This window comes from Lytechinus pictus, chromosome 12 (genome assembly GCF_037042905.1).
Source record: "Lytechinus pictus isolate F3 Inbred chromosome 12, Lp3.0, whole genome shotgun sequence".
Lineage (NCBI taxonomy): Eukaryota > Metazoa > Echinodermata > Echinoidea > Temnopleuroida > Toxopneustidae > Lytechinus > Lytechinus pictus.
The window spans coordinates 356,545-496,641 of NC_087256.1; the positions used below are offsets into that span (position 1 = coordinate 356,545).

Here is a 140,097-nt window from a genome sequence, read left to right on the forward strand (position 1 = left end):
TGATTAGGAAATGGTTTTTGAAGTACCCGACTAGGACAGCAAAACTGAGCTGTGTTTGATGATAAAATAGAGCTCACATAAGATGAAAATTGGCACTTGTCTATAACACAGGGTTGTCATTATAAACCCAGTAGGTTGCATGACCGCGAATACTGCCCATTGTCATATATATCATATCACTGTAAAAATCCATACCAATAGCCTGTCAAAAGCTAACATAAAAATCAATTTTCCCGTTTTATAAAAGTAATTAGAATGCATGCGACTTTAATTTCAAAATACTCGATGTACTTGTATGGATTATCGTATGACTGCCCTTTGCAACAATTGTTACACGTAAAAAAAATAGACGCGCATATCTCTTCTAAAATGAAAACATATAGGTCGTTATACAAGTCCTTGTTTCATCTTTGATGACATGGAAATGTAAAACAATATGGCATCAAAGCTGCTGGAATAGTTTAATGAGAATCCGATATCTTTACGCCATGTAAAAACATATCTGTTACGAGACTAAGCAATTCCAGCGTTTCTTAGAACGTAGACAGACTCCATACTCTTTTTGCTGTGGTATCGCTGACCCGTATTTTCTCATTAAGATGAATATCAAAATCACTGTCTTGCTGCGTATTGAATTTGACATTTAATAAATGTTTTTTTATTTTATTGTCCAACATCTAATTGCTTTGATATCCAAATGATTTAATTTTTATTAATTTTATCAAATATACAAAATAACTCACTAATATATTGAAACCTTTTTTTTCTTCCTTTTCTGCTGGTCCGTTAGAATTTTCTTAAGCCCCTCACCAAATTGCGACGTGCTGATAATCTACGTTGGGTGTTAAAGAGTCTATTCTTCAACACCGTCACGATCTTCTTTTTTTTCAAACAAGGTTGTGAAGCAATGGTATATATGACACATGGAAAATTGCGAGCATCTATACACAAACTACTGAGTGTATAAGGAAAGGAAACAAAATTTTGCTATATTTCCCTAAGAAAAATATAGATTCACTAGCGAAAAAAAACATGTCCTGAAGTAGTACAAATTACCAGCATTCCAATGACACCTTGATCATGCTCATGATGTTTGTGCTATTTTACACAATTTTATTTGTTTAAATGTGTTCGGTGGAGCTTGGTCATAGATACATATTTAGGTACCTTTGGAATGCTAATGGTCATACCTTTAATAGTATGTGTCTTATGACTATCACATCAATAATTTCTAACAGTAATGAAACTTGGGTTTCTTTTTTTATTGATACATCCAGTATACTGGAACATGAGTATATAGAAAAAAATGAATTGTTAATAGGAGCTACAAAAAAAAACATTATAATGGTAAACACCAATATATCAAAGATTTATCTGTCTGACTGGTAGGTGAAGGTTACCTTCTGCATATGGAAACAGCCGCGGGATGCAGGTCAGTTTCCCAGCATTCTTCAAACACCTTTTTAGAAAGTATGCACCCTCAAATTCCAAACCAAAGCAGATATAACACGAACAAACATGCACCCCAAAATACATGCGAATGTGTTTTAACAGAACTTGGATTATTTTTCTTTCACATTGGTCATTTAGATATCTCCTGAACTGACCTTAATTTCCTTTCCATATAGCATGTATGGGAACAGTGCTTACCATGCCTACATCATGCGCGTAATGATGCCATGTGGGTGTCCGCGTGTGGGTGTATATGTGTGGGTGTATGCATGTGGGTCTGCGTGTAAGGGTGTTTGTGTGTGGGTGTACTTGTGTCGGTCTGCGTGTAAGGGTGTGTGTGTGTGGGTGTATGCATGTGGGTATACGTCTGTGTATGTGTGTGCGTGTACGCGTGTGGGTCTGCGTCTAAGGGTGCTTGTCTGTGGGTGAACGGGTGTGGGTCTGCATGTACGGGTGTGTAGGTGTGGGTGTATGCATGTGGGTCTACGTCTGTGTATGTGTGTGGGTGTCTGCGTGTGGGTCTGCGTGTAAGGGTGTTTGTCTGTGGGTGTACGCGTGTGGGTCTGCATGTACGGGTGTGTAGGTGTGGGTGTATGCATGTGGGTCTATGTCTGTGTATGTGTGTGGGTGTCTGCGTGTGGGTCTGCGTGTAAGGGTGTTTGTCTGTGGGTGTACGCGTGTGGGTCTGCATGTACGGGTGTGTAGGTGTGGGTGTATGCATGTGGGTCTATGTCTGTGTATGTGTGTGGGTATACGCGTGTGGGTCTGCGTGTAAGGGTGTTTGTCTGTGGGTGTACGCGTGTGGGTCTGCATGTACGGGTGTGTAGGTGTGGGTGTATGCATGTGGGTCTATGTCTGTGTATGTGTGTGGGTGTCTGCGTGTGGGTCTGCGTGTAAGGGTGTTTGTCTGTGGGTGTACGCGTGTGGGTCTGCATGTACGGGTGTGTAGGTGTGGGTGTATGCATGTGGGTCTATGTCTGTGTATGTGTGTGGGTATACGCGTGTGGGTCTGCGTGTAAGGGTGTTTGTCTGTGGGTGTACGCGTGTGGGTCTGCATGTACGGGTGTGTAGGTGTGGGTGTATGCATGTGGGTCTATGTCTGTGTATGTGTGTGGGTGTCTGCGTGTGGGTCTGTATGTAAGGGTGTGTGTGTGTGTAGGTGTGGGTGTGTGCATGTGGGTCTACGTCTGTGAATGTGTGGGGATGTGCGAGTGTGGGTGCACATGTGGGTTTCTGGCGGATTTCTGAAATGTATGTGAGTTTCTGCATCTGTTCTTATACTAATAGATTTAAGACATCTATGTTAGACTTATATCTATTTGAAAATTTACATCTAATCGATTCTCTTCGGCCCGTTAGGCTCTTTAAGATCTTTAAGCACAATATAATATCACAGTGTGAAATCGCCAGATGGTGAGATACATCATTAAAAAATATCTAAATTTTGGAAAATTTGGTCTGTATCCTTGCTACAATTTTTCAACTGACGACCATGTACAAAAAAAACTTGAACAAAACATAGATATTCTCTACCATTACCCGTTTCCATATGAAGTGATATCAAACTGCCCTACATATTCATGGGTTCATTCTGGGGCAAAGTAGATCACGCATCCAGTCAAGATTCATTTAAACTTTGTTTTTATAATTATCTCTAAATTTGAAATGGTCAACACGTTTTCCGGTCACAAATATAAAGCAGCTGTTCTCACAAATGAAATGTAAATAATAATATATAAAAAAAAATATTGGGTTGATTTCGTGAAAATTATATTTTCGCATTCAACTGAATTATTGAACTGAATATAAAGGTCAACATGGGAAAACATCAAAGAAAACTTTATGAAAGAAGGACAAAGTTTTTATTCTTAAAGTATCTTCAGCGATATAGTATGGATCTGGCGTTTCTCAGATGCAAAAACATAATTTGTGTCATTTTTTTTGAGAGATTTGACATCACTAAAACAAAAGGATTTCAGAACAGTGCTCTTCCAAGTCTGACAAGATTATTAAATAAGTACCATGGTAAATAAGTTTGCAATTTGTGTAATGAATGTGCAATATAGTGTTATTTATTGAATAAATAAAACACCTGAACAGTCAAGCATTCACTCTTACATTCAAGATACCTGAAGAAGGCCCAATTATGGCCGAAAGCTTGTGATTAAACTTGATGAACTGAATCCCGGCTACGTCTCATTGCTTATTCCCGCTGTATTTATAGCATCCTCTCATATATATATTATATATATATATATATATATATATATATATATGTATATATATATATATATATATATATATATATATATATATATTGTAAAGAAATGAATGAAGAGAACAATGGTAGGCGTAGCTTAAATCAAGGTTCCCCAGAGCTATCTACCCTTTGGAAAAATTGGTGATGCCGAAAAAATGTCTCTGCCGGGAGTCGAACCCGGGCCCCCAGCTTTGAACGCCGGTGCCTTAACCACTAGACCATAGAGACGGGTTAGTGGCTAGGGCGACCCCAATCCGATTTACCGTCAGATAGACAGATTTTCGACACTAAACCAATTATAATTTCCTTTGTCGGGTGAAGGTAGGTTTTAAACAATGACAAGCCGCCATGCTTCAGCTGGATCGAATCTATTGCTTTGATACAGTACACGTATGGGAGAAAGTATACAAATGTGTAAAGTTATACATGTACAACAGCTTTGGCAACTCTTTTATTTAAATATTGTAAAGAAATGGAAGAAGAGAACAATGGTAGGCGTAGCTTAAATCAAGGTTCCCCAGAGCTATCTACCCTTTCGAAAAATTGGTGATGCCGAAAAAATGTCTCTGCCGGGAGTCGAACCCGGGCCCCCAGCTTTGAACGCCGGTGCCTTAACCACTATGTATATATATATATATATACATATATATATATATATATATATAAAACCAATTTGTTTATACCCGATACAGGTGTGGTACACAACAGTCGCTTCACTATGTGGAAAGAGGGTGAACTCTCCAGTGAGCCCTTCTCACGTTTTGTTGAAGGTGCTGACATCAAGAATCTTCGTCCAGCTCTAACAGGAAGATCAACAGATGTCTATACTACCTTTGCCAGTGGTGCCGTGTCATCCGGTGTTGGCAGGACGTCAATTCAGTTCAGAATGCAAAGAGAATTTACCGAGGTTAGATTATCTTTTACATACGTTCATTATAATGATGATAGGTTCATTTAGATAGTTTTCAACAAATCAGAAGCGAACATATAGGACTTGCGTTCCATTTCTTTAGTTGCATTCAATAGCAAGTCATTTGCAACGAGCCCCAGATGTACTTTACACTGCCCAAGGTTCCATAAATTGGTTCAAGAGAGGATCAACCCCAATTTTGATTATCAATTTGTCAAAAACCATTTTACTTCCAAGTATGATAGAAGAGCAATACAGCCGTGGAAGCGCCGGGGTGTAGGGGTTCTGACTCTCGCCTTGAAATAAGAGTCGTGGGTTCGAATCCCACCATGGCCTAGGCTAAGCGTCCTTTGGCCATGTTGGCAAGGCGTCAATCCACACTTTGCCACTCTCACCCAGGTGCTAATTGGGTACCGGTAGGAAACAACCGTCAATGTGGTTGGTTTAGCAATTAGTGTGCGCCTAACATGAATCCAGTGACCAGGTTATAATTGTGAAGCGCTTTGTGCAGTCGTAGATTGATAAAGCGCTATATAAAAACCAACAATTATTATTATTAATATAGCAGCTATGTAGGTAAATTACGTTGCTTAAGTGTAAGCATATTTATATACATCCTCATCCTTGTGGACATGAGATTTCGATACCTGAAAAAAAAACATGCACCAAATAATCAAGATGCGGTCTCGACAAATTAATAGTAAGCAAAGAAGTTAAGGGATTGGTTTTAAAAGTGCAACAAATCATCCTTCCATAAGATATTCGGATGACGACATTTCAGTTTTAGTTGATATGACCAGGCGCGGATCCAGGAGGGGGCCGAGCCGGCCCCGGCCCCCCCCCCCCTATTTTTTGGCAACCTGCAGAAAAAGTGTACTCTTTAACTTGATAGAAACGATGAAAAACAGGAAAAAAAGTAAGAAAGAGGTATTATACACATGATGTGTAATTTACAGCCGGCCCGACCCGAAAGGAAACAAGAAAAAGGTGAGGGGAAGAATAGGAAAATATAATTTATATCAAAAAATTTTCGCTCGCGCTTCGCGCTCGCATTGCCTATGTAATGAATCTCTATCAAGAGGATTAAATGGCACTTAATATATCCAGTTCTGAAATCAATTTGCACACAATATTTAAGCTCGCACATCAAGCTTTCATTATTTTGTTTGATTTACACAAATTGTTAATATATATCAAAATTTTCAGCTCGCGCTGCGCGTTTGCATTGTTTGATTTGTGAGATACCTATCCTCTTTGGAAATTCTTACCAAAATGTCTCAAAATGCCCATTTATCATGTCAGTAAAAATTTAAGCTCGTGCTTCGCGCTTGCATTTAATTGTATGAGACACAACTTGTTCTTTATTTAAATAAAGACGTGCTTAGACTGTCCAGTTTCAGGTCGGAATATATAAAAAAATTCGCTCGCGCTCCGCACACTCATTATTTAATTGGTGATAGTTGTATCCTCTTCATTAATCACTAAAAAAAATTCCTAATTGAGTCCCTGTTCACGTTACTATATTAAAATTTCGACTCGCGCTTCGCGCTCGCATTGTTTAGTTGGATACTTATCTTTGTTCATGATTATAAAAACTGCTCAGAATCTTCAGGTCTAAGGACATAAAATATCAAAGAATTTGAGATCGCGCTTCGCGCTCGCGTATTATATTAAGACCACATGAGATACCTTACCTTGTTTATAACAATAAAAACTAAAACTTCAGTCTTTAGTTAGGACTACCCCTGAAAAACCAACAAAAAATCAGATAATAGCGGCCAATCGAGAAAAATGTTGATGAAAATATTTTTCGGCCCCCCCCCCCCCTATTGGCGAAAGCTGGATCCGCCCCTGTTATCCACTTTGTTTGCTTATCAAATGCTTGATGAGGTAAATATCGTTCCGTTTTAGAATCATAATAGCTCGACCGTTTGGTCGACGAAAACCCATAAAAAAAGCTTGTTAGGGGTTGGGTGTCTTGGTTGATGAAATAATGAAATCGAATACACCACTTCGAATCCCTGGTCAAGGGAATGACGGATATCAACAAACTATGGAGGTGGAAAGGTATTTACAACTTATTCCGAATGTTTATGAAATGATAGGACGATATGCATATTATAAAAATACAAACTAGAAATCGTTAAAGTGTTCTGGTCTGAGCGAGAGGTATACCCATATACCACCCTGTCACTGGACTGCTACATATCACTCCTATTCTCTTTTCAAATTGAGCTTGTAATGATTCAATAATTGTGTGTAGGCGTGGGAGAGAGCGGAAAGGTCAGATCAGTCAGCTTAACAGATGCAAGTCAATTCAATGTAGAATATTAGAAGTCCCACAAAGAACAGAGACCCAGGTATACATGGTCTATTTATATACCTCTGTATCTCCTTTACTTTTACCCAGGTCTCATTCGCCGTTCGAATTGTCCCGAGTCCTGATTGGTTTGTGGGTCAGTCATCCCTTGACCTTTGTAGCAGTGGAGAGTGGATACACGACATGACATTGGACCTTTATCCTTACGACGCAGGAACTGACCAAGGATTCATGTTCACCTCACCAGACTTCCCCGAAGTTACTCCTCAACCTATCGTTGAAATCACATCCCGCGTACCAAGTCACCCTGCCAATTCTTTCTATTATCCAAGGGTTGCACACCTGCCTCGTATTGCACATGTTACGTTGTCTCGAGTAAACAATGCCCAACCGGCCTGGATGAGACTATTACAAAGTGATCGTGGTGTAGCTGATGAAGAGGAGGACGAGGTGCACAACGCTATACCAAAGAACAAAAATGGCTTCTTCGGTTTGATAAAAGGTAATAGTTGTTACACTAGACGGTGTAGATCATCATTAACACAGTGTAATACTTTTGAAATGTTGATCGAGCACGGTTTGGCAAATTATGTTGACGAACCCTGCTTGAATTGAATAACGCAGTGTCACAGTGCGGAAATTACTGTGAACACACTGAGATCCTATATTGTAGAGGTGAACACAGTGTATGGGCACAGTATGCATGGGAACACTTTGGAAACACTGTGATTTTTCCAGAAAGCTCTTTGTTATTTCAAGGTAATATATAAAACAATGTTTACACGTGACATACCCTACATAAATCACATTAAAACAGTTATACTGTGACACCATCCTAAAGAGTAGCTCTGCTGTTGATAGGCATACAGTGAGTTGAATCGTACCATGTCGACTCGAGTCACATTATGCTTGCAAAATGATATGTGAAAACACTAATATAACGGGAACATAATATCATGTTGCTATTATCTATTCTTAGTAATTTACTTTTATTCATGTTACATTCAGATTCGAAGGCAACGACAACGATATCTGATCAAGTACTGACGCCTCTAGATTGTGAAGTGACGTCATGGGGTGGGTGGAGCCACTGTGACGTCACGTGTCGAGTAGGTCTGAAGCGACGATTTCGTCTAGTCCAACAGAAGCCCCTAAACCGTGGTGAGCCTTGTCCTGACTTGGTTGACGTCGTGATATGTGATAAGACATTGGCGATGGTTAAACCTGAGAAAAAGAAGTGTGCCCAGAAACACATCAGCAAGGAGAAAAAGCGATACATGAAGCAACAGCTCAGGAACTTCGACACTAAGGGAAAACGAAAATACATTGTCTAGTGAGCTGATGAGTGCATCTTCAACGAAATAATCAGTGATTAAATCTTGACTATTGCTAATCTACAATACATGTTTTAATTAAGATGCGGCACACACTAACACTAGTTCAACTCAAAGTGTCTCATTCTCGCACCTTTAACTCAATTCTTCGGGGTCCTACGCTGTAAGAACTTATACGACGAACGGAAAAGAGGACGGTAGATCAATGCGCGCATCCTCATTTTTTAAACTAAAGAAACCAGTATGTACAGACTAATACTTCGTTCTTCCTACTGTCGTGTTTATGAGGCTCCTTATTAATACCATCGCCATTAGTGCTATATAGATAATTGTTACTTCGGTTCAATGAAATGCCATTTGTTATGTCTATTAATTTATAGATTAAAAAAGAATGGTACACTGTTCAGAATATTGGATGAAATACCTCATAATTTTTAGCTGTATTCTATACCTAACCAACTCTCGAAAAATTATTTGTTTAATGTTGGGTAAACTTTTCAATAGACCTAAGCATTAACTGAGTGGTTGCTTGAGATGACCAATACCATATGGTTAGGTATACAGACGTGATTTGAAGTAGATCTAAGACAACATATTTCCCCTATACTCACACAAGAACATTCCCTAATCAAAACAGTTTGTCCATAATTTACATATAGCATCACATATGGTTCCGAGCAAGCTATATAGTTTTAGTGTCATCATCCGGTGGTATTGCAGTGATTTGCTGTGGCTGTTTTGATGGTTCAGCTTCCAAAACGTATGAAACAAAATTTACAATTGGATTGATATTTGTTTCAAAATTATGTAATATTTCTCATTGCCAATATGGCATTATAGAAAGGTCGTCACTCGCCATGTTCACTGAAGCGCAGCAATAATTTATAATGACAAGACCATGAAAACAGAAGTGATATAGATTATTTTGCAATAGAAGAATTATTCTGAGAAACCACTGAAACGTTTCTTTCCAATCATATTGAGATATTTGCTATAACACAGTTTCGTTCGGTTGATAAATGTTATCACTGATGTCTATTGAACAGAACTCTTCTTGAAGGAGCAGGCTTTATTGAAGATATGATGGAGTTGGCTAGCTGTCTAGTAATATTGCTTAGAAGTTTGCGACCATTGAGCAAAAATTTAACCAATCACGCACATAAAAAAAACCCCAAACGTTGGGATATGTTACTAATTTACCGATTTTGATCGTGTTATTTACCCGGCGACCAGTGAGAAACTGGTAAACCTTCTGGCAAAGTTGTCAGGGGTGATGGGAAGGGGAACCAATAATCGCAATTTTTTCTGCGCTATGGGTTGTCATGAAGCCAACTTCAGGGTCATCATATTCTCCCATATAACTTCGCAAGTCTGCAAGGATATAGCATATCCTTTCAATATCCTTATATAACATTCCCAATTTAAAAAAATGAAACTAAAATGATGAGCAACAAGAGAGAAACACATAATAGGCATACTGATTGACCTTAGTGTTAAAAATATATCTCCAAACATGAGAATGTACCAGCCAAATATCTTATCGATTGAGACTAAGTACTAAGTATAAATAGGAACGACAAATTTAAGAATGTCGTACCATAATCATAAAAAAGTAATATGCTGAGTTTACAATGTTATGAATATGTGGGATGAATGTCATACTTTAATGAAAAATGATAATTTATATATTTTTAATGACAGAGGGTACAAAGGTACTAATACAAAAAAATGTTATCAAAGTTTTATATTGACTTCATTTATTTTTATCTCTTTTAATATAAATAAATTTTTCCAACTCGTCATTAGATGGTGAAATGTGTTAAACGTAAATTGATTAATGGAAATGTAACAACATATACTTGTAAAATATAAGAAAAGAGGGAAAAGACGGGCTTTTAAAGTCGCTAAAACCAAAGATATCAGTTTCAACTTTATTTTTAAATTCTCCTGTTTAATGGTTATTTAATATTCGTAAAATTGAAAGAATTATTTAATATGATGATATTCTAAGGCAAGGGAATGCTTTTCCCTATTGTAAGAAGCTGTAAATAGGTATGTAAGATACAAATGGATTTAGAAGAGAAATTAATTTATATTGGTTGTAAATCTTGTATAGTGATCGTTTGCGTGACGTAATAGTGCACTTCAAAAGTGTCACCGCAATGTGGTGTAAATGTACGGATGAAATAAAACTTGACTTGAAGTAAACCTTTGCTCGTCTTTTTTTTCAATATATTTTGGGAGTATGCGAAAACATACTGCCCACGCCTATTGTTGTCATTGATGATGATGACGATGATAATGATGATGGTGATGACAATGGGGATGATGGTGATGATGGTGATGATGATGATGATGACGATGATGATGATGCTGGTAATGATGATGGTGATGATGGTGAAGATGATGATAATGACGATGATGATGGTGACGAAGATGATGATGCTGGTGATGATGATGATTATGATGATGGTGAGAACAATTATAATGATAAACTTTTTGTGAACTTTATGATGGCAAGGGTAATGATGGTATTAGTTTCGGTAGAGGGCGTTGCTGTTCGTATATTCATGGAAATCTGGCCATGCCCTAAAATCATGAAAATATATCGTGTTCTAGCTCAAAGATTCTAAGTTATAACAACCAACAATCAAACAAGACCGGTTGGTTGCTTCGCTTCCTCGAACTTTTTTTTGGGGGGGAGGGGTATTGATCCCGTTCCCCCATCGGTAGTGAAAAAAATCGCCGCCCCTGAATGAAACAAATCATAACAGTTTTCAATAATATGAACAGCAAAAAAAAAACAATGTGCATCTAGCCATCTCCCCCCCCCCCCCCTCTCTCTCTCTTTCTTCACATTTTCCACTTACAGACACACAGCGTACACCTTTATTTCTTCTCAAAATGTATCCCCTCTGTGAGTTTTTCTTTCTACCTCCCGATCTTGCCCTTTATAAAAATCGCAAAGATTCTCGTTACTGTATAATTTCTGAAAATTTACTTAGTAAATATACTTCTTATGCCATACCGAGTTTATATGGGTGCTTCTTTAAGCAACACTCAGGCCAGGCTATACTTTCCAATAAGTTTGATGTCTGTATGAACTAGAGTTACTCCGATCTACACAGGGTCGGGTCGGTTGCGCCGAATGATTTGAATGATTCCAGTGAAAAACAAGGCAAATGGCGAAGATTTAGCACGTGTGAAACCAAACTAGAATCACGAACGCTTCCGGAGGTGAATTCTAGTTAAGTTTCACTCAAATAATACGAATTTTCCGTGTGAAAGGTCCAATGATTCGAAAGACGAATTGCAATCATCATTACAATTATGATTCAAGATTCACGTGTGAAAAGGCCTTTTAAATTCGTGATTGTGATTAGCGTTCGTGATTCTAATCACGTTCAAACGTGCTAAAAATTCGTCATTAGCCCTATTTTTCACTGGAATCATCATTCAAATTACGATATTTTTTTACCGTGTGAAAGGAGTGTAAATCATTGTCGTAATAATAACTATACATAAATAAATATGATAAATATAAACTATCCCTCGCAAATCTAGAAACTGGCAATCAAAGACCTTGAATTTTCAGTAGACGAGAGGAATGTCGTTTTAAAATCATCCGTCGTATACTGTTACATCCCTGAATACACTCTCAGAACAAAGCATTCACATATTTAGGTTTACATAATAACATTTTAACTCTGTTTAAAAGGGAATTGCATACAAAATGAGGCGAGATTTTGTAAACAACCCTTGGCAGGCTCTATTAACCAACCTATATCATTTTCATGATCTAAAAGTAACTTAAACACAAAGAACAAGGAAAGTCTGATGACTTAATTATGCAATATCTTTGTTTTTAATGTTGCGTTAAAACACAAGAACAAGGATTTCTACGTTACTGCATTGGTTCCTGAGGCTGAAAAAAAAAAAAAATTTCAGGCGTCACAAATTATAATTGATTTCTTGAGTTCGAATTGATTGATATCAAACCAAAGTTGATAGAAATAACTGAGCGAGGTAGAGCTTGTAATAGTGACTACAAAGTCTTCAATAATTATTGATGTTTATTAATACAGAAAACGTAGAGTAAAAGAATAAAGTCATTTTAACCAAATTATAGTAAAGGGAACATTGTTACCTCGGTCCCGTTTCATAAAACCACTAAAATCATTAAATTTTATTGAATACCATACATATAATGAATGTTCATGAGTGCAATCTGTATATTTCATGTGGTGGACAATGAAATGATCCATTTAACGAGGCATAGCGGAGTTGAATTCATTTCATCTTTCACCGAATGATGTATTTTATCCATTGCACGAATGAAAAGAATATTCATTATTTGTTTTATATGGCACATAAATTAGATCCTTGTTATCGTGTATTTATAAATTTGTAAATTTATAAAGTGCTAACGCACGCGCACTGTAATCACAAGTGTTTTCACGTGTCCTGACCGCTGGTGGTCTTGGCGGATCTATCTAGGTGTTATGAGATGTGTTATAACACGTTTTTACGCAAGTCAACTTAGTCTGCTCTTCGTCAGGAGCAGACCAAGAGCAGTATTTTCTTGCTTGAAATGTCAAGACCACAAATTATAAGAATTATCATCCGAATGATTACCCAACAGTACTTTTTATGACTATCTAATATGATGAAACCGAAAGTACTTGTCATCTAAAGGCATAAAGTCGTTCAATTTTGCCGATACGATGAGAAAGGTAAGATAAAAGTGATCTACAGAAAACACTATAAACAGGAATGTACACTCAGTAACAAAAGGAATATACATAATTTCATCTTTACAATATCAAGATTAAAACATCTGTACAATATTTCTTCACTGTACATACTTCGACGGTACAAAATGCGAAAATAAAGCAAATTTTATAAATGTCTATTTACAGCCTCCATAGTATTTCATTGATAAACAGGTTCCTTGTTTCAGTTCAGGGGGTCATGGTGATGGTGATGCCTTGGTCCATTGGTGTCGAGTAAAACGTTATGAATCATCAACTGCAATAATTGAGAAAATATTATTCGAAACAATTACTAAAGGAGGTTGTAAAAGTTATGTTTCCTGTAGTAATCCAGAGTCTTGTTTCTGCCATGATTTCTTCCATATCAAGACTTGTCTGATTACTCTAGTAAAAGACGAGATCATAACGTTATCGGATATGACCAAGTCAACTTTAGTTGAACTTACACATTTCAAGATTATAACGAAGACCGTGCGAATAGGCCTACTCAAGCATGATAAGTTATTGGCCGACTGACCAAAAATCTAAAAATTCGTATGAATTCTGAGGTCGAAATTAATAGCCTCGATTGATCGCAATTTGAATAGTTATGAGATCGGGGCTGTTAATTTTTCGACCTGAATAAATACATTTTGCTTAAACTTTCATAACGAACCATTTGTTCGAAAAGTGATCGATATGAGGTCTTGCAGATTATATTGGACTTTCATACTTTATATCAATATTATGTTACCATAGTTACTTAAACTTACCATATCGGCAGTTTGCAATGCGTACTCTGTACGTAAGATACACCTCACACACAACTTCATTGTTGTCGAAATCAGTCTCGCCAACAATACGGTTTGGATTTACGTCAATCTGAATCAAAAGATAAATAATTAAAGAAGCTAGAGAATTAAAATGTGAAAGTTTTAAATGTGTCTTTAACATTTTATATTCATTTATTCATGATTCTGCCATGGTTTCCTTCAACACGACACCGATTTCACTGTTCCCCTCTTTACCCTAGTTATATGCGTTTTCAATGTAACTAATCATTAATCGTGTTAATAATCCTCGGATAAAGTGCAAACTTTAGATTCTGATTTACTAAAGTCATGCAACAATGTTACCTACCAATGTGAATGGACCATATTATGTTAGCATTTATTTGTATGTCACTTTTAATGTTTTCATTTAATCTCCATATAAGACTCTGATACGTGTAAAAAGATAATCTTTGAAGTTGTTGCGGGCTTGACACATCCTCCTACTTTCCTTCATGCAAGCTGCATGATGAGTATAAAAAAAAAAGAGTATATATAAAAATCGGATTCACATCAAATTCCAATATTGTCATTATGCTATACAAAAAAACATATATTTCCAAGAAAAGTGATCCTGACAAATATAATACTTATCAAATGCACAGTTGTTAGCCAATATGCTATTCACTTTTTCCACAAGAGGGTATATGCCGATATAGCATTTAAATCACTTCGGTCAAAACTTTAAACGGAGTCCTATTCACTCTAATCACAGATGATTTAAAGTAATAATAATAATAAGAAGAAAATAACAATAATGATGATAATAACAATAATAGTAATAATAATAATGATGATGATGATAATAATAATGATAATGATAATAACAATAATGACAATAATAAAAATATTCAATATTTTATAGCGTTTAATGCATATGTTTGTCTAAGTGGTGCATACTATTATCCCGGCTTTAGCACGGCTATCCTGACTGGACGCTCGAGCATTCAAAGAATTTCGTCCTACCAGGGGTCCGTTGCATAAAATTTTTACCTGAGAAAACTCAGGTTGTTTTTACCAGAGTTTTTGCCCTGTGTTAAAGTCAATGGCAGAAATCAGACTAACCTTAGTTTTCAGTTTTTACCAGAGTTTTCTCAGGTAAAAAGTTTTATGCAACAGGCCCCAGCTACCCTTTTACTACACCTGAGTGGAGATTGGCAACATAATGTAGATAAAAAAAACGCATTGCCAAAGGACGCGAGTGGTGTGGTGTGTTTCATAGTCTTATCCACTGAGCCACAACACGTCTAAATTCAAGATACGGAAGAATTGCATACTAACCCGTAGCACATAGGCTCCTTGTGGTACACCAGTGATATCGATCCATTGACAATCGATATCATTACGATAAATATCGACACAGTTGACCGATATTCCTTGTGTGCCTGCGTCACAGCTGTAAACCTTCCTAGCACCGCTATCACAATACACGTCTTCAAGACAGAAACTTGCCTTGTGACCCTCAGCCACACGCTGGCCATCGTAGTCTAGCAGATCATAATGGGAAAACACGTTCATACTATGATAATGCCTGTAGATTGAAGGGAAAAGTGAACTTTTACTGATTAATTTTGCCTCCGACGAAGATTCTTCTAGGATCGAAAACTTAGGCCCCTTCTGACTCTCTTTTATTAGATGAGCAGTTCTGCCATTAATTTTGACTCTCTTTTATAAGATAAGCAGTTCTGCCATTAATTTTGAATCTCTTATGTGGATTTCATAGAGATATCACAAAGATTATTGTTGTATATAGCGTACATGATGTGCAAGCAATGAAAAAGTCTTGACACCAGTCAGCGGTGTAGGCTATATACCTTCTGGATTATGGACATTCCCTATACCTTTATCAAGCGGATTAATGAAGGTAGTTTATAGAAATTGAGAATTTTGAATTAAAAATCACATTTGGTGTCATTTTATACCTAATTGGTAAGTGTGAAATCTTGTATGACGTCAGAACCCAATCCTGAGTGTCGCGAATTCGGTGACCCCATTTCAGGGGTAAGATTTCGACAACTGTTGTAGGGCCTAAAGTAGCCCATAAGCCTTAAAGTTCAAATGGGTAATATTTGCGTTCACGTTAAAAAAATTGGGTAATATTCTTAAATATTTAGATAAAATAACACTAAACAAAATTAATATTATATATATATATATTGTTCAGTTTAGGCAAGAATTTCACGATGCTTCAATTTTCATGATTTTGAAGAATTTTACTATTCGTTATTGAATTCTATAGTTTGGATAAAATAGATGCACAAACTACGCTCTGTTTGCAGTATTTGAGCAATTGTTGGTAAAATCTCTAATAAGCTAACGACAAGTTTACCTATGACAAGCATGCCATTCCCAGCTTGATCTGCCTAACACTGGACGAAACTCTTCAGTTCCTCTGTTCATAATAGCACTAGCAAACCTAAGCAAACGACGTGCTCCTCTTACATGATCTTCAGATGAAAGACAGTTCTCTTCCGCAGCACATTGCAGCATATACATTGGCCAATCTTGCATGTAGATAGATGACTCAAGTACATGAATATCTATTAGAACATCAGGTAGAACTGGAAGAACAAAATTATATGCTATGATTGTAATCTCTCTTACAGGTTTCAATCCAAAGAAATTATTCAGATCTGAAAATTACAACGTTATTAGCATATTTTACTCTTTCATCTGTCATGTTGGCTCAGTCATAGGACAACTTTGTTATAAAAGGGAAGCACAAACCCAAGAAAAAACAAAGATTAAAGTAGGGCTTTCTGCCTGCCAGCAGATTAGACACTCAGTTTAATAAAGGAAAAAGGTTTAAATAATATTAGCATGATTGTGGAACATGAACTGTTTTACAACTGAGGTGGCTATCCTTGGATATTAAAACATTGATTTTAATTAATTTTCTTAGACATACCTACCTTGCGCACACAGAACTCCAGCTTTATAATCAGCCATGCAGGTTCCATTATCACTTCTTACGTGTGGACACTCAAGTAGAGTTCTCTCATTACCTGTACAGTTTACATTCATCATTAGAATAGGATAAGCCGATCTACCCATGTAACGCGTACTCTGTTAAAAAAAAATGACAAAGAGTGAATCATTTGGTACAATTTATTTTCATAGCTCATAAATATTATCGAAAAATGGAATGACAGAGCGAAAGATATATAATTATTGAAGTCGGACACAACATTTATTTTGCAGCGTGATTGCATAGCGCCATCGTCGATGATAAGGCACAAACGCATAGCTTGAGGTTTGACATGAATGTGGCAGCGAAACTATGTTGCATCTTCAGTAATGGCTTCTAGACAAATTAATATAAAATATTTTGCTGGTTTGGTTACTCGTCATATTAATTTTTTTCAAAGGCCTTTTCATTTTCTTTTGTTCTTAATTTAATTTTACCATTTTGGCTCCCAGAAATTGTTGCCTGGCCTGGAAACGGACCCTTTTGGCCTTTTATACAACTCCCAAGAAAGTTCTGTAATCTGATTGGTACAAATCGGATCACATGATATTCAGCGAATTGCACTATGGCATTCAAAATGCACTATCCCGGACTCTGACGTCATACCAAATGTACTATTCTGCACTTTGACGTCAGAGTGGAGGATAGTGCTAGGTCTGGAATTATCTAGAATTATCTAGAATTTAGATCAAATATAGCATTCGGGGCAACTCAGTAACATGGGGGACGGGGGTTGTATAAAACAAGCAATGTACGCATTCTTGTGCATAGAGGACCTAAATAATGAACTCTGTGCTCGACTCGCCAAATGGATACCGCACTCGGTCCTGCGGATCTCGGTGCGGTATATCCATTGGCTCTTCTCGCACATCGTTTATTATTTTGGCCCTGCATGCACGCGCTTACGTGCATTATTTGTATACTATATACGCCACAGATAAAACCGATCAAAAGACATTAGTACCCTCATAGGCTGATGAGCATATCCAAGTCCTAGCTGTCTGCATACAACTTTAGCATCATACATATCCCACGTGTCTCCTCCGCACGGGTGACCCCATTGACCATCGACATTTATTAGAACACGTCCTTCTGTCTCGAAACGACCCTCTACAAGACGAATCTTATGAAGATATGAATAAAGCAAGACATTATTGATGAAAAAAAAAGAAAGCATCTTAATTTAAATAGAAGACATGGAAGCCAAAATGTAACAGGAAAAAATATATACCTGCAAATACTGTATAATGCTTCCAAATATAAATGTAATTGATTACAATTTATACCCATACGAATCTCTTACAAAAATGTGCACAAATACTTTTCAGAGAATAACCTTACCACTTTTTTTTTCTGTAATATACACGCCTGGAAATTATCATGCTTAAATGTGCAATTGCGCCAAAATTCAAATTCCTGTATTACAATATCCAAGAAATGTATTTCATTTCATTTCTCGACAAGCCAATTTGGGTAAGTTTTAAAATGGTTAATTCACGATTTATTATCTAGATTATTTTTAATTGATTTTCCTGCTCATTTTTAAGTTGTTTCCTTGACAGACTCCGCAAAAGATACGCTGATATATTCGCATCAACGCATGTTTTATTAGACAAATTGACAACTTGATATTTTGTACTTTTTATGAGAATGTACGATATTTAAATATTCCACATTCGGCACAAACAATCCGATCAACATACATCTTCTTTGACCCCTAGGTCTGGTGCATTGCATCTGATTCCAAGATCTTGTGAATGATCGCATTTACTTCTGTTATAAGCTCCATGTCCACATTCCATTATTGAAGTTTCTGTTCCTTTGCAGTCCACCTCCCATAACCAGATAGGACCAATACCTAATAGAGTATAATAGTTAGGAAATAGTTACTTGCTGAAAGTGAGGGGACGAACTTTGATTCATAGATGATTTTGATGTAGTAATACCCTCTCTATTCGTAACATTCTTATCAATGTGAAACTGATTGTTTGCCTAATCCGCTGAAACCAAAATATGATTATTATTCCACATCTGAAACGATCTCAAAATAGAAAGAGAGAAATTTTTTATTCAGGATCAAAACTCAAAGGAATTCATATTCAGTTCAGTTCTCTCTTTCAACATGTTTAACATATACCTCAGATCATTTTTTTTTCACAATACAAAAAACATATTAATTGTTTTAAAGCCAAACTACCTTCCGCATGTTAAATACAAGATCTGCTTTTCTTGGCAAGTCCAGTTGATTTTTTTCAATATTTGTTATGAAATGTCATCAAAATGTATGTACTATTTGAACATGTACTTGTACTGTTACTTCGATTATATTATTTTGTTGAACGGATATAAATACATATATATCTAAATAAATCTAAGTTTACCTCGCCGAGCCAGCTCCCCCCCCCCCCCCCCCCGTCGTGTATGCCATCAATTATGTCCAATACCAACGCTTTATTTCATACAATTTTCAACGATAGCTTGGAAAATCATTTTAACTTCCGCGTAGCCAGGGGGCGGTTGCCCCCCCCCCCAAACGCCCCCAAAAAGAAAAAAAAGAAGAGGAAAAGGAAAAAAGGAAAAAGCGAAAGGAGACAAGGGAAGAAAAGTATAGCTTTGTTGTTCTTTCCTCCTTTTTTGTCAAAAGAATAAAAACCTAAACGAAAAGTTGATCTTCTCTCTTCATACAAAATTTTGCTTCCGCGCTCCGCACGGGAAAAATATCAAAATCGCCTTTCCCTTTTGTTTCCCACACCTTTTTTCTACTCAGTTTTTTCCCTTTCCGGCTGTGAGAATCGTGTCTTCTTGCCAGAAGTTATAAATTATTCATGGGTGTAAAGAGTATGATTTTGTTTTAATTGCATTGACACAAAATGCCGGCTCTTCTGTTCGGAGCGGGTAATCATTACCGTCACTTCCCGACTCCCCAAATAAAATTTCTTTTGCATCTTAGCAAGTAAGTTTTGGCAAAGTACATCTGCTCAAAGGGGGAGGCATTGAATTCGTGCCGTGCTATGCAAAAGTATGTACGATATGAAACTTTATTCTATATCGCTGCACATCAATCTCCTGTCTTGTTTTGTGCCATTGATTTATTTTTTTTAATATCACTGAAGTTTCTTAATCAAACAAAAGGAAGCGCTTAATATGAGCGAAATTACACATTTGTTTTTTTTTCCAAAAAAATCACAAAGGATTCCGTGCTTCGATCAAGAGCATGGGAAAGGAATATTATGTCCCTCTTCTAACGTTAGCTTGCATCATCCCTTTCACATTTTGAGCTCGTTTTTCTTCTTAATCGAGTTATAGTCTAAGAAATGTCAAAATTATAGCAGGTCAAAGTTTCAGAGAAATTTCTGAAATTCAGAGCTTCAACGCCATTCGCGGGAAGGAATAGGGCCTATTTCCTTTCTGCATATACCCGTCTTCTACTCTTTTTTTTTTTTGCGACTTGAGTTAACTTGAGTTAACGAAATGTAAAATCAAATCTGATGTGACCAAGGTAGGCATTTTATAACGGCACTTCTGTTCTCAATTTATATAAAACGTTTTAGCTTGCGCACTTTGCGCTGTAAGAGGAATTATTTCGAATTCCTCAATTTTTCCCCATTTTGGGGGCGCTAATGATTTCTGTCGAAAACAGTTTTTTTTTAATTAGATCTACAGCAAGTCAATTGAATTCGAGTTGATAAGGATACTAGAGACGCAAGAGACGCCTTCTTTTGATTTGAATTTGATGAGATATCAGAAACTTCGCGCTCCGCGCGGGATGCACCCTCCCCCCTAGGGAGCGCGCTTCGCGCGCTCTGTAAGTGTTGGCACGCTTCGCGTCCACTTGCCGCCCCCTCTAAAATTAAATCCTTGCTAGAATCGATTTCATACCTTGACCATAGGTGGCGGCGTTCTCAAATACTTGCTCTGCCGTTCCGAAGCCGAGTTGTCGACATACCACACTAGCAGCTACTAGATCAAAATCCTCTCCACAAACCGTTCCCCACTTTCCCCCATGAAACACTTCTAAACGACCCTCACCGAATGCAGCACCGGCTTTCAGTCGAACATCAGGCCTCTGCCAAATAGTAAAAGCATGATGACTGTTATCCAATATCAATTTAGGAAGCTTTGATTACAGAGTAACTGTGTATTATATGAAGAGAGACAGCATCGTATATTTCATATTCATCATCGTCAAAGAATGGATAGTTGATGGAAGCACGCATTCGAAACGTTCAGTACATTCAGTGGAATTAAAGTTTCTGTGGCTAAATGGCCCCTTGACAGAAAATTGCCGATTGTGTCGTTTTGGCACTTTTGTAGATAATATGGTTTCCATAAGAAATAGTGGTAACGGTTAATAAGAGCGTTACAGTGGACATACCATGATGATTATCCTCCATTCCTCATTCTCTTACAAATAAGTGGTAATATCTTTTCACCATTATTCCATAAGAAAGCTATTTTGTACGCTCTAAAAAAATCAAAAATGTTAAATGAAAATTTGAGAGGTTGGAGGAGTGACGACCTTTTCCAATATTATATCCAACCGTGCATAAAGCTGAAGTTAAATGTTGGGTCGAACAATCTAAAGTGGTAAATGCAACATTTATAAAAGTTTGTCAGTCTTCAAACCTTTCAAATGTTGATTTAATATTTTTATTTTTTAGAGTATAACAGTATAAAGGACTGTAAATGCTAAAGCATCCGAAGTATTTCTTTTTTTTTCTGTCAGTTAAGAACTTACCGGTACAGTATAGGCCTGTTGACCAGCAGTGCTACTAGCAGGTAGGGCATATGGTTTATCTGCATCCATGACGAATGAACCCCGTTCACATCTGACTTCAGCTGCACGCTTAGAAACACAATCCTTATGTGACTTCAGCATTGTTCGTTCACAATCACTCACGTTGTGCTCTTTGCCCGTGCATTCGAAATTTGATGCAACCATAGACTTTTTACGTTGCCTTGATTTACTAGAGATGAAGTGATAAAATCATAAGTATGCATGATTATTGACTCAGCTAAAATCAAAAAAAGGTATTACCCAAACGCACGGAGTTAATAATAACAAATTATGACGATTCAATTTTTATCCCCAAATAAAAACTATTAACCCACATAATAGTCTATTTTTTTCAAATATACTATTGTGAGGTTTGAAATATTGAAGCTGTTCACCTTTCTTTTGAAGAAAAAAATTAGATCTTTGTCCTTAAGACTAAAAGAAACTTTAAAAAGTAGTTACGCAAAAATAAGAAGACATCTAGCGTTTTTACAGTGACAACCTTTTTAATGTTTGCCAAATTATCTAGCAACCGACTCTCGACCTCCATAGTTGACGATTTTGATCGACGTGAAACAATTAATCGATAAAGCTAACCCCCTCAAAATGAAGCTTGTTTGGACTCAGATCAGAGGTTAGCCTACTGTTTTTCTGTTCTTCGTATTCAGCTTTCTAATTCATAAGACCACTGCCAAATAAATACTTACTTTTTCCTGTTTGGTTGTACATTGATAGCTTCTTTGAATCCAAGGCTTCCACAGAGTACTCGTCCATCTTCAATGTCCCATCCATCTGCGCAGATTGTCCGCCATTTACCCGTCATCATCACTTCAACCACACCTTCAGACTGAGGCTTAGGGGTGGGATCACCATTCAGACGAAATTTGTACTTCTTTAGCTTCTGCAATTCGAAATTTGATATCCATCTTTGAAACCAATTCCACTTAATGTACCAAATCATCATCATCGAAATGATCATAACATCATTATCACTCTTTTATTCCTTCAACAAAGCAACAATTTTTAAACTGTTTATCCGATGAATGGCTCAGATGCTTTGGGGAGCACATACTGTAATTATTTTAATCAAACTTTAATATGCAAAATACAAATATAGGGCAGTTGGTGTATTCCCCTCCCTAACCCGTTGATTTCTCACTTACCTCTTTAGTATGACCCAGGCCCCTAATGCCTAAACCAAATTAAGACAAAAGGGATCTAAAACCGTGTCTGATGTTTGAAAAAACACTAAACATGCGTCAGTACACTTGTTCGAAGATTTTCATGTTTACATAGAAAAACCTATGACTATACGGATCGAAAATCATGATGAAACGGCATGCCGCGGCAGTACGCTATCAATAAAGCAATTAACAATCAAACTTTTCAGTTTTTTTTAAAAACACCTTGATACACCCTGAATAAAATTGGGTCCTGTTGACTAACCTTTTCTGGTGGTTTAACTTTTCTAGTCTCTGCACTGCATCTAATTCCCACATCTTCAGAATGTGAGCAGTCGGTGACTCCAATTGGATTGTGTTCACATAATAAAAGGTTCTTCTCATTACCAACACACTCTACTTCATCTAGTAAGATTCGTCCTGAAATGGAAAGAGTCAAACTTATATCTTTGGATTACAACCATCAACAATACAGTTGCCTCTTATACAAGATCACTAGTTTAATTTGTCATTTTCATTTTGCAATGGAGGAGGTCCTTGAGATTTTCTAACTCGTTTCAGTTTAATGTGGTTGAAGTTCTTCTCGTCATTTTCCTGTTGCTCCTCATGTACTTGAATAATTCTAGTTATTTCATTTCATGTTAATGGATGTCTGTGATCACTCTCCACATTTCCTAATAAGCACCTAAGTCAAGAAACAAAAATGCCGAATAAGTTCTTGATTTATTTGACATAATAAACCTATTCATGTACATGAATAAATTAATTATTCCAATGATAAACCTAAACATGCATTCTTTCAAATAATGAACATTGATTTTTTTTCTTAACATTTCAAATTAATTCATAAGCATTCCCTGACCCATGAATTTCACAATTTCTAATCAAACAAATTGATATTAATGAATAGGAGATAAGACACTGATTTGTCATTTGTACTCTAATACAGAAAACATAAAAAGAAGATATTGTATTTCATATTTTGTACTTGGCCTCAGTGAGTAAGATCGTACTTCTTCTTACACAACTGTTTTAGTAGGGAGCTAATTGGTCAAAAGTAGCTTATGTACATACTAAAAATATTACCTGACCCGCGTCCGAATTCGCTGCTTCCAAAGTAGTACTGTACTGCTTTCTTATATCCCACCATCTTACAAACAACGTTAGCAGCATTCATATTAAAACCATCATCACACACTGTCCCCCATGGCCCACCATGCATTGAGACTTCAACTCTCCCCTCCCATGGATGCCTGCCTGCGGATAACCGTGCTCTTATCTTGGGCGGTGGTCTCGTCGTAGGCTCACCCGTCGTAGGAGGAATAGTCGAGGGCGTTGTCGTGGGCATTGTCGTGGGCGTTGTTGTGGATTTTGTTGTCATTGACTGCGCTGTTGTAGTCAGTTTTTGAGTAACAGTACTTTCTGCAGACTTTGTGGTAGAGTCTATTGTTGTAGTTTCTTTGCGTGTTGTGTGGCTGTTGGTGCTTGTCTCATTATTGCTAGGGAGGCCATAACTACATGTGATCAAGATGAATATGAAGTACTGAACAAAAACACCGACTGAGAACTGCATGATGGAGTCTGCGAATGGGGTAGGAGAAAGAAGGAGAAATGGTAAGAGTTTTCAATTACAGTAATCTCTATTTAAATGGAAAAAAGGTCAAACAAGGTTCCCTGTCTTTGAAAAGTTCTACCATGAAGATGGTGGCTCCTATAATACTGGTCTGGACATGAATGCCCCTGGAAAACAATTTCCAATTCATTAATTCAAATAACAACATAATAACGTAAATTATTGTTAGACACGTATCATCGCATTCATTACTCCCAGTAAGAGTTTAGGAAAGAAATTTAATCTTTAAGATTGCATAATAATCAGACAATAAGAGAATTTAAAAAAGGTAAATTGGGAAGTTGACATCATTAGCTCGCTCTTTTGCATTTTGTTGATGACTTGTTTCACCCAATAATTATATTTAAATATCTTAATTATATTTAATCCAATATCAATTAAAGTTGGTTTTTTAATTGTTTGATTCATTCAATTTGCCCAAATCATATTATTAACATCCTGGGTACCCCTTTAATGAGACATTGCTCAGATTTTTTTTAAACAACACAATGGTAGATAGTTTGATTCCGTTCAACGGAAAAAATGTGTAAGGGAGACCGGAAAGTGTGAGAAAGGTTGGAAGATGTGGGAATGAGACTTTCACAGAGATAGTATGATTGGAAAATGAAAGGGATATACGGTAGATAGAGAGGGTGTGTGTGGGGGGGGGGTGTGATAGAAAGAGAGAGTGAGAGAAAGAGGAGGAGAAAAAATATGTGTGAGTTAATTTGTGTGACAGAGTGAGATTGACGAAGTTGCGCGTGGGGGTGGGTGTGTGTGCGTCAGTGTGAAACAGAGAGTAAGCGGGTGTGGGTGACAGAGAGAGCCTCATATGTGTGAGGGTGTGGCAGGGGTGACAGAGAGAGTGAGGGTGTTCGGGTGTGTGTTTGTGGGAGACATAGGTAGAGTGTATGATTGTGAGTGAGAGGATGCACATATACAGAGGGGGTATGTGTGAGTGTGTAAGTGACAGGGGAAAAGGGGGAGATTTGATGGCATAAGATCCTAAAATTGAGAACGTTGATATAAACATGAATTATGCCTACTTTGTCACAGGTCCGATTAGACATGTGAGAGCGAACGTGACCATGCCATGATGTCAAGATTGAGGCAATAAAATCCTGGAATAAAATATCTAATAAACGAGTCGCACCTGCTTACAGATCACCTCTATTCACCTCACACTGGTTTACAAGGTAATCGGGTCAATCAACTTGACCTATGTTGCGGTCATCTATGAAACCAATTTCAAGGTCTGTTGCCAAACTAGATGGCCCTTGGGAAGAAATAAGAACTTTTGAAAATGTATCACGAAGGTTGTTTGCCTACGCATGGTGGGGTACAGCAGGGGTGGTGCCAAAAGGGGGGCAGGGGGCGACTGGCCTCCGGGAGCATTTTCTTATTCCAATGAGGGGATAAGCCCGGTATAGATTAAGAACCGCTATCCTAAAATGGCTTTGATTATTACAGATTAAAAGGAAACCCATAGAATATCATACCAACACAAATATGGTTTGTAAACATGCAATAGAAAGGAAATAGCGAAGAAAATCATCATAATTTTTTTATTTTACAGGGGTAAAAAACACGAATTAAGTAATCCTCGCCCTAAACAGACCAACCCTACAAAAAAGACCGGCATGCCGACAGTGGTATTGATCATGCTTGAAAATTGATGATCTGTCATCGACAGTGGTCTACGTGCGTTAGTGGTAGTCTTCATGTTCTACAAGTTTTAGAACTTCCTTTATCGAATTTATTGTGCTACTTTATTACTTCCGGTTAAAGGGTTCAAATCGCGATCTGTCCAGGGAAGATCCAGGACTTGTTTACTGCGAAGACTAACAGTTGTCAATTCAATTCAATTCAATTCAATTCTGGTTTTATTGTGAAAATGGTTCATGACAAAAGTCCGAAGACTCATGTTATCATATTTGCAAAGTAAAAATGTACATGTATATTATTAAAAGGTTACATTATATCACAATTCTAGTGCTAGACAAATAATCAACTAATAAAGCCAGAAAAAATCATTTTGGACAATCTCAAAAAAAGATTAAAATCGATTGAAATAACATTGTAAAACTATCATTGTCAAAATTAAATCAGCAAAGTTGCGAGTATTAAAAACATATATAAATCAACATTTACACTTTTAAAATATCATGATTAAAAGTCATGCATATTTAAAACTAGAAAAATATGTTTATAAAAAAAAATTGTAAATAGCAAGACAAATCAAATAATATGTAAGTCCTATAAAAATAAAAACCAGATCAATGTTGTGAATAATTGCAATTTCAAATTTGTTTGAGAATACATGTATGACAGTCATAAAACTAAAGAGAAATAAATATGATGTTACAATAGATAGTGATGTTACAATAGAATGGTATGAAGTCTGGAATTAACCATGTGATATACTGTAGATAGTACACCACCAGTCACAATCCCTTGACCACCCGTTCACCTGCCTAAACCAGAGAACAACAAATTCAGTACACTGAATCCATTGTTCTCCGGCCGAAACAGGCAAACAGGTAGCCAAAGAAATGTGACTGGTACTTTATGCTTTATAGCCAAAAAAATAAACGAACAAAAAAATTATTGAATTTGGGCAAAATTACAGATCAAATAGTCGTATTACATGTAGGTGGAACTCAAGTAAGAAAAAAAAGCATTGGAATAAAAAGGTGACAAACCTGACATAAAATCAATACAATTAGATAAACAATAAAGGGGAGTACAAAAAGTGCTACAGTTGCTAAAAACAATAAAGTTGTTTTTATATTACATTACAGAGTTTAACAATTGCATAAAGTGGGGGATTGGCGACTGTTGGTATCTTTTTGTTCTAGTCCGAGGTATCTCAAGATGATGTGCATTTCTTAGGGAAAGACCAGTTCTAACCCTACGAGGTAACAAGCAAACTATAAAGTGCGCTAGTGGTTCTTGCATGGGGTAGAATATCGCAACATCAAATTTTTTGTTCAACGATTTGATTAGAATTTTCATCATAAAAATATTTTCATTGAATTTTTTTCAATTTCTGGCCAAATTTCCCTTCTTACACGCGAGCATTTGATACAAATTTTTTTTATTTTTATTTTATTTTCTTTCTGCTTGTGAGTATTGCTTCTTCGCAAATATTCTTTTTAGAAAAAGAACGATGCACCGTATCAAGAACTCATCGGCTTAAATATTTTTCCTCATTCGTGTCATTGGTCTTTTGAAGAGGGTGGCGCCATAATTTGTCTTGGTGATAATGGTGATAAAAATAAAAGTGATAAAAGAAGAGGGGGTATGAGCTGACAGAATAATTTATGAAATTCGTGAGTGAGCGAAGCGGTAAACCAATAATCTATCTATAATTCGGGGGGTGGGGTCGGTGCTCATAACCCCCTATATACAGTACGATAGGGGTGAAATACTACTAGGTTTCATAGAGCGGGGAGGGTTGGGATCCACTTTCCTTTCGATCAACCAGCATATAATAAACCGCATCATGTCTAGACAAACCAGACAGTTGTGGGGGCGGAAGAGGAGGGGGGGGGGGGCAGGTGCAAAGTATTTTCACAAGCATTTTAGTGAGTGTCTAGACAGATGATGAATATATATCTTCATCAAATCCATGGATCTCTAATTATAAATGATGCGGGAGAATGAACATTATATGTTCATTTAGAGAACACCAGTGACAATAATGGGTTATGACATTGACATTATTGACTACATAACACTATTATGACATTTAGGGTATCATAGAGCCCTCACTAAGATTTGATTATAATGTTATGTCAAGGTGCTCTGTGCATCGTAGAGAAAGATACATTTCAAGGTCGTTCCAAGGATCAATTATCAATCGATTATCATGCATATGCATTTGAATGAACAAATAAATGTGACCTATATACGTCTTTGTATCATACTATTCAATCCAACGAAGTAGCTATTTGATAGTTTTACCGTTAGATTAATTAAGGCACCTTGTTTTCAGGAAGGGAAAGAGGAAATAGTAACTGGGTTTTGCTTGCTGTGGAAACAGATTTATCATTGTATTTCCTGACATTCTCACGGTTGTTATGACTCCTTTTTGTGCTAAATCAATAAAATTTAGCGACGCAATAGTATTTTGAATGAGTATTTCACCACTTAACTAAATTTATTCGGCCTCCCCATGGCACGAACTCAGTATAATGTTCGAATATTTTTTTAGACACTTCTGTACTTTTACAATAAAATTTCTCATTCTCGACTAATTAATGCTCAATCTGTCATTTATTCTTCTTGATAGGTGACTGGTATCAAACTAAAAGCACTAGCTGACTTGCCTTTTAAAAATATAACGTTGCAATGGATACAGACATCCCGCAGACGGCAATGATCCAACCTGACCTATTTAAAGATTTCTTCATTCACGTTTATTGTGATGTGATCTAAAGGTTGTTTGTGAGTACAATCTATCTCAGCACGAACACATATTTTACTCTCGGTCAATTAAGACAAACTTTCAAGCTTTTCCCTGGCTTCCTTATGTGGTCTTGTCATACCATGCATGCATACGGGGATATGCTGTCATAATAGGTCATTTTTTAGTGAAAATCATTCAAAATGGGGTAAGGACTAGAGCTGGAAAACCTCTTTTTGCTTGTAAACATAGATCACTTTTGGAAGAAAATCCGTAATAATAGGTACCCTTTCTGCCAAAATTACCCTTAAAATAGATATGGGTTCCAAGGCTTCAGCTGCACCCCCATCCAGAATAGCTCCCGTGGCTTTCGCCTCTTTGCTATTGATTTTGTGCACAAACCAAGAACATGAAAAAAGAAATTGTTATGAGACCCCCCCCCCCCCCCCGGAATATTTATAAACAGTTGTATGCTGGTCTCTATTTCAGTCTTCTTGACATTAATAAAATATGAAGCAACAGATACATGTATAACATTGTCGAAACTGCGTATATTCAGAGCTCATTTTCTATCAAAATAGTAATATTCTGGCGGGACCTTTATCAAGTTTATTTTAATTCCATGCAGCCATTTTTAATACGCTGTATAAGCGTGATCGATATAATCAAACCTTGGTATCAAACCTTCTGTCTAAAATGCAGAGTAGTAATTGTTCAAAGTATCAGGAGTATTGTTTCATAATGTTATTTCCTTGAACTTGAAAAATATATACATTTAGTGCAAGCAGACAAAATAACGAGGAAGTTGCATACCTTTCGCATTTTGACAAGAGTGTAAGAGTAAGAGACGCTTCATTTTCGATAAAAGGCTGCAAATTAACGTCGACCATGATAAACCTTTGCCATAAGTCTTTTTTTTTTGGGGGGGGGGGCATATATTTCAAATATTAAAGGTTCATTCGATTTTTCTGATACAATGAGCATGATAAGTATGATTATGATGACAATGATGCGCCATGTCAATGAATGAGTTTATATTGGAAACATAAAATAAAATATTGGAAAGATCAGAGTTGGCTTAAAATATAGGCTCATCATGAGATATAATACAGTACGACAATACACCAGACGGTGGACTGTACTGTTTCCAGAAGAAGAAGAAGAATCTGAAAAAATAAGACTGCTCATGAAAAAAATCTTATACGTTTCATCTCCGGAAATGTCAGCTAAAAAGATCTCGAGAGCAGAAAGTAAATCTGGAAATACTTTCATTCATAAAGTATAATACGATAATACCAGTATGATGGCCCCTTTTGGCCTATATAAGAAATACTTTTACAGACTTTCTAAAAATATTGTACATGTTGAATGTATACTCTCTTATATAAAACCGCTATCATTCTGCTTACGTTAGCAAACATTTGTTCACAGGACTCTCAATCGCAGAAGACAAGTCTACGATGTGACCTGTTAATGGTAGGTCAACGTATAAACTATATACATCAAAAACTAGACTTACAATGCATGATGTAATATATAAATAAAGAATAAACACTTACATTTGATTACTGTTTATCACCTGAGAGAAGTGAGTAGAATGTTGCACGTTTTAGTCACAAGAAAACTTGCAAGATGACGTAGGAGTCATTTGATGAGAGCGACTCCACTCCACAACAATTACTCCAGCAGTGCCTTCTAGACGATGTTGCTTGGTGCTCTCTCTTACAGCTGACTGATGATATCATGTAATTGAAAGAATGCGACCTACGCACTCTCTGTGGTAAACGAACAAGGTTATGAACTCCATCGATCGCGACATATCCTTGTTATGAAAGCCGTTATTTTTCTATTTTGTTCCCAAGATATAAACTTGATGTCGCCTACTATTAATGCTCATGTTTGCATATCATTAATTTTCTTTTATTGTTGACAGTTGAAACATATTTATGAAGGAAGAGTACACCAAACCATGACATAATTAGACGTGACTAAGCTTTTACCGTAAAAAATAAAGATAATTCAAGATAATTGTTTCTACACTGTATAAACGCTGCTAAAAAATGTTAAGCACCGCTGTTTAAGCCCGTCACCCTAACAACAGTTATTGCTTAAACTTTTTAAGCAATTGTTTGAACTTTTTAAAACTTGTTTAAAAGTTTAAAAATATTTTTTAGAATGACAGCCTTAAACAGCGTTGCTTAAGATTTTTAACAGCGTTTTTACAATGTGTTTATGGTTAAAAAAAATAATGAAAATGATATAAAATATTCATTTGTATTTTTCTTGTGGCATAGTAGATCGTATGTGATTTGATATTGATTACGAAATGAAAAACTCTTACCTGACGTAAGAGGAAAAGTTATGTCAATTCTACTTTCTGACAGACATGCCATGTGTCTAAGCATGTGCAGGAAGAGAATGGAAGATAAAGAGGAACAGAAAGTGCAGATAGAAATAGGGAAAATAAGATAATGGAACAAAATCTTTAAAAACTTAGAAGAAAAAAAACGGTAAAAAAAAGAGAAGTAATTATTACTGGCAGCTGCAATCAACGTACAAACACAATAGTTCATTGGTATTTCTACAAAGATTATTGTATTTCACTTTTAACTTGCAATTCTACGTTACATATCACTGCATAAATACGTTTAGTTTGTTTAATCATTGTGTCGTATGTTTTTAAAAAGTAAAAATCCTGTAAATTTGCGATTTTTCTTTGTAAAATTACTTGTATTTTTGACAGTGTACATGTTGTTATACTATACTGGCTTATATGTGTGGTATTAAGATCAATCATCATGACTACTTATTAAAAGTAGTCATTGATGATTGATCTTAATACTACATACAGTATATAACTGTATAAGCCAGTATATTTACTGTCTTTGTCACTACTTTCTTGTTAAACATTTTGTTAAACTAATATACATGTAGGCCTATTGATATTTTTTTGTTTCTTCGGGAAAGATAAATCTTTTTACATCTAGTTCTCTCTGAAAATCTGACATTCCGAAAAGAAAAGGAATAATAATAATGATGGGACAACAAAATGACAAAATAAATATTTCGACCGTACAGTTTTTGTGATGTGTCCTGTTCATCCAGGAGCAAGGCATATAGGCGAATATTCTAAAATCGTGTCCTTGTCAATTTTCGCCGGAAATCTTTCGAAGTTGTCAACGAACTAAAGGTCAGATGAACTTGACATTATACAAATGTGTATCAGTCTTTATCACTTATCACACCATAACCCCCTGGAGTATTTGACTACTTCCAACTTTCACCTCTTTATGTTCAGATTGAGTTTCCAGAAACATCTTCTCCCAACCACATGTTTTTCGCCACGATCCACCTACCCATTCTCGTGCTTAATCTTTAAGGGGATACTCCAGGTTGGTAATAATGTGATTTGAACAGATAAAAGAATATCAGACAAACGACATATTGAAAATCTCATCAATATCAAACGAGGAATGATAAAGCTAAGACACTTTAAGGTTTTGCAATATTTCAAACAGATGATGATGTCATCTCTATTTATGTATCTATGTTTTTTTTTATTACATTTATTCCAAGTTTGTCCTCCAGGAATGTAAGAAACAGAATTGACTGTCTGTAAGAAAATCGTTACTGCAACTTAATTTGTTACAAGGGAATCGTGTTTTATGCACAATCATGTACGAAAAAATGAAATAAGTTTGATGTCGCATCATAAAATAACCGAAAAAGTGAGAACATGGCAAATCAGTCGACCCATTGAATATTCATTAGAGAATGCATAACCTTTCACAAAAATACAGTTCAATCTTGAATTTGAATAATAAGAATATTCTAGAAATTATAGTTTTCGTAACTGTGTGTAATATTGGTGTGTTAAATCATGGACCTATAGGTCCATGGTTAAATCATCGTTTTGATAAAAGACTTTGTGGATTTTTAAACAAGGTTCATTTCATGACAGATAAAATACGATTGCCTTTATGAATAAATCATGTGCTTTGATAGAGGGATTATAAATTTGATCAAACGATAACCTAATATGGATATGAAAAATGTGTGATTGCATACTTAACTTTATAAAAGATGTAGAGCTTGTTTTCAAATCTGGTAAAAATAAAATGAAAGCCTACTCATAGGTCCTGTACATTATGATATTGATAATGCCTTTTATATGACAATTGAATGGATATTGAATAAACAAAAAAACATTCTTTACTGTCTTAAATGGTTATCCTTTTAATAATGCACACACAAAGAAAAATAAGTTCAACTTTGCACCTTTTAATATGCAGACCAGGGGCTCGTTGCAGAAAGAGTTGCGTTAAAACAAACGCCCAAAAATCAATCGCAAGTCCCAAATGCGCGCTGTTGATTGGTTGAAAATCAGGTTGCGCATGATTTTTAGAGTTTCGATTGATTGCAACTCTTTCTGCAACGGGCCCCTGTCACACTATGCGCACTTTTAAGGTTCAAGTTTGTACCTTTTTGGAAAGGTGCAACTTTGCACCTCTCTGAAAAGTGCAAATTAGAAAAGGAGTTCCTAGTATGACCAAAAGTAACAAAAGATTGTCGAGACTTCCGGTTTGTTCACTTTAGAATTTTTGATTTTTAAGTGTTGCATACCTTGCTTGGCACTCGAACTCTCCAGGTTGTAACTCTATGCAGTCATGACATCTTACCGCTATGCTAGCGAGAAGCACTGATACCATGGATACCGGACGGGTTTTAGTGATTATGTGCCGAAAGTTCGACTAATGTAGACTTACAGACCCTTCACTGGCTAAATAAACCGATGTCTATGGACAACTACACACACTCGATCCTGCTCAAAAATTTGACGGAACAAAGCCATATTTTGGTATATATTTCCACTCTCCCATCATATTATTTATGTCCTATATCAGGGCTAGATATATTATTTTGAACCTTCTCCATATTTTGGGGTTGTTTTTTTTTCTTCAATTTTAGTGGGGTACATATGGAACTTTTCAGGTGTAGAATGTCACCCCATAATGTGCTTATTTGCAGCAAGAAAGGTAAAAAGTTAAACCTAAAAGGTGCTCCCATTGTGACATCTTGGTTCCGTCTTACAAAAACTTGTGATTCATCCGATGTATCGACCTATGGAAAGCCAGCAATGCCCACATCTAAAATACATGTTTATTAAAAAAAACAATGATGTACATTCATCGTTTTCTTGAAAATATGGTTTGTTCGCTTTTGTTTACAAAGGACATTTTGCAAATTTCCTATAGAAAAAATTATGACAGTGATGGATTTCCATAGAGCTACGATTGATTGGATCAATCGTATAGCTCTTTGTAAGACGGGGCCCTGGTCTGCATTTTTAAAGGTGCAAAGTTTAATAAACCTAAGACTGCCACGGATCTAACTTGACACGGTTTCATATTAGGATGCCACAGTGCCTGGCCGTCCGTTTTGCCAAATTTTCAAGTGGTTATACGGAATTCTTCTGCGATGCACATAATCAGAATCAATAAACCTTTAATTCCGCAATAACTAATTGGCACAAACAGAAAGAAAATTAATGGTGGATCGTGTGTAATGGGGGTAAAGCCTTTTTTTTTTTTTTTTTGATTTGATAGCATTTATTCCATTCATCATAAAAACAAATACAAGGCACATACAAAGTTTACATAAATTACATGGGAAAATTGCAGATATTACAATGATAAAATCTGGGAAACAGTTGAATAAAGTACATGATTTATAAATGAATGAGGAGGCAACTAGAAAGGGAAAGCCTTATTAGCGCTGCCACCTTTACAAAATCTGGAAACTGAATATATATATATGATATTGTAAAATACATGATGTAATAAATACTGAATACCAGACATAAACATTAAACATAAAAGGGGGGGGGGGAAGAAGAAGAAAAAAAAAACCTGATCATACATTATTTGAATATTTACTGAGAAGTTGTGTTTTATATCTCCTTTTAAAAACATTTAATGATGGACTAGATTTAACAGAAAATGGTAACTTGTTCCAGATAACGGGTCCTTTGTAAAAAATACAATTCTTTGCTAAAGAGGTGCGTATTTTGGGTATGTGGAAGTCTGCAGATCCTCGCGTATGATAAGAATGAAAATCGGCATTGTAACAAAATATTTCAGAGATATTGTTTGGAATATAGCTTTTGTAACATAAATACATAAAAATTGCAATTTCATAATCAGAGAAATCATAAACATTCAACAAATTTAACTGACTAAACAGCGGCTTGGTATGGGCAAGAAAATTGGCATGTGTGATGATTCTCACTGCTCTTTTTTGTAGCCGGTATAAACGTTGCATTGAGTATGAAGTACAAGAACTCCAGGCAATGTTACAATATCGAAAATACGGTGAAATAATGGAATTATAAATCATTTTGAGAATCTTTTTTGGAAAAAACTTTAACTTGTTTAGGATACCTATACTTTTCGAAATTTTCATGCAGATGACGTCAATGTGTTCATTAAATGATAACCTACTATCAATAGTCACACCCAGAAATTTTAAAGAAGTACATCTATTAATAATGTTATCATTCATAGAAACAACTATATTATTATAATCAATTATCTTGTTAGAAAAAATCATGTAATGAGTTTTATTAGTGTTTAAAACCAATCTATTGGACATCAGCCATGAATTTATTTTGTTGATTTCGTTATTAAAATTGAGAATCAGATTTGCGATATTATAATCACTCAAGAACACACTGGTGTCATCTGCAAATAGTATATATTGAAGAATGCGAGATGAATTACAAATGTCATTCATATAAATTAAAAACAAAAGCGGGCCAAGTATGGATCCCTGGGGTACTCCACATCCAATGACCTGTAAATCAGACTTGTGATTGTTAACTAAGACATATTGCATACGATTTGACAAATAACTTTTAAAAAGATCTAAAAGAACACCTCGTATACCATAATTATTTAATTTATATAAAAGAATTGAATGATCTAAAGTATCAAAAGCTTTGCTTAAATCAAGAAATAATCCAATAAGTATTTTCTTGTTATCTAGTGACTTACAAACTTTACAAACAAAATCAACTAAAGCAGAAGATGTGGAGTACCAGGACGAAAACCGTATTGACTATTAGATAAAATATTGTATTGAACAAGGAATTTAAACAATCGATTATAAATACACTTTTCAAATATTTTAGAAAATACAGGTAACACAGAAATTGGTCGATAATTATTAGAACTTGCATGAGAACCGCCTTTAAATAAGGGTATAACTTTGGCAATTTTAAGTTATCAGGAAAAATTCCTGTCAACATCGAACAATTGAAAATATCGCTTAACGGAAAACAAATAATATGAATAACTCTTTTAACAATAGAAATATCAATATCATCAAAGCCAGTACTTGATCGATTTTTAAGATTACAAACAATATTGATTATTTCTTTTGGAGTAATGGGCATAAAAAAGGCAGATTGGTCATTTCTATCTAAATATTGCACAAAATTACATGTGAAATCAGAAGTAATATTTTGCGTTAAAGAAGGTCCAATATTGATAAAATATTTGTTGAATTCATTAGCGATTTCATTATTTTCTTTAAATGATCGATCACCTACAATCAGTACACAACCAGTACATCAATCAGTACATCAACACACATTTGTAATTGCAACGTTTGGTTCCCCAAATATAACGATTTACAAAAAAGATTATTGAAACAGTAACCATGGTAACGAAAATGACTATCTTTGCCAAACGACCTGATTCCCCAAATAAAACTAAAAAAGAAACATGTTTAGACCACTTTTCTTACAATTTCTTTTCCCAAAACAATCATGACAAGCTTAACATTTGCATAAAATATGCGAATTATGCAATTATTTTGTTAATTCACAGACCCCTCAACATGTCTATACATACGATTTCTAATATCATAGACTATGATAATATGGAGTATATTATACGACATTATTTAGGAGCGATTTCGCAAATAAAAATATACTTTTATTGTCGTTACGCGTGTACAAGACGTACACTCTTACACACACAAACTAGAAAAGGCATTGTTTTGTTTTTTTCATTGCCGAGCAGGTTGAGCTTTACAATCATTTTGATAAGGATAAAGAAAGGCCATGATGACATGAACCTAGACTATACACGAGGTTCAAACTTGTGCTGTGGCGGGTGCAACCGCGTAGCCAGGATTTCATTTTGGAGGGGGTGGTAAATGGATGCGAAGCGTGCCAACAGTTACAGAGCGCGCGGAGCACTGGGTGCAGGGATGGGGAGTTTCACCCCTCCCGCGCAAAGCGCGAAGCTTTCGGTGTTTCATAAATTAAAATGAAAAGGAGCCGTCTGTTTTGTCTCTAGTACCTATATCAGCTCCAATTCAGTTGACTATATTGTGATTTTGAACCTTGTTTTCAAAAGTGACTGTGAACGCATAAAAAAGGAAATTAAAATAATATTAACCCCGTGAGAAGCGCGGAAGCTAAAGCGTTTTGTTATTTTTTTTGCAAAGAAAAGGGTCCCGAGAACAGATTATTCTCTAAGTTATATTTCATTTCATTTCGTTTATTTCCATTTTCAACAATTACACTTTGTTTTGTACATTTTGACATATAAATAACAAAACATATTTCAAGTATCCCTGTACAAAAATTATATTCAAGATTATTACATATCAGGTTGATATGGAGGAGGCTGCTAAAAAGCGGAGCTTGTAGAGTGCAGCCTCCTAATAAATATTCTTGTAGTTGCATAGCATATAAAAATCAAAATAACAACTTGAGCATGAACCAGTTAAATTAAAAGGAAATAGGGGAAATTCAAATAGAAAAGGAAATAAGAAAAGGAGAGATTAAAGGTCTCCAGAATCCAGCCCTAGCACTCACAGACGGACCTCGCTGATCAACAGGAAAACGAAAGAGATGGAAAAGTGTACGTGACATGATAATCATGTTTGATTTAAAAAAAATACAAGAGTTTGAGTGATGAAGAGTTAAATTCAATGGTTATCTCGGAGAAATTTTTTGAACTTATATTTGAAAGAATTAAGGCTTGGTGATTCTTTGATGTTATTATTAATAGTTCCCCAGAGTCTAGGGCCTTCAAAAGTAAAAATTGATTTTGCAAGGATGGTCCGGGGTAGTGGTAAATGGAATTCATCTGATTGACGTGTGGGATATTTGTGAAGAGTTTTGTTTTTGTTAAATGAAGAATTCAATATGAGTGGTAACATATTATTGTTTAACTGATACATGAATTGACCTAAGTTATATTGGTACAGTGTTTTTATTTTTAGAATGTTATTGTTAAAAAACAACTCATCTGTGTGAGATCTCCAGGACAAGTTGAAAATAACACGCAATGCCTTCTTTTGTAAAAGCAATATTCTATCTAGGTAGGTTGAGTGTGTATTTCCCCAAACAATTGCTCCAAAATTTAAATATGGTAAAATTAATGTTGAATAAAAAGCATTTTTAGGGAGGAAGTTGGAAGAAAAAACTTAACTTTGTTGATAACACCAATATTGCGTGAAATTGTACGACATATAAAGTCAATGTGTGTTTTCCAAGATAATTTGTTGTCTTATATGAGACCTAAACAACTTCAATGTCTTTATTGTCCAATTTAATATTAAATGGCAATTGTTCTAAAGAATTGCTAAAAAGCATGCAATTCGTTTTTTGTACATTAATTGACAATTTGTTAGCCCTAATCCATTGTACCAATTTATCCAGTTCAGTGTTCAGTACATTAATTAAAATATCGGGGTTAGGATGAGAGTAGAGTACATTTGAATCATCTGCAAAAAGGACATAAGATAATATTTCAGAGGAGTTCTGGATGTCATTTATATATATTATAAATAAAAGAGGGCCCAGGAGGCTGCCTTGGGGAACACCCCAGTTAACATTTTGTAGAGAAGAATTTTGTTCATTTATGCTTACGAATTGTTTACGATTTACGAGGTAGTTTCTGAGCCACTCCAAGGCCTTCCCACGAACTCCGTAATTTTCAAGTTTGTAGAGCAGTATTTTATGATATATTTTGTCAAAGGCCTTGGAGAGGTCCAGAAAAACACCTATTGTATGTTCAAAGTTGTCAATAGCTTTTGTGATTTTGTCAATAAATGAGAGAGTGGCATGAGGTGTACTATGTTTTTGGCGAAATCCTCATTGAAAATCAGATATTATATTATATTTATTCAAAAAATTTAATAATCTTGTGTAGATCACCCTTTCCATAACTTTAGACAAAGTAGGTAATAAAGCTATCGGTCTATAGTCACATACATTAATCATTTCTCCTTTTTTTTGCACTGGTATTATCTTTGATATTTTCATATTGTCAGGCACGACACCATTACTTAAAGAAAGGTTGAATATGTATACTAATGGATCAACAATATATTCTATAACATTCTTTAATAAAATATTGTCAATACCATCGTGACCACAGCTTTTTTGTTGTTTTATTGAATACTTTCCTTGGAAAGATCAGATTTGATGACAAACAATTTAGCGACAGTGCATATCTTAACTCGCAAAACAGACGAGAAGGATATATGCCGGGAGGAAGATATTCCTCCCGCGCAGAGCAATGAAACTGTGAAATTTCATAGGGCGGACGTTTCATCAAAATGCAGATATCTCTTATACCCCCATCGGCTCTAATTCAATTGTTTTGTTTTATTAGATAATTGAACTTCATTTGACAAGCAAAAAAAAAAAAAAAAAAGGTCTTCAATCACAAATGAAGGATTTCGTACCAGAAAAAAAATTTGACAAGGAAAAAAAAAAAAGGTCTTCAAGCTCGTTAGGGGGGCCAATAAAGGTCTTCAAGTTCGTCAGGGGGGGGGCAAAAAGGTCTTTCAAGCTCGTCAGGGGGGGCAGGGATACGTCCTTTGCATGGGTTGTGGCTCGTCAGGGGGGAAGACTGCCCCCTCTGCCCCCCCCCCCGTAGGTACGCTAGTTCCTGATGCGCTTCACTTTGAATGAAAATTTCAAACTGAGGGCGCAAAACAGGAGATGAATGTGCAGGGAAATGACATGAAGTTTAATAAAATTCGATAAGTAAATATTGTACTTCTTTATTTAATACGACACAAATTGTATACCTTCCTCTTTTTGAATTATATTTTGCCCCCAAATTATGGTTGTTTAGTATGAGCTGAAAAGCGGGAGAAGTTGCCTATGTGGAGGTGACGGCAGAAATTGATATAAAGATTTTACCCGCCCGGAGCCGACCCGACCAGAAGTTGCGCGATTAATTAAAAAAAAAGTAACTTCATATTCTTCAGCCTAACCTTACTCTCATTCCATGCCCTAATGTTTGACTTTAACTGGCAAGAAGCACATATATCTGAGGTGGAAAAACAGGGTAAGAGAAAAGGTGAGGGAAACAAAGGAGAACTGCAATATTGTAATTCAACCGCGCGCAGCGCGGAAGCAAATTTCATATATATAAATTTAGAGCAAGAGTGAAGGAGTTTCTTTTTTTTTTTTTAATGAAGAATAAAAAGAAAAACCCACAAAGCTACCTTTCTTCCCTTTCCTCCCTTCGCTTTTTCTTTTCTCCTCTCTTTTTCCCTTCTTTTTTTTTCTTTTTGGGGACTTTTTTGGGGGCGACCGCCCCCACCTGGCTACGCGCCTGGGCGTGTAAAAGGTGCAACTATGCTCAAATACTCGCTCTGCACCTTTTCCCGCAAAGTTGAACCTTTCTTGCACCTCTATTTCTTAGTATGTAGGCCTACATTGTAATTCACTATCTTTGAAAGTTGCAGGAGGCTAAGGCGTACCTTGGGTAATCTTTCGTTAGCAATATCTACGTTTTCACCTTCGTTATTTCTTTATTTATTCATTTTAATGATTTATTCATTCATGCATGCATTTGTTACCATTTTTTTACAATAGCTTTTTCATAACTGTTTAAAGACCCTGACCGGTGTAAAAACAATCATATATCAAAATAAAGGTAATGATTCATACAATACGAATATACCAAAAATATTACATATATCTCCTTCCAATAGTTAAAAATGTTAAATAAAAATCAAAGACACTGCTCCTCCAAAGTACGCTTCGATTGAGCACCCCCACGTTGCCTGGAAATGATGACGTCACGTTGTGTCAGGAGGGTTGTGATTCCATAGGTTTGTGTACAAAAGCATTGGGTATTTTCTTCCATTTCCATGTTATGAATCCATTTTTTTTTCGTTTTCAGATGAAAATGGCACTCAAAATTATTCACTGTTCAAATTGTTGTAAACCTATAACTATTCACTACCTTTTTTGTGATTTCTTTGTTTGGCTCTTATTGGGCCTAAATTGCTATGTCAGGAAAAGTTGTTATACATAATCTAAATGCAGATAGAATTGAAATCTGCGCCAAATAAGCAGGAAATAAAATATGGCAAAAACTAGTTCAAAACTGCAGATTTCATAAATTCAAGCTTGTGGGTAAAAATATATGTGATATCCCTCTGTGATAGAAGTGAATAGAATGAAATGCGTTATCTGGAAAGCAAAAAAATCACCCAGTTTTTCTGTGTACAAACCTATGGAATCACGACGCTTCTTACACAACGTGACGTCACGGTCTCGAGGCAGGTGAAAAGCACAATAAAGCCTATTTTCTAAGCGGGGTTCGAAACCCGATAATTGGAATATTCTTAAGCAAAATACTCAGCTGGGAAGCGGTGAAAATGCATAAAGCATACCTTGGTGTATTTAGTAGCTTATAAGCTTTCGATTGGTATATAATTTATCAATTTCATTTTCGGGTCCGGTCTGGATCTTTAATAATTCCTAGCCTCGACGCGATCATCAAAAAATACGTACCAATAAAAAATGTTCTCGAACTATGGCCAAAATTATGCATACATATTCTTTACACATGGATATTAGGAGGAGCCGTGGTGTAGTGGTTCTGACTCTCGCCTTGTAAACAGAGGGTCGTGTGTTCGAATCCCATCACGGTCTGGCGTGCTTTGGCAAGGCGTTAATCCACACTTTGCCACTCTCGACCCAGGTGCTAATGGGTACCCGGTATAGGATGTGAAAGTCATTGTAGCTTGTCCAGCCTGTGTGCGCCTCACCGGCGACTGACTGGAATACTCCCCAGGGAGTGGAGGATGTGCCCACATTGCGTGCGGGAATGACTGATTGAATCCCATGACAGGGGCAATAATAGTCTGTAAAGCGCTTAGACACGTCGTTCCGATATATTAAGCGCTATATAAAAGCGGATTTTTATTATCATTATTGTTATTGTTATTTTTTTTATTATAATTATAACTATTATTATTATCATTATTATCATTATTTAATGCATCTACCCTATACGAGAAATGGAATTATGACATCACGACTTTCCATTGCATCAAACCATGAACCTGCTACAACTAGACATTCAACGAGTCCCCTCCTTTGGGCCAAAGACGGTCGCCGCTATATATATATATATATATATATATATATATATACATATATGTATATTTACAAACAAACATACATACACACACACACCCATAAATATATTCACCCGTTAATAAGTCGAAAACCTGGCTATTAAAAAGAGATTTAACCATTCCTGCTTACCACATCTCTCGTTCTCGTCATATATATATATATATATATATATATATATATATATATGTATGACGAGAACGAGAGATGTCGGAAAGCAGGAATGCCTGGTTCAATCTCTTTTAAATAGCCAAGCTTTCGACCTTTTAACGGGTCTTACGGTTTTTGAGACACAAAGATAACTATAAAACTAATAGGCAAATGATAACGAAAATAATGTATACATGCAACAAGAACATAATCAAGGAATTTCATATTTATGTTAATGATTTGAGGAAATTTTGTGTATTTAGATACACAAGGAGGAGCACTTGTACATAAGGGACCCCTCCCCACGCACACACACGCCTTTCTCCTCCTTATACGTGGTTCAAACCACGGACATTTCCGTGGTTCAAACTCAAGGTGCGTGCTGTTAATGGTGTTCTCAAAAATATATGGTTTAACTTAGACCATGGGCTACTTCTGTAATAGAATAATGAAAAGCCGAAATGCTACTTTTTTTAAACATATATGTTTATAATGTTTCATTTCTTATGCTTATATAGCGGAGAAAACTATTAAGAATTTAGACTAAGGTTTAAATAAAAACCGGGTTCAGAATACGGCTCATTGTTCTGACAATGCCATGCTCAACATTCTTTAAACGAATTCATTGTTCCGCCAATCCTACATCTTTCAAATAAGATAAATTCACCAAAAATAATAGGTAAAAACTTTAAAAAACTGCATTTAATAATAAGTTCGTATTCAAATCGAGTGTTTTATACAAGAATTATAACCATCAATAATATATCTGCACATATACAAATGTATATAATAATCATCAGCATCAAACATTGAAAATCGGACAGTTAAATAAAAATATATATTTACGATTATAGAGATTTAAAAAAAAGGATATTTCTTTGCGTTATGTCTCACAAAGCGATCTCACAAAACGATTGTAGTGCACCCTCTTTAATAATTACCAAGTTTAGGAGGTCACATACGAGAAGTGCTGAAAACTGATGGATCCCGTACATGTCTTGTTTTTTTTTCCACAATACTGGATAATTTATTCAAGTGATTATTGTTCATCTATCATCGCTCGATATTTTGTATTAGATGTATGATTGGCCCACGATCATGACGATTGATTCTGACAAGTGAACTGTCCAAGTCAAGCAGTATATGTCCAATGAGAATTGTTCCGACAATATTTCCCTCAACATGCTCAAGCCCGCATAGTGTCTTTGACTCCAATCTACAGTCGAAATTTATACAATTATAATGTGTGAATCTTTTTTACGAAGTTATTTCGTATTAATTTAGAAATTATTAACATTTTGAAACATATTTTACCAGCTTATCGTCTTAAAAGAGTTTTGAAAAACCAATTATTCGCCAATACAAAACAATGCTTTATATACATTGACAGAGATCTATGGGATTTAAGATATACACACACACACACACACACACAGAATAGATGATAGGCATACCATTTATTAGAACTTTTTAAGAATAAAACGATCAGGCGGACTGGAATGAGAAAATGTTTTATTCCATCGTTATATACCTTACACAACCGATAAGGTTAATACACGTCAAGAATATTTTAAATCAGTCTATTAAGGCGACCGCACACCTATACGATTGGTCTGCGACCCGATTTCATAATAAAATGTATTAGAATTTGATGCTAATATTGAGACTTGGAATGTCTGACTGTGTAATGTTCTAGATCATCGTACGAATACATGTGTTCAAATATGTGACTATGCTATCATCCTTCTTAGAATAAAAGCGAATTTAATATCTAGTTGTAATGACGTCATATCAGTCGTACGATTGGCTACGATTTGAAACTAATTTGGCCTTGACTCCAAAATAAAAGCTTACAATCTTTCAAAATGGTTTTATTAGTATTCTTTCAATTAATTTTAACCTCAAATAAAATGATATGTTCCATTCACATTTTCGGAAAATCAGCAAAATGCGATTTGTTCCAAAATCGGATCGCGAACAGTCGTAAGGTGTGCGGTGGCCTTTACACCTATGAACGGGAATAGTGTAATCGTATTATATGTGTATATCATGTACTTGAAAATAAAAGAACATTTTAATGTTCATACTAAACCATGTATGCTGGTTAATATATCTCACTGTTAAAATTATGTACATAATAAGTGACAACTCTCATGAGGGAAAATACCAGGTTGATTAACATAAGAACTAACCAACAGTTGGTTAAAAGAAAACTGTGTGTAAAATGAATTTGGTGTTTCTCTTACAACAGTCCGCAGGTTAATATTATTATAAACTAATCTGAAATGTTGGTTAAAACATTTAAATATAGCGAGGGGTTTTTTATGCTGACTGCGGAAAGGACGGATGTAACCTTCAAAATAAATACAAATAATTTTAAGAATTGAAAGACATCGCGGTATTTACATATATATATACAAATTAACCTTCTAATGGAAACACACAATAGAAATCTGAATTTTACTGATCTTTGTTTTCTAAAGAACATCAAATATTAGGTTTCAAATAAAAAAAGCCTAATTGTATACAACTTTACAGAAGCCAAAATATGGCTTATGCCTGGCATGACGGCATACTTCAATGTAAAGATGTAATCATGTATTTCTTTTAAATCGCATTTTAGATTACAAAATGGTATAGTTGCATGTTCTGTCTATCCCCCTATCCCTTTTTTTATCTTGTCCTTAATCCCCAAAACTAGTTAGTTTTCGGATGTCTGTAATTTTGGTGAAAATTTGAAGGAGTTATATCACAATTACATCTCATTAAAACAAAGACAGACTTAGAAAGTAATTATTTTTGGTTCGAATTGTAAATCATTCATAAAAATACAAAGTTTGTTCGTTTATTTCATTCGAATCTTGGAATTTGAATACTCATGTGTAAAAAAAAAAATTGATTCGACCTCGAATTTGTAATAAGTTGCATATAAAAATGTGCGCCAAGTTTGGAGTCCAGAGATCGTTGGTGCTGAAAAACATCCCCTGCCATTTTTAGACTTCATAATAAATCCTTCGAAGTAGAAAACATTGCAATCAATATCATGGCCACATAATTCAATAATTGTTTCATGTAGAAAAAAAATATTGGTAAACAAAAGTATAAAAAAAACTAATTTGCTGAATTCGGAGCTCCATCCATTAAAGCATCATATTCTGGTTTCAGGCACTATGCTCACCGGCTAATCTTGAAATAAAAAGGCATAGCGCCATCAACAGCCCAGAAACAACAAGTCTCGTCGATCCGGCTGAAATAAAAAGAAGGGAAATAAGAGAGAAAGAAGATGAAGCTTTGATTGACCTATGGAATAATGGGAGATTAATGTAAACATATGATGATTGAAAGTCGTGGTTATAACTAGTCTCTCATGCTTGCGGTTAAAAGGAACTATATAAGACTAAAAATATTGACTGATATTGGTCATATCATGTAGACTATAGTGTATATGCATGAGATTTCCTTGGTAGCCTATATAGGCCTATATATTATTTGTCGATATAACCTGTCTGTGACAGGTGAGATAAAAAAAAACCCGGATATTTAATAATAAATGTATAGCCATAATGTTAAATCCTGAATATTGGACTTATCATAATGGAATACTATCCATATTTTTGTTCATCCCAGATACCTCAATAAAGAACTATTTTTATTATCATCATTATATATCTTGATTATGAAATCTTGTTTTCCGACGCATGTTGATAAAGACGCGAGTCCAAAATGTACCCTGCTGATTGGTTCAAATAAATTGTGATTGATTATTGGAGTTCCGTTTGATTATAATGCTTTCTGCAATGTACTCTTATGTTGCCGCTCTCTACGTTCAGACCCTGACTACTTACAACATGAGATGAGATCACAGCTTCGATCAATACTTCCTTCACTCGATATCTTCCATCTCGCATTAGTTTCTGGCTCTACTCGTATGCATACATGAGTGAATGTCGTACACAGGACAGCATCCAGTTGAAGTGTAGCATTCAACTTTTCAAACGATACCGATTCGCCCACGGTCAGATTGAACCGGTCAAAGTCAAGCTCTATTCCATCTTCATGAAGAATAAAGTAAACAATGATTATAATTATGTAATTTCCGCGATAAAAAAACACATTTGAATGTTTTTTGTTTGTTGTGTTTATTAATGTTTTAAAGCCCGGGGATCGTTTTAGCGTGACTGCTTTCATGAGAGTTTTTATCATTCTGAGATAGTGAAAGCATCCTTGGTATATATTATGAGCTCCCTAAACACGTAATGATTGGAAGGGGGGGGGGTGGTCTTTTCGTTAATGTTTTAAAGGCACTTCCTTTCTTGCTAAACCCTGCTTTCCAATGACATATGATGATTGTCAGTATTAAGTTGTAATAGTAATGTATTATGTTTTAAGTGTGATGTTTTTTTATATTTATTATTGTAAATCTTATTGTCACGTATTTTCATTGCAAAGTAAAATAAATTTGAATTGGATTGAATTGAATTGAATTGGAGATAAAGTTTTAAACTATTTTATGTCTGGCGCAAGACCAAAGGAAATATGAATACTGACCTGCTAGTTCTTGCATCTCGCTATTACCCGGGTAGACAATAACCTTTGTTTCATCGATTTCGATATACTCCAAGGAACTATTGATAATATCAATAGTAGCTGTGATGGTAATTAGAGCGCCCCCACCGATTGTAAGAATCTTATCATCCGGGTAATTTACAAGTGCTGTCTTTACGGTGAATACAACTGTCGTATAAACAAAAATATTACTTAGTTGTAAAATAATTACACATGACTTCAAAATCTGTGGTCAAATGATTCAGAATATTTCCGATTGATGATCATAAATAGTTTATGAAGCTTTTTAGCTTTCAGTTTGTAGTTTTTTTATGAATATTATTTTCGATAAAATGACTGGCCGGATCGAAATTCCAAATTTTTTCCTCAGTTTTATATTTAAAACAAAATCCTTATTAATTTTATTTCTACAATTTACGAATTCTTATCAGAGATACATGTAATCTACTTTTATCAAATATATAGCATGAACCTGTATTAGACAAATTATGTGCACAATTTACCATGTCACTATCAACTTTTCAACGATTAGACATCAATATTAAGAATATGAAGAAATAAATATATCGATTGGATGATAGAATTATAAGAACTATACATAAAGCCTGATAGTATGAACACAGCAATAAGAAAAAAAAAATAGCTGACAGCACGTTCAAATCGAATAGGGAATAAAAACTTTATTTATTTTCACTTATAACATAAAATATATATATACATCAAATGATGAATAATTTTATTTTGAAAAATAAAGACATTCTATAATGCAAACAAATTATTTTGTATTAATTGCGACTGATTCCATGATAATGTCCTTACCTTCTTCTGGCTCGATAGCTATTTAAAAAGGAATTGAGAAAAATAGAAGATTAGTTTCCTATTTACAGTAAATAAAAGAACTAACCAAGGTTTATATAATTGGATCCAAAAGGGTATAGATTACTGATATCCAATCAACTATCTTAAAGAAAATTGATAAATTTCCTAAACGACCGATAAATTAATTTAAATGAGCATTATTGACTATGATTTTCACTGTTCCCTCCCCATGACCGCTATATTAATATTTTCTTCAATCATTCAACTGCCTTGGTAATGCATTGTGTTGTTTTATTCACATGAAATTTGAATTATTATAAAAACATGAAATGAATCTGCAAGATATAGGTATATATACATATTATATATATATATATAACAAACAACGTAATGTGTTATCTCAAATATTTTTTAAGATCACAAGCTCTACTTTCTACACAATTTATTGGGATTCTTGGCGAGTTGCTTCATTTGGCTTGTTTGCATAGTTATTTCTGAATATGATGGAATTGTTTGGGGTCAATATTGGCACTGCCGTTCATTATGGGTTGGATGGGGGTAACCATGACAATAGACGCTATGCTTCAGCATAGTACATAGAAACAGACAACAAACTTCGAGGAACAATAAGTCTCGTTTGAACATCAGCTTCCAATTTCATATTAAGCACTAAATAAGCAGGCAAGAAGACTTTCAATAAAGTTTTATGAGTCTTGATAGTTGCATATACAGTATACAGGAAATCATTTTCCAACGATTCTGTCATTTTCCTTGTTGATACTGACAAAACTAGAATATCTGATCTGTACGTAGACAACACCCTTTTCCGTGCTGGAGGGAGGGGACTTTTAAGTATTTGGGTTTGAATCTTTTCTTGGAAGAACGTTCAATGAAGGGTTTTATCACCTGCCGATGTTACTTTATTTCTTATATTTCTTGATTTCTCTTTGACCTCCCTAATGAAATTCTTTGCTTTCCAAAAGTATTGCATGGTTGCAGATAAAAAAAAACTTGACCAGAGTAAGAACAGGAAAGCAATTCCTTTTTTGTGTTAGAACCTTTAGAAGTGTTAATTTATCACCAAAAATAAAATATTATTCACATTTAGCAATCCCACTTACTAAAATTGTTTGCTTTTCAAAAACATCCTGCATTTGACACCTTCTGTTATTGTGTCACTATAATACGGATATGTGGAAAATAGCTCTTACATGTAAGTTTTTCATAGAAGTGATGATCCCTCATCATGCTGCACAAGGCTAAGGTCTCCTTTATCTCATGTCACTACGTCTGCTTAATCATTCATATGATATTCATCTAATTCCTCAGCTTGTTATCATAAGAGCGAGCATATAGCAAGCGAATATTTTTTTTATTGGCAGCTGTATTATTTTCATGATGCAAATATTTCAAATCTTAGTCATATAAACATATTATGCAGTCAACGTATCTTCCACATAAGACTCCTTTCTTACTGATACCCTCTATGCCATCAGAACTACTGTTCCAACCAAAATGCAGGGTGGGGGTTAGTGAACGACTAGTGAAAGAATAATTTTGGGTTTATAACGTACGTAGTAAAAGTCATTTTGATAATGTAAATATACTGAATAAACTTTAATACTGTACGTCGTATTTTAGCCACCTCGTTGTTAAAAAAAAGTTCCGGGAAAGAAATTAATCATTAATTTAGATTCTCCACAAGAGCAAAGGGAGCAAAAGTATTCTTTGCCAAAATTATTGAAGAAATAAAGAAACCCATTGGTTCTAAAGGGTAGATCAATATATTTTTGTTTTAATGTTACGACCGAAAGAAAACAAACCAAATTTGCTTTGAACTCAGATTTTTTTTTGAATAAATGAAATTGTGTAAGAAATCTAATTTAATAATCGTACACAATCGGCATAGACTTTCAGCCATAAGCATTACCATGGATGAAAGCCCCCCCCCCCCCATGAAATAAATCAACAATAGTTGAGGAGTATCCCGGATATTGTGGTGTTTAATAAGGTAAAGGCCACCTTTAAAGATAATTATTCCAGAAAAAATCCACTTCCTTTGAAAATTAGAATTGTTATAAAAAATGAACTTGTTTAATCATTGTTATCATTACACCGCTGATTTAGATAAAATTTTCTGTAAAATTCTGTAAGGAAACATGTTGCACCAATATATCCTTCAATGTTTCAAGCATAACTTTGTAATCGGGAGGATATAATGCGAGGTATCAGTGAGTGAGTTAGAGATTTAATTTTTATTCTACAATTTCTTTTTCTTCACTCCTTGCCGTTTAATTCATTTCTTAAAACGGTGTGGATTCACTCTGGAACAGAGAAATTGAAACCACTCGATATAGTTGGAATCTAAGAGATTAAAGTACGCGTTACTTACGTTCGGGTGTTATTGTTTTATTTGAAGTAGGACCTTCCGTCTTCGGAGTAGTTTTCGTATTTCCTGGACCATCGGTGATTTCTGTCTTTCCTGCGGCATCAGTACTATCTGGTAGGTTAGTGGTAACTGTCTTTTCAGAAGCTTTAGTTGCATCTGTCTCCCCTGGAGGGTTAGTTGCCTCTGTTTTTCCTGGAGCATCTGTCTCTCCTGGAGGGTTGGTTGCTTCTGTTTTTCCCGGTGGGGCATTGGTGACATCCGTTTGACCTGGGGCATCTGTCTCCCCTGGAGGGTTGGTTGCCTCTGTTTTTCCCGGTGGGGCATTGGTGACATCCGTTTGACCTGGGGCATCTGTCTCTCCAGGAGGGTCAGTTGCCTCTGTTTTTCCCGGTGGGGCATTGGTGACATCCGTTTGACCTGGGGCATCTGTCTCTCCAGGAGGGTTAGTTGCCTCTGTTTTTCCTGATGGGGCATTGGTGACATCTGTGTTTCCTGGAGGATTGGTACCGGTTCCTCCTGGAGCGTTAGTTGCATCTGTACTTCCTGGGGTGTCTGGGCTGGTTCCTGGGGTATCAGTATTTCTTGGTAGGTTTGTTCCTGGAGAATCTGTATTTCCGGACGGGTTGGTAGTCTCTGTTCTTTCTGGCGCATTTGTGGAACCTGTTGTTACTCTATCACTTGTTGCATCATTATGCACTGAAGTACTTGAGGTTCCAGTATCGGGATCTGAAACGGTCATAGACAATCCAATGTATCTATGGTTATCACGCAGTATAGTTTATCGTATATAAATATTTACATAAATTTACAAGTCCACCCAAAAAGGAACGTGTATGAAAAAAATATAGAGATTTAATCAAATGAACATAACACTGACCCTAAAATTTTCATCTCAATTGGAATTCAAATAGGATATTCTTGAGGCTTTAATGTTTCACTTAATATCAGGAACAACTTTATGTATAACACAGGCCTTTATGTTTAATTCATTACAATGGTTTGTTGAGAGAAAGAAAGGATTGAAAAAAAGATTGAAAGAAAATAATGAAATAGAGAGTGAGAGTGAAAGGGAAATGAGAACTATTATATATCTGGAAGAATGGGGGTATGAATGGTAGGCCTACATATTTCAAATAAAGTTCAAGTAAATACCTTGTGTCTGTACTGCTAGTGATGTTTGGTAAATTGAAGTGATCTCTGTAGCCGTGTCAGGTGCTAAAGATAACAAAAAAGAAGAAAAACTGGACGATTATACTTGACATGGGAAAAAACGTTTTATGGTAAGGTTATTGAAAACCTTTTCAATGGGCATATTTCAATGCGATTTTCTGTTGTTTTTTTTGCATATTCTATTAGTATCGATCAGTATTCTGTTCTCTCATCTTTATAAAGCACAGGGATCGCAATTATCTTACTATCCCGCAGTTTCATGTTAAATGTATATTGCAAATACATTGTGTTGTTACATTCAGGCATGATATTGAGAATTGAGAAAATATATATTAATACCCATTGAACATCCATTAAAACTTTGCACTGTAAGTAAAAATGATATATTGAAAGAAGTACTACAACTGAAAAATAAAAAATCCGTGGGTTTAGACGGAATACCCATTCATATCCTAAAAATGTCCATAAATGAAATTATACGTCCAGTTAGCTATCTTATGAATGAATTTAACGTTCAAGGTGTCTTTCCACAGAAATGGAAAATTGTCATAGTTATTCCGTTACACAAAAAAGGTGATCGATCAAATCCTAATAACTACAGACCGATTTCTATTCTTTCTTGTTTATCGAAGGTTCTTGAAAGATTAATCCATAAACAGCTCGTACAACATTTAAATTGTAATAACATTATCACTTTGGACCAATCAGGCTTCCGTCCTAAACATTCTACGTTAACCGCCCTAATCAAAGTCACGGATGATTGGTTAATAGACCTTGATGATGGAAAATACACTGGTGCGGTCTTCGTTGACCTCCAAAAAGCTTTTGATATGGTTAACATTCAATGTCTACTTGAAAAACTTAAGAGAGCTGGCATTAAAGAAATGAATTTGAACTGGTTTCATTGCTACCTTTCAGACAGAAAAATTGTAACATGTATTCATAACTGCAACTCTGAAGAATTACCAATCAGGCAAGGGGTTCCTTAAGGATCGATACTAGGTCCGCTGCTTTTTATAATTTTTATTAATGATTTACCTACTATTTTCAAGTCATGCAACATCCATCTCTATGCAGATGACACTGTGATTTACTTTTCTCATAAAGATCCCCACGAGAGTTGCTCATTCTTGATAGATGGATGGACTCGAATAGACTTAAAATTAATTATGACAAAACAATGTGCATGCTTTTTGGAAATAGACAAATGCTAAAGAAACACAATGGACTAGATTTAAGAATTGATGGTCATACCATCAAACAAGTATCTTCGCTGAAATACTTGGGTGTGTATATTGATTCAGAACTGAAATGGGATGTTTAAATTATCTATCATAGCGTTATACTACCCAACTTGGATTATGCTGATGTAATATGGCAATCTTCCTATGACAAATATACAGATCAGCTACAAAAGTTGCAAAATAGAGCTGGTAGAATTATCCTTAATATTAATAATCGGTCACATGTTTCTACTGACTCAATTCATGAAATAATGGAATGGCAAACCCTGAAGTCTAGGCGAAACTTTCATATTCAAACAATGATGTTTAAGATCCTCCATGATTTGGCTCCCAAATATCTAACAAAATACATATTTTACACCTCAAGACCTTACCATTTTCGAAAAAATAATTTGTGCCTCCCCAAACCCAGAACTAATTATTACAAACGCACATTTTTTTATAGGGGGACTAAGTTGTATTCGTAATTGTATGACCTTAAATTCTTTTAGATCAGCGTTGTCACATTTGAGACATTGATTTCTTTTTTTTTGGGGGGGGGAGGGGGTAGTATGGTATAGGAGTAAGCAAACTGATAGTGATTTTTTTATCTCCTTTCCTTCTTTCTTTCTTTTTTCTATACCTTTTCTCTTCTTTCTTCCTTCATTTCCCTCTTTTGTCTTTTCTTTTCTGTTCTCATTTTCCGCTCCCTATGACTCTCTTTTTACTTGGTCCCCATGGAAGACCAACCGCACATACAATTGGTGCAGCTGAATATGGGTTATCCAACCGTCTCTTGTCTTAAGTTTGACCTTTTAACTTTCTTAACATGTTTCAATCAATCATTTTTTTCCTTTTATATTTTAATCAGTGTTTAGAATTTATTTCATTATGTATGTATATGTTACTCCTTGTATCTCTTGTATTATATATTGTTATGTATTTTTTATGACGGAAATAAAACAAACAAACAAAACAAACTCAAATTACATTGATCGATATTTGATAAGGGAGCGCACGGAGCGAACGACAACAAAATAATGTTAAAAAACTGGTAATGATGAACCAACTCTATCATGATTTATATGTTTATGATTATTGTACCATTAATATAACATTCTTTTGTCGCATAATTGATCTCGTGGTTATACGCATTTCTAAAATATTCATTTTAAAGATTGTAAAAAAATGTCATTTTTATCCTTCCGCTTTTTGCAATATCATTACCCAAAACAAAGCATTGAAATACCAAATGTAAGCCAGTCATATTGCCGTACGAATGAAACATGCAAAATTGATATTCATATTGACGGTTTCAGTGGCTGTAAAAGCTAAGGAAAGGAGTGATGGCAGAGGATGTAGGTAAGTTGTAAATTGAAGGGAAAGTCATTATTGTAACCGCATGGCATTACGTTTGCGACCAATTGAAATTTATATTAAGCTACATGTATACTTCTGCTTATTGTTTATCAAATATCGATCGAATTTTCACTGATTCTATTATTTTCTTCTATTTTATTCTTCTCCACTGATTTTATTTATTTTTTTCAAAAAGAAACAAGAAGTTTCGTTTTGCGATGGATTAAACCCCTGAACACTTTTCTCGCTTATTAATCTTGAAACCAACGAAATTTGCAAATTGTGTACTAGATCCTAATATTTTTTTAACCAAATTCTTTTTAAACGTTGGCCCTCTCTTGTCATTTCACCCTTCGTTTGCCTCTACCATTCTTTCTTAAAAAAAACATATATTCATCAGAATCATAGGGGAATATCAAAGGTACATAAAAGTCTTATACTTACTAGTCATTGCCATAATAGACGGTAATACCAACAGAACAAAGACGGCAAACCTAAAAGTTTCCATGTTTTATCCGTTTAATAACAGCAAAGTAAGAATTGTAGGCCTAATCTATATATTGAGCAATCCCTAAAAATGAAAACCCAACCGCTCAGAAGATTAAGGATATCCAAAGTGGAAGAATTGAGGATTTACGGCGTTTACTACACAACTTGGTTACCATGACATCAGCATGATGGATACCAAACAAACCATATTGGTTTGCTGATGACGTTGGTCCTTATTTTAATATTTATCGTTGTCAGGTTGGTGATTCTTTACTTCTGATTGTGAACGATGCTAGGAGAGTCTTCAAGTTTGTTGAATCGAGATATTGATAGCATAGGCGGATCCAGGGGGCTGAGGCCCCCCCCCCCCCTATTGGCGGAGCAAAAAGAAAAAAAGAAAAAAAAGGAGGAGAAAGAAAGGAGGAAAAAAGAAGAGGAAAAATAAGAGGGAGACGAGTGAATAAAATAAGGTCAGGGGAAGACTTGGAAATTGATTTGAAAATATATATTTCATGTCACTTTATTAAATTTTCGCTCGCACTTCGCGCTCGCATAGCCTGTTCGATGAGATACATATCTTGCTCAATAGGCTGATATGTATATAGCATAAAATATCAAGTTTTGAAGTCAATATACGAAACATATTTCAGCTCGAACATCGAGCTTTTATTATTCTGTTTGATTTACAAATTGATTTACTTTAAAGTGCTCTGTAAAATGTCCGTTTTATGGTGTGAATATCATTTGCAGCTTTTTGCGCTGTGCACTCGCATTATCTTATTTGCCAAGGAGACCTACATAATATTGTCTTTGTTTATTCCATAAGATTCTTTATATATTAATTCTGTAACAAACTACTTAAAATCCCCCTTTTATGACAGTTTATCAAAAATTTCGTCTCGTGATTAGCGCTCGCATTGATAGTTAAAAATGTATGAACTCATAAATCTTCATGATTACAAAAGTGCTTAAATATCCAGTTTTCAGGCCTCAAATGTCAACAAATTTTACTCACTCATTAGGCTTATTACATTAATAAATATGATAATAATTTTTTTTCATGAATTCCTAATAACTTAATTGTCCTTTTTTCAGAAAGGAATATCGACAAGTTCCATATCGTGCTTAGGAAGAGGAATAGGAAGATAGTCATCATTTTCATATGGTGACAAAATGTCCTTAGGCCTAGATTGTCCAGATCCTAGGTCAAAATGATAATAAAAAAATATCAGCTCGCGCTTCGCACTCGCATCATTTATTTAGTGCTATTCGCATACACTTCACAAATTCCCTATACACAGTGCTTGAGATAGTGCTTAAATTCACCCTTTTCATACCGGAATATCAAATATTTTCCGCTCGCGCTTTGCGCTCGCATTATTGATTTTCATGATGAAAAATGAAATGTATTCAGAATGCCCAGATTCTGTCTAACTCTTAAACACGTGCACACGTGTTTGTTAAGATATGCAGCTTGATCCTTATTCAAAACGTGCAAAAATTATCCAGTTGCGCTCGCATTATTAATGTAGAAAGATACCAAATTACCGATCCTTTTTCATGATTTACAAAACATGAATAGAGTTTCCAATTTTTAGGTCTGAAATCTCAATCTTTTTTCCGCTCGCGCTCGCATCAATTGTTTAGTTTTATACCTATACCGTTTATTTCAAAAAGTGCTTAGAATGTCAATTTTGTAGGTCGGAATGTCAAAAAAATTTCAGCTCGTGCTTCGCGCTCGCATTATCTAAAAGTATATGTATCGTCTTAATGGCTAACTGCAAATCGTCCTTAACAGGTCCCTTTTCGATCAAGCCAGAACCCATATTAAAAATGTCTGCTCGCGCTTCGCGCTCGCAGTAATTATCTAGTTAAATTCGCAACTTGTTCAGGTTCACAAACATTGCCCAGAATATTCAATTTTTAGGACAAACATGAAATTCCAAAAATTTTCAGCACGCGCTTCGCGCTCGCACTTTTTAAACAGGGCTTATGAGATTATTACATTTTTTTAATGTTGTTTTATAAGAATAAAGCTAAGAAATGACTATTAAGACATCGGCGTTTTGCCCCCACCACCCCCCCCCCCACCCAAATTTTTCACGACCAAGAAAATGGGAAGAAAAAGAAAGGGATAAGTGTGAATTATAGGCCTATAATTTTCCAAATGTTATGTCAAAATCTATCACAAGCTTTTATTTTGGTAATCAAAATGTCAACATTTTTGCTCGGTCGCAACTTCGTATTGATTTCACGCGATATGCCGTATCGAGCCCCCTCAAAAATTTTGGCTCATTACGCCACTGAGACGGCCCCTTCAAAGAAACAAACAAAAACAACTTTGAGCTGCCGATCGGGGAAAATATGGGTAAAAAAAAAATCGCCCCCCCCCCCCTATTGGCGGGAGCTGTCTACATCGTGGAAACAGCGTCACTAACATTAATATTTATTAATAATAAAGATTTCAGGTTACACCTCCTTTTTAGTTCAAATAATTATGTGACAATTGCTATCAAATATATGTACAATGAAAGTTCATCCAAGAGGTCGAATGATGTATAATAGATGATAAAATTAACCCCTCCCCTATAAATTACGCACTGCTCTTGCAGATGAAAAAAAAAACATTAAAACATTTGTATATCTTCACCCTGGTTTTAACAAAATGATTGAAAAAAAAACAAGTTACCTGAAATTACATTGATCTAATAACCATATTTGTGTACGTTTTATGAAATAGAGACATAGAGATTATTTTTCTCAATAAATTACGTTTTTTTTTTCTCCAAAAAACGTATTTTTCAAAGAAAAAACATACTGCCGTATTTTGGTTGCAAAAACGTACTAAAAATTTTTGCTCGGTCGCAACTTCTTATTGATTTCACGCGATATGCCGTATCGAGCCCCCTCAAAATTTTCGCATACATTCGTAATTCCGAAGGTTCGGTTATTCCGAAGGTTCGTATTTCCGAAGGTTCGTTCCGAAGGTTCGTTAATCCGAAAACGAAATAAGGTTCGTAATTCCGAAGGTTCGTCAATCCGAAAACGAAATAAGGTTCGTCAATCCGAAAACGAAATAAGGTTCGTAATTCCGAAGGTTCGTTAATCCGAAAACGAAATAAGGTTCGTAATTCCGAAGGTTCGTTAATCCGAAAACGAAATAAGGTTCGTTAATCCGAAAATTAAATAAGGTTCGTATTTCCGAAAATGAAAATTATTCATTTTGGTAACAAACACGGTGTTGTCATTACAAGATAACACGATATTATGCAATGATAGTAATAAGAATCGATGATACATGCGTGTGTTGTGGCCAAAAGCATGTATTTCATTAAGAATAGGCGCCCGGATCAAGCATAGGCTAATTTCGATTTTATCTGAGCAACTGCTGCCTTTAGCAAATGGTTTAAGGATGCAGGGGGTTAAGTTTGTTGGTCGCGTGCGAGTAACCTCCAGATTATAGGATTTGTATTGGAGGGGATGTCATTTTTAATAACAGCTTCTGCTGGTAATAAAAATAATACTAATAATGATCCTTGTGAGATTTGAAAGCGCGAATCGCAAGCTCAAACTAGTAGACATTTCATGTAACAAAACTTGAACTTAAACATTCTGAGCATTTTTTGTAATCGTGAGAAAGATGTGTATCTTACTAAAGAATTAACGCGAGCGCGAAGCGCGAGCTGTAATTTGTTTATATACTGACCTGGGGCCCGTTGCATAAAACTTTTTACCTGAGAAAACTCAGATTGTTTTTACCGGAGTTTTTGCCCTGTGCTAAAGTCAGTGGCGGAAATCAGACTAACCTTAGTTTTCAGTTTTTACCAGAGTTTTCTCAGGTAAAAAGTTTTATGCAACAGGCTTTAGAAAGTAACCTTTTAAGGACTGCATTTAGTGACTCATGAATAGTATATCTCACGAACTAAATAATGAGAGCGCGAACCGCAGGCTTAAAATTTGTGATATTCCAACCTGAAAACTGGACATTTTATTTTTTTTGTAACCAGGAATAGAATGATTTCCTCAATAAACAATACTTGATGCGAGCGAGAAACGTGAGCCAAATTTTCCCGATTTTCCAACCTGAAAACTGGACATTCTAAGCATTCTTGTAAAAAAAATAATTGATGCAAGTGCTAATAAGCGCGAGCCCAAAAGGGTATCCCATTTTGAAAAAGGTCACTTTTTTCCGACGGGATTTTTTGGGGGCAAGTATCCACCCCCCCCCCTGCCCCGGTTCCGCCACCACTAAGTGAAGCGAGCAAGATTTTGGAGCATGGGCGATTTAGCTCTAGCAACTTAAACTCCTTTTGTAATCATGAATAGGGTGAGCATCTAAACAAAACAATTAATGCGAATGCATATAGGCAGAGTGGCCGACTGACAAGAAAAGTGGATATTTCAAAGATTATTACTTGGAGTTCAGGAATGGGATATAAATCTATCTAATCAAATGATGGGAGCTCGTAGCGCAAGCTAAACATTTTTTCCATATTCAGTAGTTTTGTAATCATGAAAACAATGCGTAATCGCGTATCTCGCTGAAAGCTACAAAAATCGAATCGTGAGCACAATAATCTGTTTAAATTGACTAGAAAATGGCCATCATGAAATTTCAAAAAAAAAAGAAAAAAGAAGCTCGCTCCTCATCAGTTTCTTATTTGGTATAAGGTATTCGTCCAGTTCTTGGTAACAAACCATGCATAGAATGTCCACTTTTAAGGTTGGAATATCACACATTTTTGGTTCGCGTTTTGCGCTCGCACTAATTATTGCTCATTAAGGTAGTCATTCTGATCCTGGTGAAATAAAATTCCTAGAATGTCCAGTTTCATGGATAGAATATCAAAAATTTTCAGCTCGAGCTTCGCGCTTGCATTAATCGATTGGTGAGATATGTAGGCCTAGCACATATCCCATTCATGAGTCACCAAATGCAAAAGGTTCCTCTCCTGGTCAGTATATGAAAAATTTCAGCTCGCGCTTCGCGCTCGCGTTTGATTCTTTAGTTAAATTCACATTCTTTTTTCATGATTACGAAATAAAATCGGAACGTTTAATTTTTATGTGGGGCGTTTTGGCCCAGTGGATAAGTCTTCTGACTTTAAGGCAGAGGGTCGTAGGTTCGAATCCAAGTCATGGAATTATTACCATCAGCAAGAAATTTATTCACACTGTGCTGCGCTCAACTCAGGTGAGGTGAATGGGTACCCGGTAGAAATTCGTTAATGCCTTCCTTTGGGCGCCTAGGCAGCCCAGCTAAAGCCGGGATAATAATAATAGCTGGGAGAACAGTTTTCAGAACTGAAGTGGCTTCCCTGGATATCCATACCATTATTATCATTATTATCAATTTAGGCCTACATGAAATTTCCAAAAGTTTGGGCACGTGATCCGCTCGCAACATCTCACAAGGATGCCCTTTTAACAGTAATTGACCAAAAAGGTGAATTTTACATCTTCAGATTTGATTTTTTCCCCCAAACCGCTTGCTCGCTACGCTCGCAGATATGAAACGTAAATATATAACTTATCAATCAGAGATCACTTAAAAAATTTTGCTCAACTTAATTACTACAAAACACACAACCTCTTTACAAAGATGATAATCTTATGTAGTCCGGTCTGTTAGCGTAAAAAACACCCTACTTGTGGACACGGTGGACAAAAGCATGATTTTTTCTCCAGACCTTTGTTTATGTATGAGAATTAAAAATGGGGTATGCTCCAAAAAATCTGGCTGCAGGAACAGTGAAAAAAATGGGTGAAAATGTCAGAATTTATGAGTTTAGATTGGTCTGATATATAGACTAGCGCTAGTGCAAAACTCAATAGCAGTGCATTATTTTGCATTGGTTTAGTTCTTGAATTCAGACCCTTTTTGAACAGATATTCTGTTTGTCCTCACATCTCAATGCACTAAATATCTGAATGCAGATGCTAAACAAGCCGAAGGGTGGTGGTGGAGGGGGTTGAATGTTGATGTGTATGTACATATTTTGGTCTTGGGGTAAAGATGTGCAATACACATTTTTTGCATGTGTTGGAAATTGTGTTGCCATGGTAACAGTGTATTATGGCAAAAATAAGGTACAAATCTTGCAGTTAGAACTACTTCCTCTGTTTTCATCAGATTCTCATGAAATTTGGCACACACATTGGTGTTGAGGTGAAGATGTCTAAGACACATTTTTGTGTGTCTTTCGGAAATTTTGTTGCCATGGTAACAACAAAACATTTGGTGAAAATTGGGAAAAAAACCTTACATTTCAAACTGCTTCATCAGTTTTCATTCAATTCACATGAAATTTGGCACACACATTGGTATTAAAGTAAAGATGTACAAGGCATTTTTTGTGTGTGTTTCAGAAATTGTGTTGCCATGGTAACAACATATTATATGACAAAATTTAGGTAAAAACCTTGCAATTTGAACTACTTCATCAGTTTCAAACCAATTCTCATGCATGAAATATGGCTCACACATTGGCCTTGAGATAAAGATGTGCAAGAACCTTTTTTTTTTTTGCATTTGTCAGAGAGTGCATTGCCTTGATAACCGCATGTAGCCAGAAATGCAGGGAAAACTCACCAATTGTGGATCAATCTACTTATCTGTTTTCAGCCTGTGCTCAGAAAAGTTTACACAAATATTAATTTTGGGTAAAGATTCATATTCAGTGTTAAAGGGGAATCCAGCCTTGGTCATAAAATGTTGTGTGGAAAAGGAGAAAAATAAGAATGTTGAAAGTTTGAAAGCAATCGGATAAGCAAAATAAAGTTATGGCTGCTTTAAAATTAAGATCCCTAAGGCTACTAGTATGTAGATTTCAAATTGACAATGGGTAAGTAAATTATGACAAGGGGTGAGGCTGCAAGGACAACTTTCCATTGGCCTTGTACTTTGATTTTTGGTTTTCTCCTAAATTCCATTGGGGCTGTAATATAAACCTGTTAGTATAATGTTTTATGTCCTCATGAAAGAAAGATACAATTTGAAGTAAAACTTTTGAAAAAGACATTTTAGTCCATTAATTATTTCTGTACATGGAAGAGTGGTCCTTCCCTTACATCATTATGACATCACATATGCGGCCAATTTGAAGTCTTCATGGGTATATAGTGATTACCAATGTTTACAACTTTTATATATTCACAACTTTCTTATGGTTTGTCCGATTTGTTCAAACTTTGACCTATTGTCTGATTTTTCCTTTTCCTCTAAAAACAAATGTTTATTTGGGTTGGATTCCCCTTTAACATCATAAGATAGCGCAGGGTATTCATGGTATTAATCACCTTCAATAATATTTATAGGTTTTTTTTTGGGGGGGGCGGAGGAGGTCCTTAAAAACTGACAACATAAAAATATAGAAGGTTAAAGGCCATGGCCATTAGGAACTTAAACACTCTTAAAGAAAGCACCCCTTCCATTTTTTTTTTTTTTTGGGGGGGGGGGCTTTAGAAAATTGCCACATAAAGAGTAAAAGGAAATAATTACAACTAGGAACTGACCCCCCCCCCCCCAAAAAAAAAAAAAAAGGGGGGGGGGAGAAAAATCCTTTACACTTCAGCGTATTAATTTAAAGCCTAAAACATTCTGGTTTTGATAAAAGATCATTTCCGGTGCCCAATTAATCAACGTTTTATTTATCTCCTACTCAGTATTTGTTCATTTCAGTTCTTACTCTGACTTTCTTACATCACTTTTTGCACTTCTTGCACTTTAGAGCTTTACCATACCTTCTTGTTTTGTTTCCTCTCCCCTCCCCCCTCTTTTCTCCCTCTCTAAGTACATTTTTCTTTGCTATTTTAATTCATTATTATCTAGCAACAATTATTCCATTTTGAATGCTTACACCTACACTGAAATATAATACCATGACATTTATTCTTTTCTTCATAATCTTCTAAACTCTATTTTGGCTACACTCTGTCCTAAATAATACTATTAGCTATATTTAATGTCTAGTTTAAAGAATTGAAGAAATGGCTGTCATGATACTATATTTTGGTAAAGGTGCATCAAATTCATAGTTGCAGCATTCAGAATGGAATAACTGTTGCTTAAAAAAAAATGGATTTAGTTGTTTTCCGAAAATCCTCTGTGAAAATTTTAGTTATATCACTAAGTTTTCCCATTCCTGCAGTTACCACCATCTGAAAGGGATATGACTAGAATATATGTAGAGAAATAAAAGTAATCATTTGCTCAATGAACAGTGAATACGTTCGTCCTTACTCCAATGGAAAATTATTTGCATTTTTTGTGACAGTCAGATCTTGCATCCAACAATTTTGCTACTGAAACATAATATTCATTTTTTGACAATTGGAGATGTAGGATGTATAAAGCAGGGGCTGTCACAGAAATATACTGAAAAAATTAAATGAAAGAAAATAGAAGGCAAAAATTTATTGTGCACATATGCATATTTTTGATATGGTATGTTATTGAGTCATGGATTTGCAAGTGAATTTCTAAAACAAGTGCAGAGATTTTTGTATATATATATTTCTATAATTAGTTGCATGATTAAAGGTACACTTTATAAAATGTCAGAGAAAATATACTTGGAGAGATAGAGGGTAAAAAAAGGAGAGAGGAAACATTCGATGGTATGGTGAAGCTCAAAATCAAGAGTGATGTGATATAGTTAAAAAGAAAGAGTAGGAATGGAATATGAATAAAAGACTGAGTAGGAGAATATAAATAAACAATGATTAATTGGCTACTGTAAACAATTTTTTACCAAAGCAGAATGCATTAAACATCAAATGAATGGTCTTAACTCTGAAGTGCAAATGACTCTTCTTACCTTTTAATAGGGGGGGGGGGCATTTTTCAGCCCCCTATTTTTTCAGGGGGGGGGGGGGGTTAAGTTCCTAGTCATAATCCTTTAACTTTAACTTTTATGAGGTCATTTTCTAAAGACCCCCCCCCCCCCAAAAAAAAAGGGAGTAATGTCTCGCTTTAAAATACAAAGACCCCTGAGGGGCAAAGGCGTAGACTGGTTGAGCGTGGGGAGATAGAAGTAGTATGGGGAGGGGTGCACATCTTGGGGAGGTGGAACTAAGGTTTGGAAAATTAGCCGTTGAAAGTAGAAGGGGTACACATTTTGTCATTGTTGGAACTCCTTTGCCACAGCGGAAGGTTTCACATTCACCCAGTGTACCCCCAGCCTATGCCCTTGAGGGGATGCTTATTTCAAGAGTGTTAATGGACACCGCCTTTAACCTTTATTTTGATGTCAGATTTTAAGGACCAATCCCGCTCCTCCCCCAAAACCTAGAAATATTACTGAAGGTGACTCATATATTTTAATGCAGTTTAGAATTTAATATGAATCTTTACCCAAAGATGAATATTTCTTCCAACTTTTATGAGCACTGACTAAAAAAAGGGGAAGTCGTTTGATCCACAATGAGTTTTCCTGCATTTCTGGCTATCATATGTGGTTACCATGGCAATATACTCTCTGACAAATGCACACAAAAAATGGTTCCTGCACATCTTTACCTCAAGGCAAATGTATGAGCCAAATTTCATGAGAAATGGTTCAAAACTGATGAAGTTGTTCAAATTGCAAGGTTTTTACCTAAATTTTGCCATATAATATGTTGTTACCATGGCAACACAATTTCTGAAACACATGCAAAAAGTGCCTTGTACATCTTTACTCTAATACCAATGTGTGTGTCAAATTTCATGAGAATTGATTTAAAACTGATGAAGCAGTTTGAATTGTAATTTTTTCCCCAATTTTCACCAAATGTTTTGTTGTTACCATGGCAACAAAATTTCCGAAAGACACACAAAAATGTGTCTTAGACATCTTCACCTCAACACCAATGTATGTGCCAAATATCATGAGAATCGGATGACAACAGAGGAAGTTGTTCTAACTGCAAGATTTGTACCTTATTTTTGCCATAATACACTGTTACCATGGCAACACAATTTCCAACACATGCAAAAAATGTGTCTTGCACATCTTTACCCCAAGACCAAAATATGTACATACACACCAACATTCAACCCCTCCATCACCACCCTTCGGCTTGTTTAGCATCTGCATTCAGATATTTAGTGCATCGAGATGTGAGGACAAACAGAATATTTGTTCAAAAAGGGTCTGAATTCAAGAACTAAACCAATGCAAAATAATGCACTGCTATTGAGTTTTGCACTAGCGCTAGTCTATATATCAGACCAATCTACACTCATAAATTTTGACATTTTCACCCATTTTTTCACTGTTCCTGCAGCCAGATTTTTTGGAGCATACCCAATTTTTAATTCTCATACATAAACAAAGGTCTGGAGAAAAAATCATGCTTTTGTCCACCGTGTCCACATAATTCCGCTAACAGACCAGACTAATGGCGATAATATCCGTTTGCACCAAAATGCCCCTATTGGCCCGTTTTTTGGCTATGCCCCCCCCCCCCCAAAAAAAAGGAAAATACTTCGGCCGCCACTGGTTTAAAAACACGCATCGTCTTCATGGCTAACTGCAAAAAGTTCTTAAAATGTCCCCTTTAGATCAGGTCAGAGCTTATATTTAAAATTTCTGTTCGCGCTTCTTGCTAGCAGTTATTATCTAGTTACATAGGCATCTCGTTTTGAAGATCACAAACATATTGCCCATCATATTTAAAAAAAATATAGCTCGCGCTCGCATTATTTAAAAAGGGTTTATCATGTTATTACATATTTACTTTATTTTATAAGTATAAAGCTAATTATTGACTGTTAGGACTACCCTTTCAAAGAAACAAACAAAAATCAACTTTAAGCTGCCGATCGAGGAAAATATGGCAGGAAAAAAAATTTACCCCCCCCCCCTATTTGACAAAAGTTGGATCCGCTGGGAGGGAGGCAGGGGGCACTTGCACCCCAAAAATGAAATAAAAAACAGGGAAATGCATATTTTTCCAAAATGGGAAAGTTCCTTTTTCAAAAATAAATATGCCGTTTTTCATGTTTTTCGAAATAAAATACTCTTTTTAAAGTATACAAGTTAAGTTTTCAGGCTGGAATATTGCAAAATTTCAGCTTGCGTTCCGCACTCTCAATCATTCGATTGGAGAAATATGTATCCTAAAGAGGTCACTAAATGCTTTCTTTAACAGGTTCCTTTTCTGGTCAGTATGTTTAAGCTCGCGTTTTGCGCTCGTGTTAATTCTTTAGTTAGATGCACATCTTTTTAATGACAGCAGAAATCTGCTCGGATTTTTAAAAACTTATTTTCATTTTTTATTGAAATACCCTTAAGTTTTAGCTTGTGATTTACGCTCGCAACACCTCGCAATAATGCCATTTTAAGAATAATTGACCCCTAAACGAGTTTTACAACTTCACCTTAAATTTTTTTTTTACCAAGCCGCTCGCTCATTATACTCTCTCCCGAAAAATAAAGCCTAAATATACATTTTGCCATAATAAAAAGTCACTTCAAAAACGTTTTTCTCTACTTAATCACTATCAATCACACAATGACTTCAAGCAGATGATAATCTTAAGGTGAAAATATCACCAAAGTGCCCATTTTGACGTATGAGTTTCATTTTTTGGCTTTACCCCCCGAACGAAAATTCGTTCGGCCGCCCTTGCCTTCCCATCCTCATAACAATGGAACGGCAACAGTGTCACCCGCCCCCCCCCCTTGCCTCTGCCTTTGCTTTCCCAGTTTTCATTTTTCGGATTAACGAACCTTATTTTGTTTTCGGATTAACGAACCTTCGGAACAACGAACCTTATTTCGTTTTCGGATTAACGAACCTTCGGAAAAACGAACCTTATTTTGTTTTCGGATTAATGAACCTTATTTCGTTTTCGGATTAACGAACCTTCGGAAAAACGAACCTTATTTCGTTTTCGGATTAACGATCCTTCGGAACAACGAACCTTATTTCGTTTTCGGATTAACGAACCTTCGGAACAACGAATCTTATTTCGTTTTCTGATTATCGAACCTTCGGAACAACGAACCTTATTTCGTTTTCGGATTATCGAACCTTCGGAATAACGAACCGTCGGAATAACGCCACAAATGTTCGGATTAACGAACCCTTTTTCGTTTTCGGATTAACGAACATCGAGGTATAGGCAATTTACGTGTTTCGGAATTACGAACCTTCGGAATAAAGAACCTTCGGAATTACGAAGCTTCGGAATTACGAAGCTTCGGAATTACGAAGTGTAACCAAATTTTTTGGCTCATTACGCCACTGAGACGGCCCCTTCAAAGAAACAAACAAAAACAACTTTGAGCTGCCGATCGGGGAAAATATGGGTAAAAAAAAATCGCCCCCCCCCCCTATTGGCGGGAGCTGGATCCGCCCCTGGATAGGCAGTGGCGCTCGTTGTCTACATCGTGGAAACAGCGTCACTAACATTAATAGCAAAGATTTCAGGTTACACCTCCTTTTTAGTTCAAATAATTATGTGACAATTGTTCTCAAATATATGTACAATGAAAGTTCATCCAAGAGGTCGAATGATGTATAATATAGATGATAAAATTAACCCCTCCCCTATAAATTACGTACATTTCGTACATTGCAGAAGGAGAAGAGGAAGAAGAAGAAAAAAAGGAGAAGAAGAAGAAGTAGAAGAAGAAGAAACAACGAAATGAAGAGGAAAAATAATATATTTTGTATTGAATCATGTTTATATTTACCTTTTCAAAATATAATAACTGCTATTAAAAATGGCCCCGTTGCATAAAAATTAACATTATGGTAACTTTGCCATGCAATTATAACTTGCATGGAATCCTTGATTCTGATTGGCTGTTGCACTGTAAAAAAATATTGGGTAAAATTTTAACCAGCACGAGGGTAATTATGTGTTCAACCAATTTTGGGTAGTATTTTACCCAATGCGGGAATTAAGCATATTGTCAAGTAAGGTTAAAAAAATAAGCAGCAATTACTTTAGAATGGGCAAAATTTTAATCACATTGGATAAATAAAATGACCAAAAGAAATGCCCAATGTTGGTTGGACACATAATTACCCTCACGGGGCATTTTTACCCAATTTTTTTAAGAGCTTGATCACCGTTTCCATGGTAGTAACCATTGGATGGCATAGTTACCATAAAAAGTAACTTTTATGCAACAGGGCCCATATTCAAGAATCCCGAAAAATACTAGCATAAGTAAGATTAACAAAAAAGGACAAGAATATCAATTGAATTTCGGATGCGGACTACAGTTATTGTTCAATTTTCCACAGCTTTAACGGGTACATCTGCTGTAATATTAATTTTGAGTAAATTCATGTTTGTTTGTTTTTTACTTTTATTGTATTCATTATAATTTATGTTTGCCAAATACAGCATCAACAACAATAATAATATTAATGATAAAGCTGCTTCTGTATCATAGTGTAGGCCTGCAATCTGGGAGAGATTGGGGAAATCTGATATCACGTCAAACTTTTAATACGTATCATTGCGAGCATTCTTCATCAGCAGGAAAGCCGTAGTGTAGCAACGGCGAGACTCATAATGTTTGCGTTTTTAGACTGAGAATTATTTTAATAGAATCATAAAACTCATGAGATTCCTGGGTGATAGGGCGCGATAGCTCTGTCGGTAGAGCGGGGGATTCGTATTCCGGTGACCCGGGTTCGATTCCCACATGATGCGCTAGTGCCCTTTGGTAAGGCACTAATCCTCATACTCATTACCAGGTCCTTCGGAGAGGACCTTTAGCCGTCGGTCCTCTGGTTGCTTGCTTACAAGCATTCATGCTTTCTTAGCAATCAGGTAAAAAAATCCCCACCAATACCACCAACATTCAACGCAAATGTGAACAAAGACTTTGCGCATGTATGTTTAGTTTTCCAATGGCAAACGTTCTTGGGTATGGATTGAAAATGGATGACCTATATCATTCATAAAGATTTATGGCCCACCCCACATAAAAACTATCAATTATCAGGCAAAGTTGTCAGATCTAAGAATGGAAAGATTCTATTTAGATTGCGAGTTCATGTAATGCAGTCTGTTAAGGAGATTTCTTTCTTTTTCCCCAAACACATAAACTTCTACATCATAGTGGAAAATGAATTTTTTAAATTGATGCAATAGTTTCATTGGCATGCATCTTGAATTTTAGCTAGGTCACTTTTTCTTTATCCCCCCTCTGCCCCATAGAGCTTCCTGGGGCATTACCTCGTCTCCCCTGCTTTCAAAAGAGAGGGGGTGGTTGTAAATTTGCCCCCCCCCCCCAGTAGCTTAGGATTTACTGACAACAGACTACTATCATGGCAAAAGTAATAATAAAGTAGATGCATCAAATTTAGAAGGAATTGTCTAATTGAAGTTGACCATTTGTAAATTATGTAATCAACAATACAGTAAATCAGATGAATCAGCAATGATATTTGAAACAAATGCTAGATCTCCCCCCCCCCCTCCCCACTCTCCCTCTCTGTTTTTCTCTCTCTCTTTAGTCCTCCTAGGTTTACAACTCGTAATTGTTTGATTGAATATGTTTGGAAATTCTTTTTTTTTAATGATTTATCTCAGTCAAAAAAAATATATATTTAGTAATCAATGTATATCTATATATCTGTATACGTTTGATCAGATTCCTATAAAGGGTCTGTGAAAATGAGCATTTTAGGGGCATTATTTAGTTAATTAGAGCAAACTTTTGATTTTATGCATAAATTAGCATAATCAATTAGCAATGAGATTTTTCACAAAATTTGATCTTATAGTTTTGTAGATTATGCCATGGGCAACGCGCATTCCCCTCCCCATCCCCCCCCCCCCCCCCAGTCTTCTTAGGCATCGAAAGAGCCCAGTCTATTTAGGGTTAAAGCTAATTATATTCCTATAACACTGACAGAATAAGACATGTAAACAATAAACATTAACTGTAATGAATGACAATATTTTAATACATGTATAACTGTCACCTCTACTTGTCTTTGAGAGAAGCAGTTTTATGTCTCTTATTGAGTTTGCCAATAATAAATTCTAAATAATCATATAGAATATCTCATAACTTCAAACATTCTCTCTTTTAACTGTCATAAGACCATAAAATCTTTCAGGCATGGATGGGATATAATTTTGATATGAAGAAGATATGTTTTAAGAGCTATAAGCACCATGCATTAAAGAGAAGCATGCTGGAATGTTAAGAGAGTACATCAAAGGTCCTACATTAGAGCACATGAGAAAGCAATATACATTCATGTATAATCATTTGTGTGTTAACTAAACATAAGAAATAAAAGAAGTGTTTTTAACATTGTTTTTACAATGTTTCTATGAAAAAGGATATGTATGTTATGATTATCTTCCCATATCTTAGCTGACCTAAAAATAATTACATTGTGAATATAACCATTTGTGTAAAAACTATCCATGGCAGACACAAGTCATAACAATTTATAGTTTCAGTGAGGGCATATATCTCAGCTCGGCTATACAAATGTCAACCATTACTAATGAATTCCCCAATAGGGGGCCCATTATCACTTAACCACTCTCCCTTTTTTTAACTCTTTGTGTGCTGGGCCATGAACCCCTCTGTGTTGGATTATTTTCAGGTAAGAAAACAATGCTGTTATTACATGATATCTGAATTATTTCATATTTTCAGACATACAGACATACATATTGTATGTAGAAAACACGTCTCACATGTAAAAAAATGTTCCAGTTTAGTGATGATTTTACACATTAAATCATAGATCAATTCTGTTTTACAATGTAGGAGTAAAGTTTGAATACAAATAACTTCATGGAATAAAATTTAAAATAAAACTAATTGGAAAGATTGACATCACCATCTTCCTCATTGCATATTCATGAGGACGTGCCAAGTATTTTTCACTGAAAAAAATTAAAAAATTTTAACATCATAACTATGTTATCCCTTTTCAAGATTTGATGAAATTTTAATATTTTATCTGTCTGATTTTAACCCTTCATCAAAATCATGTAAGTCAAGGGAATTGTAAAATCAAGCTTTCTTTTGATCTTATCATCAATAAGTGACATTTTATTACTAAAAGCTAAATTTCAGCATAAATACTGTCTTGATTTATGCTGAATTGCACATTGAGGGTATTACAATAAAAATTATTGTACATTTTAAAAAATAGATAGCCAATTTGGGGGCTCTAAACAATGGAAGAATTAAAACTATATTGGTCATGTAATGAATTAAAAACATAAGTTGGGTATTTGTACATATATCAAATAAATAATACATTTCTACAGGGAGATTAGGTGAGTCAATTATTAAGAGTGGTTTTCCACGCTGATAAAAAGGAACTCACTTAATTGCAGTAAAAGAAGCATTTGGTTGCAGGTTTTTATTTTTTATGAGTAATAGAAAACACAATGTGTTATAACCTGGAACCAGAATGTATAATTTTATAAACAACTAATGAACTTAGAATTTGTTATTTCTTTATTGTGTAGGGAATAATTTTCTAAGTATTTTCAAAATAACTGCTACATAAATGTGTTTTGGAGCAGGGTTTTTTCATAGGACTGTATAGATTTTTTTTAGTATGTTCCCATTGATGAAAACTCCTTATCAAATTTGAGAACTATATTTATTCCCTGTTGTGTTTGTACACAGAAGAGTTAAAACAAAATGCAAAGACATTATAAAGTAATCAAACTTCGGCATGATTTACAAAGAAAGGTCATAAACAGCAAAGAATGTAACTTTCATTGGCTAAGTTGTATCAATTTGTTTTGTCTCTGCAGTACTTTTTGATCTGTTTCATCACCTCACAATTAACTACAATATTTGATATAGGGTGTTCTGAACAGGTGTTTCAAAGAATAAAGATTGAATATTGCCCCCCTCCTCAATGTTTCCTGAATCCTTTTCCCGTGATCATCATTCCCTCTATCACATTCTACCATTTTCCTCCCCTCTTCTTCTTTGCTTTGTTCTTCTTAGCAGCAGCTGAGGCTGGTTTCTGTTGCCTGGGGGTGGGGTTAGCTGGTGAGGGGGAGGCTGTATTGCTACTTGTCTGTGATCCAGGGCGGGGTGAGTTAGGTACACTGGTTGGCTTGCTGGCATCCCTGGTGGTACAATAAAAAATGTTTAATGTAAACATGGCTTTAAAAGCTCTTAAAATCAATTAGTTAATTTAGATTTTTGTTGCATTAAAAGTTAAGTTGATTGGGTGGGGTAGACTGCAAGAATTTGACTTCAATGGTTATTATTGTCGAGCACCACAAAGATGGTTTGAACATGAATAACATCACAGTTCTGAATTAATGAATTTATTTGTTCAATAAATAATCATTTAATTACAATGGACTCAAACCACAGCAAACAAGCAAAAATCTAGAGCCCTGTGACAAAAGCAGACATTCTTTTCTCAGTATATGCACAATTGTTTCATATCAAGCATTAAAAAACACTTCTTCTGAATTCAGCTACAGAGCTCCAAATCTGACAAACAAATAATTTTGCTGGTCCACCCTCCTCCTCCCTCTCTTCATCCTCTTCCTTTTTTTCTCTCTATTACTTCCTCATTCTTCTTCTTTTTTTCTACTTCCTCCTTCCATTCCTATCCTTATTTCTCTTCTTATATCTTTGTTCTCATTCTATAACTTACATATCTCCACTGCCTGTTGTTGCTCCCTGTGTTCCTTTGCCTACTCCTCCCTTCTTATCTCGTCGTCTCTTTCCTTTGAAGTATGACCTTTCTCTCATCGGTAACCATCGCTCAGGGTCCGGTGCTACGGAGGAGTCAAAATTCTTGGGCAGCTGGGCTACAAATGTATAATACAAATCAATAAGAAATTCATTCTTACACAATCAAGAAATTACAGTATAAAATATTAAGGGGGGACGTTCTGGAATATTCAGATCTAATCAGACCCATCTCACAGCTAGAAAGGGGGGGGGGTCAGATTTCCCCCACCCAAGATCTTGGTCATTCCCGTGTGTTCAAAATGAAAACCGGCACTCGCAACCCCCCCCCCCCCCCCCCCCCCGACGTATTCTAAAAACCTATACAACTGTCCAGTTCTCTAAATATGTCCTCATAATTCAATTAAACTTGCTAATTTATTCATACATCAAAGGTACATTAAAGCAAAATTTCAAAAAAAATTTATGAGCCAGACACTCTTTGTGGGATTCTGATTAGATATTCTTTATAAAATGATTGGTTTCACTAACTTTTCCTTATTTTTGAAGTAAAATCTTGTGTTTCTAATATTCTCAAAAAATTACTCACGTTTTCTCTTTCGTTTTCTTTTCTTCTTCATCTCTTCAACTGATGTTACAGTACCAGTCTTTTCTCCATCAGTCTTTCCTCCTTTCTTCAGCTGTCTAGTGCTTAGTGTTAGAGGAGTATTCTCTAATACATCTACATCTACATCAGCAGAGAGCTGAGCTACTGATGGTAACTCCTTACTTAGTCTTTAAGGGCAATGAGTCAAGGATAATTAAATATTCAATATAATAGAATGATAATAATGATAATATTTTCCCATATATGCTTTTCCAAATAACCAGGGATATCTTGAAATTGCAAAGCCAGAAGAAAAATAGTGAACACAATGGCAGTCTCTATTACAGGAGACATTTTAAACATCACTGAATTTGGATAGGAAAGTGAAGAACGCTGATCCTACTTATAACTTTCAATTTTAATTGATTAAGTTTCGAAAATCAACTCTGTTCAGTGCCATAATAGAGACAAAGATTTTACTTGTTGAGTAAATGGAAAATTATGACTTTTTATTTATTATTTTAAAATGTTTTCAAGTTCAGGGCTTGTTGCAGAAAGAGTTGCGTTTAAATGCACGTCAAAATATAAAGCGCAAGTCCGGATACAGGTGCTTCATTGGCTAAAAATCAAGTTGCGCAAGATCTTTTTGAGTTGCGTTTGATCGCAACTCTTTCTGCAACGAGCCCCTGGACATCCATTTATCAGAATACTCGGGACTGACTCCTACAACGCCATTTGAATTAAAAAAAAAAACAATTATGTCATGACACAGCGATAGTAATGATTAAACTAATGGAAATGGTAATTACTTGAAAAGCATAATATAGTGACACCACCACCACCAACAAAATCAATAATATTATGTCTGTAAATTAATTATTACAACATAAAGGATACTCTTGTGCTCTTTTGGGGTCAAACTTGGAGTAGGCTGATATAAGCTGAGCTAGGGTTTTGATATCTCCTGGGTTAGACCTTAAACAGAACAAGAAAAAGATTTATCTTCTAAATATGATTCAATATTAATAAGAAATTATTATCATTCATTCAGCAAAGGAATGGTTATGAATATAAATGTACACAGAGCTCCTGACAAAAACAGTTTCTAAATCACTGACAAGGTTACTCTGAGAAAATAGCACACAAGGAAATCATTAAATACAAACACACATTGACGGTGTGGAAATGCCACATAGAGGTAGGACAAGGAGAAAAGTCTGACTACATAACTGTGACCTATGGTTTGAATCTATGTGACTGTACATAATAAGATGACCTTGAACCTTGGAAGAATAATCCCTTTCAGCAGCTTCAAAGCTATCCCGGGATGAAATACAATGATATATTATGTGTAATAATGATTCATGTAACATATATTGATGAATAACAATGAAGGACACAAAGACAAATAATAGAAATGATACTTAGGTATTACTAACATTTAATAACAATATTGGATTTACATATTGCCATCTATCTAAAAAGAAAATATTATAGGCACACTATATTCACTACCAATTAACTCAATTGCATCTTATAATATTTATTTCTGAGTGGAACTAACCTTCTTAGATCTTCTAACATGGAAGTGGCTGCCTGGGACTGACCTCTCTTCAATTTGAAAGCTGTATTCTCACGAAGAAGAATATTCAACTCATTCTGAGGGCCCTGTCAGATATGAATATTGGGACAAAGTATTACAGTTAAATCTGCTCGATCAATAACCAGTCTATAGAAAAAAAATTAAATGAAAATGATAACAATAATTATGACAATATTCATTTAATTCAGTCACATATTTTCCATGTGCAACAAATGGTTAAATAACCTTTCTCCTCCCATAAGAACTAAAGTAAGAAGTGAAGCTTTAATGTTGTCCACTAATTCATTACTTAAAAAAACCCTACAATTTCTACAGAAATATTGATTTTCAGTTAACCATTCCATGTTCAAATAAATAATAAATAATATCAGATTTATATAGAGCATGTATCCACCTTGTTAGGTGCTCAAGGTGCATCTATATTTCCCCGGCTAAGCTAGTCTACCGATTTCGGTGCGCAAAGCTTTTTGAGGAATTGCTTCCTGCCGGTACCTATTTACCTCACCTGAGTGGAGTGCGGCACAATGTGGGTAAACTTCTTTCTGACAGAAAACATGCCATGGCTGGGAATTGAACTCACGTCCCTCAGATTGAAATACTAGTCTTAACCACAAGACCACGACACCCCAACAATAGTGATAGTTTTCTCACATTAGTCCAAGGCAACAAGGAAATTGCCTAAGGTATCCACCTCCCCAGCTTTGCAACGCTTGATCCTATTCCCAAATAGTGGTTTGGAGACAAACTGTCCAGCCTTTCTAAGGGCTTGCTGTAGAGGCTGTCCCGTAAGGTTACTTTCTAATCAATAAATATTCCAGAAGCTCAATACTAACTCTATCACATGGCAGTAGTGTATATTTAAATAGCAGGTGTACTTTTTTTCTCATTATCATTTTCACCATTATTGAGTTATTTCTTGGCTTCAATCCTCAAGAATTAGGTAGGAAAATATAACATATAAATTTCAGAGTATTATCTGAAAGACTGAAATGCCATTTAACTTACCCCATATTGCTTGCACCAGTTAACAGCTTCGTCCAGTACACCAATGGCAGATTCCCCATTCTCCATACCAACATAAAGCGCCACCAGTGTTGAGACGATAGCAGGTCTGTGACTACTGCCATCAAGAGACTGAAGAACATCACAAGCTTTGGAAATATTTCCTATGAAATTAAATGACATTCATATCACAACATTACAAAAATAATACAGTAAGCAGGGTTTACAAAAAAAAATAAAAGATTCATATCTTTTTTATGAATACCTATTGAATCATTAACAATAACATCATACCACATGACAGTACTACCTAAAAGCATTCAAATGGTAGCTTGAATAGGATTTGTGGGCCAGGTATTATTGAAAATCATTGCTCTGAAAATATGTAAAATTGCAGCAAACTTGGATGCCCAATAAATTGGATAAAATGAATGTTCAAAATGAAAGAATTTTTTTTAAATGGCAGATGTTCCTGCTTCAATATCTCTCTTTTTTAAAGACTTTATCTAGAAATCCTCTACTTTAATCCCCCAAAGACTGGCGGAACACTGGTTCAGCCATACTCTCTATAGTTAACACTACATTGCAATCAGTATATTACAATTATTATTTAATTTACTCACCTTGAAGCAAAAACAGCTGGGCTACAGTCAGTTGGGTAGGCAAGCCAACATTATCATGAGAACTAACAAAGTCCTATCATGAAAGAAAAGAGAAAGAGCCATGATTCGAAACAATCTTTAGAGAATTCAAATCTCCAATCTAAAATATATCATCAATTTTGCTCCTTTTTGGTGTGGACTATTGGTGTGGACTGCAGAACCTTAACAGCTCTTTTGAGTTTACCACATTTCTAATTAAGACTTCCATATATGAAGAAACCCTTGGGCCGAAAGCAAATGAGTGTGATTATGCATTATCCTGTCCATTGTATTCTCCCACCCATGTATCTTAACTTGGTCAGTAAACATATATCCACCTCTATTCTTATCTATTCTCCCACACATGTATCTTAACTTGGTCAGTAAACATATATCCACCTCTATTCTTATCTATTACCCCACACATGTATCTTAACTTGGTCAGTAAACATATATCCACCTCTATTCTTATCTATTCTCCCACACATGTATCTTAACTTGGTCAGTAAACATATATCCACCTCTATTCTTATCTATTCTCCCACACATGTATCTTAACTTGGTCAGTAAACATATATCCACCTCTATTCTTATCTATTCTCACACACATGTATCTTAACTTGGTCAGTAAACATATATCCACCTCTATTCTTATCTATTCTCCCACACATGTATCTTAACTTGGTCAGTAAACATATATCCACCTCTATTCTTATCTATTCTCCCACACATGTATCTTAACTTGGTCAGTAAACATATATCCACCTCTATTCTTATCTATTCTCCCACACATGTATCTTAACTTGGTCAGTAAACATATATCCACCTCTATTCTTATCTATTCTCCCACACATGTATCTTAACTTGGTCAGTAAACATATATCCACCTCTATTCTTATCTATTCTCACACACATGTATCTTAACTTGGTCAGTAAACATATATCCACCTCTATTCTTATCTATTCTCACACACATGTATCTTAACTTGGTCAGTAAACATATATCCACCTCTATTCTTATCTATTCTCCCACACATGTATCTTAACTTGGTCAGTAAACATATATCCACCTCTATTCTTATCTATTCTCCCACACATGTATCTTAACTTGGTCAGTAAACATATATCTTAACTTGGTCAGTAAACATATATCCACCTCTATTCTTATCTATTCTCCCACACATGTATCTTAACTTGGTCAGTAAACATATATCCACCTCTATTATTATCTATTCTCCCACACATGTATCTTAACTTGGTCAGTAAACATATATCCACCTCTATTCTTATCTATTCTCACACACATGTATCTTAACTTGGTCAGTAAACATATATCCACCTCTATTCTTATCTATTCTCCCACACATGTATCTTAACTTGGTCAGTAAACATATATCCACCTCTATTCTTATCTATTCTCCCACACATGTATCTTAACTTGGTCAGTAAACATATATCCACCTCTATTCTTATCTATTCTCACACACATGTATCTTAACTTGGTCAGTAAACATATATCCACCTCTATTCTTATCTATTCTCCCACACATGTATCTTAACTTGGTCAGTAAACATATATCCACCTCTATTCTTATCTATTCTCCCACACATGTATCTTAACTTGGTCAGTAAACATATATCCACCTCTATTCTTATCTATTCTCCCACACATGTATCTTAACTTGGTCAGTAAACATATATCCACCTCTATTCTTATCTATTCTCCCACACATGTATCTTAACTTGGTCAGTAAACATATATCCACCTCTATTCTTATCTATTCTCCCACACATGTATCTTAACTTGGTCAGTAAACATATATCCACCTCTATTCTTATCTATTCTCCCACACATGTATCTTAACTTGGTCAGTAAACATATATCCACCTCTATTCTTATCTATTCTCCCACACATGTATCTTAACTTGGTCAGTAAACATATATCCACCTCTATTCTTATCTATTCTCCCACACATGTATCTTAACTTGGTCAGTAAACATATATCCACCTCTATTCTTATCTATTCTCCCACACATGTATCTTAACTTGGTCAGTAAACATATATCCACCTCTATTCTTATCTATTCTCACACACATGTATCTTAACTTGGTCAGTAAACATATATCCACCTCTATTCTTATCTATTCTCACACACATGTATCTTAACTTGGTCAGTAAACATATATCCACCTCTATTCTTATCTATTCTCCCACACATGTATCTTAACTTGGTCAGTAAACATATATCCACCTCTATTCTTATCTATTCTCCCACACATGTATCTTAACTTGGTCAGTAAACATATATCCACCTCTATTCTTATCTATTCTCCCACACATGTATCTTAACTTGGTCAGTAAACATATATCCACCTCTATTCTTATCTATTCTCACACACATGTATCTTAACTTGGTCAGTAAACATATATCCACCTCTATTCTTATCTATTCTCCCACACATGTATCTTAACTTGGTCAGTAAACATATATCCACCTCTATTCTTATCTATTCTCACACACATGTATCTTAACTTGGTCAGTAAACATATATCCACTCTATTCTTATCTATTCTCCCACACATGTATCTTAACTTGGTCAGTAAACATATATCCACCTCTATTCTTATCTATTCTCCCAAACGTGTATCTTAACTTGGTCAGTAAACATATATCCACCTCTATTCTTATCTATTACCCTGAATTCAACCAAAATTGAGACTCTCACTGTGATTCCTAGGAGTGTTTCATTGACGTTGTCACTACTGACCAAACTGTTGACTCCGACAGTTTCAGTGATATTATCAGAAGCAGAGAAGCACTAGTCTGTGACTGTTTGGGCCCTGAGCTTTATGTTCTCTCTTTTATTTCCAATCGTGGAGAATGAACGACGACTGTTTGAGAATGAATCAGCCCCTTAATACTTATCAATACAAACGTACATAAATAATGCCTTGGCACTTGGAATCCTGAGCAAAATAAGCACAGAATTCCATAATATGTTGAGTATTTTTCCAAAATTAATACACTGTCCCACATATGCAATTTTGTGTTAGTTATCATCAGAAGTATCAGTTTTCAGCTAAGATTTCCTGATTTCTCAAAGATAAGTCTATTTCAATGTACCAGAACTAGATAATATAGGATCATTTAACACTGATTTGATTCTAACCTGAATAACCTGGACGGCTTTAGGAATCTGTTTCTGACGACAGAAGAGACTAGCCTGAAGAAGACACAGCATCTCTTCTCCATAGTCATCTGATTTCATGGTGGAAAGCAGCTTGCGACACTGCTCAAACTAAAGATTATAATAAAAGATTAATCAGTAATCAACTCAATCTCGCCTACAATGAGTTACATCTCTGATGATAAACAACATCCATAGTAAATAAATTTCAATGAATGTTTAATTCAAACTGATTTATTATTCAAGAATTATAATTTAACTTTGCTTGCTATCCATTTTCTATCAGAAAACAATTAAAATATACAGCTAAACATGTACAGTAGGGCAAAAGAACGAACTAAGATATGACTGACCTTTCAGTAGGGGTCAAGGTTCAACATACCTGATTAGTGTAGAGTAGAAGAAGGAACCTATTGTATGACATGAGTGACTTTTGACCTTTGGTCAGTTTGTTCTCCAGACCAGAAACCATGGTAGCCTTAACCTTCTTCTTGGAATCAAATACATTTTGATCCTGTGGATAGTAAGAAATAATGACAGAAGAAAAATAATATTTAATGGGAAAGCCATGATACTTGCTAATGAGAATGGAACTTCTAAAACACACCTTTTTTTATAATCATCTTCTTTCTTTTTTTGGGGACCACCAAAAATATAATCCCTGCACTGCACTGGTCACTCACAAACTGAAAGTATAGAAGAGGCGTGTAGACTATTGTTGGGAGGCCTGAAGGGCAGGAGGCTCAACATAATTAACTTTCATTTCAGCTGTTTTTTAAAGTGGAGGATATGTCCATAACCCATTGTTCCTAACATTTTTTAAATTTTGATCACATTTCATATAGGAATTATGTAATCATATCTACTTCATTTAATTTATTTTCATCAATTTGTTAAAAACAGTACAATCGGACAGAAGAAAAAATGGAATAAAGTCAGAAGCAACGAAAAGCATTAAAACTACAAGTAACTGCCACCTTGATAAATATATATATATAAATAAATAACAGTAAATGAACAAATATGAAACATCAATTCTAAACATTTGTAAATGAAATGAAAAGAATAATTGTTCAAGCTACCAAGCTGAATACTTACTTTGTTTAGTGAGATAATGTTAGCAGAAGCCACTGCCATTAGCCCAATATCTGAAGGCCTGTGAATATCAAACAAAAACTATTGCAAAATTTGCTCACAAGTCAGCCAAAATCAATTTTCAGTTTGCAGCATACACTTAAAAAGCAGATCTCAAGCTTTCAAACCTAAATAAAACTCTTCAAAATGTATCCACTATAATCTATATAATGAATTTGATTGATTGATTGATTGAGAAAAAATATTAGGGAGAGTTTCAGAGAATAAGGGGGGAATGAGGTCAGGAGATATATGGATTTTAGGTTCACCCAAACATGGCACTTGCATACTGAGAAAGATGTGTTGAATTTCTGACAGTCCATGTTACAGATGGTCTATAATAAAATCATGAACATAGCGTTTGGTTGAATTTCATCACATTTTGACAGAAATTTAACCAAGATTTACTATTAACACATTATTTTTTATTTTGATTTCAAAGCCCTAAACTGACTAGTTTTATTTATTACACAGAACCTTGCCTGACACTTACTGTGGGTTTTAAGCTTGATAGTGACAAATAATTTATATTATATGTACAAAATACTTGTCATTATTACTTTCTTGTTGCATTTCTGAATACTTTCAAGCTTTCATTATATATTTTTTTTCTTATTTCCTCCTTTATCACAAATAATTAGATTACCAAGTATGTAAAACACTCTGTATCGGTTTGTTCAACCCGTCTACTCTGTAACAGAGTTGTTATATACTCACCTCGCTTTCACAACTTGATTATATAGTTTGAGAGCTTCATCATTCATGCCTTGTAGCTGTAACACATAAGCTCTTTGAACATAGATTACTCCAAGCTCAGCTTCAACATCATCCTACATGGAAACACAGAAAAAAACATGCCAAAATCTTACAGTGCATCATAAAGAGAAAAAGATGATAGAATATTTTTTAGTTTGGTTGATATCAAATATTTCTTTTATTTGTTTGTATAATGTAAAACTTGGCTTGGTCACTCACAGGAAATATAAATCACCATCACATCAGGAGAATGAAACCCTTGAAACCAACTGAATCCATATCAAAGGGAAAAATCAAAGAAACATATTATTGAAAGTTTGAGGAAGATTGAATGAATAATAAGAAAGTTATGAGCATTTGAATATTGAGATCACTATTGCCATGTAGTTCCTCCCATTGGCAATGCGACCAAGATCTGTGATGTCACACACGTACAACTCCCTCATTACTTTAGTACTTATTTCACTTATATTCTCACTTTTATATAGTCTATCACAAGGTGAGGTGTTCTCTTTATGAGAGGACAAGTGCAGAGGTTTCACAACATTATATCATTAATGAATCGTTTGTCATATGATTAGAATGAGCAAAAAGAGATGTTTTGGGGTATATTTTCAGTGTCCAAAAGGGGAGAGTTGTTCATCTGTGACATCATAGATCTTGGTCGCATTGCCAATGGAAGGATCTCCATAGCATTAGTGATCTCGACATTGAAATGCTCATAACTCTTCTATTGCTAGTCCTATTTTACTCAAACTTTTGTTGATCTTATTCTTTGATTTTTCTGCTTTCACAAAAGCTAACTTGCTCCAAGAATTTCATTCTCCTTTAATTACAAAATGTTGGAGATTAATTGAAGTTATAGAAATAGGGAGTGTGTGAAATCATGGGGCTCCCTCATTTACTATCATTTTCAGATTTCCAATCAATTTGTTGGGGTGGACTATACCTTTAGCTCTAAAAAGACAAGAGTACTTTTGAGGCTGGAAATTCATTTTTCTTTAGCAATTGAGGCTTGACATGCCCTTACATAATATTGCGGAATGCTCACACTGCATACCCAGGTGTCACAAATTTGGTCTCTAACAATGATGGAGACTTGAAAGAAAAGAGTAATGAGACAACTCAGTGTCAACCTTTCACATTGCAAATTTATCACAAAGCTTGTCTATATTAATAGGGTAAACCCTAAGAAGACTGAGAGGCAGTCTTAAGATGAGTTTGTTAGGTGTTATGACTAGGAATTCTAAATGCTATGTCAGTCAGATTCACAAGTTTATTTAGAATGGATTTTTAAATTGGAATAGCCTAACACCCTTGATCATATTAAATGGGCCAAATGGCATTTAGACCATTAGGATCAGACAGAAATTAGACAAAGTGGTATTAGGCCAAATGGCAATTTACTTACATCCTCCTCCATCATCTCTCGGCAAAGCTTTTCAGCCTGGACTAACTGTGCAAGGGCTTCTGGGTAATTCCCTTGACCAATCAGCAAACATGCTCGATTGAAACTAAGCTCCCAAGTTTCATCCTCCAATCCTGGATCATCCTATAGTTAGAAGACATAGATTCATTCTAATTGCTTATTAAATAAAATAGCGAAGAAACACTTACTTGTTTAAAACAAATATGAGTTGGTGGAAAGTTGATGACATTTGATAATAAGAAATGAGCAAAAAAGACAATTGAACCAACAACATTAAGCTGAAAACAAAATTAGAGATTGACATGGTTATTAATGTATTTTTAATGGCTCAAACAATGTATCAAGTAATTTATATTTGTCCTGGTGTTAACATCACATTAACAAGGCCAATGAATATCTCATCAATGGTGATTTAAACATCAGTGTGATACACCTGTAACATACTTGCTCCCAAAGTATGTCACATATTGAAAGTTTTGTCTGTTGGGGATGATCAAATGATCATATCTCCAACTTAACCAACCTATGGATTTCTCAAACCAAAGGATAGCGGTCACTTGGTTTGATAAAGTTCACAAGAGTTGCCGAAATGTGGCCTTCTACAGAAGTAGGTTGGAAGAAGCTTGAACATGTCATTGTATGTCATATATTATTCACATATTAGCTGGAAGCAATAGTAACATTTAAGAAATCAACAAGACATCTTGGCTGCGGACCGGAAGGGCCAATAGTTTATAGATTTCACAATAATGATAACAACTTCCGAATTTCAAGCATTAAACATTATATCATTAGAATGAATATGAATGAATGTTTAAAACTGATCACCTTAAATATTGATTTGATATTAAAATACACTCTACAAGGTTTGAAATTCCCTTTCCACACATATGAGCAAACATACAGTGGCAGATTAAGCGGGGGTTAGATACATTGCCATATCATGGGTCATGTTGCTTGCACACAATGATGAGCCTGCCCACAGTATTTTGTCTAATCCAACTAGATCTGCCCATGTACATGCTTCCAATTATTCCTTGTATGGAAACAAAGGTCTATTCTTACCACATCTTTATTCTCCCATAGTTTAAGGCCAGCAATGACGGCTGATAGATTGGTCTGTCTTTCTTCTTCATAATCATCCTGGAAAAAAAAAAAATTATAATATTTGGGTAATTCCATAAAAATCACCAACCATTTTTGTATATTTGACCCATATTTTTCTCCAACCTTACTTCACTTTATGAACTGCGCAAGCTGTGATATAAAACAATTTCAATATTTCATATAAAAAAAAAATTATAATATTTGGGTAATTCCATAAAAATCACCAACCATTTTTGTATATTTGACCCATATTTTTCTCCAATCTTACTTCACTTTATGAACTGCGCAAGCTGTGATATAAAACAATTTCAATATTTCATATGACCTGCAAAAACATAACAAACATTATAACAGATCAGGGTTCTGTTGCAGAAAGAGTTGCAATTAAACACAAATCCAAAAAATAAAACACAACTGGATTTTCAACCAATAAAACGCGCATGATAGGAACTTGCTTTTGATTTTTTTTTGTGTGTTGCGTTTTAATGCAACGCTTTCTGCAGTGGGCTCAATGTTAGTTTTCCCCCACTATGATTACATAAGATGCATCACGAGGCTCAATTTCACAGGTAAGTTATCAAAATCAAAATTCTGACAACTTTGCACAAACTCACAAATCTTTCAGTCTTGTTGCAACTGAAATTTTCTGTTCATAATGACACTCTTAAACCTAAAAGGCCGGGGGGGGGGTGGATTCCGCCCCCCCCCCTACATTTTTCATGTTAAATCCGCCACACAAAATTTTTCAACCACGCCGCTCACTGACTTTTTTCTTTCAAATCTTGCACAACTTTTGAGACCAAATTTGCGATGCCCGGGTATGCGGTTACGAAATTACGCAACATTATGTAAGTGCATGTCGGTCCAAAAATTGCTCAAAAACATGATTCTGTGTACAGAGTCAATGCAAATAGTGTTATCAACCCAATTTGTATTGACTTTGTACAAGGAATCACATTTTTGAGCAATTTGGGGTCTGACATGCACTTAATGTTCCGTAATTTCGGAACCGTGTACCCGGGCTTCGCAAATTCGGTCTCAGAAGATGCGCAAGGCCTGAAAGTAAGAAGTCGCTGAGTGGCAAGTAAAAAATTACTTGCAGCCCCATAGTGATGAACTTTGTCGAGGGGAGGGGGGGGGGTCAAATTGACCCCTTCCCAAATTAAGGGTTGAATTTTAACTACAAAGACATCATTTATACATCTTTGTATTGATAAAAATGAATTCCTTGTCCAAATTAACATAGAAATAAATAAAGATTCTATTTAGTTTTGTTTTATTACCATTCTCAAGCCAATTTTAGGTTTTAATCAATTACAACTAAACCTTCAACAATTAACTGCTTTTTCGGTGCAGGTTGGGTGTAAACAAGAATTGACAATGTACTTTACAAAGACACCAAGCTTTCATATTTTTACTTACTGATGTATTTTTGATCAAGTTTTTGTACACGTTGACACACTCACTGTATTGCTCTAACCTGTAAAGCTGTAAAAAAAGAAGGGGCAAATATCAAGGTGTTAACTCACTTTGGGGGATATTTCAAATTTTTGTCACTAAAGAGGATTGGCAGATGTTTATTGTCCGCCAGTTGGAGAATCACGTGCCTTTTTTTAATTTTCAGACCAGCATATGCAAAATATGAGCACTATCTATATCCTTTAAGTCAAAAATTTTCACAGTCAAATACAGTAAGAATGAATGGTAGGAACATATATGCAGATTCGTATCAAGTCAGTATTACAGATATTCTGTTCAATTTTTGACATACCAGGATTTAATGCAAGGAAATGCCTCATGTGAAAAAAAAATCAGAGGATAAAGCAGAAATACTATCAGAGATTTTTTAAAAATTGGCAAATTTGATCATGACCTAAGAGAGGAAAAAAGGAATACTTATGTGTTTTAATCACAAAGATTAATCCATAAGAAACAGTGTATCACAATGAAAAGATTAAACGATTTAGAGGTCAGAGAACCGTCATTACAGCACATGAATGTGCTAAAAAGTCTTTGAAAATTTTATTTTGTTGTTGGACTGATATCAACCACCTTACCACTTGGCCGAGCAACTCCTGGAGCTTTGGGCTTGGGTCAGAAACATTTCTGATGGTTGATAAAGCTTCTGGAATCTTGTTTAGTCGATACTGGCAGTAAGCCTTCTCAAAGGACAAACCACTGTAGAATAAGATCAAAATAAACTAAACATTCAATGACAACAAATGGGACACTTCCTAAAAGCAGGATTGGTTCTTAAAGGACAAGTCCACCCCAACAAAATTTCATCAAAATCGGATGTAAAATAAGAAAGTTATGACATTTTAAAGTTTCGCTTAATTTCACAAAACAGTTATATGCACATCCTGGTTGGTATGCAAATGAGGAGAGTGATGACGTCATCCACTCACTATTTCTTTTGTATTTTATTATATGAAATATGAAATATTCTAATTATTTCCGCATTGTCAAGTGAAACAGTGATTAATTCCTCCCTGAACATGTGGAATTGGCATTGTTTAATGTTATATGATTCACAAAAGTCGGTCCCTATGGTCAAATCTGTAAAAAATGAAATATTGTATAATTCAAACAATAAAAAACAAAAGAAATAGTGAGTGATGGACATCATCGACTGACTCATTTGCATGTCACTGATTTGTGCATAATTGGGAAAAATAAGCGAAACTCTAAAATGCCATAACTTTCTTATTTTATATCCGATTTTGATGAAATTTTCAGTGTTATGCTAGTTTTTTTTTTTTTGTTAAATTAAAATCAACATTTTGCTGGGGTGGACTTGACCTTTTAACGATTTGGGGTTAAAATCCCACAACAGCAGATGTGTTATTTCCTCTTATTAATAAGTACCTGCCCATCTTTTCACGGATAAACCAAAATCAGAGTCTGTAACCAATATGAAGGTCTAGGACATGTGAGGACATATCCTCAATACAGTGGCAAGCTTTATCCTTTATTTGACTAAGTGTATTAATGCACTTAATCATACAGAGAGACGAGAGGTGGTTTCAAACCGCCTCGATCACAAGAATCCCCGTTAAATTACGAGAACTTTTTTAGGCTGAAAAATACCTATTAATTATTCCTGCATTCACACCGCCCTGAAACATACCCTTCGGGATAAGTTCCTGAAGTTACGAGCATGCGCAGTATGGTCTGATAAGCAGCAAGGCGCGAAATTCAAAATCACTAGCCCAGCAGCAACCCATGCACGGCGCCGCACCCAACGACACGCTGGGCTAAAAGTTCCCGTAATTTGCTTTCAGACCGCCAAAATACCCACGACCTTGGAAAAATCCCCGCGAAAGTTCTCGTAATTTCGCCAAGTACCTACTATTTATCGGGTATTTTCTTTCGGGGATATTACGCGTAGTTTGCTTTCACACCGCCAAAATACCTGGTATTTTCTGATCGGGGTAAATTTCCCGATCAGAGAATACCTGGAACTGGCGAACTTCGAGGCGGTCTGAAACCACCTAAAGAGCTGAGAAAGATTTTCAGAAGAAAGAACAAAGAGGAAAATAAAGATTAATAACATGTAGGCCTAACTACTAGCAGTGTGAAAAAAATCTTTGAAAATAGTCATCGATGATGAGAGACACTAATACAATATAATCAAATATACAGGGATTGTGCACATTTATAAAGCATGTAATTTTGTGCATTATGACAATATTCATGATAAAAAAGTTAAGACATCATCCAGAATACCAATCTTGTCACATCTCTGACAAAAGATAAAACATCAAGATAAGTTTTCAGAATACAACTGCTGGCTTTTATGTAACGAGGACTACAGCCTCAACTTAAATTCAGTTATCAAAACAGGGGGAGGACAGGGAGAAAGGGGTGAAAGAGAGGAAGAAAAAGGAGAAGATTGATGAAGAAAAAGAAGGGGAAAGGAAGGTGAAGACAGGATACATGTTGGATGATAAAGAAATACATGTAGGAGGATGACAACAACAGTGAAGACAATGACAGTGACAAAAAAAGGAAAAAAAGCTGAGTCTAAGACAGCACTTCTCAACCTTTTTTTACTCGAGGACCACTTTGACTCTCAGATTTTTTTCGAGGCCCACCAACCAAAATTTTAAGAAAATGTCTAGTTTGATTCAATAATGTTTCATGAAATTTGAACACAAAATTCTGAAGCACATTCAAAACAAACAGAGAACTAATCTGCATTCGCAAATGTCCAGTAAATGGGCAACAATTAACTTCATACACAATATGCATGCACATGAGGTTCAAATTAAAATTAGATTGAAACCATCATAGTGTGCATGTGCATGCTTTGCAACATACATGATACCTAAGCGTGCATTGGTTTTGTTTGACCCACGTTGACTGACTGGACAGGTCTGTGAAATAAACTGTAGTTTTTCTCCCTCTGGAGCTTCTTGCGGCCCACCTGAGAGAGCTTCAAGGACCACTAGTGTGCAGCGGCCGTTTGAGAAGCGCTGCTCGAAGAAACAGGAATTGTTCAACAAACAAAATTTCAAAATTTTAGATCCCATCAAAATAATAGACTAACAAGGGAATTTAATTTCTATGAGATCCCATAAACTCTGAGGCCCATATTCTAAGAAGACATTTCAATTGTACAAAACCATGGACTTTACCTGATTTTTTATTTCATTCTTTTCAAGCATGAATTTAGCACACTTTCACCCAATGTACACATTTAATTGGATCGTTCTTAGTGTACTATATAAAATATTATATGCAAACTCTGCATAGTCCATGGTTGGGTACTATAGCACAATAGAAACTTCTTTTGAGAATACGGCCAGTGAGTATCACAAATCATCCCATAGGGCTCTCACCTGGCTACATTAGGGTTGTTGACTATTTCTTTGAGAGCAATCTGAAACTGAGTTTGATGAATCAAACAAATGATCTTGCACTGGAAAGCAGTCTCATCTCCACGATTAGCTTTTAATACTAAAATGAAAAATAAGAGCAAAAGAATGTTATTGTTCATCATAGATCAAGAAGAAACTTCTACAGTGAAAATGTACTACCAGTACTTGCAGTAATTAGAGGTACCATATGGGCACTAGTATTCAACCTGGCATAATTCAAAGATTTGGAGAAATTCCCCAAATATTTAGAAATAGGGAATTAATCTTAATTTCATTTCATACCTTTGTTATTTCCAGGGTAATCTGTTGTCGGTATTTTCTTTATCAATCTGTCGACTGTATGTGCGGAGGATCGAATTATGCGGCGATGACATTTTGCACTAAACTGCACTAGTATTCAACCTAGTGATGATAGATAGCGAATCTCAAAATGGTTTAGATTGCTCAACTAGATCTAGATCTATGTAAGTCTCTGGCTTTGACTAATTCCCTGTTTGGTCTCATCTCAAATGGTATAGTCCATAGTCAGATGGGACAAGGGCAGATTGAGAGACAGGGCCATCTTTCATCGCTAAGTTGAATACTAGTGTTGGTAGGTGGAATACTAGTGCAAAAATCCATCGCCACATTATTCCATCGCACGCACGTACAGTCGACTGATTGATAAAAACAATACTGGCAACAGACAACCCTGAATTTCCTCTTGGAAATGAGAAAGGTCTGAAATTAAAGGGATGGTCCGGCCTGAAAGTATTTATAGCTTTATGAGAGTAGAATTCACTGAGCAAAATGCCGAAAATTTCATCAGAATCGGATAACAAATAACAAAGTTATTTAATTTAAAGTTTAGCAATATTTTGTGAAAACAGTTGTCATGAATATTCATTAGGTGGGCTGATGATGTCACATCCCCACTTGTTCTTTTGTATTTTATTATATGAAATTAGGTTTATTTAATTTTTTTTCTCCAAGGAACTAAAAAAATTGATTAACAACTGATTTAGTGCATTAGATATTCATTGCTGCAACTTATTTCATTATAAAATATAAGGGAGACATATTATTCAAACAAGTATGAAATAATGAAAAAATTGTGATTTTATGTAATAACATAAGAAAACGGAAAGTGGGGATGTGACATCATCAGCCCACCTAATGAATATTCATGACGACTGTTTTCACAAAATATTGCTAAACTTTAAACTTTAATAACTTTATTATTTGTTATCCGATTTTGATGAAATTTTCGGCATTTTGCTCTGTGAATTTTACTCTTATGTATTAAGATATAAATATTTTCAGCCCGGACCATCCCTTTAAGGTAGATTCACTATTTCTATATATTTGAGGAAGTTCTCCAAACGGGTTGAATACTAGTGCATGTACGGTACATACATGTACATACCTCGTACAGCAGGCAGTGCAGATATCCACACTTTTCATTTCATTTCTTTAGTCATGAAATATTGATTTTATTTGAGAGAAATCTTAAAGTTTGTACAACCTGCTTCCAATCATCTACGCATGCGCAACAATTCTCTCTGACGTATGGACCTAACGGACACATATATCATCACATTATTATTATTTGTTGTATAATTTTTTTTAATTGTTCTACAAACGTAGCTCATCAACGATAGGTCATCACGAAGCGAGTCAAGCCCATTGTATTATGCAGCGTGGAAAGATTTTGCAGTTACTAGCAAGTCATCGGCCGGTAAGAAACCTCTCATTTTTCATCTTTTCAAAAGTTTCAAATGTAAGGACGTTCCACAGTTAAAATGAAATCCATGTTGTTTTCACAATTTTTTTTACAAAGATACTATTACGGTATATTTTAAATGTGCAAAAAATAACATGGGTTCATGTGCTTGATTTTTTGCTATTGAGCTTTGAAGTTCACCTATAAAATGTAAGTTCTCGAGAATTGCACATTAAAAAGAACTTGGCATTTTTAGACCCCACAAGATCACAACGTTGAGGTTATCACAACAAAGTCAAAATCATTGTAATTTTTGTCAAATTTTACAGTATAGTTAAGAATTGTATACGGTAATGAAGATGGATAATTCATTCATATTGCTATTTGTTTGCCCTTTTAAAGCTAGCAACACCTTCATTTCTTTGAAATGGTTTGAAAGATGAAACTAGCACATCAATGATGTGGAGCTCATCCAGCATCTTGCAACGAAATTTAATACAATTTTTAATTTCAGCCCAGTTGACACTGTAGTGAATAATATTGGTGACATAAATTTAGGAAACAGAATTGAAATTGATGAAGAAATGACATAGAAGCATTTTTTGTGATTTATGAATAAATTTTGTATAAATCAGCATAAATAATTTTGTCAAAATTTCTAAACTGTGTAGATCCTTGGTGAACCTCATGTAGATCTCTGATGGAACCAACAAAATCAAAATCATTCAACAAATAAATAAGTATTTTTGTGAGTTTTGAAAAGTATGCATAAATTAGCATATTTAATGAGTTTTAAAATTCTGTGTTGAAATGTTGTTTCCCCACCTAGAGCTATCATATAAAGCAAACAAAATTGAAATTGATCAACAAATGATGGAGAAAAAGCATTTTTTGTGATTTATGAATAAATTTTGCATAATTTTTTTTGCATAAATAATTTTTTAGTCAAATTTCAAATTTCTGTGTCGAAATTTGGTGACCCTCATGTAGCTCTACCAGATGGATTAAAAGAAAATCAAAATTGGTTAACAAATAAAGAGGAAGAAGCATTTTTTGTGATTATTAATAAATTTTGCATAAACTAGCATAAATAATTTTCGAGTGAATATTTCAAAATTATGTGTACAAGTTTGGTGAACCTCATGCAGCTCTACCAGATGGAAAAAAAATTTAAATCAGTCAACAAATAAAGAAGAGTCATTTTCTTTGATTTATGAATAAATTTTGCATAAGTTAACATAAATAATTTTCAACTCAATATTTCAAAAATTTTTGTAGAAGTTTGATGAAGCTCATTAATTCTACCAGATGGAAGAAAAAAATCAAAATCGGTCAACAATTAAAAAAGCAGCATTTTATGCGAATTTTTAAAAATACGCGTAAATCAGCATAAAAGATTTTCTCGTCAAAATTTCATAATTCTGTGTAGAAGTTTGGTGAACCTCATGAGGGGTTAACTTAGATAAAAAAAATACTTGCATCGGCCAATAGATATCATGAACCTTATATTGTCGCCCTCTACACGCGTCTTGTAGCTAGGCTACGATAACAAAGACGGCACGATGGCGACAATAACAGACTGTGAGTAAACGCTCCTCTACTCTTAATATTTTCATGTATTTAAGTGCAATTGTATTAAAAGAAAAACCCACAATTTTTTACCAAAAAAGGTCAAATCAATATTGTAGCCCATTTACATAAGTTTGAGCTCAAAACCCTTTAAAAAATGCGCGATTTGGAGTAAGTTAGAGCATGGGAACTCTCACCGTGCGTGTAGCAATATTAAATCATAATTTTGGCATATTTTTCAATATTTTTGCCTTTCTGGTCAATTCAAGTGGAAATGTTTAGTTGAATATGCTGTGTAATGCTATTCAAAAGTATGAAAATATATTTTTTGACCACCACCTGGAATATCATAAGTGTTATTACCTTGAACTTGACCTAGAAATATGAAATCATATTTTTTATCACATTTTCCCTCTCGAGTCAGTTCAACAGGAATTTTAAAGCAGATTGAGCTTTATTATGTCATTTACATGTATTAGTAAGCACATATATCTTTTTAACCATTGGTGGGAAATTCCCGTTATAACCTTGAACTTGATAAGTAAATATGAAATCATACTTTCATCACTTTTCCCCCTTATAGTGTCAATTATATACCAAAATTTTAATGCAGATTTGGCTTTATTATGTCATTTAGCAGTAATAGCAAGCACATGAATTTTTTAAACCATTTTTGAGGGGTGGAAAATTTACATGCGTTATGTCTTATGACCTTGATTTATGAAATATGAAATCATAATTCTGTAAGATCTATAGCATTTTAGTTGTTGCAGTAAATGTAGTTTTTTCCAACTTTCTTTCCCTATTTAATATCAATATGCATTTTAAATATAAAGGGAAGTTTGATAACCTTGGAATTACTTTGATATTTCATTTTCAAAGACATTCATTGAATGATTGATCAACATTTGATTGTCATGACATGATTGAAATTTATTGTAATATTTCTAGTGTTTGAATTTGCCCTCCCCCTCCCGACCCAACCAGGCCATGTCAGTCTACTAATGCAATATTCCTTAAAAACTTTTCTTATCATAGCCTTTAAGGAGCCGCTGAATTCCACAAAAAAGGAAATAATTGATAAATTCTTACTTTTATTAACAAGACTCTGTACTCTTCCGAAGATGTCTAGTACAGCCCCACTCGTAGGTTTTCGTGTTGTAAAAATATGGTATGTTCAATCCGGACGACATTATGAAATAAAATGTTCGTGAGTGTTTTTTCAGTTAGATCTAGAGGGTCAAACTTACATTTTACCGTAGTTCATATGGAGATCAGCGTTATTAAAATAGCAAATAGACTCGGTAGTGTCGAAGATGATAAATTTATTGATTAAAGACGGTCGATCTTGTTTAATCATAAAAGAATTGAGCATGATCCACGGGGGTGTATAATGAAATCTCGCTGTGGCACGATACCATTCGTCATAGGGAACAAAGTATTCCAACAGAGGAATTCATTTTCAATGAATGATTTTCATGATCATTTGAGGTCTTTATTGATCTTATAATTCTGTGACATCGTATAAGATTATTTTTCTAAAATTTTCAAACGTGTTAGATAAAGATAATTATGTAAAAGTCGTGACCCTCCTATTTTTCACCCCTCTTGATCAGTGGACGAATCCACTTGGAATATGATGATGACGTCATTATCGACTGGGGGTTTTTGCCTCTGCTCGCTTGGACCCAGTAAGTCGTTCAAAAAAATGACTGGGACATCATGTTACTCTGCCGAGCAAGGGAGTGGTAAATTTTCAATAAAAAATCAAGAAACTTCATAAATAGCAACAAATAATGATAATGCTACGTACCAAAAAATAGCGAATCCCATTGACGCCTTCCGGGGGTGCCAGCTGAAGATATTCTCTGAACAACCATTTAACTTCTAAGACAGTGACGGACATGGCTATTTTTGGGGTTTGTTCATTTTTCATGTTTATTCATCAGTTCCTTAATAATTATGAGGAGGTTGACCAATCAGAACGATGCCCTATGGCTAAGCCCTTTGAAAACAATGCGTCACAAGCCGTCTTTTTCAGTTCATTCACAAATCGCGTGCCAAAAGCAGACCGCTCGTGAGTGTGTACAAAGTCAATGGGCTCCCATTGACTGTGCGTGGAGAGCGATCGCGGTCAACGAGCAATGTCACGTGACTGAAGTCCCTATATATAGCTCACGAACAGGAGACGAACACGATGTACATCCCCGTAAAATTATCTTCTAGCTACCATGTTTACAGACTACAGTTAAGATGAGCACAATAAATGAGTTTTATACTCGTATAGATCTATACATTTTACTGAAATATAATATTTATGCTTTCTGATTCTTGCAGTGATTTTATCATTTTAACCTTCGCATTCTGTACGATAGGATTTATTGCTTTTTCTCCCTGATTTCAATTTCGTTGTCGCGTAAAGTTGAGATGATCAGCAGTGGCTGCAGCGCAGAGGCTTGACGTTATAGGTTATCGTAGACCGACAGCTTCAGTCTCTGTTATATTGGTTGTTCCGCTGAACTCTTTGGCTCCACTCCCAAATCAGAGACCGAAGTTCTTACTCGATCTGTACAGGGACTCAATGGCCATATGTTTATGTATTAAGTTTGGAACTTTGGATAAACCAGGAAGTGTGAGAGTTGCGCGACAGCCGAAGTAAGTCATTGTTTTTTTTGTTTTTTTAATGTTGGTTTATTGTACAATTTATAGAAAAAATATATAACGAGAAAGAAAAATAGCTTTATTTCTTACTCTTCACCCAGGCCTTATTTCACTCCGTGTCCATCCTCCGCTTATCCTCAAAATTTGTGATTTTGGGCCAGTATCTAATTCCTCACACATAACTATTCACGGCCGATTTCAAAACATCGCATGCGAGGGTCGCTGGTCAAACGGCATTAATATTATAATATATTGGATCGCTCAGAAAATACCAGAAATATTCCAAGACCAAGAGTTTGGGGAAATATTTAACGAATGAGTGGAATATTTTCCCAAACTCTTGGAATATTTCTGGTATTTTCTGAGCGATCCAATAATATATAATATATTAATGCTGTTTGACCATCGACCCTCGGCCTCGCATGCGATGTTTTGAAATCGGCCGTGAATAATTACGTGTGAGGAATTAGATACTGGCCCAAAATCACCAATTTTGAGATATTACCGCAGGATGGACATGGAGTGAAATAAGGTTGAAGAGTAAGGGCATTATCGTGGTTTATGTCACCAGTCCATTCATTGCCGTTTATTTCGTCAGCGGTGGTGACATCTTTCCACTCCCATTGACTTTGTAATTGTACACAACGATCGCACACACACCGACACACATGACAAGAGAGGTGACAAATTTCACGGTATGGCCAGAGTAAGAAATAAAGCTATTTTTCTTTCTTGTTATATTTTTTTTCTATAATTTTTACAATAAACCACCATTTGATCCCACCTTTGTCACTCGATATATCCGAACTGGTTCACCGTCCCGATGTTCGGGCAGGTGGAGCGTAGTGTAGCGGTACGGTAGTAAGTGGACCGGAGCCTGCATGAACATCGCTCGAGATCTAGGTAACTCTCAGTCTCAGGCTCAGCTCAGCTACCTCAGGCGATGTTCGTGCAGGCTCCACTCCACTTCACTACCGCTACACTACGCTCCACCTACCCGAACATCGGGACAGTGAACTAGATCGGATATTCCGAGTCATAAAAGGTGGGATGGCAATCATGGTTATCGTAAAAATTAAAGAAAAAAAATATAAAGAGGGATATGAATGACTTAATATCTTACTTTACACCCGTATTTCACTCCGTGTCCATCCTCCGGTTATCCTCAAAATTTGTGATTTTGGGCCAGTATCTTTTTCCTCACACGTATTATTCACGGCCGATTTCAAAACATCGCATGCGATCGGTCGCTGATCGATCGCGATCGCATGCGATGTTTTGAAATCAGCCGTGAATAATACGTGTGAGGAAAAAGATACTGGCCCAAAATCACCAATTTTGAGGATAACCGGAGGATGAACACGGAGTGAAATACGGGTGTAAAGCAGTCTAAAGTAAGATATTAAGTCATTCATATCCCTCTTTAAATTTTTTTTCTTTAATTTAATACTGCTTGTACTGCTGGTTTTGTTCCAGGCATGTTTATTTAAAAAAAAAAAATTATATTAGTCATCGTTTTAAATTAATTGCAACAAAAGTGTTATCATCGCCAAAAGTAATCCTGAATTATGTTTTTGAAGGTATTTTATTTATTGGTGCCCATAATTAGTAAATTAATCATAAGAATTGCGCATTCAAAGAATTTAGACACACTCACACAGTTATAAAATTACCGAGGAGCTGAATCAAGGTTGTGAAATTTATTAGCGCCACCAACGGGCTTCCTTGTATTTCCGTAGAAGAGACAAACGAAGTCACTTGCTAGGCCGAGGTAAGCGAAATTTGCTCTTTTTAAATGAAATGAGTTAAATATCATATGTAGGCCTATAATTTTGTTATGTATTGCTACTTACCGGAAAGAGCCCCGGTCATGCCGGTGCGTAGCGAGAAGGAGTTTCGGCAAATATTACTTCAGCAATGAAGCAATGTTTGCCGACTACTTCTAAATCTACGGTCAAACACGGTCCGGTGTACGACTCACGAGGTTCGTATATATATATATACGAACCTCGTATTAGTGTGAGTGACTACGACCTGGCTACAGTACATGTACGTCATTAAAAAAGAAGTTATGACAGGTTCGGAGGTGTCATAAATATTTAGTGAGGTTGTTGTACCCGATCTTGGTAAAGAGGGCTTCGTGAAACGGTTAGCGGACAAGTAGCTCACTATCTCCGATTTAGTCAAGAAGTTAGAATTATGACGGTGTTGAGAAACGGGCCCCTGGGCTCCCTGGTTTACTGACAGTGACTAACTTACACTACAGCTCAGCTAACCCAGAGAGCTCCCGCCCGCTGCGCGGGCGGGAGCCCAGAAGCTTACCGTGTATTTGACCATATTCACCGCACTAGGGTGATTTATGGTCTAAATATTTCTCCAAATGAATTGTGGAAACAGAAAGTATACAAATTACAATTACCACGATTATATGGATGAAGGTCTAACGAGTGGCAGTTTCCTGACATCTGGGCACAGACTGGAACCTCAAAAAAACGAAAAGTTCTCTCCTTCTACCCCCGTTTCGATCGGCCATTTTTGTTAAAAATCGTAACAAAATGGCCGATCGAGACTGGGGTAGAGCATGGACCTATTACGAATGGACATTCAACGAATCCCCTCCTTTGACACAGAGACTGTCGCCGCTAATCCTTTTATAAACAGAGCGCTGGCAGCTGACACCCATCAAGCCGGTCGTAAAACATGCTCTCACTGATTGACAGCGGAAATCAATTGTACGCTGCTCCTACCCATTGCGATGTTGTTCGTTCACTTTATCAAAAGCAACGCACAGCAGCGAACGTTAGCGCTATGAAAATGATAGCAGAAACAAGAAAACAGGCGTGCATAAACGTATTTTTTACGTACATCGCTAACAACCGGAAATGAAATGCATTGAAATCACCTTGCAGATCCGTATATCTACGGCAAAAAAGCAGTTGAAATTCGACGAAAAAATCTGCGGAAAAACGTTAAAATCTCAGCTTTTTCGGACAGTATCGATGTCGATAGTAGCGCTTACCTTCGGTCAGAAGTTGATTTTCATTTGGGCATAAAATTCCACAGGATTGATGAAATTTAACGGGATTTTTTTTGATGGACAGACGACAATCGCACATTATAGAGAGCCTAAAATAATGTACTGAAAAACCGGATATGAATTGCGCATTGCATTCTAGGTAATGTAAGGACTTTCCCTATTGGCAATCGGGGCTACAACATGACCGTCTTTGGTCGAAAGAGGGCCAGTGATCGATCGGTGACGATCATCGGGCGAAAGGAGCTTGTGTAAGGCGGGACGTCAATATCCGGGAGGGGTGTGCAAACGCGTTTGCACGCCCTCATTACTTTTCATGCACGGGCTTGCACGCCACGAAGTTAATGAGGTTGAATTTGCATATCAATAGAGCACCCGTGCGATCATCGCGGAGCGACATAACGAGCCCGTGCAGTCGCGTTCTGGCACTTCTATTGTTCCCGGGCATTGGGCTGGCAAGCCAAGAGGAATTTATTGGCGCGTGTAGAGAAGTTCCTTACCTCAATTGTTTGCCGTGAAATGTTGTGAGGGTGCAACTACTAGTATAATGAGTGACGATGTGTGCCGTAATTAATTGGTTGGAAGGCGTGACAAGTATTCAAAGGGACAAGAACCTGGACGCAAACATTTTGCTCCGGCGAATCGCTTATTCATGCTTATACCTTGGTCACATTTGCTATACGGCGGCCGTACGGCGAATCGATAACAGCCGTTTTAACATTTTATGTACGAGCTACATAATGTGGTTTGTATAAAAATGAATAAAACGGCTGTATTCGACTCGCCGTACGGCCGCCCTAGAGCAAATGTGACCAAGGCATTAGTACCTGATGATGTGAGCTTCCAAAAATATGTATATAATTCCCGTAAATTCCTGACAAAGATGGAAAGGGAAATAAATTTTGTTTTGGCTACCAGCGGAAGTAAAATGCGATCCGTCAAAGCATTCGATCAATCGCGGCGACCGCGCACAAAGTCTACAGGCGCTGGACCCACTGAATCAGCTTGCAGAGCTCTGTTCGCTCCTGAAGATGTGATTACAACCATGCCTAATAATTCCAAAAGCGCTGACAAATACGGCCGCATTGTCACTGGTACGCGTGATTCCTCCGAATTAGTCCTCAGAAAAGTTTAGTCACGACTCCGTATCGTTCTTGCTGTATACCCGCACGCTTAATATCAGTTTTATAGATACCATGTGCGCGCAAGCATACACAATACAAGGTACTTGAGGCAGAGCTTTGCCGCTATGAAACAAAATTCTCTTTACGCTACGTATATATATAGCTCCAATAACTCTAGCTTTCGCAGTAGCGTACGCAGGATTTTTGAAAGGTAGAGTTCGAGTTGAATGAAAATTTGACAGAGGTTTTCGCCCCCCCCCCCCATTAGGTCTTTTCATAACAAAACAAAAAAATTACAAGCAATTTTTTTATCTAAGTGGAGGGGGGGGGTGAACTCCTGCAACATTCCCTGACCTTACCGCGGTCATTTTTGCTCTATGACGGCCGTACGGCGAGTAAAAATCAACCGTTTTAACATTTTTTGTGTGTAATAGCTACAAACACGTGGTCTGAATAAAAAAGGATAAAACAGGTGTTTCCGACTCACCGTACGGCCGCCGTAGAGCAAATATGACCGAGGCATTAGGAACGCAAAATCATGATGATGGAAACTTGGATAAAGCAATGTTCATTATTCAATATTTGTTATGACTTCTCTTAATATCATGAAATGGCTGAGCAAATTAATTGTATATTTCTTAAAATAACTCAAAATGATGAAGAAACGAGTATTGATTTGAAATTATGAAATGATGAAGATTGACTTGCATTTTAACATTACAAATTTTTATTTTGCTTCTCAAATGGGGGGCATGGACCGACTGTGCCCCCCCTCCCCCTGCGTCCTCCAATGCTCATCATGGGTACTAGCATTCGTATTTATGCATACAACTTATTGAAATCCTCATCCATTCCCATTTCCCAGTCATGTTCAGTTCTCAATCTCCTTTGTTATTCGTTCTTATTCTCAAGACCCCAATGCACTTGAGTTACTTCGTTTTAGGAAAGATAACTCTTATCTTCCCTTTGAAGCTTTTGAAGTGAATGCCCCGGAGCGACTTGAATGGGTTCTATTAACTACACCTTCTCGCACGTGTTGCGAACAAAGAAGGTGTGAAAAAAAATTAACAACTAACAATAGGAAGAATCCGTTTCAACTGAAGTTACGCAACGATCTCTGATAATCTCTAATTGTGCTTTCTTGACCCCAATGAATCCTCCCAAACCACATTGTCCATACAATCACGGAACTACTACAAGTAGTCAGCGTTTGTGAAAACGGAATGATGATCGAGGATGATATAATGGTGATGGTAATAATGATGTTGGTGTTAATGAAGAAGGATAAGGAGGATGAGGATGAAAGCGGTGGTAATAATGATGACGATAATAATTTTTTTTTTTTTTAATTTATAAACATAATGATGTGTGAATAAAAAAACAAGACATTATGATCGTGATGATGATATCGAAAAGAAAGGTAATGATGGCTGATTATGATAATGGTGATGATTATGATTGTAATCCCAACGATGATGGCAATGACAAGAATGGTGATAATAATTATAATGTTGATATAATGATGATGGTATAATGATCGTAATTGATCACGAGAATATTTATTACGACAAGATTGGTGATTATGGTAGCAATAATAGTGATGATCAGAGGATAATATTTTGCTGTGGGGGACAATAATGATGCACCCTATGAACAAAGGATATATCCTCTGCTCCGCCGCCCGCGGTGATGATTAATGTTTTATGATGATGACGGTGATAATGACAGTGATGAAGGTGCTGAGATTAATTATGATAATAATCCTAGTTTTGATGATTACAATGATTATGATTATGATTATGGCGATTGTGATGGAACGACAGTGGGGGAAGGGGCATGTTTGTCGAGATTGAATTTCATTTGAAAATTAAAGGTAGGTCCTAGACTGAACAGTTTCATGAGTGTTTCTCACCAAGGCGAACTTCTACTTCAAGCTAATTACGGAGCTGCAACTCTCTTCAGTTGGTTCGAGATTCGACCCATGAACCTCATATACAGAGAACGAATGATCAATAACCAGGTAACATAATTGTATACGATGTCAATTAAGGACAAATTGTTCTCCTTATGTCTATTTATCGTATGGTTGACATCACAATGAGGCAAAATTTGATTGCATGGTGACTTCTTAAAAAAATCCTAAGTTTGGGATTTTTAAGGGGAAGGTAACACTTATGCTGGATTTTCCCCAACAAATATGATTTTTGAAACTTGTAAGAATGATGGTTGAGTGAACAGGAATTTTAAATTTAGTGTAGCCTATTCATCTTGTAGACCTAAGCAGTGTGTTTTGTGAGTCGGAGTAATGTGATGGTACCTGTTACAAGCGAGATATGGTAAGACTTGGTTGAAAGGGCATTCATCATCTTTTTGTAATTTTACAAATAAAATTCTTATGTATCTCCACCCCCCCCCTCAATTTTCCAGACCCCTCTCACTTCCTGGATGGTAGCCTCCCGGGGGTAGCCTATTCAAAACTTATTTGCCACTGAAGTGACCGGTGGCTGATAGTCATTTTTTTTTCTTTCTTTTTATTGAATGATTACCAAGAAATTGACTTGATTATAATTTATGAAATACTTTATTGAAAAACTGAATGTTTGATTGATTACATTGCCCATTGAAATAGTTGATTTATTGATAAATTGTTGATAGGAAAAAGTTGATGGCCCAATTATCATTATAATTAAATTAACATTCTGCTCTGGACTTCACGCGTACATGCATGACAATAAAAATCAGTCACTCAACAGAAGGGGAGTGCGAGAGAGAGGGAGGGGGGCTAAAATGTTATGTTGACCCTTTTTCCATCAACCTACTTATCCCACTTACGTCCAATCTCACCCCCTATTTTCCTGACTCCAATGAACACATTGCTGAGAGCCACATGATAATGTTGAAATGTTGCCCAAGATGTGTAATTTTTGTTCAATTTAATAATTCATAAAACCTGCTTAAACATTCCTAAGTGGTTGATCAATAATTTATCACAACGCCCATAACATTGCAAGTTCCAAAGCCAAATAATTTGCCCCTCAAAAACTGACAAAAAATGGAAGGCTAATTCCAGCCCAGCATAATTTTCATACCCTTTGTTTCAATAGGCAGTGTTCGCTCAAACGTGATAGTATTTCAACCTTTTGGTGTCATATGAAAGTTGATTTTAATGGCTTCCATAACATGTAAGTCTTTCCCCCCAAAGTGATATATTTGGGGGGCGCACTGTGGTAGTAGAAGGGAATAATTATAATGCCCGTAAAAGAAAAAATGATAAAATAACCAGAGAACCAAATAAACGAAAATCCATACTCCACAACCCGAGCCTCAAAATAGAGGCTCTTTCAAAAGTCAGGCAAATGCAGAACTTGCTCTTGTACAAGTGACTCGACCCTGGCCTGGTACTTCTCCAGTACCCAGTAGAGCCGAGACGTCGCGACGGTTGCCCGTGGATCTACCGGTAGTCAACGCTTGTGCAGTCGGAGGCAGCCGGACTTGTGCAAAACAATTCCACTCACAAAATTTACGATTGGAAGCCAGCATTAAGAGAAATGTAACAAAGTCGGGTACAAATACATATTTCTAATACCGGTAGATATAAAACTTTAATGCATGACTGATTACGACCCTTTATGTGATAATCGCTTCTCTCCAAGTCGGATCTGACTTTAAGATACTAGTACTAGATAATCTACACATTTTCGAGTCTTATTATGGTATCGGCAAAGTGAAAATAAAAGATCAATACAGTCGAGCCATAAGAGAAAAATTACGAGGAAATTAATTACGTGCAAGTCAAATATCTTAGAGTTCAGAAAATTTTGAATACATTTAGAGCCAGGGGGGGGGGGTACTTACGAAATAAGGTATACGGGGATGTGCCGCTGAAATGGGTCGCTCTTTTGGAAGAAATCTCCGGGAAATCTCTAAACATGGGGTATGGTTTTATGCTGGAAAATCCCTAAACATGCATGGCCCCAATTTTTAGATACTTGCTTTTAGATACATGGGTTCATGCCCCCAATTTTTAGATATTGGCCTTAAACATGGGTCCATATCCGGGGTCCATATTCTCAAATTTGGGGTGATAAACTTTTTGGTCAAGTTTTAAGCCCTTATAATGCATATCAATTCCTTTTATAGGAAAAGCGCTCCTCACAATTTCCGTATATTTGGCACCGGCCGTTTGGTACCGCCTTGACTGAACTGTGCGAAGTGTGTGTGGTCTGTGTGTAGAGATAGACCGGGCCTTCAACACTATTTCTTGGGGGTGCATAAATTGCCATAATTAGGTTTATTGTGACATAATAAAATTAATCACTGTAATCAATTAATCACTGGGGAAAAAGGATGTACTTCTCTTCACAAAATGAAGAGAAGTACACGAAGGGAAATTTTGTACTTTTTGCATGTCATTGGACGGATGAAGACCCTCATTAAAGTATTGCATACGGGTGGAAGTGCTTGTGCATAGCCTATTTTGTGTTTGTAAATGGTATTCCGTTCTATAGTCTGAATTCTTAACCTTATATCAACTCTTTTCTCTCTTTTGGGGATTTTGTAGATTAGCATCTATATCCTGTATTAAATAAACTTGAACTTGATTTTGATAATAGTGACCTGAATGTTTTCATAATTTTATATGGCCAACCTCTCCTTCCGGCCCTACCGTTCTATTATGTTTCTTCCTCCCATTACAGATCCTCTTCCTCTTTTTCACCCTCCATCTCGAGTAATCACTTTCTTCCTTTCTCACTGACAATATGGAAGGGGTGCAGCTCCGATCGCCTCCTTACATCGAGAGGTACACATCGACAGGGCAAAAAAAAAATTCCTTTTAATGGAGACCACCCTGCTGATGTCCACGTTTAATGAAGTGCATATACTTTCACAGTATTGACATTTCAGAAACTTTTTAACATTTGCTAAGATTTGACGTACACGAGATGACACTCAAAACTTCTTTTCTAAAATCGTGTACCATTATTTGATAACTCGGTGTAAATACCAATAAATCATGTAATGGACCTCGACACTCTTCATGTAGTCAGCATGTTCGATTGATACACGTTTGTAAAAAGTAAAACACACACATTAATTATATAATTGATTTATTTTTTTTCTCATGTCTTAAAGATAAAATAGACCTATGTTTTTATCATAAAGACCAGCCGCCATTAACAAATTTAATAAATATCATCCCGTGTCTTTTCTTTGATCATGTAATGTTTAGAAACATAGCTGCTGCATAATTAGTGTGATTCATTTTTGTTTTGTCAAAATTATCTCATCGGCGAGTCAAAATGCCCTATAATGGGACAGAGAGTTACATGTATATTTGTATTTTACGTGCATTAAAGCCACCGACAAGCTATGAATCGGCTTGGAGAAGACATGCACGCAACTGATCTATAACCATGGACCTACTAGTACACAGCAGTAGTTAACATACAGACAATGAGGCATTCAGCATGTTCAGGGTTTCACATTCAAACAGCTACACGCAATCTATAGCATAACTTCAATTGAAACGGATTTTTCCTATTGTTAGCTGCTTTGTGATTTTCACACCTTCATCTATTGTTCTCAAAACGTGCTAGACGGCGTAATTGACCCAATTCAGGTTCAAGGGGTGTTATAGCTATATAGGGTCGTTGACTTCAACCAAGGACCTATAGATGTACAGTGCAGGCACATTATGGCCCACTCTAGACCGTTGCATGAAATCACCCGAAATATCTTAAATATTCATTAATGCATAATGAGGGCGCGAAATCTGATAGTATGGCCTGAAATCTGGACATTTCAAGCACCTTTGTAACTATAAATATGATGCATATATTTAACCATTAATGCGAACGCGAACCGTGAGCCAATTTTTTGTCATTCTGTCATGAAAAGGGGATTTCAAGTAGTTTGTTGTATAATCAATATTGAGACATACATAAATCGCCAATCAAAATGCGAGCGTGCAGCGCTAGCTGAGGCGCGATAGCTCAGTCGTAGAGCGGGGGTTTCGGATTCCGGTGAACCGGGTTCGATTCCCAAGTGGTGCGCGAGTGCCCTTTGGTAAGGCATTTATCCTCATTACCAGGTTCCTCGGAGAGGACCTTAAGCCGTTGGTGCCCTGATTGCTTGCTCACAGGCATTCGTGCTTTCTTAGCAGTCACGTAAAACATACTCGGTATAACCTGATACGATTTGACAATCAGACCCGAAAAGGGATATTTTGAAAATGTATGGAATGCACGAGAATGATAGGTACCAATCAAAATTCGCGAGCGCGCAGCACGAACAGAAAATATTAATATTCAGACCATAAAACTGACATGTTTACAGAGCACTTTTAAAAAATCAGTTTGTAAATCACACAAAATAATGAAGTTCAATTTCCGAGGTGAAATGTGTTTTGTAAATTAACTTCCAAACTTGATACCTAAACTCATTGAACAAGATATGAAAATCACCTAACAGGCAATGCTGCAAGGGCAAAGCGCGAGCGAAAATTGTATAGTGACATGAAAGATTTTTTTTCCCAAGTCTTTCCCTCATCTTATTTTATTCACTTGTCTTCCTCTTCTTTATTCTCCTCTCTTTTCCCTCCTCTTTTCCCTTTTTTCTATCTTTTTTTTGCTCGACCAAGAGGGGGGGGGGGTCCCTCGCCCCCCGAACCGCCTATGCTTTGTGGAAAACAAGGTATCATAACGAAATGCATATAGAATATATTTTAACCTGTTGTCACCTTCAAACAATCTTAAAAGATGTCCTGATAGATCGCAAATATGAAAGGCTACCAACTTCTATTTTGTCTTATATTTACGTTTCCAACTTTGTCGAGAAAATGCATCTTTGATATTATTTTCTTAACGGAGAACAATTAAGGGATCATAACGAAAGGCATATCAAATTTATTTTGTCTTGTTGACCCCTAACAACAATTTTAAAACATGTCCTGATAGATCGCACACCAATCTGAGATGTTTGTGACTTCCATTCTGTTTTATTTACGTTTCCAACATCGTCGAGAAAAGACGTATTTAATATTTCTTAACGGAGAACAAGGGATCATAACGAAAGGTATATCAAATCTATTTTAACTTGTTGACCCCTCGAAAAATGTTCAATCATGCCCTGATAGATCGCACACCCATCTGAGATGTTTGTGACTTCTATTTTGTTTTATCTACGTTTCCAACTTTGTCGAGAAAATGCATCTTTCATATTTCTTAACGGATAACAGGGGATCATAACGAAAGGTATATCAAATATATTTTAACTTGTTGACACCTAAAAACAATTTTAAAACATGTCGTGATAGATCGCTCACTATTCTGAGATGTTTGTGACTTCTATTCTGTTTTATTTACGTTTCCAACATCGTCGAGAAAAGACGTATTTAATATTTCTTAACGGACAACAAGGGATCAAAACGAAAGGTATATCAAATATATTTTAACTTGTTGACCCCTCGAAAAATATGTATCACCAATAAATATGAGATGCTACCAACTTCTATTTTATTTTATCTACATTTCCAACTTTGTCGAGAAAATGCATCTTTAATATTTTTTTACGGAGAACAGGGGATCATAACGAAAGGTATATCAAATCTATTTTAACTTGTTGACCCCTAAAAACAACTTTAAAACATGTTGTGATAGATCGCACACCCATCTGAGATGTTTGTGACTTCTATTCTGTTTTATTTACGTTTCCAACATCGTCGAGAAAAGACGTAATTAATATTTCTTAACGGACAAGGGATCACAACGAAAGGTATATCAAATATATTTTAACTTGTTGACATCTAAAAACAATTTTAAAACATGTCGTGATAGATCGCTCACTATTCTGAGATGTTTGTGACTTTTATTCTGTTTTATTTACGTTTCCAACATCGTCGAGAAAAGACGTATTTAATATTTCTTAACGGATAACAAGGGATCAAAACGAAAGGTATATCAAATATATTTTAACTTGTTGACCCCTAAAAACAACTTTAAAACATGTTGTGATAGATCGCACACCCATCTGAGATGTTTGTGACTTCTATTCTGTTTTACTTTCCTTTCGTCAATTATATTTCGTCATGGAGAACGGGAGTTCATAACGAAAGGTATACAAAATATATTTTCACTCGTTCGCCCCTCAAAACAATTTAAAAGCATGTCCTGATCCGCCACCGTTTTGCTTGCGCGACTCTCGTAAACACGGGATTTTTTTTTTTTTTTTAATTGGTACTTTGTACAGGAAGCTTGCCCCAAGCAACCCCTATTCCCCCTCTCGTATAGATCCGCCCGCACCTCACGCGCTGCATTCGCTGCAAAGCTTCGCTGCAAATGTTGATCCGACGTGCACGCCGAACACTGACCTCATTTTATGTGAAGTGTACGCTAGCGCGCTGTGTGTGTGTGTGTATGTGAACTTGCACTATTCAGTGTATTCTCGTGCGACGCTCCGGCGGATTAGCCAATAGCGATCGAGATAATAATTGCCCCGTTCCCCAGCGTGTACGGATTATGCAAATTAGCTTTAATGTAGAATATAACGGTACTTCGTACTAATCTCTTGGAACTCCTTTGCACACTCTCATTAAGGAACAATGGCTATGCACGCGTTGGAACGCATTTGGGCTTTTGACGCCTCGCCTAAACAATCACCCCGGGCGGTCATTGTAAAAACCGCGTAAAGAGAAAGTTAAGGGTTAGACAGCAATTTTGACAGCTGGAAACAGGTGGTGGTCATAAAATGCTCTCGTTGAATGTCCATTCGTAATAGGTCCATGGGTAGAGGTAGCCAGGCGGCTTCTAGAGAGTAAAAATCATTTACTAACGTAAGGTCACTCTCATACGAAGCCAGGGCTTCCGTCATATACTTTTGCGTGTACCACCAAAAAACCTGTAACTTTCGCCCCCGAAATTTCTACTTTCTTTCTAAAAGATCTAGCCCTAAATCATGTAGTAGGGTGTCTGAAGCCACACTGAAAAGTGTCAGCATAAAACAGGCTAATTTAGGGGAAAATATGGCACATTTTTTCGGGGAAGTTCAGGCTACTAGAAAAATGTGATCTGAATTGATTATTAACTTGTGTTTGGCATGTATGGAAAGAGAAAATTCAGGGGCTTCTTTTGACAGTAAGGACAAGTTTATATGATCATTTTAAACAAGGATTTAGAGATAAATTGCAAACCCTTATTTTTGTGTGTGTTGAGATTGCCATTTCTCCATGCGTTTTCTATGGGAAAATGAAATTTCTGTTTTGCACAATTTTTTTCACTTTGTCGCAATTTTTCATTGTGATCTGGTTTCCAAATCTTTATAAAAATCATACCATCAGATAGAGCATAAAAAATCCTATTGGACTCTTTATGGACAAGTTTTTGGCATTAATAGTAAATTTATAACGGCTCTCGGAAGCTAAAAATTTGGATAATTTGTGTGTGTCCATTTCTTAACTACACAGTCTATGGCAGAGAAATGCTGAAAATTTACCTAATTTCATTCTTCTTTTTTGCAGCCAATAATCGGATTTTTTTCAAAAATGTTACATTTCTGTCAGTCTGAAGGTAATTTCTCTTCAAATTCACAAAGACAATGTGAAATTTTCTTGAAATAAGAAAAATAATTTTTTTCTCCAGACACCCTACATGTAGGCCCTACATGGGATAAAACTTCATTTCCGACATTTCTACGCTCTCGTTGTTATTTTTGAACAAGAATTCATCAAAAAAATGAGAGAAATATTGTGTAAAGACGGAAGAGACTTGCCCGATGTTTACGCCGCCATCTTGTTTCCTATTGTTCTTCGCCAACGTTACAGACGCACGCGTCTGTAACGTTGGCGAAGAACAATAGGAAACAAGATGCGTCTGTAACGTTGGCGAAGAACAATAGGAAACAAGATGGCGGCGTAAACATCGGGCAAGTCTCTTCCGTCTTTACACAATATTTCTCTCATTTTTTTGATGAATTCTTGTTCAAAAATAACAACGAGAGCGTAGAAATTTCGGAAATGAAGTTTTATCCGGTATTTTATAGATGGCAAATATAGCGATCTTCAACGCTTATATATAAGCGTCGAAATTTGTAGCCATCTCCTTGTATTAGTCTATAATATACGACGTGTCAAATTGTAGCGAACTAGTTCGCTATTTCCAGATCTCCTCTATATATATATACGAGGGGGAATTGTAGCGAACTAGTTCGCTATTTTCTAGATCTCCTCTATATACAAACGACGAGAAATTGTAGCGAACTAGTTCGCTATTTTTCGGATCTCCTCGATATATACACGAGGGGGAATTGTAGCGAACTAGTTCGCTATTTTCCAGATCTCCTCTAGATACATACTACGGGATTTGTAGCGAACTAGTTCGCTATTTTTCGGATTTCCTCTATATATATATATACGACGGGAAATTGTAGCGAACTAGTTCGCTATTTTCCAGATCTCCTCTATATATATATACGACGGGAAATTGTAGCGAACTAGTTCGCTATTTTTCGGATCTCCTCTATATACGACGGAAAATTGTAGCGAACTAGTTCGCTATTTTTCGGATCTCCTCGATATATACACGAGGGGGAATTGTAGCGAACTAGTTCGCTATTTTCCAGATCTCCTCTATATATATATACGACGGGAAATTGTAGCGAACTAGTTCGCTATTTTTCGGATCTCCTCTATATACGACGGAAAATTGTAGCGAACTAGTTCGCTATTTTTCGGATCTCCTCGATATATACACGAGGGGGAATTGTAGCGAACTAGTTCGCTATTTTCCAGATCTCCTCTAGATACATACTACGGGATTTGTTCGCTATTTTTCAAATTTCCTCTATATATATATACGACGGGAAATTGTAGCGAACTAGTTCGCTATTTCCAGATATCCTCTATATATATATACGAGGGGGAATTGTAGCGAACTAGTTCGCTATTTTCTAGATCTCCTCTATATACAAACGACGGGAAATTGTAGCGAACTAGTTCGCTATTTTTCGGATCTCCTCGATATATACACGAGGGGGAATTGTAGCGAACTAGTTCGCTATTTTCCAGATCTCCTCTATATATATATACGACGGGAAATTGTAGCGAACTAGTTCGCTATTTTCCAGATCTCCTCTATATATATATACGACGGGAAATTGTAGCGAACTAGTTCGCTATTTTCCAGATCTCCTCTATATATATATACGAGGGGGAATTGTAGCGAACTAGTTCGCTATTTTCCAGATCTCCTCTAGATACATACTACGGGATTTGTAGCGAACTAGTTCGCTATTTTTCGGATTTCCTCTATATATATATATACGACGGGAAATTGTAGCGAACTAGTTCGCTATTTTCCAGATCTCCTCTATATACGACGGGAAATTGTAGCGAACTAGTTCGCTATTTTTCGGATCTCTTCTTTTGTAGCGAACTAGTTCGCTATTTTTCGGATCTCCTCTTTATATATACGACGGAAAATTGTAGCGAACTAGTTCGCTATTTTTCGGATCTTCTTTATAAAATGTTATACACGAGGAGGAATTGTAGTGAACTAGTTCGCTATTTTTCTAATCTTTATATATACAAGAGACGGAATTGTAGCGAACTAGTTCGCTACAATTCCCCCTCGTGTATATAATTTTATAGAGGAGATCCGAAAAGTAGCGAACTAGTTCGCTACAAAGCCCGTCGTATGGATATAGAGGAGATCTGGAAAATAGCGAACTAGTCTGCTACAATTTGACAATATGGCATCAATATATACAGCCAAAACCTGCAGATTTTCACTTTGAAGCCTTCACAATAATGTAAGCTTTGGAAAAAATGACAACTAGTTCGCTACAATTTCCCCCTCGTGTATATGAAGAGATCAGAAAAATTGCCATCTAGTTCGCTACAGTTTGCCATGTTTATATTTTAGAGAGGAGATGAGAAATGGCGAACAAGTTTGCAACAATTTCCTGTCGTATACATGTAGAGGAGATCCGAAAAATAGCGAACTACATGTAGTTTGCTACAATTCCCCCCTGGTGTATATATAGAGGAGATACAAAAAAATAGCGAACTAGTTCGCTACAATGCCCCCTCATATATAGTTCGCTACAAATCCCGTCGTATGTATATAGAGGAGATCTGGAAAAATAAAAAAATAGCGAACTAGTTCGCTACAATTCCCCCTCGTGTACATATCGAGGAGATCCGAAAAATAGCGAACTAGTTCGCTACAAATCCCGTAGTATGTATATAGAGGAGATCTGGAAAATAGCGAACTAGTTCGCTACAATTCCCCCTCGTGTACATATCGAGGAGATCCGAAAAATAGCGAACTAGTTCGCTACAAATCCCGTAGTATGTATATAGAGGAGATCTGGAAAATAGCGAACTAGTTCGCTACAATTCCCCTCGTGTATATATCGAGGAGATCCGAAAAATAGCGAACTAGTTCGCTACAATTTCCCGTCGTTTGTATATAGAGGAGATCTGGAAAATAGCGAACTAGTTCGCTACAATTCCCCCTCGTATATATATATATATATAGAGAGGATATCTGGAAATAGCGAACTAGTTCGCTACAATTTGACACGTCGTATATTATAGACTAATACAAGGAGATGGCTACAAATTTCGACGCTTATATATAAGCGTTGAAGATCGCTATATTTGCCATCTTATTATTTCCCAGTTTTATCCCATGTACATGATTTAGGGCTAGGCCTAGATCTTTTAGAAAGAAAGTAGAAATCTCGGGGGTGAAAGTTTCAGGTTTTGGCTTCCATTGTGTGGGTCTATGGGATAGAAGGCCTGGCTTCATGAGAGTGATCTTACGTTAGTAAATGATTTTTACTCTCTAGAAGCCGCCTGGCTAGGTAGAGCCAGAGGAGAGAACTTTTTCGTTTTTTTGACTTGAGGTTCCAGTCTGTGCCCAGATGTCGGGAAACTGCCACTCGTTAGACCTTCATCCATATAATCGTGGTAATTGTATACTTTCTGTTTTCACAATTCATTTGGAGAAATATTTAGACCATAAATCACCCTAGTCCGCTGAATATGGTCAAATACACGGTAAGCTTCTGGGCTCCCGCCCGCTGCGCCGCCCGCGCGCGGGCGGGAGCTCTCTGGGTTACAGCTCAGCATGCTCAGCCTCAGGCTCAGCGGACCATATGACTGACAGAAATAGACCCATTTTATCGGTCAAACGGTAGGCTAATACTTACTCTTATTCGCGACGTTCAGTGCCCTGGGATTACTGTAATCAGCATTTTGAGCAAACTTGTTCAGTTCGTGGTAAAGATTTGCTAAATTCACTTCAGGTGTCTTTTGTTTCGACATTTTGGCACACACACAGACACGTATAAGAAAAAAAACTCTGGTATACTGGCTGAAGTTAGTTACGATTAAAAAAATCGAGCCTCGATAGCGTATGGTATCTCTATAAAAGCAAATTTTCAAAGGTATATTAAAAAAAAAGATAATAAGTGGGATTTATGCGGACCCATGGATCACACTGGGAGGCTCCAAGAACCAAGCGTAACTCGTCATGTCGAAAGTCAATTTATAAATCATATCGATATTATTCTAACCATGAACAATTTTTTATTAAAATACCCTTGTACCACGCCGCCGGGACGCTCCAAGATCCAAGCGTAACTCTATTACTTTCAACATAACTTGAAGCGCCACACTTCCATCTTCTAGTAGGTAGATATTAGTGTGGCAGGGTTGGGGGGGGGGGGGCTTTGTAACCCGTTAACCCTATTTTGATAGTCTCTGTTTAAAGTTGAAGAGTGTGTACGATTTGATGGCTTCTTCAGGGAGTTTATTCCAGCTATCAATAACTCTTTTGCTAAAGAAATGTTTCCCTATGACTATGTCCAGTCTGGAATGAGTTTTTTTTTTAGCTTTTGAGAATGACTGGTACTCTGATACATTGCTTTCTGGAACATGAAGTCTGGATTGATGTTATCGATCTGTGACATTATACGATATAGGCTTCAATAAGATCACCCCTCTTCCGTCTATGTTCCAATGTTGTATGGTTTAGTCTTTTTAATTTGGATTCAAAGGGTAGATCTCTTAATTTGGGTACCCAGGTAAAAAAACCAGTTGAAACCAGTTGAAATTTTAACTGGTTTCAACTGGAGTCAACTGGTACCAGTTGAAACCAATTGGCACAACTGGTAAACTCCCACCATGCCAGTATATTCCAGTTGAAACCCATTGTCTCAACTGGACATGCTGAAAACATACAAGTTTATTCCAGTTGAAACCAATTAACTATACTGGTATAGATTAGTACACCAGTTAATACCAGTTAAAACCAATAGGCCTTTCTGGTTTATCTACCAATAGATTCCAGTTTAAAACCCATTAGCCAAACTGGACCATTTGATGCCAGTTGGAACCCATAGAAACCCAATGGGTGTATATACCAGTTAATGCCACCTTAAACCCATAAACCATACTGGTATATCATTAAACCAATTGATACCAGTTAGAACCAACATGCATTACTGGTATACCTACCAGTTGATTCCAGTTAAAACCCATAAACCAAACTGGATCAGAGTGTTCCAGTTGGAACCCATAGACCTCCCATAACCCCACTTGAAACCCATTAACCATACTGGAATATCAAACCAATGGATACCAGTTAGAACCAATATAGGCATTACTGGCATATCTACCAGCTGATTCCAGTTAAAAGCCATAAACCATACTGGAGCAGATTATACCAGTTGGAACCCATAGACCTCCCATAACCCACTTGAAACCCATTAACCATACTGGAATTTCAAACCAATTGATACCAGTTAAACCAGCATACATTACTGGTATACTACCAGTTGATTCCAGTTAAAACCCATAAACCAAACTGGAACATATTTTACCAGTTGGAACCCATAGACCTCCCATAACCCACTTGAAACCCATTAACCATACTGGAATATCAAACCAATTGATACCAGTTAAAATCAACATACATTACTGGTATACTACCAGTTGATTCCAGTTAAAACCCATAAATCAATTAAACTGGGACATATTTTACCAGTTGGAACCCATAGACCTCCCATAACCCACTTGAAACCCATTTACCATACTGGAATATCAAACCAATTGATACCAGTTAGAACCAATAGGCATTACCAGTATATATCTACCAGCTGATTTCAGTTAAAACCCATAAACCAAACTGGAACAGATTATACCAGTTGGAACCCATAGGCCACCCATAACCCACTTGAAACCCATTAACCATACTGGAATATCAAACCAAATGATACCAGTTAGAACCAATAGGACTTACCAGTTGATTCTAGTAAGAACCCGTATATACATATATAATATATACATATATATATATGTATATTAGAGGCATAGTGGTAATGCATTGTACTTATTTCCAACAGAGTTTATATATATATATATATATATATATATATATTATATAAGAACTATGTTTTCATACCTTTGTTGTTTTATTTGTCGCTTCTCTTAAACTGACTTTTGAAATATTTTTGTAATTGTTGATATCTGCAGTAATCATTCAAATTTCTTATCCGACAAGTCACTGGCTCAATATAGCTGTCACCCACTTTACATTAATATTTATATTTTTTGTACAGATCATATTACTTCAAAGTCCTCTTATCTTTGTTTTTAATTCCTTTTGAGATAATTCTTTATGATTATCATTCATGAATGTGTTTCCTATAACTATTATTATTGTTACCATCAACAAAGCATTACTTTTCTTTAAAAAAAGCAAGTATTATTTCATACAATCCACTCTTTAATCTACATGTATTGTTATTCATTCAACATTGGTTAAATATATATTTATGTGAAAATGTTCATTATGTTAAAGGTATATACATTTAGCCTACTCCCAACCTTTGCCCGTTCCTGCTTTTGACATTACTCCCCCCCCCCCTCCCTGTATACTTTTCTTTTTGTATCCCCTTTCCAATATTATACATTAGTATACTTTGTTATTTTTTTGTTGCTTATTTGTTTACTGAAATTTTGCTCTGTACAAATTCATGTAATTCAGCCTTTTACCACAATAAATGCCATGCATTTATCCATCCTATACACAGCTCGATTGAGGATAAGAGGAAAAAAATATCTACATAATAACTAACTTAATTATTCTTTATGTTAATTTTAATATTTCCACCTTGAAAAGTTTCATTAAAGTATGTGGTTCGATATTACCATATAACTTAAATCGAAACATGTTATTCTCAGTGAAATTTTCTAGTTTACATTAAAAAAATTGTTATCCTAGATATTTGTTGCGAGAAAAAATTTTCTTCCTATTTAATCCCTTTTTTCTAATTTAAGTTAAAGAGGACTATTTTACACTATTTTTACAAATCACATAAAAATTAATGTATTTTTCTTTTTTTAACTCACTGATATTTTAAAAATATTTTTGAAGGTGAATAGAATAGCTATTTTTTTCTATTTATAACGCGCATATTTATTGCTAGTTTACAACCTTGCCATGTTAGGCAAGGCTATCTTTATCTTTCAAATAAAAAGAAAATAAATAAAATAGAAATAAAGAACAAATATTAAGCCAATTCATTCTTAAACTTTCAAAGAAAAAAAAAGCTCCAAAAGCAGAGGCAAAAATCGTCATTTCTTGACTGGTTGCCAACCAAAACCAAACAAGAAGAAATTTGTATGTTAAGAAGTTAGTATTTCTATTTTAAAACTTCTTTCTTGCTTTAGACCCCCCCCCCCCCCCCTTCGTTATTCCTGACTCAGCAGATCTTCCTTCAATCACCGGGCGCGGGCGGGCCTGCGCATGCGCACTGAGTGCCACTGATCGCTATCGTCCGTATAATTATGCAAATTAACCAGCGCCGCCAAACGCAAACGTAACCGCCAATCTAATTTGAATTTGAAAGAGCCATCTTCGCCGCGCCGTTAATTTGCACCGCACTTTTATCGAGTGCTAGTGCGATAAAGAAGGGTAAAGAAGGCCGTTTTAATGATAATTCAACCACTGAAATCACACGGACCAGATTTGGACAATGACTTGAAAGCTAAGACATTCGCAGTAGGCTCTACAGGTAAGTTAACAATTTTCTATGATTTTCTTTTCGTAGTTTGTTAAATGGCGCGGCTCGCAGCTAGCTGCGGGGCTAGCTGTAACGTTAGAGTTCGTCAGGACATCCTGTTAATACTGCCCCTCAGCGCTGCCTGCCGGCCCCGACTAGCCGGGCGTGGATGTGTGGCTGCCATGCCGGTTCAAGTCTGCGCACATACATCATATTGACCTTACGATTTGTGTTAAGATTTAACATGAATTTCTTTTTATTTCACAAAATCTTTCAGTTGATATTGTTCCATATATTGTTATAAGTAAATGAGAGAGATATGTGATCGAATGTGAAACTGATTTTCTTGGTCTTGGAAAAAATCTGAGACTCAGCCAGTTATGATTTTCAATTTCAGATTTAACATTATGATAGTGGCCAGCGCCTCGTGTCTGCGCACCAATCACTTTACACACGATTTGAGGATTTTGATGAGATTTTGAAATGCCGAAAATCGAAATTCATTATTTTTTCCACCATTTTAAGAGTCTGATTTTTTCATGAATAGCTGTTTATCACTTTTTGACTGTGTATTTCAGGAGAGAGGGAGACCCAAAACCACCTGGAGTCATACTGAGCCTCGAGGAGGAGATGAAGTCAGTGAACATGACCTGGGGTACCGGTAGGCGGTAGTTTCCAGAAGAAGGCCCAGCTCAGAACCGCCAGGACTCAGGAGTGGAGATCCGAATACTTCGTTGCTGCCCTCCATATGAGGAGGCTGTAAGTTAGGTAATTCAGATGTCAAGTTTTCTTTTGGGGTCTTTGTGTATCTTCTATTATGAGAATTATGGAAAAGAGATGGTGATTTAATGGTTTTAAAGATGTAAATTATGAAATTCTAGCACTTTTTTTAGGCCTAATATGAGTTCGGACACCCTACTTATAATTTTTTTTTGAGGAGCGCGATATTTTTGTACATGACCCAAGCCTAGTTTCACCACAGATTAATTAATAGCTACACAGCTGTTGCATTTACAATTTTAATAACAATCTACAACAATTGAGCATTTTATAAAATTGAGTGTGTCTAGGAAAGCAAATTCGGAGGCATAAGGAGAGCCATTTATTGAGCTCCATGGAATTATAAACATGAAGGACTGATCTCTGCGACATCGATTTCAGAAGTATTCCCAAGACCAAGTGAACTTACTCATTTTTTTAAATAAATATGATGATGTGCTGTTTATCATTATAGTTGAATCATTGATTCACAATCCCATGTATTTTTCTTAATGTGCAAATGGAATTTTACAACACTCTGTAGTAACCCTTGCCCGCCTTAGGTGTAGACATGTATTGCTATTCACTGTAATATAGACATATTTTTATTCACTGTTCACTGTACTGATTATTTTTCTCTCCATTGTTTAAAAAAAAATTATTCAGATACATCGCATCTACCAGCAAAGAACGTGTGCCAGTACAGGGAAGGAATGTACCTGTCGCACGTGAACTCTTCAGAGGCAGTGAGGACAACAAGATCTGCAAGCAAGTGATCCTTTTTGTAAGAAAATTTCCAATTTGTACATTTCACAATTAATTTTTTTTAAAGCCTTTGTACACATTTAGAGTATCAAGGCTTACAAAATGTAAAAATTAAATGTTTGCCCAAAAATCATGGGAAAGGTGGATTTCCGAGGAAAAATCAAATCTATCTTTGTTTACACAGTTGTACGAGCAACCTTATAGGAGGCTTGTCTAGGCTCCGTGATGAAAATACAATGTAAAAATTGATTCACAATCCCATGTATTTTTCTTAAAGTGCAAATGGAATTTTACAACACTCTGTAGTAACCCTTGCCCGCCTTAGGTGTAGACATGTATTGCTATTCACTGTAATATATACGTATTTGTTATTCGCTGTTGTTCACTGTACTGATTATTTTTCTCTCCATTGTTTTTGAAAAAAATTCTTCAGATACATCGCATCTACCAGCAAAGAATGTGTGCCAGTAGAGGAAAGGAATGTACCTGTCGCACGTGAACTCTTCAGAGGCAGTGAGGACAAGATCTGCAAGCAAGTGATCCTTTTTGTAAGAAAATTTCCAATTTGTACATTTTACAATTAATTTTTTTTTAAGCCTTTGTACACATTTAGAGTATCAAGGCTTACAAAATGTAAAAATTTAATGTTTGCCCAAAAATCATTATGGGAAAGGTGGATTTCCGAGCTCGGAAATCTATCTTTGTTTACACAGTTGTACGAGCAACCTTATAGGAGGCTTGTCTAGGCTCCGTGATGAAAATACAATGTAAAAATGATAAAATTATCTTCATGGAGTCCTCTAGGCTAGCCAGTGACATGGGCCCATGCCCATCAATTTTAATTCATGCTTTTGCATAACCAAATGGCGTGAATTTGGAACTGGAAGTATAATTTCAGATTGACCTCCGAAATGAAACGTGCACAATTAGTCTGAACTAAAATAACATTTCCTGAATTTTTTCTTAAATCTGGAGGCTGAAGTATTTTTTTATCTTTGAAATTAAATTGGTTCTCGTTGTTTTTTACCTCTGACTTACCAGTATGTGTGGGGGTACCGTAGAAGTAGAATTAAAGGGATGGTCCAGACTGGAAACATATCTCAATAAATAGAGTAAAATTCACAAAGCAAAATGCTGAAAACTTGATCAAAATTTGATAACTAATTAAGGTTTTGAATTTTAAAGATTTGCATTATTCCGGTGAAATAGTTCTAGGCATGTCTTTATGAATATTCATTAGGTTGGCTGATGATGTCATATCCCAATTGCCCTTTTGTATTTTATTATATGAGATTAGGTTTATTAAGATATTTTTAACCAAGAACTATTGACAATTGGATTGACAACTGATTAGGTGCATTAGTTATTGACGCAACTTATTTCATTACAATGGAGACGCATCATTTACACATGTATGAAAAAATCAAACATTTATGATTTCATCTAGTAACATAAAAAAAAGGAAAGTGGAGATGTGACATCAGCCCACCTAATGAATATTCATGACGAAGTGCATACAACTGTTTTCACAAAATATTGATAAACTTTAAAATTCAATAACTTCTTGTTATCCTATTTTGATGAAATTTTCATCATTTTGCTCTGTGAATTTTACTCAAGTATTATTTAGATGTAAATATTTTCGGCCCGGACCATCCCTTTAATCCTCGGATAAAATTTTGTATTTCATTTTTTTTTTTTGCTTTGTCTTGCGTTTTTAAACATGTTCTGGGAACTGCTTTTTGAAAGTTGTCAGCATTAACAAGTTGTCTTTTTCAGACAGTTACCAAGTTACCATAGTAACAGTCAGAGGCCAGTGCTTCTCAGCCAATCAAAAGCAATGATTTCACTGAAATAGTCGGCACTGACAATCATGAAATACCCATCAGATGTTAGCAGATAATGTGCAACATAGACTCCTAGATACATATATGCAAACATACATAGTCTAAGTCTTTATTATTAAAATAAATGTATAGGTATAAGGTCGAGGCAATTTCATCTCTGCGATGTCAATTTCAGAAGTATTCCCCAAGACCATGTGAACTTACTATACATGTTGTAATAAAAATGATGATGTGCTGTCTATCATTTATAATTGAATCATTGAAATATGGAACTTAGAGAAGTTTCACTATCCCATGTATTTTCTTTATGTGCAGATATAATTTTACACCACTGAAATTTTGTATTACGGTATTCACTGTACTTATTATTTTTCATTCCATTGTTTTTTTTTTCTAATCTTCAGATACATCGCATCTACCAGCAAAGATCAAGTGCCACTACAGGAAAGGAAGGTACCTGTTTCACGTTTCCTCTTCAGAGCCAGTGAGGGCCCCAAGATCTCAATAAATAATAATTAAAAAAAGACTCCTTTATCATTCCTTTAAAAATAGTACATATTATTTATTGAAGGTAAATGCTTAGATGCATTATATTCAAATTTTGTCTCCAAGCTAGCATGTAAAAATTGGATTGACTACATATTTACTGTGTAAGTTAATGATCTTTGTTGACACATAATACAAGAATTATACACAGCATGTTACAGTTTGTAACATAATTTTCTTTCATTAAATTCCTAGTTTAAATACCATATAGATGTTTTTTGTGACTTTTGTCATTCTCTGATGTTTTTTGGTACAGATTTCAAGAGACTGAGGGATTGATTTACCAGAGCAAGTTTACAGTCCAATCCTGTTATATTGTGCATGTGGAAATTAACAAGGTTTCAATACAATGCTACAAATTTACCTTGATTCATTTCATCAGTCCTATGTGCAAGGATAATTATTTCACTTGTCCATGCATAACAGGAGTGGACATTCAATGTAAAGATAATTGAAGATAATTTATAATTGAAATAACCGCCTGAGAGGGGGGGGTGTTGGTACCAATATTCTAATGTGTGTGTGCGCAAGGAAAACGAAGGAGTGATTATATGAGAAGAGTAAAAGATCGGGAATGTACATATCCACATGATTCATTTTTGTTTATGCTATACATTGCAGGGTGTTTCTAACTGGTACCACTTGACAAGTTATGTTTCCAACTGGTCCTAACTGGTGCTTCCAACTTGTTCTAACTGGCACCAGTTGACAACTGGTGTTTCTAACTGGTTTTAACTGGCACCAGTTGACAACTCATGTTTCCAACTGGTCCTAACTGGCACCAGTTGACAATTGGTGTTTCCAACTGGTTTTAACTGGCACCAGTTGACACCTCATGTTTCCAACTGGTCCTAACTGGCACCAGTTGACAATTTGTGTTTCCAACTGGTTTTAACTGGCACCAGTTGACAACTCATGTTTCCAACTGGTCCTAACTGGCACCAGTTTACAATTGGTGTTTCCAACTGGTTTTAACTGGCACCAGTTGACAACTCATGTTTCCAACTGGTCCTAACTGGTACCAGTTAGGACCAGTTGTCAACTGGTACCAGTTGCTAACTGGTACCAGTTAGGACCAGTTGCCAACTGGTATTTCCAACTGGTACCAGTTACAATTTGTCAACTGGATTCCAGTTGATTCCAGTATTGGAATCAACTGGAATCCAGTTGATTCCAGTATTCCAATTTCCATATTGAATCCAGTTCGCTAACTGGAATCAACTGGTACCAGTACCAGTTGGATGAACTGGTCCTTAACTGGTTTTTTGACCTGGGTATGAGATTGGTCGCATACATTAATTTGTAATTCCGAAGCTTCGTTATTCCGAAGGTTCGTTAATCCGAAAACGAAATGAGGTTCGTAATTCCGACTTTCGTTAATCCGAAAACGAAATGAGGTTCGTAATTCCGAAGGTTAGTTAATCCAAGGAGGTTTCAAATGAGATGGAGTAACAGCAAATAAAATCTCTTTGAACAAGGTTAAGAACCGCCAGCAGAAAGTATTTCAGGCATGCACTTTGCTCAACATCTCTTGCAATTGTGTAGACAAAATGATTCCCGCATGACTCCGCAGCTATAGGTCATATACATAAAGGGAAACATTTTATACAGTGACATGAAAGATTCTTTTTATTTTCCAAGTCTTCCCCTCATCTTATTTCATTCGCTCGTCTTCCTCCTCTTCTTTTTTCTCCTCTTTGTTTTCTTTCTTTCCCATTTTTTTTGCTCCGCCAATAGCGGGGGGGCCTCTCCCCCCCCCCCCGGATCCGCCTATGTTACTCAATATCTTTAAAGGTCAAGTTCACACAAGAAAAAGTAGATTTCAATAAATAGAGAAAAGTCAAACATGAATAATGCTTAAAACTTCATCAAAATCGGATGTAAAATAAGAAAGTTATGACATTTTAAATTTTCGCTTATTTTTCACAAAACAGTTCTATGCTCAATTCAGTGATATGCAAATGAGAGAGTCGATGATATCACTCACTCTTTTTTTCTTTTGTTTTTTATTGTTTGAATTATACAATATTTCAATTTTTATGAATTTGACAATTAGGACCCGTATAGCTTGAACCACAAATGTTAAAATAATGGAATTCCATGTGTTCAGGGAGGAATTAAACTTTTTCCACATTACAATGACGGGAAAATCAAAATATTTCATATTTCATATAATAAAAATAATACAAAATAGTGAGTGGGTGATGTCATCAGTCCCCTCATTTGCATACCGAACAGGATGTGTATATAACTGTTTTGAGAAATTAAGCGAAACTTTAAAATGTTATAACTTTCTTATTTTACATCCGACTTTGATGAAATTTTCAGTGTTATGCTTGCTTGATTTTTTTCTTTCTATTCAAATCAGCTTTTTGTTAGGGTGGACTATTCCTTTAAATACAAATCCCATCTCATAAACAACTGTTCAAATTAGTGACATATTGGCCTGTTCTAGTCTGTATCATGTGATTGTTTTTCCCCTTTATTTTACTTAAAGGGGTACTCCAGGCTGGAATTAATTATATATCTAAATAGAATAAAATTCACCGAGCAAAACGCTGTAAATTTCATCAAAATCTGATAACAAATAGCGAAGTTGTTGAATTTTAGAGTTGTTGATGTCACATCACCACTTTTTCTTTTTTTTGATTACATAAAATCATAAAGATATGTCTCCCTTAAAATAAAGTTCCAGCAATAATACCTAATGTATTAAATTAGCTTGAAGTGCAAATTGGTATGTTCTTGGTGGAAAAAAGTTGGAATAATCATAATTTCATGTGATTAAATGCAAAATAACAAGTGGCGATATGACATTATCAGTTTGCTCAATAAATATTCATGAAGGAAGACATGCATAGAACTGTTCACCGAAAAAATAAAAATCTTTAAAATGTCATAACTTTGTTATTCCTTTTCCGATTTTGATCAAATTTTCAGTGTTTTGTTTGTCTGATTTTTCTTTATCTGTTGAAATATATTATTTCCAGCTTATAGTATCAGTACTCCTTTAATTAATTTTTTTATGTTACTATATTTTAAATTGCCCCCCCCCCCCGTCCCCAGGTTATGAGCACCCTCCCCTTTTTATGCCTCCGATATTCTACATGGAAGGAACTACAATTCTCCGTATTGATTTTTTTTTCTGTGTATTTTTTTTGTGGTTTTGTCTCTCGTTGTATATATACATTTGCCTCACTCTCCCTATATATTCTTTTAATGAAGATTTTCCCATTTCCTTAAATGTAGAGACATCTTACCCCTACCTAGCGCCACACTTCTTTCTTCCCATTCTTCTTCTTTAAATTTTCTTTTAATTTCATCCATGGTTATAAATGCACCCTTTTCCCTTCCTTTGAAGATTAAAAATTTAACAAAGATTAGAAAATGATTGATTAAACGGTCTTTTCCTTCGTCCTTTAATTCTACACCTACAAAAATTTCATCCCAGCTTAAATTACCCGTAGAAATAAAACCAAACATCTCCTTACAATTATCCCAAACCAGACAAGCATATTCACATTCCAAAAATAGATGGCGGTAGGTTTCCTCCTCTTTTTTACAATAACAACAAAGATTATTCTGTGAGATTTTAAAACGGAACAAGTGATGATTTGTATAAGCAATGCCGTGTAATATTTTAAACTGAAACTCTTTTAATCTACTGTTCAGAGTTTTTTAACCTTTCGAAAACATCAGGTATTGCGAAGTTACATTTCATAAAATTTGCATAAACGTTTTTAGATACTAACTCCTCTATTGACAGAATTCTTTTTCCAGATATAAATGATATTTCTTCCCTAAGAGAAGCCTCTTTGCTATCTATTTTCATTTTCCGTTTCCAGCTGACTGGAAAAGTTTTATAAATTGACTCTATCAAATGAAAATCATTTATGTTTAAACCCTGTCTTTGGAAGTACGTAAATGACCTTAAGTTTCCATCATAATCCATAATATGTTTCAATCTGTAAATATTTTTTTCATATATTTTTTGGTTAAATATGCATTTCCCTTCAATTCGTACAAATTTATTGTTAAAAAATATATAATTTCCTTTATATATTTCAGATTTTAATCGAAAATCCTTCGTCTCTATCCACACTTCTAACAAATCTATATAAAATTGCGGCAATGCTATCTCCAACAATCCAAGCAAGTAATCACATGAAAATATAAAATTTCCTCCCAGATGTTTTGTGGCATAATTGAAATATTGTTTCCATTTCATTGCATTATTTTCTTTTAGTATTTTAATCCACATAACTCTCTGTGCCTTTATTAACCATTGGAAATTCATCATTTTCAAGCCACATTGATGGTAATCTAAATACATCGTTCTTTTGTTAATCTTATTTCTGCCACCCCACAAAAAAGTAAAAGCCAACTGATCAAGTTCAACATAGACCCATTCTGGGATTGGTGTGAGAGATGCCACAAATATGAATTTTGAAAAGAAAAATTGCTTTAATAATTGTATTTTGCCCATCAAGGTTAAATCCCTTTGCTTCCACCAGTTTAACAACTTCTTTATTTTACTTAATATTTCTTTATAATTCAATCTTTCTTTTACTTCTACATCTAAAGAAAAAAATACACCGAGAATCTTTATAAAATCCACCTTTTGGCCAAAAGATAAATCATATGATTTTCCTTGAGAGGAACCTAATAATAAAACCTTCGTCTTATCGCTATTAACTCTAAGTCCTGATACTTTCCTGAATTTTTCTAAAATTTCTATTACTTTTTTGACTGAATCTAGATCTCGGACAAAAATAGACATATCATCTGCATACATAACCTGTTTTACTTCTTCCTTTCCAAATAAAATTCCTTTAACATCATTATCATATCTTATATTATGCGCTAATACTTCTATGCATAAAATGAAAAGATATGGTGGAAGCGGATCTCCCTGCCTTACCCCTCTTTCCACATGAAAATAGCTTGTAGAATCTCCTCCATTAAAAATACAACTTTGGCTATTTGTATACAATATTTTGACCCATTTGCGAAATTGCTGACCAAAACCAAATGAACCTAATGTTTGATGTAAAAAATTGTGGGATATCGAATCAAAGGCTTTTTCTAAATCAATTGCTATCATATACCCAGGGATATTATTATATAACGTATGAAAAAGCATATCATCAATTAATCTGATAGCTTCTCCTATATTCCTGTTTTTAATAAATCCAATTTGATCTGCTAATACAACACTTTCCAAAACCTCTTTAATTCGTTTTGCTAAAACTTTGGATATGATCTTATAATCTGTATTCAATAACGAAATGGGTCTATAATTCTTTACGTAATGTGGGTCTTTCCCTTCTTTAGCTAATAAAATAATAATTGCTTGTTTTTGTGATGCAGAAAGTTCTCAAAGAGCAAAAGCTTCATTGAATGCCCCAATCAATACATCCTTTATTTCAGCCCAAAATGTACAATAAAATTCAACTGTTAACCCATCATTTCCAGGGGATTTATTTTGCTTCATTTCTTTTAGCACCGAAATACACTCCTCTTCTAATATATCCCCTTCACAGCTTTCAGAATCTTCAGATGTTAACGTCGGTACATTTTTAAAGAAATCCCTAAAATTTTCCGTGTATTCTCTAGCATAAAGAAGAGTATAAAATGATTTAATTTCATTTAAAACTTCTTTCTCATTTTCAGTAATTTCTCCGTTAACCTTAACTAATTTTGTCATAGTACTTTTCTTCTTGTTAGATTGTAATAGTTGACTAAAATACCTTGTATCCCTTTCTCCACTTTCGTACCATGTCGCACGAGACCGAATTTTAATACCTTCATTAATGTAATCGTAACTGTCTGCAAGTTCTTTTCTTTTCTTTTCTATCTTTTTAATCAATTCTTCATCTACTGAATTTACGCAACTACCTTCTAAACATTCCAATTCTTTTTCGAGAGATTCTTTTTTAATTTTTTTTTCCTTAGCCAGTTTTTTCGAAAAAGTTCTTGTGAAAGACATTATTTTCATTTTCAAATAATCCCATACAACTCTTCTATCTTTAACTTCTTTCTTTATTTTCTCCTTTACTGTAAGTATTTCTATTTTCATCTTTTTCACATATTCTACATTACCACAAAGGCTATTATTAAATTTCCAATAAGAACCATTCTTTTTACGCATTTCCTTATCAGTTTTATCATACAAGAACAAAAATATAGCTGAATGGTCAGGAGCTATATAGATGGTACAATTTTGCACCTGATAACAACATTTACCAATTCGTCTGATATTAGCCAATGATCTAATCTGCTTTGCATAAACGGATTATTTATAGTGAAGGTAAATTGTCTTTTCAATGGATTTCTCTCTCTCCATATGTCTATCAATTGTAGTTCTTGCATAAAATTTTCCACTTCTTTACTAACGTTCTCATGTAATTTTTGTTTCACTGTTCCATTATAATCTAATTCAGAATTAATAATAATATTAAAATCTCCTCCCATTAAAACAGGTTTATTACAACTATTAATTTTATTTAATTTTAAAAGCATATCCTTTAAACATTTTATTTGATGATTTTCTTTATCCCTCGTCGGTAAGTATACATTACAAAGGACCATTCTATGTCCTTGGATTTCACAACCAATGAGTATGTATCGCCCTTCGTCATCTTGTTTTATATTTATAAGTTTAAAGTCTAGCGAGGTTTTGATAAGAATGAGTACTCCTCTGCTATGATTTGATCCATGACTATAGTAACATGACCCATCCCACCCAGAACTCCATCTATCCTCTACATCTTTTGTACTATACGTCTCCTGTAAAAAAATTACATCACCTTTTTCTTTGCACCATGAAAATATTCTTCCCCTTTTCGCGCATTCTCTTATTCCTCTAACAACATTTAAGGAAACAAAATTACAATTTAAACATCTATTCATAAAAAAAATCTAAAAAGATCATTCCACCATTTTTTTGTATAAAAACTTTAAGATTTTCACTACGTTATTTATAGGGAGAGTGAGGATTAGACATACCAACATATTTCCTTCCGTAACTGCAGTACATAATTCAATGATAAACTCTAATTTATTGCGCCATTGTTCAAAACAAAAATGAATATCTATCAATTCCAATATTGCTATCCCTTCCATGTAGAATATCTCTAAGAATCCTAAATAAGGTGCTCGTAATACCTTTAAGTAAAAAAAGAAGGGAAGGAATCCCATCTAAGTGACCCTCTCCAAACCAGCACTCCCTCACAGCTCACCATTCTTTACCGAATGCTGTAGTATTTCCAATAATAATAATCTACCCCTAATTCTTATCTTTTTTCTTTGTTATAATCTTATTGAATTTAAACGAAATAGCTGTAATGAAATAAATAATGAAAAAAAAAGAAAAACTGACATTCAATCAGCATAAACCGCATTAATAATTTAACAGGTCAGAAAATATATGTACAAAAGAGAGAGAGATATTTCTATGTGTATGTAAAACTGATCTGTTGAGAAGGTCCCTGAATGCATTGAAGCATATGTATTGTCCCTGAAAGCATTGTATGGAAGTCATCCCTTTCAATCAGAAATACTTCTGAGGAGATCCCTTCAGGGAAGTTCTCCTTGACCTTGGGTCAGTGAGGGTGATCTTGGGACAGCTTTCTTGATAGCTTGCTTGACACATGACCAAATGAGAGGGAAAGAGACTGACCACCCTCTTGCTTTGGGGAGGTCAAGATTTGAGTTACATTCTTTGATGATCTATTTGAAGGTGGTTTGATTGATCTTCACACTGTCAAAAAGCTGTATATTGGGGTGAGTTTCTCATATGTTAATGATTCTTTTAAAACATTTATTTTGATGCATTTTGTGAGATTTATAAAGAGAAAGTACTTGCATTGCATAAATTATATGATATCGGATTCCATATAAGCATATTAAAGGTGTTATACACTTTAAAGAAAAAAATCACACTTTTTCCATCATTAATGCCAGGAATAAAGAACGAAATACTTATGTGACAATAAATTCCACTGCAGGTAATGCATTTATGTACCTAATCATCGGTTCAAAACAACAGACCTTGCAATTTGGGACATTGTATTGAGGATAACTTCCTTTTGAATATTTAGTTCTATCTTGCATGAAAAGGAACCCTGGTATTCTTTTCTATCTTAAAATCTAAGCAAACAAACACCTGGAGCAAACTATTACAATAATAGACCCGTTCCACATCTTGATATTGTTACACATTCTTTAAACTTTTCCTTTTTTAATTGCACTCCATGTATGTGTATGCTCAATACCAGTCTGATTTGCGGTATTCAACATGTTGTTCTTTTGTAAGAAACCCAAGACTTACGTCCTTTCATTCTACTAAATTTGATAATAAAATGTCAGTGTTGCTCGTTGATACAATTTCACCAATTGTATGCACTCACTTTAGTTTACTTAATTAATGCAAGGGTGAAAAGGAGATGCAATCATGCTCTACTCCATGGGTGTCGATCACGGGGGGGATGGGGGGGATATATCCCCCCAATATTTCAAGTGGGGGGGATGGCCTGTATTATCATCCCCCCAATAATTCAGGGTAGAAAAATTGTAATAATGATGATGAAAAAATGAAAAGTTTGATAATGATGATTATAGTGATGATTATAGTATGCCATCAATCAGTTTGTTTCCCTTGCAATTTGTGTATATTGTTATTAAATAAAAACATTCTTTTCCAGGGCTTTTAAACAGATGGGTGGAGGTTCAAGATGAAAAAGAATTAAATGTTTATCTACCGGTATATGATATTTTTTAAACACATGATATAAAAGGACCCCGATGAAAAAAAAACTTTTGTTGATAGGGTGTTCCATCCCACCAGTGGTGAATAAATTAATTTAAAGAAATCAATTAATTCAAAAGGGTGGAAAAATAAACGGGTGGAAAAGGGTGGCAAGATAAACAGGGAAACCTCCATGGATGTAAATCCTAAAGGGGTAGATCTTGAAAAAGTAGAAACAACTTTTCTCAGATTTACCCCTCCCCACATCCAAGTGCATGATGTTTGTCCCATTTAATCTACAACCCTTTTGAATATTAAACATTTTATCATGTGACCCCATCAGATACCTCTCATGAAATTATTGAGGTTCAGTAAGCTCAATATAATATGATCATATTTTTACAATTTTTTAATAAGTGAAATCAATTAATGGTTTCAGAAAGAATAATCATTCATTTCTCTGTAAAGCGTATCTTCGGATATGAACATCGGAGGGTTTTTTCCATGTTATTCTTGTTATTGTTATGGACTTGCATAACTAAACTTGGTTGATTTTTTCTTATTTTGGCAAAAATATATTTTTTTTTAGTTTGGAAAGGGATGACAGTTTTGCATTCTATATGAGCACACTCATGCGGTATATTAATTTCATTTTAACACATTATATTAGCTGATATTACACACTGATGATTCAAGAAGATGTTGGAGAAATATCATAACATGACAGTTGAGTTTTGATTGTTTTTATGTTTGTTTTGTTTCATGCACTTATAAAATATTTAAAACGTGTTAAAATCCAGGGTTAAAATCGTCTGACGGTAAGCCCGATGGCGCACGAGAAGCCACACAGTTTGTAATTTGTGCTAGTCTTAATTTGTCCGAATCTGCATTTTATCATCATGCATTAAGAAGACAAAAGATATTGCCAGTCGGGTTAGATTTAAGAGAGAAGTTGTATACATCATGCTCAATAAACTGATCACTTTGTACATGGTCCAGACAATTTTTGTCATTTTTTTTCTTTCGTATGAGTTAAGAATAGGCTCACTCAGTAGGGTATCTACGGGGGGGCATCCAATCGGCTGACAAAAAAACGAGGAAAAGGAGAAAAAGAGGGAGAGAGGAAGGGAATGTAATGGGAAAGAAGAAATTATTGTTCATTATGATGTTAGATTATACCATAATTCTGTTATATTACATAAGACGCATTTTTCATAACTTTATGAAACATAATTTGATTAGGGCCCATGTCTTCATTGTTCCTGGTGCTCACACTGTCTGTTTAACTTTAACGAGATATATAATCCTGTGGCACTAAAACTTCCTGTTTTCAATATACTTCCTCGCACTTCGAATTATTATTTTATGTGCAATAGTATGCTTCTTGTCATGACTACTTAAAGTGATTGCCACATTTTAAGGTCTTAATATAAAACATTTCTTGTCCATGCTTATGTTCGCATTAGTGAGATTTGTCTGCTCTCCATGAATTCCTAGAATCAGTCCTTAAAATGTCCCTTTTTCTGATCTCAATATCAAAACTTTTCAGATTGCGATTCGCGCTCGCATCATTTGGTTAACGAAATACGTATGGTCTTAGTGAATTCCTACAAACAAGCTTAAGAATGTCCCTTTTCAGGTCTGAATTTCCTAAATTTTCAGCTCGCGCTTCGCGCTCGCAATATTTGATTATTGAGATGCGTATGTTAATAATCATGATTACAATGACTTCAAGTGCTTAATGTGTAATTCTAACAAAATCAGCAAGCACTTAGCACTCGCATTAGATGACTGTGGTGAGATATGTAGTGGATTCCTTAAATATAGTCCTTAAAATCTCCCTGTTTGGGGGTCAATATATACTAAAATTTCAGCTCGCGCTTCGTGCTCGCATTATTTCATCAGTGAGATACATATCTGTTTAATATATGGCACTGTCCTTAAAGTGTGTCTATTAGGTCAGTATACCTGGCAACTGAGCTCGCTTCGCGCGCTCACTAAGTGACTCAACATTTTTGCTGGTGCCCCCCAATGCCATGACCCACAGTACGCAACTGGGCCTACTTGTAACACAAATTGAATTTTGTGATTTTAGTGGGGGTAATATTGAAAGATCCCCATCCACAAGAATATTTGTGTCAATCATCCCCCCCAACCAAGAATACCGATCGACACCCATGCTCTACTCACCAATAAAGCTTTCATACATTGTTGTTTACCCCTAATCAATCCCTCCCATTTCAATCATTTAAAACCCAAAAACGATCATCGTGTCCCTCTTTTCATAGTTACACAACAACCCTCTCGTTGATGAGCATATATCGTGGCCTTGCCCTTTAATTGTTTCAGATTCATTCCTTTAATTGTTTCAGATTGATTGATCGATCGATCGATCGATCGATCGATTGATCAACGGGATTTTATTTGCAAAGACACCAAATTCTGTACAGTTACATTAAAGACAGGCTTGAACGGGATTACCCACGAAATTAAGCTCGAAAACTAGTTTCCTATGGGGTCCTCGACATGACTATAATGATAAAAGGTAAAATCTTACTTATTACACAATGAAAAAAAATCAAGATTTATTCAGGAAAAGTTGAACTTTTGTTGTCAACACATAAAGAAAAAAATCAGGAGAATTACCTCGAAATTTTCGAACCTTCTCTCAACAGGAACGGAGTGCGATACCAGGTCAAATCGGGTCACTTTGGTCATCGCTGAAGAAAGCAGCAGTTAGCAGCCGAGATTTTTGAGGTAATTCTTCGGATTTTTCCTTAATGTTTTGAGAACAATAGTTCAACTTTTCATTATTTTGAACACAGATGAACTAACATGACCGTATCAAGAGTTACTATTACAAATATGAATAGGTCCTAAAAACAAGAAGAAGAAAAAGAAAATGAAGAAGAAAAAGAAGAAGAAAACTAGAACTGCAATCGTTTCAGAACGATGTGCATGCAATGACGCCTGTGATTTAATGGAGGGCAAGAAACAGAAGGATATAGAGAGAAAACTCTAGATAATATACATTCTGAAAATATTAGAGGGCGCTATTTCTTAAAGGAATGGTCACTGATGCGTAACACACAGTTGGATTATGTGAAATGATACAATTGGCAATCCCTGAAAATATGAGACCAAAATGATTGAAAACAAAGAAGTAATGGCCATTTTTAATTTCTTTAGTTTGCAAAAAGAGGGCGCTATTTCTAAATGTAATGGTCACTGATGCGTAAAAAAAGCATATGGATCATGAAGGATGATATTATTAGCCAGCCCTGAAAATATAAGACCGAAATTAATGATAACATCGAAGTTATTGTCATTTTTCATTTTGAGACTTTTCAATAGAGGGCGCTATTTCTAAAGGTAGTGATCACTGATGCGTGAAAACCATTTGAAATATGGAGGACGATACTAGAGGCAAACCCTGAAAATATGAGACCAAAATGATTGGAAACAAAGAAGTTATGGCCATTTTACTTTTTTCGACTTTCCAATAGAGGGCGCTTTTTCTAAAGATAATGGTCACTGATGCGGAACGAACCAGTGATTTATGAAGAATGTTACCATAGGCAAACCCTGTAAATATTAGACCAAAAATAAAGAAAACAAGGAAATTATGGTCATTTTACTATTTTGAATTTTTCAATAGAGGGCGCTAGTTTTAAAGTTAATAGTCACTGATGTGTAAAAAACCAAGGAATTAGAAAACATATTACAATCAGCAAACTTTAAAAAAATATTAGACTGAAATAAATGAAAACAAGTAAATTATGGCTGTTTTACTTTTTTTGCACTTTTTTAATAGAGGGCGCTATTTATTCAGGTAATGGTCACTGATGCGTATTACTACGTTCGAATTATGAGGGATGATACTTTAAGCAAACCCTGAAAATATGCGACAAAATCGATTGAAAACTAGGAAGATATGGCCATTTTAGTATTTTCAACTTTTCAATAGAGGGCGCCATTTCTTAAAGGTAATGTCACTGATGCGTAGAAAAACATAACAGATTATGAGTATTGATACAATTAACATACCCTGAAAATATGAGACCGAAATTAATGAAATCAAGGAACTTATGGCCATTTTAATATTTCTTTAGTTTGCAATAGTGGGCGCTTTTTATAAATGTAATAGTCACTGATGCGTAAAAAAATATAGATTATGAAGGATGATGTCATAAGCCAGCCCTGAAAATATAAGACCGAAATGAATGACAACAACAAAGTTATTGTCATTTTACTATTTGTTGATTTTGCAATAGAGGGCGCTATTTGTAAATTTAAAAGTCACTGATGCGTAAAAAATTGTTGAATAACGGAAGATGATACCATTATGAAACCATGAAAATATGAGACGGAAATGAGCAAAAACAAGGAAGTTATAGCCATTTTACGATTTTCCTAATTTGCATTTCAATAAATATGAACATTTTGAACGTAGACTATCTTCGATTCGAATTTAGGGCAAGAAGACGGCATTTTGAAGGGCAAGTCGTTTTTTATATATGAAAAGGCAACTCTTAAACAATTTACTGCAATTTGTTAGAAGTCTGTAGCATGCAGGATGCGGGAGTTAGGACGAAATTAGGAATGGTATGCAAATTATGGACTTGAAATTTACAAAATGGCGCCTGGATGGTCATGCATGAGTGATTTTGGAAAATGAAATAGAGGTGCGCAACTAGGGGTGCTGGGAAACATGTCTACCAAGTTTGGAGGGATTTGGATGAGGGACGTGGCCTGAGCAGAGTTAACAAACTCTATGTGTTAAGTGAATGGGGTTTTTGGCAGAAGACGAAGAAGAAGATTGCGGAATAGGAATACGGAACAACAACAATGCATTGTCGCCATTGAAAGAAGAAGAAGAAAAAGAAAGGAGGCGGAGGAAAAAAAGAAGAAAATCACTATAGCATCCTACCGTCGAGCATGTAAAGAAACTATATATATATATAATTTCAATCTTCATTAGAATAATGAAAAGTCAATTTTTTGTCTTTCCAACTGGTGGCGACAACATTTCAAGGGAATACTCTGTTGTTATTAATGATACTAATGTGTCAAATATCAATAGTGGGGTTCACTTAGGTCACCATATTTCAACTAATGACAAGAATAGCTTGGTTTCATCAGCTGCTGCTAAATTCTGGAAAAGTTTCAATATTCTCATATCTGATTTTGGTCATATTAAATCATCAGTGCAGTGTTTATTATTCAAACAATATTGTTGTAGTTTCTATGGAGCATGCTTGTGGCAATAAGCCAGTTCACGGTAAGCTCATGATCAACTTTTCTCAAATGACCTTTGTGATTTTTCATTAGGATAAGCGCTATCATTTCGCAAATGTAGATGTTGCATAATCTTTACCGGTAGAGTATTCAAATTCTAAGAACAAAAGGCATTGTATAGACCAGGTGACTAGAATAGTACATCAGGGATAAAGTTTGGAAATCTGTTTTATTGTCTGCCTTTGGCACATTTGACTATTGTTTAGGCTACTGTCAAATACCAGTGATTATGAAGGCTCTATTTATTACTCTTCAGCTTGGATGTGATAAATGTTTTGAAAGGAATACATGAATAATCATCAAATCACAAATGCCTATGTCAGTGAATTTGAAAGCCACCTTCATTGTTGTCTCCAATGACCTTTTTCTGCTCGTGCTCAGTTTACAACCGTGAACAGGCTTATTAAGAAGAAAAGCTGTATTGAACATAATTTATGCATCTGTTGGAGGAAAGCTCTGAGAAAAATTTGGAGAATTAATAATATGACTCATTTTTTTTTTTTTTTTTTTTTTTTTTGTACCTCTAAACGAAGGGATTTATTCATAATTCATCACACATGTCATAATAAACTGAACATCACAATACATTTAACATTTTCTCCGGCAATCTCTTATCTGGCTTCAATTCTTTGTTTGTAATTATTCTATTTTCCATTTCTCTTACAAAAAGGTATTTCAAACTTGAATCTCTTCTATCTATACCATATCTATTTCTATTATGCAACATTTTATGTATACACCAAAAGGCGACTGTCATTGTTATATCTGTGTTTACATCGGTATTGATTTTTAGTAAACAAAAAGTATTCACATGAATTTGGACTTTAAAAGTATACATAACAACACTCTTAACAAAAGAAAAGAACTGTTTGTTCAAATCACATTCAATAAAAGCGTGTATTAAGTCTTCTTTTACGTGACAGTGCGGACAATATTTATCGTCTGCAAGACCCCATTTAAAAAGATTACTTCTAACGGGTAATAAATTGTATAAAAGTTTAAAATTAAATTCTCGTAAACGAAGCTCACCTATACATGTCAAGTTTCTTTTAAACACAGAAAACCAGTAAATATCAGTCTGCAGTATATTTTCCCAAAAGATACAACATCTATTCGTATAATTCGGTGTTAAACAAATCAGATTATAAAAACGTTTACTACTTATGTCACTCACTGCAACGAGCCTTTCTCCAATGAAAAAAGTAGGAGTTTCAAGAAAGTAATTTAAATCATTCGCTGTCTGTATATTTGTATAAAACTCTTTTAACCACACTTTTGGAATATCTTTCTTTAACTTTGCATAATCAAATAACATATTCTGCTTGCCTTTCTTTGTTGTAAGGCGAGCTAGAATTTTTTCCATAGAAACAAACTGTCCTTCCTCAAAAAGATCCTGTACATAAATAATCCCACTATTGAACCAATCTTCATAAAACAAAGACTTATTATTCCAAACAATGTTCTTATTATGCCATATCACTTGTTTGTGAATATACATGTTTTTAACAGAACCAGTTTCACATGTAGTATTATTGTTTACATAACTCCATGCTTTTAAAATTTCCAGATAAAAATCAGGTATATGAACACTTCGAAAGTCTAATAAATTATAATCATAATTACAGTGCAACAAAAGATTTAAGCCACCGATACGATTATAAAAGTAATGAGAAATATCTTTCCATGGACCTTCACTATCATCTAACAGTCTTCCAAGCCATCTTAAACGAAAACTGAGTATTTGTTTGGTGATATCAATCATTCGTAATCCACCTTGGCTATAGTCTTGTGAGAGTGTACATCTTTTTACTTTTTCAACCTTAGAATTCCAAATGAAATTAAAAATTGATCTATTTAGTTTCTTGATATATATTTGCGGAGTCACATCTACTGTCATAAGATGAATTACCTGACTCAAAGCAAGCGATTTTACAACGGTAATTCTTCCGAAAAAAGTTAAACATCTGCTCCTCCAGTTATCTAGGAGTTTCTGTAATTTCGACAATTTGTTTTCCCAACTTATTTTGATTGAGTAGTAGAGGTCCGTGGATATAAAATACCCTAAATATTTAACAGGCTCTGTTGTCCAACTTAGATTCAAGTCAGAAAGATTCCATCTTTTACTGGTGTCCCCAATCCAAAAAAACACAGTCTTGTCTTTATTTAATTTTGGACCTGCAATGTTTCCAAATAAATCTAATTCACTTAATATATTAAGTAAAGACGGTTCATCTTTAACGAAGAACAGAGCGTCATCGGCGTACTGTAAAAGTTTTAAGACTGAAGTGCATCCTTTAAATTCAATACTTTTAATTCCATCATTTTGCCTTATTCTGTTTGCCATAAATTCAGCTGCTAATATAAACAATAGTGCCGAGAGGGGGCAGCCTTGACGTATCCCTCTTTTCACAGAGAATGTTTCCGAGATCCAACCATTTACAATAACCGAACTTGTGATATTAGCATAAAGAACCCTTACCCACTTCTGAAAGTAAGGTCCAAAATTCATTTTTTCTAGACAACTGTTTACAAACTGCATATTAATAACATCAAACGCTTTACTGAAGTCTACCAACATGATCGCTCCAGTTTTCTTATTCTTAGTCGATTTGACATTTTCCGAACCTAGAAATGTTCTTTCCGATTAATTTTTTTTCTTGATTCGTGTTCCTATGGGGTCCTAGAACAAATTCAGCTTGGTTGCCCAAAGTTGCCGTTTGGGCAATTTTGCTAATTTGCATAAATCCAAAATGGCCGCCAGATGCCATCTTGAAAACCTAACTTTTGAACCCCTTTCCACAAAATGATGAGTAATGAGTCGTTTTAGGGGTTTAGATATGTGTAGAACCAATTTCTGGAATCATTTTTGCAATGTAAGGTCATCTTCAGGTCAAATCCAAGATGGCCGCCTGATGCCATCTTGAAAAATTAAAGTTGAACCCCTTGCCCCAGAATGATGAGTAATACCTTTGTTTAGGGGTTTTGGGGTGTGTAGAATCCATTTATGCTGTCTATTTTGCTATATAATGTCATCTTCAGGTCAAATCCAAGATGGCCGCCATATGACGCCATCTTGAAAAATCAATTTTTTAACTCTTTGCCCAAGAATCCTGAATAATAACTCTATTCATGAGTCATTTGGTATGTTGATTCAATTTATGCTGTAATTTTGCCTAAAAGGATAATCTTCAGATCAAATCCAAGATGGCCGCCAACCGCGATCTTGAAAAAATTACTTTCCGAGGCTTATGCGTGTAAGAGCTAATGTAAAGGGATTTCAGAATACCCATTTTTTGTATTAATTCTCAATTTTTAGTATAATGTCCATCCATACTTTTGTACTGAAGAGGCTTTAGAGTCTTATTTGAATTTGAAAGTGTTTTCTCAATATTTTTTTCTAAATCAATGTGTCCAATGATTGGTAGGCATCAGTTCCCCTTAAAAGACGATGGTGTAGCGCTAGGTCTTACAATTTCGAGAGTGACTGTAGAGTTCCACTCTAGAGTGGCAGTATCTATAGCACATTTGTACAGATGAAGGAGGATGGCGCTGAGACAGGTTTAGATAGAGATGCTGCCCTAGCATTCCTCCTAGGTCTTTGGTCTGCCAATTTAGCATTCCGATTTTTTTCTGACGTCTTGACCCCTGTACTTAGTAGCTCTCCATAGAATGGCGACTATCATCTACATCTTCACAAGTGTTCTTGTCTATGCCGGCAAGTTTTGTCACATTTGCAGGTGTCTCTATAACGGAGGTGTGATCTACCGATGGGGGTGAGACCAATCACACAGCTCACCTTGCCTTGGGGACCTTACCTTGGCGAATCCAAGAAGGGATTCGCCAAGGTTTCATGCGGCGAACATGCCCCAACCACTTGAGGTGCCTTTGACTAAGGAGCGAGAATAAGCTGGGGATGCCAGCACTTACGCTGAAGGGCGTCTGTATTTTTCACTTTGTCCTGCCATTTAATGTGCATGATACGTCCGAGGCAGCTGACATGGGAGGTGTTTAGCCGTTTTTCTTGGTCGGCGTACGTTTTCAAGGACTTGCTTCCGTACAGGAGCTTGGTCATGACTGACAGATTTTACAATCCCGGTGCTTATATACTCGTCCAGTGAAAGGGAGCTACATGTAGGGCCTATGTAGTCGATCCAAGGTAGGTGAGGAGTCCACCACAAACAGACGAGTGCATGCTGTTGATATAGATATCTGGAGGACAGTCAGTGTCTTGAGTCGATCAGGATTTCTGTCTCAGAGGCTGATGGGTGATCCAAACTCCTTACATGCACAGGACAGGCAGCTGTTCTGATGACTAGGTCTTGTACTCTCACCTCTTGAGAGGCAAGGGCGACATCGTTTCCGTACAACATTTCACGAGTGAGAACCATCCTGACCATGGAACAGTCTTGGGAGCCTATCTTCTGCAGGAGGCTAAATAGTGCACTCCTGCTGACCAAGTCAATGGCTCTTGTCAGGACGAAAATTCCAATGATAATTATAAAGAAAGTTAATAAGTTAACTAATTTTTTTGAAAAAAATACGGAGAAATCACTTTTTAATTTAAATAATACTTTAAAGTCCTTTCACTGGAAAAGTATGGTTGGACAGAAATTAAAAAAAGGGATTAGAACTCCCGAAATCATAGCCCAAACCTTGAATGGTTTCATTCTAAAGTAAGCGGTTAATGACGAAATCTATCAACCGTCTGACCATCTTAGACGTGACTTGACCTCGAACTAAAAATGGAGTGATTAAAAGACATGAATCATTCTCACTGAAATCCCCTTACATGAGCTCCCATCCATAATAGTAACCTTATTAGGGAGAGTACTTCTTCAAGGTTCGATAGTCTCGGGAAATATATATTTTTCTTAATATGGAGTCTGGTGGCCATGTTCGATTATTTTGACCTGGAGATGATCATATATTGTAAAATTATTTACAGAAATGGAATCAACATACCAAATAACTCACAAAAAGAGGGATTATTCATGATTCTGGGACAAAAACGTGAGAATTAATAAAAGAGTGAGTATTCTTATACTAAAATTTACATTAAAGCTCTTCCACGTATAAGCAACGGAAAGTAATTTTCAAGATGGCGGTTGGCGGCCATATTGGATTTGATCTGAAGATCATCCTTTATGCAAAATTATAGCATAAATTGAATCAACATACCAAAATGACTCACGAATAGAGTTATTATTCATGATTCTGGGGCAAAGGGTTCAAAAGTTGATATTTCAAGATGGCGTCATATGGCGGCCATTTTGGATTTGACCCGAAGATAACATTATATTGCAAAATAGAAAGCAGAAATGGATTCTACACACCCCAAAACCCCTAAACAAAGGTATTACTCATCATTCTGGGGCAAGGGGTTCAACTTTAATTTTTCAAGATGGCATCTGGCGGGCATCTTGGATTTGACCTGAAGATGACCTTATATTGCAAAAATGATTCCAGAAATCGGTTCTACACATCTCTAAACCCCTAAAACGACTCATTACTCATCATTTTGTGGAAAGGGGTTCAAAAGTTAGGTTTTCAAGATGGCATCTGGCGGCCATTTTGGATTTATGCAAATTAGCAAAATTGCCCAAACGGCAACTTTGGGCAACCAAGCTGAATTTGTTCTAGGACCCCATAGGAACACGAATCAAGAAAAAAACTTCATCGGAAAGAACATTTCTAGGTTGGTGTATTGAGCCTATGGGACTGTCAAATCGACTATATAGTGAATCACATCTTTTACGAGTCGTACATTATGGGCCGCCAGTCGACCTTTAACATAACCAGTTTGATTTGGGTCAACAATCCGAGATATAACTTTTTGTAATCTGTGGGCTAACACAGCTGCTATGACTTTATAATCACTATTTAAAAGTGTAAAGGGTCTCCAATTCTTTAAATTAAGTCTGTCTCCTTTTTTATATAAAAGTGTAATGAGACCTTTCCTCTGAGTGTTTGACATGGTTCCATTACTATAACATTCATTCAGTGCTTCAACAAGCATATGACTAACGTCGGACCAAAACACCTGATAAAATTCGACGGGAAATCCATCACAGCCGGGAGCTTTATTCTTTTGCATGGAGAAAATCGCACGCTTACATTCCGAAACTGTCAACAAACCTTCACAATAATTTTTATCATTATCATTCAGATACGGTACATTTTGTGATTGCACATATTCTTCAAAACTATCATCATTTATATTTTCATCAGTATATAAAATACTATAAAATTTCATTGTTTCTTTTAAAATATCATTTTCTTTATTAGGTGGTCTGTCATTAAGATGACAGATCACCTATTATATTCGTCAGAATTTTCTTTATTTTTATTGCCAAATCTTTGTCCACCTCTATCTCAAAATCGGGCATGTCAATTTCCTTGATTTTCATGTCATGTATGGGCATCATTATGGACATGGGAATGGAAACTTTTCAAGGTTATCAAATCATGATGACGTCATCTAGGCGCCATTTTGTAAAATTAAATGATTGATCATATCATCGCAACTAATCATCAAAAATCATCCATATTTGCAT

General features: G+C 35.6%; 4 protein-coding genes and 1 long non-coding RNA gene across 8 annotated transcripts; 2 read left to right on the forward strand and 3 right to left on the reverse strand.

The window, feature by feature from the left end:
• Positions 1–4,409: 4,409 nt before the first annotated feature.
• LOC129273127 (spondin-2-like) lies at positions 4,410–10,484 on the forward strand. The gene is made up of 3 exons (XM_064107967.1): positions 4,410–4,619; positions 7,033–7,444; positions 7,951–10,484. The coding sequence occupies exons 1-3, from the start codon at positions 4,431–4,433 to the stop codon at positions 8,274–8,276; spliced, it is 927 nt and encodes a 308-aa protein (XP_063964037.1). The 5' UTR covers positions 4,410–4,430; the 3' UTR covers positions 8,277–10,484.
• Positions 10,485–12,118: 1,634 nt separating this feature from the next.
• LOC129273306 (lysyl oxidase homolog 2A-like) lies at positions 12,119–31,062 on the reverse strand. 2 transcript variants are annotated; one of them, XM_064107622.1, is made up of 14 exons: positions 31,027–31,062; positions 30,363–30,791; positions 23,870–24,364; positions 23,049–23,203; positions 22,310–22,503; positions 21,564–21,792; positions 20,705–20,891; positions 18,529–18,683; positions 17,790–17,948; positions 16,770–16,923; positions 16,187–16,418; positions 15,139–15,388; positions 13,801–13,909; positions 12,119–13,304 (listed from the first exon to the last, which is right to left on the reverse strand). In XM_064107622.1, the coding sequence occupies exons 3-14, from the start codon at positions 24,354–24,356 to the stop codon at positions 13,291–13,293; spliced, it is 2,325 nt and encodes a 774-aa protein (XP_063963692.1). In that variant the 5' UTR covers positions 24,357–24,364; positions 30,363–30,791; positions 31,027–31,062; the 3' UTR covers positions 12,119–13,290. The 2 variants fall into 2 exon arrangements, with proteins under 2 accessions (XP_063963692.1, XP_063963691.1); XM_064107621.1 differs by lacking the exon at positions 31,027–31,062 and having other exon boundaries at positions 30,363–30,848.
• A 12,795-nt stretch (positions 31,063–43,857) lies between these two features.
• LOC129273128 (mucin-2-like) lies at positions 43,858–54,716 on the reverse strand. Of its 3 annotated transcripts, XM_064107693.1 has the most exons (8): positions 54,389–54,563; positions 51,345–51,407; positions 50,610–50,918; positions 50,196–50,534; positions 47,804–47,821; positions 46,967–47,152; positions 46,264–46,470; positions 43,915–45,665 (listed from the first exon to the last, which is right to left on the reverse strand). In XM_064107693.1, the coding sequence occupies exons 1-8, from the start codon at positions 54,450–54,452 to the stop codon at positions 45,580–45,582; spliced, it is 1,272 nt and encodes a 423-aa protein (XP_063963763.1). In that variant the 5' UTR covers positions 54,453–54,563; the 3' UTR covers positions 43,915–45,579. The 3 variants fall into 3 exon arrangements, with proteins under 3 accessions (XP_063963761.1, XP_063963763.1, XP_063963762.1); XM_064107691.1 differs by having other exon boundaries at positions 43,858–45,665; positions 50,196–50,918; positions 54,389–54,716; XM_064107692.1 differs by having other exon boundaries at positions 46,264–46,461; positions 50,196–50,918; positions 54,389–54,562.
• A 14,611-nt stretch (positions 54,717–69,327) lies between these two features.
• On the reverse strand, positions 69,328–111,954 carry LOC129273307 (signal recognition particle subunit SRP72-like). The gene is made up of 17 exons (XM_064107359.1): positions 111,722–111,954; positions 88,384–88,501; positions 85,597–85,717; positions 84,962–85,027; positions 83,498–83,575; positions 82,415–82,555; positions 80,965–81,077; positions 80,212–80,269; positions 79,496–79,627; positions 79,096–79,224; positions 75,905–75,977; positions 75,285–75,445; positions 74,241–74,344; positions 73,574–73,651; positions 72,680–72,864; positions 72,053–72,209; positions 69,328–71,510 (listed from the first exon to the last, which is right to left on the reverse strand). Exons 1-17 carry the CDS (start codon positions 111,834–111,836, stop codon positions 71,342–71,344), a joined length of 1,998 nt encoding a protein of 665 aa, XP_063963429.1. The 5' UTR covers positions 111,837–111,954; the 3' UTR covers positions 69,328–71,341.
• Positions 111,955–115,410: 3,456 nt separating this feature from the next.
• LOC129278421 (uncharacterized) lies at positions 115,411–119,706 on the forward strand. The gene is made up of 5 exons (XR_010295307.1): positions 115,411–115,591; positions 116,158–116,347; positions 117,005–117,122; positions 117,537–117,651; positions 119,355–119,706. It is a non-coding gene; the product is annotated as an uncharacterized LOC129278421 (long non-coding RNA).
• Positions 119,707–140,097: the final 20,391 nt, after the last annotated feature.

Excerpts from the sequence above, each read along its gene's own strand:
- LOC129273127 (XM_064107967.1), top strand. The coding sequence starts at position 4,431 with ATGTGGAAAGAGGGTGAACTCTCCAGTGAGCCCTTCTCACGTTTTGTT. Across the intron at positions 4,620-7,032 it reads TGCAAAGAGAATTTACCGAG|GTCTCATTCGCCGTTCGAAT; the intron begins GTTAGATTATCT and ends ACTTTTACCCAG. Across the intron at positions 7,445-7,950 it reads CTTCTTCGGTTTGATAAAAG|ATTCGAAGGCAACGACAACG; the intron begins GTAATAGTTGTT and ends TGTTACATTCAG.
- LOC129273306 (XM_064107622.1), bottom strand. The coding sequence starts at position 24,356 with ATGCAGTTCTCAGTCGGTGTTTTTGTTCAGTACTTCATATTCATCTTG. Across the intron at positions 17,949-18,528 it reads ACCTAGGGGTCAAAGAAGAT|ATTCGTCTTGTAGAGGGTCG; the intron begins GTATGTTGATCG and ends TATCTTCATAAG. Across the intron at positions 15,389-16,186 it reads GAATGGCATGCTTGTCATAG|GCATTATCATAGTATGAACG; the intron begins GTAAACTTGTCG and ends TTCAATCTACAG.
- LOC129273128 (XM_064107691.1), bottom strand. The coding sequence starts at position 54,452 with ATGGAAACTTTTAGGTTTGCCGTCTTTGTTCTGTTGGTATTACCGTCT. Across the intron at positions 50,919-51,344 it reads ACTAGCAGTACAGACACAAG|ATCCCGATACTGGAACCTCA; the intron begins GTATTTACTTGA and ends TGACCGTTTCAG. Across the intron at positions 45,666-46,263 it reads CTGTGATCTCATCTCATGTT|CCGGATCGACGAGACTTGTT; the intron begins GTAAGTAGTCAG and ends TTTTTATTTCAG.
- LOC129273307 (XM_064107359.1), bottom strand. The coding sequence starts at position 111,836 with ATGTCGAAACAAAAGACACCTGAAGTGAATTTAGCAAATCTTTACCAC. Across the intron at positions 88,502-111,721 it reads ACTGAACGTCGCGAATAAGA|TATTAAAAGCTAATCGTGGA; the intron begins GTAAGTATTAGC and ends TTTTCATTTTAG. Across the intron at positions 72,210-72,679 it reads AAGAAAACGAAAGAGAAAAC|CCCAGCTGCCCAAGAATTTT; the intron begins GTGAGTAATTTT and ends ATACATTTGTAG.